This window comes from Cetorhinus maximus, unplaced genomic scaffold, assembly GCF_964194155.1.
Source record: "Cetorhinus maximus unplaced genomic scaffold, sCetMax3.hap1.1 HAP1_SCAFFOLD_480, whole genome shotgun sequence".
NCBI lineage: Eukaryota > Metazoa > Chordata > Chondrichthyes > Lamniformes > Cetorhinidae > Cetorhinus > Cetorhinus maximus.
In genome coordinates this window covers 191,190-313,059 of record NW_027596422.1, presented here as the reverse complement: position 1 = coordinate 313,059, position 121,870 = coordinate 191,190, and the positions used below count along the sequence as shown (strand labels likewise).

General features: G+C 47.8%; 2 protein-coding genes and 1 non-coding gene across 3 annotated transcripts; 1 reads left to right on the top strand and 2 right to left on the bottom strand.

Annotated features, from left to right (window-relative positions):
• Positions 1-27,821: 27,821 nt before the first annotated feature.
• Positions 27,822-101,110, bottom strand: LOC144673805 (EVI5-like protein). Its single transcript, XM_078535463.1, has 5 exons — positions 100,961-101,110; positions 96,829-96,903; positions 94,677-94,802; positions 80,581-80,763; positions 27,822-27,838 (listed from the first exon to the last, which is right to left on the bottom strand). Exons 1-4 carry the CDS (start codon positions 101,075-101,077, stop codon positions 80,743-80,745), a joined length of 339 nt encoding a protein of 112 aa, XP_078391589.1. The 5' UTR covers positions 101,078-101,110; the 3' UTR covers positions 27,822-27,838; positions 80,581-80,742.
• On the top strand, positions 43,692-68,918 carry LOC144673806 (zona pellucida sperm-binding protein 3-like). The gene is made up of 8 exons (XM_078535464.1): positions 43,692-43,750; positions 44,191-44,272; positions 65,786-65,977; positions 67,830-67,945; positions 68,034-68,137; positions 68,229-68,406; positions 68,493-68,619; positions 68,700-68,918. Exons 1-8 carry the CDS (start codon positions 43,692-43,694, stop codon positions 68,916-68,918), a joined length of 1,077 nt encoding a protein of 358 aa, XP_078391590.1.
• Positions 55,594-55,676, bottom strand: trnal-uaa (transfer RNA leucine (anticodon UAA)). The gene has a single exon. It is a non-coding gene; the product is annotated as a tRNA-Leu (tRNA).
• Positions 101,111-121,870: the final 20,760 nt, after the last annotated feature.

Genomic DNA, 121,870 nt, shown 5'->3' with positions numbered 1-121,870 from the left:
TGTACAACAAGGTTATTAATTACCCCCTTCTCATTGCACAATACCAAATCTAGGGCCTGTTCCCTAGTTGGGTCCTCGACATGCTGGCCTAAAACACCATCTCGTACACACTCCAGAAATTCACCCGTCACAGTATTATTGCTAATCCACAGGCGGGATGAGGCTTCATGAAATGTTTAAAAATTGAATAAAAATTTTTTAAAAAATTCATTGACATGCCCCAACTCATGAGACACTGTCACATGAGGGGACAGGTTTTAAAATGTTTTAATTTCTTTATTTACATGTTTAAAACTTAAACTAATCTCCCTCAGGCAGCTCTGTGCCTTGGAGATTTCTGCAATCTTTCGCACACAACTGGCCCATTCCTCACTCCTGCGTGGTGGTGATTCCCCGAGCCATGTTTCACTTTATCTGGAGGTTGGAAAGGTATCAGGTTTGCAGGGACACAATGTACAAACCTCTATATAAAGGGGGAAAAACGTGCCCAACATCGCCCTCATCCTGATGGCCACCTTTGTGTGTGGCTGCATCAAGCTGGGTGCAGACCCTCAGTACGCAAACACCAAGTGTCACTACGTGCTGAGGTTCTACCTGTCCCCGGTGTTGCGAAGGATGAGTCTGACCACGCTGCCGCGGAACACTCCAAGTAGTTGGACCGTGCTGTACCACCTGTCCCTCGTGGAAAAATTTATACAGAGAAACAGCTGTGGCCAGAAGTCCACGAGGCAGTGGTTGGCACGTATTGTCCTATAGGCTGTGCGTGAAAAACAGACGGTGGATCCTGTCAGATGGTTCGCTGAGCAGACTGTCAAAGTCATTTAGCAAAATGCCTCATTGCCAGAACTTTCCACCGAGCACCAAGACATAGCTTGTCTGGTGGTGAGAAAGGCCCTCCCCGTCAGATCCTTCCTACACACCAGGAGTCTCACCCCCTCTGCACGTTGCCCTCGATGTGGGTGCTTGTGGAATGTGCCTTTCCAAAGAAAGCCTGGAGAAAGTTGTCGTGGTTTTTGTCGAGGTTCACCCCGAGCAGTTCCGTGACACAGGACTCTGTGCTCGATGGGCTGTTCCCAGGGACACACACCGAGACGAAATCAACTGCAGCTGGAGGATCATCAATTCATTGAACGTTGCTCTTTTGCCTGCCCGAAATTTGTTGGTTACCTGGCAGGGGAGAGAACATTATCATGGTTCTGCCAAGGCAAGGTCGGGAAGCAAAGGCTATAACCAATCAAAATCCATACCATGGGGTATCTAACACCGTCCGAGTCACGGTGAACCACAGCGAAGGAGGATCACCTATGGATCGGGTCTTCTTCGCCAGGAGGATCCTGTTGAAGGCGTGCGGCTTTGAAGCTCCGGAGATCGTATCCCTGCAGGACTTCCCCAGCGCTGGATTTTTCGACGTGACGTTCAAGCGGGTGGCAGACTGCGTCCAGCTCCTGAGGGTGTTCGAGGAAAAAAGAGACCTGCCGGAGATGAAGATCCTGACGGCGGAGCCGCTCTTTTCTCTGCCGTTGCAACGGGAACGTGTGGTGACGGTGCATCTGTACAACTCCTTCGTCCCTGTCGTCGACGTGGTCACCTTCCTCACCAGGTACTTCGATAAGGTGGGGAGCGGCACCGAGATTCGAGACGAGTTGGGGATCTGGACAGGCAAACGCCAGTTTAAGGTCACGCTAAAGACCGACGGTAAGGGAGCCATTTTCCACCCTCCTTCCAGATTCGCTATCGGGGGAAACCGTGGCTACCTGGTCTACGCTGGGCAACCCAAGCATTGTCGCTCATGTGGCAAGGCTGGTCATGTGGCGGCCAACTGCAGCGCCTCCCTCTGCAAGATCTGCAAACAGGAAGGGCACCAGACAAAAGACTGCAAACAGGCCAAGTGCTGCAACCGGTCACCTCTACAGGACCTGCCCCAAACGCTGCCGTACTTACGCACAGGCAGCCAAAGGCAACGAGGGGGAAGCAGAAGAAATGCTTCGTGTCACTCCAACCACCAAGGCCCCCAGGGAGCTCAAAGGGAGAAAGGAGGACACAGAGAGAGACAAGGTGGATGAAGAGATTGAAGCAACAGAGAGCCAATCAACAGCACTACCCCCTGAACCTCCCAGTCCTCAGGACAGCGAATCAATGGAGGAGGAGGCAGCAGTGGAAAATCAGCAGGGGGAGTGGCAGACGGTGAAGAGAGCCAAAAGGAAGAAGGTGCGAAGAAGAAGCAAAGCCACGTCCCAGACAAGTGGGAAGAGGCGTCTCCCATCCGACATGGATGACAAAGGCAGCAGCTCTTCGGATGAAGAAGTGCCAGGGCGGCACCTACAGAAGAGGCGGTAAAGCTCCAGGGCATTGGAGGACGAGACACCCGAGCTCCAGAACATTGGAGACAACAAGGAGACCAGCGCCCCCCAACTTTGCCTGCAACCTGAGGAGGCCAGTGCACCACAGCCCCTGGAATCTGGGAGCAGTGAGGCAATCATCGCACCCCAGCTCCGGGAAGCCGGGAACAGCAACGCCCCAGAGCGGGTGAGTTTTGGAGAAGCTTCTCCAGCAAATGTCATCTCAAAACCCGCTCTCTACGCGAACCCCCAGATGCCACCCGAGCAGAACACTGCCAAGGAGAACTACCTCAGCCCATCCAAAGTGAAGGAATTTGAGCTCACTACGGGTATGAAGGAGCAGACTAAAGGTCTGGGACTCTCAGAGACAATGGGTTTGGTAGGAGAATAAATGCTTTAAAATGGGTTTAAAGATTGTATCCATAAATGTGCGTAGCATTAAATCTACTACGCGATGTGTTGCGACCTTGCACTACCTAGCCAAGGTCAAAGCTGACCTGTTGTTTCTGCAGGAGTGTGCGATACCGCACCTCAGCTCCTACAGGCAATGGTCACGATGGTGGTCCCACGGGCCATCGATCTGGTCGGGTGGAAACGACTCTCGTTCCTCCGGCCTGGGTATTCTGCTGCGGGGAGGCAACTTCACCGTCTCCGAGGTTAAGGAGGTGGTGGGCGGGCGCCTCCTCGTAGCAGACGTAATGTACAAGAACGCTCCACTCTGGTTAATTAACGTGTACGCCCCGTCACAAGGGGCTGAGCGGCTGGAGGTTTTTCAGCAGCTCCCACTGCTGCTGGTGACCTCCAGGCCGGTCATTCTGGGCGGTGACTTCAACTGCATCATCGATGCGGCTGGACGATCCAGCAGGGCCGACAGCAGATTGGACGCTACGTCCAGATTCCTGATGGAAACAGTTAAGGATGCCAAGCTGCACGACGTCTTTAGCAACCCTGCAGACGGAGCGCAGCGTAGATACACCTGGTCGCGGCCAGACGGGTCCATTCATTCCAGGATAGACTTCCTGTTTGTGTCCCGTGCATTCACAGTCAGATCCACCGACGTCAAGCCGGTGTTCTTCTCTGACCACTGCCTCCTACTGGTGGACTGCCACTTAGAGAAGGACCATAGGGTGGGCAGTGGGGCATGGAAGCTAAATGTGCAACTGCTGACCCCAGAGAACATTGAGGAGCTCAAGAGGGATTACAAAGGTTGGAGAACCGTGGAACCCCTCTTTGAGTCCCTGACACCCTGGTGGGAAGCGATCAAGGGAAACATCAAGAGGTTTTTCATCCTCAAAGGCACCCAGAAAGCTAGAAAGGAACAGAGGGAAATGTCCCGACTCCAGAAAAACATGCAGAATCTGCTCCGGCTGCCGTCGATTGGGGTCGATGTCAAGGAGGAACTCCAAGGGGTGAAGAGCCAGCAAGCCTCGCACTTTGCCTCAGAGGCCTCCAAGATCATCTTCCGTTCTAGAGTCCGCTCCGTGGAGCAGGATGAGACGTGCTCACATTTCTTCTTCCAAAAAGTACACAGAAGGAGCTCTGTGATCCGCAGCCTGAAGGAAGAAGATGGCTCAGTAAAGTCATCGCAGTCCGACATTTTGAGCATCAGCAAATCCTTTTATGCCGGATTGTACGACGTGAAGCCCTCGGACAGCACGCCCTCCCAGTCCTTCCTATCCTCTATCATGGAGGTCTTAGACAGCAGTACACGGGAGAGCCTGGACAAACCGCTAAATCCTGATGAACTGACTAAGGCCCTTGAGTCCTTCGAGAAGAGTAAAACTCTCGGAAGCGACGGCTTGCCGGCGGAGTTGTATTTGGCTCTGTGGGACTTGATCGGCCCAGACCTGCTAGGGGTGTACGAGAGTATGCTCCTGGCCGGTAGTATGTCAGAATCCATGAGGAAAGGCATCATCACCCTCATCTACAAGCACAAGGGGGAAAGGGAGGAAATTAGAAATTGGCGACCCATTTCACTGTTGAATGTGAACTATAAGATTCTGTCCAAGGTCATCGCCAATCGGGTCAAATCCGCTCTGGAAGTGGTGATCCACCCTGACCAGACCTGCACTGTGCCGGGCAGGAAGATCTCTGACAGCCTCGCGCTGCTCAGGGATACGATTGCCTGTGTACAGGACAGGGGTGTGGATACCTGCCTCATCAGCTTGGATCAGGAGAAGGCCTTTGACACAATATCGCACACCTACATGGGGTTGAGAAACTTATTAGCCAGGATTGAATGGCGGAGCAGACTCAATGGGCCGATTGGTCTAATTTCTGCTCCTATGGCTTACGGTCTTATATTCATGTATAATTATCGGGCCGATGATAGGAGCTGTCCTGGAGACACAGATATTGTTGTATATGTTTCATCTCTTCAAACAAAGAATTGAGTTAGCAATCCTCTTTGTGTCGTCGGTGTGTTTGCGTAAGGTGGAAAACACAACATGGAGGACCCCCATTTAAGGTGAATGGCAAAAGAACCAAGGCGACATGAGGAGAAACCTTCTTGCGCAGTGAGTGGTTAGAATCTGCAATGCACTGCCTGAGAGTGTGCTGGGGGCACTTTCAAGAGTGGCTTTCAAAAGAGAATCGGATAATTATCTGAAGAGAAAATATTTGCAGGGCTATGGGGAAAAGGCAGGTGAGTGGCACTAGGGGAGTTGCTCTTGCAGAGAGCTAGCACAGACACGACAGGCCGAATGGCCTCCTTTTCTGCTCTAACCAATCTAGGACTCTATGTGTGCAGCTCTGCACACTTGCTTGCTGCATTGTCACTCACGCCCTGCAAGACACGCAACTGCTTTCAAAAGCTTCTCCCACAGCAGCATCTGACACTGACGCAAAGTGAGAGAGAGAGAAAGAAAGAAAGTTGGATTTTGGAACATGTACATGTTGAAAAGTAAAGAAAGCAGATGTTTGTAAGAAAACTATTTTTAGCATTGAAAATCCCCTGGGAAGGGGGGCGTGCACAATACCAAATCTAGGGCCTGTTCCCTAGTTGGGTCCTCGACATGCTGGCCTAAAACACCATCTCGTACACACTCCAGAAATTCACCCGTCACAGTATTATTGCTAATCCACAGGCGGGATGAGGCTTCATGAAGTGTTTAAAAATTGAGTAAAAATTTTTTTAAAAATTCATTGATATGCCCCAACTCATGTGACACATGAGGGGACAGGTTTTAAAATGTTTTAATTTCTTTATTTACATGTTTAAAACTTAAACTAATCTCCCTCAGGCAGCTCTGTGCCTTGGAGATTTCTGCGCTCTTTCGCACACATCTGGCCCATTCCTCACTCCTGCGTGGTGGCGATTCCCCGAGCCATGTTTCACTTTATCTGGAGGTCGGAAAGGTATCAGGTTTGCAGGGACACAATGTACAAACCTCTATATAAAGGGGGAAAAATGTGCCCAACATCGCCCTCATCCTAATGGCCACCTTTGTGTGTGGCTGCATCAAGCTGGGTGCAGACCCTCAGTACGCAAACACCAAGTGTCACTAAGTGCTGTACCACCTGTCCATCGTGGAAAAATTTATGCAGAAAAACACCTTTGACCACAAGTCTATCAGGCAGCGGCGGCAAGTAACGTCTTAGAGGCCCTGAGGGAAAAGGAGAGGGTGGATCCTGTGGGATGGTTCCCCGAGCAGACTGTCAAAGTCATTTGGCAGAAGGCCTCATCGCCAGAACTTTCCAACAAGCACCAAGACGTAGCTAGGCTGATGGTAAGAAAGGCCCTCCCCGTCAGATCTGTCCTACACGCCAGGAGTCTCACCCCCTCTGCACGTTGCCCTCGAGGTGGCTGTGGTGGGGACAGGACCGTTGTTCACCTCCTTGTGGATTGTGCCTTTGCAAAGAAAGTCTGGAGAGAGATGCAGTGGTTTCTGTCGAGGTTCATCGCGAGAAGTTCTGTGACACAGGACTCTGTGCTCTACGGGCTGTTCCCAGGGACACACACTGAGACAAACATCAACTGCAGCTGGAGGATCATCAACTCGGTGAAAGACGCTCTTTGGTCTGCCCGAAACTTGTTGGTCTTGGAGTGCAAAGAGTTGTCCCCGACCGAGTGTTGCAGACTGGCACATTCCAAAGTCCAGGACTACGTGCTGAGGGATGCATTAAAGCTTGGGGCAGCCGCCGCAAAGGCGCAATGGGGAAGGGTCGCTGTCTAAGACCTTTCTACCACAGGGCACCAAGGGACTGGAAACTGTTTAAATCCCCTCGGGCTGTACAGCTCAAAATGAATGTCTGCAAATGATTGTAATATTGTTTGTACTGATGCACCTGGTGATACATGTTGTAAAAGTTGAACCGGATTGTACCTTTGTAATGGTGTTTTTGAAATGGTTTGGAATGTGGTTGAAGATATTTTATGGATAAAGTATATTTTTGCAAAAAAAAAATAAAATCTTACTTCACAACTCAACTTCCTCGCCCCTGGAACCAAACTCGTAAACCTCTTCTGCACTCTCTCCAATGCCTTCACTACCTTCCTAAAATGCAACTCAAAATGCAATCCATCAGAGTCGGCATGGCTTTACGAAGAGTAAATCGTGTTTGACTAATTTGCTAGAGTTCTTTGAAGATGTGACAAGCAAAGTGGATAATGGGGATCATGTAGATGTAGTATGTCTGGACTTCCAGAAGGCATTTGATAAGGTGCCGCACAAAAGATTAATACACAAGATAAGATCACACGCAGCTAAGGGTAATATTTTAGCTTGGATAGAGGATTGGCTAACCAACAGAAAGGAGAGAGTCAGGATAAATGGGTCTTAACTGGATGGCAAGCTGTAACTAGTGGGGTGCCACAGGGTTCGGTCCTTGGGCCCCAACTATTTACTTGGATTCAGGGGTAGAAGGTACTATAGCTAAATTTGCAGATGACACCAAAATAGCTGGGAAAGTAAGTTGCAATGAAGAAATAAGAAATTTACAAATGGATATGGACAGGTTAGGTGAATGGGCCAAAATTTGGCAGATGGAGTTTAACGTGGATAAGTGTGCGGTTATCCATTTTGGTCAGAAGAATAAAAAGGCGACTTATTATTTAAATGGAGAGAAACTTCAGAAATGCTTCAGCACAGAGGGATCTGGGTGTCCTCGTGCATGAATCGCTGAAAGCCAGTATGCAGGTACAGCAGGTAACAAGGAAGGCAAATGGAATCGCTTCTCGGCCTTTTGGCTAAGATCAAGTGTAGTCATGAAGCGATGGTTATAACCAGTCTAGCCTCATATGATGGGGTACGTAACACCGTTCGGGTGACAGTGAAGGACAGTGAAGGAGGAGCACCCATGGATCGGGCCTTCTTCATCAAGCGGATCCTGTTGAAGGCGTGTGGATCTGAAGCGGATGAGATCTACTCCCTGCAAGACTTCCCCAGCGCTGGATGTTTCGACGTGACTTTCAAGCGTGTGGCAGCTTGCGTCAAGTTCCTGAAGGTGCTCAAGGAGAAGAGAGACCAGCCGGAGATGAAGATCCTGACGGTTGAGCCACTCTTTGCTCTGCCTTAGCAACGGGACCTCGTGGTGACGGTGCATCTCTACAACCTCCACGTCCCTGTCGCCGACATGCTCACCTTCCTCGCCAGGTACGTCGACAAGGTTGGGAGCTGCACCGAGGTTAGAGACGCCTTCGTGATTTGGACATGCAAACGCCAGGTCAAGGTCACACTCAAGACCGACGGTAAGGGAGCCATCTTCCACCCTCCTTCCAGCTTCGCTATCGGGGGAAGCTGTGGCTAACTTGTCTCCGATGGGCAGCCCAAACTTTGTCGCTCATGCGGCAAGTCTGGTCATGTGGCGGCCAACTGCAGCGCCGCCCTCTGCAAGAACTGCAAACAGGAAGGGCACCAGACATAGGACTGAAAACAGACTAAGTGCTGCAACCTGTGTGGCGAGGCAGCTCACCTCTACAGGACCTGCCCCAAACACTGCCTCACTTATGCACAGGCAGCCAAAGCCAACGAGGGGGAAGCAGAAGAAATGTTTCATGTCACTACTACCAAAGACACTTGCAACACTCCAAGCACCATGGCCCCCAGTGAAAACAACGGGACAAAGGAGGACACAGAGAGAGACAAGGTGGAGGAAAAGATTGAGGCAGCAGACAGCCGATCAACAGCACTGCCCCCTGAACCTCCCACTCCTCAGGAAAGCAAATCAATGGAGGAGGAGGAAGCAGTGGAAAAGCAGCAGGGGGAGTGGCAGCTGGTGAAGAGAGCCAAAAGGAAGAAGGGACTAAGAAGGGACCAAGCCACTTCCCAGACAAGTGGCAAGAGGCATCTCCTATCCGACACGGATGACAAGGGCCGCTGCTCTTCGGACGAAGAAAGGCAAGGGCGGCACCTACAGAAGAAACGGAAAAGCTCTAGGGAGTTGCAGGACGAGACATCCAAGCTCCAGAACATTGGAGACAATGAGGAGACCAGCGCTCCCCAAATTTACCCACAACCCGAAGAGGCCAGCGCACCCGAGCCCCAGTATTCTGGGAGCAGAGAGACGCTCAGCGCACCCCAGCTCCGGGATGCCGGGAGCAGCAACGCCCCAGGGGGGAGAAGATTGGAGAAGATTCTCCAACAGAGGACATTTTAAATCCCGTTCCCTGCATGAACCCCCAGATGCCACCTGAGCAGAACATCTCCAATAGGGAGGTTCAGGACAGTTTCTTCAGTCCATCCAAAGTGAGGCAATTTGGATGGACTGAGGACTAAATGTCCGGGACTCTCAGAGAGAACAGGTTTGGTAAGAATGGGTGGGAATCAGATAGCTTTCCGATTAAATCTGGAGTCAGGCAGGGCTGTCCTCTCTCGCCTGTCCTTTTCGTGTGTTGCATAGAACGCTTTGCTGAGTGCATCAGGAAGGATCCGGGCATAAGAGGAGTGACGATCCCAGACAGTGGAGGCACTCAGGTCAAAGCCTCCCTGTACATGGATGATGTCGCCGTCTTCTGCTCGGATCCGCTGTCGGTGCGCAGATTGATCCACATCTGCGACCAGTTCGAACTGGCCTCGGGAACCAAGTTAAATCGTGGTAAGAGCGAGGCCATGCTCTTTGGGAACTGGGCTGACCGATCCTTTGTTCCCTTCACCGTCAGGGCTGACAGCCTGAAGGTGCTGGGGATATGGTTCGGAGGGACCAGGGCATGCGTTAGAAACTGGAAGGAGCGAGTGTCTATGGTGCAAAGAAAACTGGGCATGTGGGAGCGATGCTCCCTCTCCATTGCGGGTAAGAACCTGGTCATCAGGTGTGAGGCACTTTCGCTGTTGCTGTACGTGGCGCAGGTCTGGCCCATTCCACGCTCCTGCATGGTGGCGATCACTCGAGCCATCTTCCGCTTTATCTAGAGGTCAAAAATGGATCGTGTCTGCAAGGACGCGATGTACAAGCCTCTAGATGAAGGGGGAAAAAACGTGCCCAACATCGCCCTCATACTGATGGGCCACCTTTGTGTGTGGCTGCATCAAGTGGTGCGTAGACCCTCAGTACGCAAACACCAAGTGTCACTATGTGCTGAGGTTCTACCTGTCCCCGGTGTTGCGAAGGATGGGTCTGTCCCCGGTGTTGCGAAGGATGGGTCTGGCCACGCTGCCGCAGAACGCTCCAAGTAGTTGGACCGGCATGGCACGTACCACCTGTCCATCGTGGAAAAATCTATGCGGAGAAAAACCTTTGACCCCATATCCATCAGGCAGTGGTTGGCAGGTAACGTCATAGAGGCCCTGTGGGAAAAGGAGAGGGTGGATCCTGTGGGATGGTTCCCCGAGCAGACTGTCAAAGTCATTTAGCAGAATGCCTCATCGCCAGAACTTTCCAACAAGCACCAAGATGTAGCTTGGCTGGTGGTGAGAAAGGCCCTCCCCGTCAGATCCTTCCTACACGCCAGGAGTCTCACCCCCTCTGCATGTTGCCCTCGAGGTGGCTGTGGTGGGGAAGAGACCGTTGTCCACCTCCTTGTGGATTGTGCCTTTGCAAAGAAGGTCTGGGGAGAGGTGCAGTGGTTTCTGTCGAGGTTCATCCTGAGCAGTTCTGTGACACAAGACTCTGTGCTCTACGGGCTGTTCCCAGGGACACACACCGAGACAAACATCAACTACGCGGGAGGATCATCAACTCGGTGAAAGACGCTCTTTGGGGCTGGGAAGTGTATAGACCCCTCGGGCTGTCCAGCTCACAATGAATGTCTGCATTGAATACTCATTGTATTCTAATTGTATTGAAGCACCTCAGAGTGCAACATGTTGTATGTTGATAACTCCAATCCCATTGTCTGATTGTCTGTAATGACCAGATTGAAATGGTTGTAAAATTCATTGATCGTATTGAAGCAGCTCGTGATCCATGTGTAAAAGTTGATTCTGATTGTACTTTTTGTGATGGCGATTTAGAAATGTTTTGTAATGTTCTTCCAGGTATTTTATGAATGAAATATATTTTTCCAAAAAAAAGGAAAGCAATTCGGAGAGTACACCATATGTGTATAACATTCCCCATTGCTTTCTCAACACTAATGGATTGTGAAGAGAGGGATGGGTCAGAAATTCCACTGAGCAGCATTGACTCCCAGCTACAGAAATGAAATTAAGTTGAGTCTTTAACAGCGAGGTGCTATTGGGAGGTAACTCTGTTGTTGAATTTCATTTTGATCAAACATTTCTTCAACTCTCTGCTGAGGAATTCCAAGTTGGAGATTGCCTGTGAGATGTCAAATGGCCTCCTGCTTCCTTGCATCATTCTATAATTGTACGGACAGAATGTTGGTCCAATTCCCTCTGAGCTGGGAGAGGGTCATACCCAGATCCCGGTTATTATAAACACCACACCCCAACCAACTGAACAAGCCTGTCCTTTACTCTCTCTTTCTCACAGCCTCTGCTCCTCACTTTTTCTATGTTTCCAGCCTGTTCTGTTCCTCTGACCTTCATTCCTGACCTTCTATTGACCACGGCCAACTCACTGTCCCTCTCACTCCCACCGTCTCTCCGCCCCTTCACCCACTTCCAAACCCCTTGCTTGAATAGCCCCTTACAGAGCTCAGTTGGGAAGGGGTTAGACTGAAAATCGAAAGGTCCCGAGCTTATTCCGGACTTTTCTCCTTTCCTTTGTGTCACCATTTGGGTTCGATTCTCGAGCTGCCTGATTTACTCGGAAAGTATTTCCCCAGCGCTGAAGATTGGACTGGAATAGAGAGACATTAAGGGTGGGAAATATTTCCATTTTCTCTATTTAACTGAGTCTCGATCTCCTTCTGTCCTTTTCTCTGGTTTTTCCCTCTCTCGGGGTGGGATGGATATTTGATTTGCTGCATTTGTCCTAAACGGAAACCTTTTCCAGATCTCGGACGGTCAGACACACTGGGCGGAATTTAATACGCGAAGCCTGGGTCCCGTTGGTGGGAGTGGGAGTGAGGCCAATTCCGTTTGCGTGTCGAGAGCCGGCGTGGACACCAGACCAATTAAAATGTAAAGAGCCAGCGGTGGGCACGTGGGGCAGGTGTGATCACACGGTGGGCACGTGGGGCAGGTGTGATCACACGGTGGGCACGTGGGGCAGGTGTGATCACACGGTGGGCACGTGGGGCAGATGTGATCACACGGTGGGCACGTGGGGCAGATGTGATCACACGGTGGGCACGTGGGCAAGGTGTGATCAAACCTGGGGCAGGTGTGATCACATGGTGGGCACGTGGGGCATTTACCTGCCCTCCCTCAAGCTGCACCTGCCCTCCATCAAGCTTCAACAGCCCTCTCTGAGTGTGGATCTTCCCTGTGGGGTACAACTGCCACCCAGGACCCGATGACATCTGACATGATGGACCCAAACAAGACATTTGCTCTCCTCCCAATTCTTCACCCCTACTCACACCGTACAACACCCCAGTGTCTTTCTGTTGCTCCTGTTGATACCCCGACCCCACCTGCAATACCCCCCTCTCCGCTCTTGCTGCTACTGACAGTCCATGTCTGTGAACATTCTCCTCTTCCCCTCCTCTTTGCCTCAGAGTTCAGCAAAGAGAACCACTCACTGCTTGACCAAATGGACCAGCTCACCTGGTGCATGCCACCTTTAACCAGCCCTAAATCAGGTGGCACAAGTTTCCCGTTCACCTCTGACTTAATCTTGATGGTCGGACTTAATGTGGAAAAGTTGTAATTTAATGAGTATTAGTGGGATGCTCATGTAGGGAAAAGAAGTTCCCGTCATCGGACACTGTGAATGCCGACCCACCACTGAAACGTCGCCAACTCAACCCATTAAACTCTCTTTTTTCATTCATTCATGCATGTGAGCATCGCTGGCTGGGCCAGCATGTATTGCCCATCCCTAATTGCCCTTGTTCAGAGGGCATTAAGAGTCAGCCACATTGCTGTGGGTCTGGAGTCACATGTAGGCCGACCAGGTAAGGACAGCAGATTTTCTTCCCTGAAGGACATTAGTGAACCAGATGGGTTTTTACAATAATCGACAATGGTTTTGGTGTCATCATCAGACTTTTAATTCCAGATTTTTATTGAATTCAAATTTCACCATCAGCCATGGTGGGATTTGAACCTGGGTTCCCAGATCATTACCCTGGGTCTCAGGGATGACGAGTCCAGTGACAAATCCACGATGTCACCACCTTCCGCCATCGGGATGATGAGATTTCGGTTCCTGCCTGATTAAGTCACTCCGCCCACCACATTCCCACTCTTGATGGCCCCATTAAATTCTGCCCAATGTAGGAGACAATGTGCAAGGTGACGGGGATAAGGCAGGGGAGTGGAACTAGGTGGAAAGCTCTTTCAGATAGCCAGTACAGGATCGATGGGCCGAATGTCCTCCTTCTGCACTCTAAAGATATTGTGATGCTGTGAAACGTTTCAGCTCAATGACCCTTCAACTGTACAATTTTAATCCCGGTGATTCAGTTCCTTTCATCATTGAATTAAATGAACAATTAGATTTAATGGATATTTCAGCACATTCTTCAACTGTTCTCTGAACTTAGTCTGGGTCACGGTATAAATACAAGTGTTTGTGCAGCAACTCAGGAGCTGCAGCATGAAGCCTATTTCCCGTACAACTGAATGAAACTGTACAGACCTATACCGTAATAACCACATCCGGTACCATACAGAATGAACCATTAACGTCGTCCATAACAGGATAAAATTTGCCGAGATAACAAACAGTAAAATGATGGATTTCCTTCGACTCTCCATCTCTGGGTCTCTGGGACTCTCCCCACTGCTGTCAGCCCGGAGTCTCCTGCGGGCTCTGCTGCTCACTAAAATGTGTCTGACAGTGAAAACATTGAGCAGCAAAATCACAACAAATGGGATAAACGGGGTTATAATCTGATGGAGGAACTCGATTGATACCCAGACTGTAGAAAACCGAACCGACTCTGGTACGAAACAAAAGAAGGGGGAGTTGAAGAGCAAATACCGACCTGTGTATATAAAATACCAGATAATATTCTTTAAACAGCTCAGAACAGTCACTGTTCCCAGAACCATAGCTGCCATTTTACTGGTGCAATATTTACTGTTCAGCTTCTGGCCACAAATGGCCACGAAGCGATCAAAGGTGAAAGTGACGGTGAACCAGACAGAACAGTCAGTGGCTGCATGAAGCAGGATGCCATGGATATTACATATTGGCATGAACTTCAGGAAAAGAAACTGTTCCCAATAAACAATTGGAATGTGTCTCAATATCAGGTCGATGATAATTACCAGTAGATCTGCTGCTGCCATGGCCACCAGGTAGCATGTCACACATTTAGAGAGACCACATTTTCCCTTAGACAGGGTCGCAATCGTCACTGAGTTAGCTGTGAGGAAGGGGAATAAATAGGAAAATTATTCTTCAGGGTTGGAACAAAGCTTTCAGACTGATTCAGGAAATTGAGATTTTCAGAAGCACTGTGTCCAGGGATCTATTGCAATGATTCTTCCTGAAAGAAGAAACAAGGAATTTTATGATGTGGTGAAGGCAGGAGAGATTAAATGGTAAAAGCAATGACACTAAAATTAATAAACTAAATGTTGATCATGATCCTCCACTTCCTCCTTTCCCCCTCAAGACACTTCACAGGAGCAATATAAAACAAAATATGACACTGAGGCACATAAGGAGATATGAGGAATGACTAAAAGCTTGGTCAAAGTGGTAAGTTTTATGGAGTGACTTTCGGGGAGCAAGGTGAGATTGAGAGGTGGAGAGGTGTAGGGGGGGAATTCCAGAGCTTGATGGCCAGGCAGCCAACAATAATGGAGTGATTGAAGTGGTGATTCCATAATCAAAGGGAGAGAGAGAAAACCGATGGGGCAGGCAAACATTCCTCCTCTCAGCCTGACTGAGGCGATGGTTCTCCATATCTTGGGACCAGCTGTGACAGAGACTGGAGCATCCAGTGTCAGCGCGAGCATTTAGGGTGATGTTATGTTTCTGCCTTGACCCCTTCTTAACTCCCAGCTGCCCCTCATCCTGCTGTCTGGAATCATGTCCAAGCTGCAGATGGTGGGACCATGGACCTTGTGCTTTCCATCCCACCCCAATCCCTCTCCCCAACATCCCTTTAAGGCAGCTAAACACGGTTTATCGAATTAATAGCTGGAAACAGAGACTTACCAGGGACACCAACAATAGCGAGGATGGGGTAGTAACCTGCTTGAATAACCAGAAGTAGCCCATAAACTCGCCATGATAATGTCATCCAATCAGAATTATTAAAAAGCCAGCCAAGCCCATCGGTTAAACTCCGATCCATTGTTCTCAGATTCCGATCCATTGTTGTAACATTCCAATCCATTGCTCTCAGATTCCGATCCATTGTTGTAACATTCCAATCCATTGTTCTCAGATTCCGATCCATCCTCTCCCTCTCTCTGGAGCCGCTGATCCCTGTCAGTGCCGGTGGTGATGTTCCCGCTGACATTATGGGATAACACATTGAACGGATTCCCTTATTAACAGAAGAGGGAAACCCTCCAGTGACACAATTAGGATCCATGGAGAGTGACATTAATTACAGTCACTGAACAAACAAGTTCAGTTAACCCCTTCCAATCCAACACTTTTTATACCACAATAAAGTAAAACATTTACCTGGTCTGGATGGGATGTGAGAGGGTCACTGAGGGAAGGAATGGTGGAAATAGTGGGCACACTGACCATGACCTTTCAATCCTCCTTGGATATGGGGGTGATGCAAGAGAACTGGAGGGTTGTTAATGTTACACCCGGTTTAAAAAAGGAGAGCGGGATAAACCCTGTAACTACAAACCAGCTGTCTCACATCAGTGAAACATTGGGGGAAACTTCTAACTTCTAAAATCTGCAACAACTAAAAATGTGGCTTGGAAAACATGGGCTGAATTTTCCGTTCGGCGGGTGGGTGGAGCTGAAGCAATTGTGGGCAGCGCTGCCATTTTTCGCAGGGGGGCCAATTAAGGCCCACCCAGCGCATTTCACACTCTCGTGGAGAGCGGGACTTTTAAAATTGCTGCGGGCGTGTCCAGACCGCTGGTTCCAATGGGGAACCGGCAGTCTGTATAAAATAAGGCCAGGCAGCCTCCTTTAGGCTGATCACCATGGCCAGCTCCAGGTTGTACTGCAGGGGGTCTGCACAGCAGGCTGTGGTAGAGGGAAGGCCAGAGGAGGAGGGCAGGCTGCAGGGTGTGGGCCAGGAGCAGGGCAGGCTGCAGGGTGTGGGCCAGGAGCAGGGCAGGCTGCAGGGTGTGGGGCAGGAGCAGGGCAGGCTGCAGGGTGTGGGCCAGGAGCAGGGCAGGCTGCAGGGTGTGGGCCAGGAGCAGGGTAGGCTGCAGGGTAGGCCAGCAGGGGGCCACTGTGCCCCTCGCTTCTCTGATGACTGCCTTGCTGCCCTTGTTGAGGAGGTGGCAGCCCGGCGAGAGGTCCTGTTTCCCCAGGATGGGAGGAGGAGGGCCCCCCCCACGTGATGAAGTGGGCCTGGCAGGAGGTGACGGAGGTGGTCACTTCCAGGGATGTTGTGCAGTGAACATGGATCCAGTGTCGCAAGCGCTTCAATGGTTTGTTGAGCTTTGGAAGGGTGAGGACCATGTTGACCTTGGCCATTTAACCCAGCAGGTAGCCTTAGCCTTTGAGGCCCACCCCCCTCCATGTCTTAGTGTCGTTACTGCATTGGGAATTTGGCGTGAGCTGGGTGGTCAAGCAGATAGTGACCATGCTTACATCAGGCTTAGTGGTTGATGAGAATTTGGGTTCTACCTGCACCATGTTCCTGTTCTGCTACCTTAACGGGTCTGCCCAGCAAGGTCCCTGTAATCATCCTTACTTTCCACGGTCCTACCATTTCTCCTGTATTCCCGTACCTTGTTTGTCCTGCCCACACTTATCCACATAACATTCTATGTGGCATTCCTTAGGCCATCTGACCAGCCTGTCTGTATGCACCTGTAATGTTTGGGCCTCCTCCTGACTATTCACCACCCCACCAATGTTCCTCTCCTATGGTACTTGAAGGTTGAGCGCATTATGAGCCTGGGGGGAAAGGGATGAATTGTGTTTCTGACTGAACGCTAACTGACCCACTGTCCTTGTTAATTTCAGCATCATCAGAGCATGGCCGCAATGAGGATGTCCAGATGCCCCCTTCCACACCTGAGGGGTATCAATTGTCACGAGCGTCACACCATTTCAGTGAGGCAGGCACCAGCACAGCAACTACCACATCAGTGGGGAATGTAACATCAGCTAGTGTCCCATAGCACAGTGGAGAGGGCACTTCACAATCGCTGGAGGAGATGGCACAGACAGATGGTGCCAGCAGCCGGAGGACTGCAGGGGACTAGGCACATGCTGAGTCCGGCAGTGATGATGTGCCTCTGGAGATGTCCGCCATGCAGCAGCTGCAGGACAAGCGGCCGGGTGCGCGGGAACATCTGGGAGTGTTGCATGAGAGTGTGCTTCACTTCGTCTCTGTGGTGGAGGAATCCAGGCAGAGTGTCAGTGATGGCATGAACCTCATGTCAGAGCGTCAGGCTTCTTCCATGGAGAGATTGGCCACTCTCATGGAGAGGGGCTTCAAACAAATTGATCAGATTCTGATGGGGTTACGCTCGGACCTGCAAGTCCTCACAACGCTACTGGCCACAGGTGGTCATTGGCAATGTGGAAGACGTTCTGGGTACCAACTGTCCCAGCGTGGTGCCCATCCACCTGCGGTGAGCAGGGAGGTCCAAAGTGACCTCACATCAGCACAGCAGCTGCCTGTTGTCTGTGTGGGCTCCTCTCAGGGCGCTCCGGATGAGGGCAGCAGCTCTGCCCCTCTGCCAGTGACCGTTGCATCTGTTGAGGCTGCGACAACTGGGGAGGTGCCAGCTGTGGAACTGGCCACTCCCTCCCAGGCTGTGCCAGCACAGGCTCCACGGGCCAGAGGACGTCCGCCAAGGTCATCGAGGCCAACAGGACAGCAGAGTCAGCAGGCTGTCTCACAAGCCACTCCGAGCGATGGGGTGGCACCAAGACGTAGCACCCACAAACGTAAGCATAAGGCACGTTAGGCCCACCACGGTTTTGTCACTGGTGCTTTTGTGTTGGCCCGAGATTAGGGAATTTCTATTTTTCAATGTTGGAGCAACATTTTGTTTTGATTTTTGTGGCAGCTGATAAGGTGGAAGATGTAGCACCTAAGTGCCGCTTATGGATGCGCCAGGCAATTCTGGTCCTGCAGATCCGTTTGTGCGGAGCTAGCTGAAGGTTCGTTGGATTAAAGTCTCCCGGGTGTCCCTGCCTCCTTGGTGTAGTAGCGGGTTGGCGTGCTGCCCCTCATCATTGCCCTGTGCTTCCTCATCCTCTGAGGCACTGCTGGATTCATCGTGTGCAGCCTCATCCACTGCATCAAGGTCTTCATCATCCACTGCATCCCCCCTTTCCAGTGCAAGATTGGGGAGAGTGCAGCATGCAACCACTATCACCAAGACACGATCTGGGGGGTACTGGAGTGTGACCCCTGAGCGGTCCAGGCATCGGAAGCACATCATGAGAAGACCGATGGCTCTCTCCGCCACAGCCTTTGAGGAGGCGTGGCTCCTATTGTAGTGCTGCTCAGCTTCTGTTCTTGGATAGCGGAGAGGCGTCATGAGTCACATTCTGAGGGGATAGCTCTTGTCACCCAGCAGCCATCCATCCAGCCGAGTCGGAGCACTGAAGAGCCCCGGCACCTGGGAGTGTCTGAGGGTGTAGGCGTCGTGGGAGCTGCCTGGGTACCTTGCACAGACTTTCAGAATCAACATCCTGTGATCACACACTATCTGCACGTTCATGGACTGGAAGCCCTTCCTGTTGACAAAGGCACCGGCCTCACCTGCTGGCGCCTTGATGGCCACATGTGTACAGTCTATAGCACCCTGGACGCGGGGGAAGCCAGCAATGGCCGCGAAGCCTCTGGTTAGCTGTGTCTGACTTGCCTGGTCACAGCGGAAGTGGCTGAAGGTCAATGCCCATCTGAACAGAGCGTAACATCGTGTAACCTGTTTGACACAAGTGTGGACAGCTGATTGGGAGACACCACAAAGATCACCCACTGAGCCCTGGAAGGAGCCAGAGGCATAGAAGTAGAGGGCAACTGTGACCTTCAGCACCGCTGGCATGGGGTGTCCACCCACACAGTTAGGGGAGATCTCAGGACCAAGCATCTGACAGATGCTATTGACTGTTTCCTTTGACAGTCGGAGCCTCCTTCAGCACTGCACCTCAGTCATATTGAGGTAGCTGCTTCGCCGCCTGTATATCCTGGCAGTGGGATAGTGGCGTCTTCTGCGGCCCCTTCCACCCTGGACTCCCTCTTGGCCCTGCGCCCCTTGTGCCTGTGCCTGGCCTCCCAAAGGTGGCTCCCCTGGAGGCTGATTGTCCACTCCTGGCCTCCTCCTTATTCTATCCCTCCCTTCCTTCTCAGAGGAGCTGCCTCCAGTGGAGATGTCAGAACCCATACCCAGGCTGAATGGAGGCCTCTGGAAAGCTGCAGGCCCGATAAAGGTACCTGACTGAAGAGTGCTGAGCTGAAGCGTCAACGTACAGAGAAAGCTGCTGGAATTCGTTCTGAGCTGCTACAGATCGCACAGGCAAGTTTAAAAAACTTGCTGCAATAAATGCTTCACATAAAACACTGACAACCCCACTGAGCCCACATATCCCGCCCGTGGATGAGTTTCATTAAAAAGACACTTACCCGCCTGCCCGTTGTGCCCGTGCAAAGAGCCGAAGATCGCACGGGCACCTCAAAATCAGCGTCGATTGCTGAGTTAAGGGCCTTAACAAGCCCTTTAATTAATGGCAGGTGAGTGTCACATTACATCGCGCGCCCGCCCAGCTAAATATCGTGATGGCGCGCAGTGACATCGGGACTCTCCCCCGGCGTCACCGAGCGCCATTTTAAAAGCTGATGTGTGGGGTCCAACCCCCCCGCTCGTCACCCAGAAAATTCTGCCCCATGAGTTAATAAATGAGCAGCAGCACAGCTATGTTCATGGGAAATCGTGTCTGACCAACTTGGAGTTCTTTGAGGAAGTAATGGAGAGGGTTGATGAGCTCAGCCTGGTTCATGTTATGTATATGGACTTTCAATTGTCACATGTTAGGAAAGTGAAACCCATAGATTAAAGGGGCAGTGACATTGTGGATACGACACTGGCTATGGGACAGAAAGCAGACAGAAGTGGCAAATGGTGGCAAGATCATCTGCATGCTTAACAGTGAGGTCGAGTGTCTTGGGCTACAGGAAGATATAGACGGGATGGTCAAATGGGCAGATAAGTGGCAGATGGAATTTAACCCTGAAAAGTGTGAGGTGATACACATTGGAAGGAGTAATTTGACATGGAAGTATTCAATGAATAGCATGACACTAGGAAGTTCTGAGGAACAAAGGGACCCTGGTGTGTGTGTCCATAGATCTCTGAAGGCGGAGGGGCATGTTAGTGGGGTGGTGAAAAAGGCATATGGGACACTTGCCTTTATCAATCGAGACAAAGATTACAAAAGTAGGGATTTCATGTTGGAATTGTATAGAACCTTGGTGAGGCCACAGCTGGAGTGCTGTGTGCAGTTCTGATCGCCACATTATAGGGAGGATGTGATTGCACTGGATGGGGTACAGAGGAGATTCACCAGGATATTGCCTGGGATGAAACATTGAAGTTTTGAAGAGAGGTTGGATAGACTTGGGTTGTTTTTGCTGGAACAGAGAAGACTGAGGGGTGACCTGATCGAGGTGTACAAGATTATGAGGGGCATGGACAGGATGGATAGGGAGCAGCTGTTCCCCATAGCTGAAAGGTCAGTTGTGAGGGAGAGGAGGTTTAGGGGGATGTGAGGAAAAACTTTTTTACCCAGAGGGTGGTGACGGTCTGGAATTTGCTGCCTGGGATAGGGGAGGAGGCGGGTTGCCTCACATCCTTTAAAATGTACCTGGATGGGCACTTTTATGGCCGTGACGGGGCCGAAATTTTCTGCCCATTGAGTTCAATCTTCAGCCTATTTGAGGCACTGTAAGAAGTTGTTTTGGACAACGGAGCCCAATATTCTGGAAAACCGTTCAAGGTGATGTGTGAAAAGTGGGGAGTTGACCATATTACCTCATCACCCACACTACCCCAGGCCCAATAGCATGGCGGAATGGATGGTCTGCACTGTAAAGTCTTTAATTATAAAATGTCAGCAAACTAAACAAGCTTTGCACATCGCAACAGGCACTATTTTAATATTAATCTGAGCTGTTACAGCTCTTTCTGAAATGCATTTTGAAATTTGAAATGTTTATTAATTAACTGTGTAAATACCATACAAATTACTTGGTTTAGTTTAATCTAGTTTATTTTCTAAAATGGTTCCCATTAGCCAGTTGTCCATGTGCAGTGCAACCTGCAGAAACAGCTGCATTGTTTTCAGGAAAACGGATACAGCTCCACTGCCAATACTGTTTTGTAGTGATTGAAACCACAACATCTGCCTGTTTCAGAGTGAGATCAGGGAGTCCATAAGCTGGAGGCAGAGGGCAGTGTCTGGCAGTAGAAAGTCCACCAGCTGACACAACCAGGAAGGGGCAGCTTGTAGAATTCGGCCTCTTATTGAAAATGCTGCTCCAATCCACACTCGATAATCAAATAATCTGCTGTGTTTCACCATTAAAAATAAACCAACGAGCTCCTACAGAGGGAATGTGTCCAGGTTTAAAACTTAAACATGTACTTGATTCCCTGTTAATTTGATGGGATTGTTTCAGTTGGAAGCGTTTCTTATGATAGAGACAGATTTGCTTTGTACAGGCAGTTTAAAATATTAACATCTCATAAAGTCCACCATTCACAAAAATACACAATCATGGTAAGCACTTACCCAATTTCTCAACGTGCACTTTGAGCAGATGTGACTCCTCTCTGGTAATGTTCATCAGTAAAATATGATTGTATATGTGAACAGAACTGCAGTGACTATACATTGAGCAGGGTGATGTCGCACAGACTGTTTCACCACTCCTCCAACTACCTTCCACATGATCCATCCAGCACCGGTGTCCATTGTCAGGAGTGTGTGACATCTGCAACATGCAATGCTGCCAAACCCCTCGGCTTCCCTGTGAACCCACAGCCTCTACCACCGAGAAGACAAAGGCTTCAAATGTAGTGGAGAAACCACACAAACATCCTTCCCTGGAACATACACGGCATCTTGACATGTGGGGAATCGTCTTTAGTCAGTGTGTAACAGTCGCGTGTGGATGACTGTCTTCAACACAGCACTCATGGTTGAAGTGCACCTGATAAATTCCATCTGATCTTTGAGTCTGATCATTGATTAACAAGAAATGCTGCAAGGAGCATCTCAATCCACAACCCTTGGTGTATTACAGCCTCATCTGAAGGTCTGGAGAAGGAAACAGCCTTCCACTGCTGGACATGCATGGGCACACCCTGGCTCCTGATGGTGTCAATGAGAGCTGGATTTCAGAATGCAGTCTTCAGTGCCAATGGTAAGGACCGCGTTCACTCTGTTAACATTCTCACTGAGGGTGCAAAAACAGACCCAAACATTCTTTGCAATAGATATGTGTGTTTACAACTTGTGCAAGGGTGATGTTAATGAAGTGATTGAGGACAAGTTGCCTCAGAGGAGGTGGAGGAGGCTGCTCACCTCTCGTGCTGTACAGCATCGAGGAGCGTGGTGGCCTGTTACATCGAGCACGGACCCGTTACCCATTGGGGACCCATTCAGACTGCGGACTCTGCATTTCCGCAGGGGCAGCCATTGTCACTGGGACAAGTACCGCACATGAATGCTCTGGTGGAGGGGCTGGGAGTTAGGAGAAGATGAGGGTCTGAGGTGCTCTCCGAACCTTCCCCTTCCTCACGAACCTCCACAGCCCTAGGTTGTCCTTCAGGTGGGTTAGGAGGAGCTGGCTGCTGGGGCGCAGCAGTCGCCCATTCCAGCAACCATTGTGCCACCAGTGTGAACATCCTGAGGAGGTCTGTAATAAGGTAGACAGAGGGGTTTAGATGGAGAAAAGCAAAAATACAGCTGAGGCTGGAAATCTGAAATAAAAACAGAAAGTGCTGGAAAAGTGCTGGTGTATATGGGTGTTAGAGATATGGAATTCCAGAGCGAACATATTAAGGTGCCACACAAAAGATTATTGGCAATAATAAGAGCAGATGGAATTGGAGGGAAGCTTTAGATGTGGGTTGGAAATTGGTTGCGAGGTAGGAAACAGAGAGTGGGAATACAGTGTCTGGTCTCAGATTGATGGGATGTGACAAGGGGTGTTTCACAGGAATCTGCACTGTGGCTCAACATTCACCATTTTTATAGTGAGTTGGATCAGGATAGAGTTGTGTGTTCAGCTTGTAAATGACACTGAATTAGGAGAATAGGAATTAGTGCAGATGGAGGCGGGGAGTGGTAAAGAGACATTGAAAGATGAAGTAAGAGAACAAAACCTTGGCAGATGGAGTTTGATGCGGGTGAGAGTGAGGTCATCCAATTTGGAATTGAAAAAATAAATTTCAAAATGTTCTAAATGGTTAGAAACCAGGAACTGGAGAGGAACAAAGTGGTTTGAGAGTCCAAAGACACAAATCATTAAAAGCTGGTGGTCAGGTAAAGGTAGCAATAAAAAAACGATGAGTGGAATGTTGACCCTTACCTCAAGGAAGCTGGATTGTAAAAGGAATGAATTTCTGCTTCAGTTGTATTGAACCTTGGTCAAACCCTATCTGGATATTATATTCAGTTCTGGGCACCCAGCTCAGGAAGTGCCGGGTAGATTCACCAGAATGAAAACGGTGCTTCGATGGTTAAATTATGAGGAGAGGTTGTATAAGCCTGGCTTGTATTCCATTGAGTTTAGAAGATTGAGCAATGATCAGATTGAGGTGTTTAGAATGTTAAAAGGATTGAAGAGGTCGATATAGAGAAACTATTTCCTCTGTTGGGGGAATGAAGAATGAGGGAACATATTGAGCTCAGTCATTTAGGAGGGAAATCAAGAAATAACTTTTCACACAAAGAAACCGGGAATTTACCCCCAAAAGGCTGTGGATGCTGGAACAACTGCAGATAACAAGACTGAGATGGAGAGATTTTTGGTGAGGAATGATTTCAAGGGATCTGGAGCTAAGGTGGGTAAATTGCAGTGAGGGACCAATCAGCTGTGATCTAACTGAATTGTGGGAGGGAAAACCACCTCCTCATGTTCCAATGTTCCTAATCTTTATCAGTCCCTCCTCAGACAGGGGAAGCATTGCAGCAGAACGATGGTTTAACTTTGTTTTTTTATTAGTCAGGACTCATCAATTGACATGAAATGTTTCTCGATCACCCTTATCTCCTGAGGTTTTGTGGATAAGCACAGACATTAAAAACAAAATGAGGAAAAAGTTCAGATTTTCAAGTGGAAAAGGCTGCGGACACCGATTTCCTTTACTTTCAATTTAGTATACAGTATTATCTGCTCCCGATGTGGTCTCCTTTACATTGGGGAGTTCAAATGCAGACTGGGTGACTGCTTTGCGGACACCTCCGTTCAGTCCACAAGTATCACCCTGAGCTTCCTGTTGCTGGTCATTTCAATTCTCCACCTTGCTCTCACTCTGACCTTTCTGTCCTTGACCTGCTACAGTTTTCCAATGAAGCTCAACACAAGCTCGAGGAACAGCACGTCATCTTTCGACTGGACACTCGACAGCCTTCTGGACTCAGCACTGAGGCCAACACTTTTAGATCAGACCCTCTGTCTTCATTTTGTTTTTTTTGCTGGTTTGTTTGGGTCTCGTTTCTTTCTTTATTCCTTCATGTTACATTCAGACGGTTGCTATGCAGCCATTCACACCACATCTGGACACATCTTCTGTTTCTTTCCTTTCCCAATTACCACTGCCTTTGGCTTTTGTTCCATGAAACCTTTTATCCTTTAATCTCTCCTGCCCTCCTCCCTATTACACACCTTCCCTCCTGTTTTTCCACACCTCTCCCCGACCACTTGCTCAAAACCTATTACATTTCGAAACTTCCTGGGATTTATTACAAGTTGTTGTTGTTGTTGTAGCAGTGTGAGAGTCTCCATTTCCCATCACTCCATTTATCAGTCTGCACACCAAGCTCCCTGGGTCAGTGTGGGCAGTGCCCACCAGTCATCCTCATGGATCAATGAACAAAACCACGTGAGATGATTGGATTAATGGTGCCTTCAACATGAGAACTTGTGGAGCTGAATTCAGTCAGGTGACACCAGAGCAACTCAGAGTGATTCCCATTGGTCCAAATAAAATCGGCCCTCCTGGTAATAAACCCATGAGTTCTGTCATTGGTGGAGATTGTGGAGATTGGGGCTGGTTAATTGGTTCAACGTTGCTGCTTCTGGTCTCATTGGTGTCAGGTGAGTGCAGCTGGTGTGTATAAAAGGTGCTGCTCGGTGGCTGAAGGGATGGTTGAGTTGTTTGGTATCATGGGGGATTTTGTAGTGAGGGCTTTGTTCCCAGTGCTGGTGTCAGTTGGAGCTCATTGTGGCTCTGATACTTGGCAACAGTTTCTAGGCCAGAGTCAAAGCCACCCCTGTGCCTCAGACAGTCTCTCCTCCTGGGCCTCCCTTTGGTTCCCATTTCCGTGTGTCTGAGGGTGGAAGTGTGTCTCCACTGCAGACTGTGATGGTGCAGTGTGGAGAGGACAAGCTGCTGCTCAGGGTCCAGCTGGATTTATTTGGAACCTGGCACCTGATCAAAGCTGCTGACCTGACCCTGGTGGACAGCAGGTTGTTGGCCAACCAGGATCTACTCTCAGAACCACACTGTCCTCTTTGACTATGGACTCCATGAGTGTGGCAGCAGGTTGCAGGTAATGGGAATCCTCAGCTCTTGCTCTAAGCTTGGGCTGTAGGTTATTCCCCACTCTTCATTCCGACACTGGGTGAGATGTCAATGATATTGAGGAGATAGCTGTCTCCTGCTTTATAAGACTACAAATTAGCTTTCTAGTCTGTATTGCACTTTGCTTTAACTGGTTCCTGAGTCTCTCCAACCTATGACATCAACCCCATTGGTCTTGAACCTTCTCTTTGGATCCTCCAAGCTTTTCCTTTTGTTGTTTTGAGGATTTTCATCTCTATTCCCCTCATTCAGATCAATCCACCTGGAGACTTCAGTTTCAGTCCAGTTTAATCCAATTTGATTGTCTCTTAAATGAAGAAAATGGAATAAGAATTAAGTCCACTTTGATTAAAGAGTAACTCCACACTTCCCAGTTTCCCTGCCATTGGAATAAATGGGGCCCTGGCTTCAAACTGTTCTATTTCCATGCTCCATGTTATTGTCCACTTGTGGCTCCTTTAACTGTTAACTGAAGCTGTCCTTTTGTTGAGAGACTTCCCGATTAATGGACCTTGATCTTGTGCTCATGATCTCTCTCCTTCGATAAGGGCTGAGGTTACAAAGCAACAAATAACCAGATGAGGCCATACGGCCCCTCGAGCCTGTTCCCCAATCTCCCCACAACATATTCTTTGATGCCCCAAAGTAAATCCATCTGTCTAAAATATACTCAATAACTGAGCATTCACAGCTCTCTGGGGCAGTGAAGTCACAAAATGCATGACCTACAGGATGTTCTGGCAGTGTTACATGTGGGACTGAGCACACTACTGCCGACAGTAATTTAAGGCCCATGACCCAGACCCAGGGTCGGCTGCTGCTGAACACAGATGTGGGTAGACCAAGCTGTACCTGTGAAAATAATTCTAGTTAATGAAGACTTAGTTAAGCTACAGGAGACAATGGAGACTTCTTCAAAACACAGCATTCTCTGAACACCCTCAAACTGGGATAGAATTCCCAAGATTCTTTCCTTGCTGAATGAAGAAATTCCCTGTTACGTTAATCCTAAACGACTGGCGCCTGACCTGAACTGACAGCCCCTAATAGTAAACTCTCCAGTGATGGGGTAGCAGTCTCTTCACACTGACCCTGTCAATCCCCCTCAGAATTGTTTTCAGGGTATGGGATGACTTCATTGTTAACCCCTGTGTAGAACATTCTCATTTCAGATCAGTTCTTCATTCTTTAACCTGATTCTTTCAGATGATTGGAGATTTCCTCATCTACACCACCCACCTGAACCACACCCCAGAGTATCATGGATCTGTCATTGTGAGAACAAATGGAGCTGTCGTTCCCATTGATTGTCGTTATTTTAGGTGAGAATCTTTACTCGCTTTGTCAATAAGATCTACAGCTGCTGGTGTTCTCTGAAGTTGTCCTAAAATGATTCCCCTGCCTTTCCAGGAAGGGCAATGTGAGCAGTAACCCCAACAAGCCCACCTGAATCCCATTCAGCTCCACCAAGTCTGGAGAAGGGCATCTGTCATTCTCTCTGCGCCTAATGAATGGTATGTGATGGGTGGATGGGGAGTGATTTCCTGTAGTCACTCACTGGGAGTTACAGCCACTGTCTCGAACCCTTGTCCTCTTGTACTTCAGGTGACTGGCTTACAGAGCGCACTTCGACTGTCTACTACCTGGGTGAGCTCATTCACATTGAGGCCTCTGTTTCAATGACCAACCACATGCCCCTGAAGCTCACTGGAGCGACAGAGATTGTTGGGCGACTTGGTAGAAGTTTACAAAATTATGAGTGGCATGGACAGAGTAGATAGTCAGAAGCTTTTTCCCAGGGTGGAAGAGTCAATTATTGGGGACATAGATTTAAGGTGAGAGGAGAAAACTATAGAGATGTGCGGGGCAAGTTTTTTTACACAGGGTAGTGAGCGTCTGGAATTCGCTGCCAGAGGAGGTGGTGGAAGCAGGTACGATAGTGGTGTTTAAGAGGCAGCTTGACAAATACACGAATAAGATGGGAATAGAGGGATACGGACCCCGGAAGTGCAAAATGTTTTAGTTGACGGGCAATATGATCGACGCAGGCTTGGAGGGCCGAAGGGCCTGTTCCTGTACTGTACTTTTCTTTGTTCATTGCTGGCCTTGCTCCTGTACAGGAAACACAGGCAAACTCAGGTCAAACAGTGATCAAATGATCAATAAAGCAGAGACTCCTTCTACCTTGTGTCAGGGAGCTGAATGGTATATGCATTCTCCTTGTTAGTTAAATATCTCCATGGACCTAATGACTGGTGTTAGTCTATCCAAGCACAGAACTAGGCCTCCTGAATGATGGGTTTACTGAAGGTTGAGAGAAGCAGGAATTGCTCATTTTTTTTCTGGGTGCTTCAGACCTCAGGCTTGGTATCTATAGCCACCCAGTGTTGGGGAGGGGGTGTGAGCAGGCCTGGCATGAGGGGGAGGGGATGTGAGCAGATCTGGGGCCTCCTTGTGGACCTGTTCCTGAGCCTGGCTGGTGTTGGTGTTTACTCAGGCTGCCTCACTCTCTTCCATGGTGATGTTCACCCCCTGGAGAGGGGGCTCACTGTATTGGAGTGTTTGAGGTTTGCTGTCATCAGTGGTGCCAGAAGGACCGAGTGGATGATCCATCTCAGCCTCCTCCTGAGGTCTCCAGCATCAGATGCCAGTCTTCAGCCGAGTTGATTCACTCCTCATGATATCAAGAAATGGCTGAAGGCCCTGGATCTGCATCTGCACTGGCCCTTACAATATTCCAGCAATAGTACTGAAGGCTTGTGCTCCAGAACTTGCCGTTCCCCTGTTCAAGCTGTTCCAGTGCGGCTACAACACTGGCATCACCCAGCAAAGTGGAAAATTGCCCATATGTGACCTGTCCACAAAAAGCAGGACAAATCCAACCCAGCCAATTCCTGCCCCATCAGTCGACTCTCGATCATCAGCAAAGTGATGGAAGGGGTTGTAACAAGTGCTGCTTGATAGCACTGTTGCTGCTCACTAACACTCAGTTTGGGTTCTGCCAGGGCCACTCAGCTCCTGACCTCATTACAGCCTTGGTCCTCAGGGCGGTGTCCAAACCCCAACCATCTTCAGCTGCTTCATCAAAGACCTTCCCTTCATCATAAGGTCAAAAATGGGGATGTTCACTGATGATTGCACAATATTCAGCATCATTCAGGACTCCTCAGATACTGAAGCAGCCCATGTCCAAATGCAGCAAAACCTGGGCAATATCCAGGCTTGGGCTGACAAGTGGCAAGTAACATTCGTGCCACATGAGTACCAGGCAATGAACACTTCCCACCAGAGAGAATCTAACCATCTCCCTTTGAAATTCAATGGCATTACCGCCACTGAATTCCCCACTATCAACATCCTGTGGGTTACCATTGACCTGAAACTGAACTGGGCGAGCCACATAAATACTGTGGCTACAAGGGCAGGTCAGAAGCCATGAATCCTGCAGTGAGTATTTCACCTCCTGATTCCATTAAGCCTGTCCACCATCTACAAGTCAGGAGTGTGATGGAATAATCTCCCCTTGACTAGACAAGTACAGCTCCAACAACACTCGAGAAGCTTGACACCATCCAGGGCAAAGCAGCCCACTTGACTGGCACCCCATGCACAATCATTCGCTCCTTCCATCACCAATACACAGTGAACAAGATGCTCTGCAGAAACTCACCAAGGCTCCTAGAACAGCACCTTCAAAATCCACGACCACTACCATCTAGAAGGACAAGGCCAGCAGATAAATAGGAACACAACCAACTGGAAGTTCCCTGCTTAGCCACTCACCATCTGACTTGGAAATATATTGCCGTTCCTTCACTGTCACTGGGTCCAAATCCTGGAACTCCCTCCCTAACAGCAGTGTGGGTGTACCTACACCACAGGGACTGCAGTGGTTCAAGAGGGTAGCTTACCACCACCTTCACAAGGGCAATGAGGGACGGGCCATAAACGCTGGCTGAGCCAGTGATGTCCAAACCTCATGAATGAATAAAGTATTTTGTATCTGTTTTCATGGCAGACAACACGAACAACATCCCAATAATAGTGGAAGGTCAAGGGGCTACAGGGAGCAGGGATCTTAAAACAACCACTATCATGAAAGAAAGAGTAATGGGAATATTAATGGGACTTAAAGCTGACAAGTCCCCTGGACCTGATGGCCTGCATTCTAGGGTCCTATAAGAAGTGACTGCAGAGAGAGTTTATGCATGGGCTGTCATCTTACAAAATTCCACAGGTTCTGGAGATGTAATGAAGTCAGGAGCTGAGAGTCCCTGGCGAAATCCATACTGGGCATCAATGAGCAGGTTATTGCTCAGCAAGTGCTGCTTGATAGCACTGTTGATGACTCCTTCCATTGCTTTACTGATGATCGAGAGTAGACTGATGGGGCGGTAATTGGCTGGGTTGGATTGCCCTGCTTTTTGCGTACAGGACATACACGGGCAATTTTCCACATAGCCGGGTAGATGCCAGTGTTGAGCTGTACTGGAACAGCTTGGCTAGGGGTATGGCAAGTTCTGGAGCACAAGTCTTCAGTACTATTGCTGAAATATTGTCAGGGCCCATAGCCTTTGCAGTATCCAGGGTCTTCATCTGTTTCATCATATCATGTGGAGTGAATCGAATTGGCTGGAGACGGGCATCTGTGATGCTGGGGACTTCCGGAGGAGGCTGAGGTGGATCATCCACTCAGCACTTGTGGCTGAAAGTTGTTGCAAATGCTTCAGCCTTATCTTTTTCACTGATGTGCTGGGCTCCCCCATCATTGAGGATGGGGATATTTATGGAGCTGCCTCCTCCAGTGAGTTGTTTAATTGTCCACCACCATTCACAACTAGATGTGGCAGGACTGCAGAGCTTAGATCTCATCCGTTGGTTGTGGGATTGCTTAGCTCTGTCTATCACTTGTTGCTGATGCTGGTTGGTACGCAAGTAGTCCTGTGTTATAGCTTTACCAAGTTGACACCTCATTTTTAGGTATACCTGGTGTTGCTCCTGGCATGCCCTCCTGCACTCTTCATTGAACCAGGGTCAATCGCCTGGCTTGGTGATGATGGTAGAGTGGGGGATATGCAGGGCCATGAGGTTACAGGTTGTGTTCGAGTACAATTCTGCAGCTTCTGATGGCGCTCAGCGCCTTATGGAAGCCCAGTCTTGATTTGTTAGATCTGTTTGAAATCTATCCCATTTAGCACAGTGGTAGCGCCCCACAACACGATGGAGGGTATCCTTAATGTGAAGGCAGGACTTGGTCTCCACAATGATTGTGCAATGGTCACTCCTACCGATACTATCATGGACAGATGCATCTGCGACAGGCAGGTTGGTGAGGATGAGGTCAAGTATTTTTTTTTCCCCTTATTGGTTCCCTCACCACCTGCCGTAGACCCAGTCTAGCAGCTACGGCATTTAGGACTCAGCCAGAGGTGGTGCTAATGAGCCACTCTTGTGATGGACATGAAGGTCCCCCACCCAGAGTACATTCTGTGCCCTTGCCACCCTCCAGAGGTGCTCCCTCCATTTGGTGTTCGGTATGGAGGAGCACTGATTCTTCAGCCGAGGGAGGAGGGAACGTGGTAATCAGAAGGAGGTTTCCTTCATGTTTGACCTGATACCATGAGACTTCATGGGGTCCAGAGTCGACACTCCCTCCCGACTGTATACCACAGTGCCGCCACTTCTGCTGGGATGATGATGATGGTGGTGTCCGGGACCTAATCTGTAAGGTATGATTCCATTGCTTCACTAGCCCCCAGATGTTCGTTAGGAGGACTTTGCAGTGTTGACAAGGCTGAGTTTGCTGTTGTCATTTCCGGTGCCTAGGGGAATGCTGGGTGGCCCTTCCGGTTTCATTCCTTTGTTTGGTGCTTTGTTGTGGTTTGATACAACTGAGTCGCATGGAAGAGTCAACCACATTGTGCTCTGGAGTCACATGTCGGCCAGACCAGGTAAGGATAGCAGATCAGACGGGTTTTGACAACAATTGACAATGGCACCATGGTCATCGTTAGACTTTTAATTCCACATTTTTCATTGAATTCGAATTCCACCACCAACCATGGCAGGATTCAAACCCTGGTCCCCAGTGCATTACCCTGGGTCTCTGGGTTACTCGTCCAGTGACAATTCCACTACACCATCGCCTCTCCTCAACACTGAAACCCATTGTTAAGGAAGCAGGAGCAGAAAATTGAGAAAATCAGAATACAAATGGCAGATTAGTTTTGTGAAAAGGAAATTGTGTTGGACAAGTTCATGTGAGTTGTTTGAGGATGTAACAAGCAGGGTGGATAAAGGGGAACCAGTAGATGTAGTGTACTTGGATTTCCAGAAGATATTTGATAAGATGCCATATAAAAGGTTATTAGCCAAGGCAAGAGTTCCTGATGTTGGGAGTAATATATTTGGATGGATAGAGGTTTGGGTAACTAAAGGAAAGAGAGTCAGGAGAATTAGCTCATTTTCAAGTTGGCTAACGGTCACTAGAGGAGTGTCCCAGGGACCCGTGCTGGAATCTCAACTACTTACAATCCATATGAGCGACTTGGATGAAGGGACCGAGTGTATTATTGACAAATTTGCATCCAATACAAGGATAGGTGGGAAAGCAAATTGCCAGGACACACAGGTTAGGATTTTCCAGCACCACCTGTCACCAGGATCTTCCGGTCCCGCCAAAAGTTAATGGAACTTTGGCTGACCTGCCTGCCCCATCCCCTGAGATGGGCACTGCCACATGGGGCTGGAAAATCCCGGCAAAGGGATATCGATGGGTTAAGGGAGTCGGCCAATATTTCAGAGATGGATAAAAATGTGGGAAAACGTGAGGTTACCCACTTTGGCAGGAAGAACAGAAGAGCAGAATATTATTGAAATGCAGAGAGACTGCAGAATGCTGCAGTACAGAGGGAACTGGGTGTCCCTCATACATGAAACTCCAAAAGTTTGCATGCAAGTCCAGCCAGGAATTAGGAAGGCAAGTTGAATGCTGGGCTTCATTACAAGGGGGACAGAGTGTAAAAGTGGATTTCTTACCAGGAGGGCCGATTTCAATCCTTTTAACATTCTAAACACCTCAATCTGATCATTGCTCAATCTTCTAAACTCAATGGAATACAAGCCAGGCTTATACAACCTCTCCTCATAATTTAACCCTCGAAGCACCGTTTTCATTCTGGTGAATCTACCCGGCACTTCCTGAGCTGGGTGCCCAGAACTGAATATAATATCCAGATGGGGTTTGACCAAGGTTCAATACAACTGAAGCAGAAATTCATTCCTTTTACAATCCAGCTTCCTTGAGGTAAGAGTCAACATTCCACTCATCGTTTTTTTATTGCTACCTTTACCTGACCACCAGCTTTTAATGATTTGTGTCCTTGGAATCTCAAACCACTTTGTTCCTCTCCAGTTCCTGGTTTCTAACCATTTGGAACATTTTGAAATTTATTTTTTCAATTCCAAAATGGATGACCTCACTCTCACCCACATCAAACTCCATCTGCCAAGGTTTTGTTCTCTTACTTCATCTTTCAATGTCTCTTTACCACTCCCCGCCTCCATCTGCACTAATTCCTATTCTCCTAATTCAGTGTCATTTACAAGCTGAACACACAACTCTATCCTGATGCAACTCACTATAAAAATGGTGTATGTTGTGCCACAGTGCAGATTCCTGTGAAACACCCCTTGTCACATCCCATCAATCTGAGACCAGACACTGTATCCCCACTCTCTGTTTCCTACCTCACAACCAATTTCCAACCCACATCTAAAGCTTCCCTCCAATTCCATCTGCTCTTATTTTTGACAATAATCTTTTGTGTGGCACCTTAATATGTTCGTTCTAGAATTCCATATCTCTAACACCCATATACACCAGCACTTTTCCAGCATTTTCTGTTTTTATTTCAGATTTCCAGCCTCAGCTGTATTTTTGCTTTTCTCCATCTAAACCCCTCTGTCTACCTTATTACAGACCTCCTCAGGATGTTCACACTGGTGGCACAATGGTTGCTGGAATGGGCGACTGCTGCGCCCCAGCAGCCAGCTCCTCCTAACCCACCTGAAGGACAACCTAGGGCTGTGGAGGTTCGTGAGGAAGGGGAAGGTTCGGAGAGCACCTCAGACCCTCATCTTCTCCTAACTCCCAGCCCCTCCACCAGAGCATTCATGTGCGGTACTTGTCCCAGTGACAATGGCTGCCCCTGCGGAAATGCAGAGTCCGCAGTCTGAATGGGTCCCCAAATCTGTAACGGGTCCATGTTCGATGTAACAGGCCACCACGCTCCTCGATGCTGTACAGCACGAGAGGTGAGCAGCCTCCTCCACCTCCTCTGAGGCAACTTGTCCTCAATCACTTCATTAACATCACACTTACACAAGTTGTAAACACACATATCTATTGCAAAGAATGTTTGGGTCTGTTTTTGCACCCTCAGTGAGAATGTTAACAGAGTGAACGCGGTCCTTACCATTGGCACTGAAGACTGCATTCTGAAATCCAGCTCTCATTGACGCCGTCAGGAGCCAGGGTGTGCCCATGCATGTCCAGCAGTGGAAGGCTGTTTCCTTCTCCAGAACTTCAGATAAGGCTGTAATACACCAAGGGTTGTGGATTGAGATGCTCCTTGCAGCATTTCTTGATCATCAGTGATCAGACTCAAAGATCAGATGGAGTTTATCTGGTGCACTTCAATCATGAGTGCTGTGTTGAAGGCAGTCATCCACACGCGACTGTTAGACACTGACTAAAGACGATTCCCCACATGTCATGATGCCGTGTATGTTCCAGGGAAGGATGTTTGTGTGGTTTCTCCACTACACTTGAAGCCTTTGTCTTCTCGGTGGTAGAGGTTGTGGGTTCACAGGGAAGCCGAGGGGTTTGGCAGCACTGCATGTTGCAGATGTCACACACTCCTGACACTGGACACCGGTGCTGGATGGATCATGTGGAAGGTAGCTGGAGGAGTGGTGAAACAGTCTGTGCAACATCACCCTGCTCAATGTGTAGTCACTGCAGTTCTGTTCACATATACAATCATATTTTACTGATGAACATTCCCAGAGAGGAGTCACATCTGCTCAAAGTGCACGTTGAGAAATTGGGTAAGTGCTTACCATGATTGTGTATTTTTGTGAATGGTGGACTTTATGAGATGTTAATGTTTTAAACTGCCTGTACAAAGCAAATCTGTCTGTATCATAAGAGACGCTTCCAACTGAAACAATCCCATCAAATTAACAGGGAATCAAGTACATGTTTAAGTTTTAAACCTGGACACATTCCCTCTGTAGGAGCTCGTTGGTTTATTATTAATGGTGAAACACAGCAGATTATTTGATTATCGAGTGTGGATTGGAGCAGCATTTTCAATAAGATGCCGAATTCTTCATGCTGCCCCTTCCTGGTTGTGTCAGCTGGTGGACTTTCTGCTGCCAGACACTGCCCTCTGCCTCCAGCTTATGGGCTCCCTGATCTCACTCAGAAACAGGCAGATATTGTGATTTCAATCACTACAAAACAGAATTGGCAGTGGAGCTGTATCCGTTTTCCTGAAAACAATGCAGCTGTTTCTGCAGGTTGCACTGCACATGGACAACTGGCTAATGGGAACCATTTTAGAAAATAAACTAGATTAAACTAAACCAAGTAATTTGTATGGTATTTATACAGTTAATTAATAAACATTTCAAATTTCAAAATGCATTTCAGAAAGAGCTGTAACAGCTCAGCTTAATATTAAAATAGTGCCTGTTGCGATGTGCAAAGCTTGTTTAGTTTGCTGACATTTTATAATTAAAGACTTTACAGTGCAGACCATCCATTCCGCCATGCTGTTGGGCCTGGGGTAGTGTGGGTGATGAGGTAATATGGTCAACTCCCCACTTTTCACACATCACCTTGAACGGTTTTCCAGAATATTGGGCTCCGTTGTTCGAAACGACTTCTTACGGTGCCTCAAATAGTCTGAAGATTGAACTCAATGGGCAGAAAATTTCGGCCCTGTCACGGCCATAAAAGTGCCCATCCAGGTACTTTTTAAAGGATGTGAGGCAACCCGCCTCCACCATCCTCCCAGGCAGCAAATTCCAGACCGTCACCACCCTCTGGGTAAAAATGTTTTTCCTCACATCCCCCTAAACCTCCTCTCCCTCAATTTGAATTTGTGTCCCCTCATGACTGACCCTTCAGCTATGGGGAACAGCTGCTCCCTATCCACCCTGTCCATGCCCCTCTTGTACACCTCGATAGGTCGCCCCTCAGTCTTCTCTGCTCCAACAAACACAAACCAAGTCTATCCAACCTCTCTTCATAACTTAAATGTTTCATCCCAGGCAACATCCTGGTGAATCTCCTCTGTACCCCCTCCAGTGCAATCACATCCTTCCTATAATGTGGCGACCAGAACTGCACACAGTACTCCAGCTGTGGCCTCACCAAGGTTCTATACAATTACAACATGACCTCCCTACTTTTGTAATCTATGTCTCGATTGATAAAGGCAAGTGTCCCATATGCCTTTTTCACCACCCCACTAACATGCCCCTCCGCCTTCAGAGATCAATGGACACACACACCAAAGTCCCTTTGTTCCTCAGAACTTCCTAGTGTCATGCCGTTCATTGAATACTTCTTTGTCAAATTACTCCTTCCAAAGTGTATCACCTCACACTTTTCAGGGTTAAATTCCATCTGCCACTTATCTGCCTATTTGACCATCCCGTCTATATCTTCCTGTAGCCCAAGACACTTGACCTCACTGTTAACCACCCGGCCGATCTTGCCACCATTCGCCACTTCTGTCTGCTTTCTGTCCCATAGCCAGTGTCATATCCACAATGTCACTGCCCCTTTAATCTATGGCTTTCACTTTCCTAACATGTGACAATTGAAAGTCCATATACATAACATGAACCAGGCTGAGCTCATCAACCCTCTCCATTAATTCCTCAAAGAACTCCAAGTTGGTCAGACACGATTTCCCATGAACATAGCTGTGCTGCTGCTCATTTATTAACTCGTGGGGCAGAATTTTCTGGGTGACGAGCAGGGGGGCTGGTCCCCACACATCAGCGTTTAAAATGGTGCTCGGTGACGCCGGGTGAGAGTCCCGATGTCACCACGCGCCATCGCGATATTTAGCTGGGTGGGCGCGCGATGAAGTGTGACACTCACCTGCCATTAATTAAAGGGCTTGTTAAGGCCCTTAACGCCGATTTTGAGGTGCCCGTGTGATCTTCGGCTCTGTGCACGGGCACAACGGGCAGGCGGGTAAGTGACTTTTTAATGAAACTCATCCACGGGCGGGATATGTGGGCTCAGTGGGTTTGTCAGTGTTTTATGTGAAGCATTTATTTCAGCAAGTTTTTTAAACTTGCCTATGTGATCTGTAGCAGCTCAGAACGAATTCCAGCAGCTTTCTCTGTACGTTGACGCTTCAGCTCAGCACTCTCCAGTCAGGAACCTTTATCAGGCCTGCAGCTTTCCAGAGGCCTCCATTTAGCCTGGGTATGGGTTCTGACATCTCCACTGGAGGCAGCTCCTCTGAGAAGGAAGGGAGGGATAGAATAAGGAGGAGGCCAGGAGTGGGCAATCAGCCTCCAGGGGAGCCACCTTTGGGAGGCCAGGCACAGGCACAAGGGGCGCAGGGCCAAGAGGGAGTCCATGGTGGAAGGGGCCGCAGAAGATGCCACTATCCCACTGCCAGGATATTCAGGCGGCGAAGCAGCTACCTCAATATGACTGAGGTGCATTGCTGAAGGAGGCTCCAACTGTCAAAGGAAACAGTCAACAGCATCTGTCAGATACTTGTCCCTGAGATCTCCCCTAACTGTGTGGGTGGACACCCCATGTCAGCGGCTCTGAAGGTCACAGTTGCCCTCCACTTCTATGCCTCTGGCTCCTTCCAGGGCTCGGTGGGTGATCTTTGTGGTGTCTCCCAATCAGCTGTCCACACTTGTGTCAAACAGGTTACAGACTCTCTGTTCAGATGGGCATTGACCTTCATCCACTTCCGCTGTGACCAGGCTAGTCACACACAGCGAGCCAGAGGCTTCGCGGCCATTGCTGGCTTCCCCCGCATCCAGGGTGATATAGACTGTACACATGTGGCAATCAAGGTGCCAGCAGGTGAACCCAGTGCCTTTGTCAACAGGAAGGGCTTCCACTCCATGAACGTGCAGATAGTGTATGATCACAGGATGCTGATTCTACAAGTCTGTGCAAGGTACCCAGGCAGCTTCCACGACGCCTACATCCTCAGACACTCCCAGGTGCCGGGACTCTTCAGTGCTCTGACTCGGCTGGATGGATGGCTGGTGGGTGACAAGGGCTATCCCCTCAGAAGGTGACTTATGACGCCTCTCCGCGATCCAAGAACAGAAGCTGAGCAGCGCTACAATAGGAGCCACGCCTCCTCAAGGGCTGTGGTGAAGAGAGCCATCGGTCTTCTCAAGATGCGCTTCCGATGCCTGGACCGCTCAGGGGTCACACTCCAGTACCCCCCCCAGATCGTGTCTTGGTGATAGTGGTTGCATGCTGCACTCTCCACAATCTTGCACTGGAAAGGGGGGATGCAGTGGACGATGAAGACCTTGACGCAGTGGATTCCGCTGCACACGATGAATCCAGCAGTGCCTCAGAGGATGAGGAAGCACAGGGCAATGATGAGGGGCAGCACGCCAACCTGCTACTACACCAAGGAGGCAGGGACACCCGGGAGACTTTAATCCAATGAACCTTCAGCTAGCTCCACACAAATGGATCGGCAGGACCAGAATTGCCTGGCACATCCATAAGCGGCACTTAGGTGCTACATCTTCCACCTCATCAGCTGCAACGAAGGGCTTCCTACATAAACATCAATGTCCACTCAAATACTCATGATATGTCTGTGAAACATACAAATGCAGCACAAAGGAGCCTCGCTCAGCCATGGAAACACATGTTGACTTTATTTCCATCCATCAGATGGTGCCATAAAAATCAAAACAAAATGTTGCTCCAACATTGAAAAATAGAAATTCCCTAATCTCGGGCCAACACAAAAGCACCAGTGACAAACCCGACGAGGGCCTAACGTGCCTTATGCTTACGTTTATGGGTGCTACGTCTTGGTGCTGCCCCATCGCTCGGAGTGGCTTGTGAGACAGCCTGCTGACTCTGCTGTCCTGTTGGCCTCGATGACCTTGGCGGACGTCCTCTGGCCCGTGGAGCCTCTGGTGGCACAGCCAGGGAGGGATTGGCCAGTTCCACAGCTGGCACCTCCCCAGTTGTCGCAGCCTCAATGAATGCAATGGTCACTGGCAGAGGGGCAGAGCTGCATCCCTCATCCGGAGCGCCCTGAGAGGAGCCCACACAGACAACAGGCAGCTGCTGTGCTGATGTGAGGTCACTTTGGACCTCCCTGCTCACCGCAGGTGGATGGGCACCACGCTGGGACAGTTGGTGCCCAGAACATCTTCCACATTGCCAATGACCACCTGTGGCCAGTAGCGCTGTGAGGACTTGCAGGTCCGAGCGTAACCCCATCAGAAGCTGATTAATTTGTTGGAAGCCCCTCTCCATGAGAGTCGCCAATCTCTCCATGGAGGAAGCCTGACGCTCTGACATGAGGTTCATGCCATCACTGACACTCTGCCTGGATTCCTCCACCACAGAGACCAAGTGAAGCACACTCTCATGCAACACTCCCAGATGCTCCCGCGCACCCGGCCGCTTGTCCTGCAGCTGCTGCATGGCGGACATCTCCAGAGGCACATCATCACTGCCAGACTCAGCATGTGCCTAGTCCCCTGCAGTCCTCTGGCTGCTGGCACCATCGGCTCTATCTGTCTGTGCATCTCCTCCAGCGATTGTGAAGTGCCCTCTCCACTGTGCTACGGGATACTAGCCGATGTTACATTCCCCACTGATGTGTTTGTCGCTGCGCTGGTGCCTGCCTCACTGAAATGGTGTGACGCTCGTGACAATTGATACCCCTCAGGTGTGGAAGGGGGCATCTGGACGTCCTCATTGCGGCCATGCTCTGATGATGCTGAAATTAACAAGGACAGTGGGTCAGTTAGCGTTCAGTCAGAAACACAACTCATCCCTTTCCCCCCCAAAGCTCATAATGCACTCAACCTTCAAGTACCAAAGGAGAGGAACATTGGTGGGGTGGTAAATAGTCAGGAGGAGGCCCAAACATTACAGGTGCATACAGACAGGCTGGTCAGATGGCCTAAGGAATGCCACATAGAATGTTATGTGGATAAGTGTGAGGTTATGCACTTGGGCAGGACAAACAAGGTACGGGAAAACAGGAGAAATGGTAGGACCTTGGAAAGTAAGGATGATTACAGGGACCTTGCTGGGCAGACCCGTTAAGGTAGCAGAACAGGAACATGGTGCAGGGAGAACCTGTCTTCTCATCAACCACTAAGCCTGATGTAAGCATGGTCACTATCTGCTTGACCATCCAGCTCACGCCAAATGCCCAATGTAGTAACGACACTAAGACATGGAGGGGGGTGGCCTCAAAGGCTAAGGCTACCTGCTGGGTTAAATGGCCAAGGTCAACATGGTCTGCACCCTTCCAAAGCGCAACAAATCATTGAAGCGCTTGTGACACTGGATCCATGTTCACTGCACAACATCCCTGGAAGTGACCACCTCCGCCACCTCCTGCCAGGCCCGCTTCATCACGTGGGGGGGGCCCTCCTCCTCCCATCCTGGGGAAACAGGACCTCTCGCCGGGCTGCCACCTCCTCAACAAGGGCAGCAAGGCAGTCATCAGAGAAGCGAGGCGCACAGTGGCCCCCTGCTGGCCTACCCTGCAGCCTGCCCTGCTCCTGCCCCACACCCTGCAGCCTGCCCTGCTCCTGGCCCACACCCTGCAGCCTGCCCTGCTGCTGGCCCACACCCTGCAGCCTGCCCTGCTCCTGGCCCACACCCTGCAGCCTGCCCTCCTCCTCTGGCCTTCACTCTACCACAGCCTGCTTTGCAGACCCCCTGCAGTACAACCTGGAGCTGTCCATGGTGATCAGCTTAAAGGAGGCTGCCTGGCCTTATTTTATACAGACTGCCGGTTCCCCATTGGAACCAGCGGTCTGGACACGCCCGCAGCAATTTTAAAAGTCCCGCTCTCCACGAGAGTGTGAAATGCGCTGGGTGGGCCTTAATTGGCCCCCCCCGCGAAAAATGGCAGCGCTGCCCACAATTGCTTCAGCTCCACCCACCCACCGAACGGAAAATTCAGCCCATGTTTTCCAAGCCACATTTTAAGTTGTTGCAGATTTTAGAAGTTAGAAGTTTCCCCCAATGTTTCACTGATGTGGTTTGTAGTTACAGGGTTTATCCCCCTCTCCTTTTTTAAACCGGGTGGAACATTAACAACCCTCCAGTTCTCTGGCATCACCCCCATATCCAAGGAGGATTGAAAGGTCATGGTCAGTGTGCCCACTATTTCCACCATTCCTTCCCTCAGTGACCCTCTCACATCCCATCCAGACCAGGTAAATGTTTTACTTTATTGTGGTATAAAAAGTGTTGGATTGGAAGGGGTTAACTGAACTTGTTTGTTCAGTGACTGTAATTAATGTCACTCTCCATGGATCCTAATTGTGTCACTGGAGGGTTTCCCTCTTCTGTTTATAAGTGAATCCGTTCAATGTGTTATCCCATAATGTCAGCAGGAACATCACCACTGGCACTGACAGGGATCAGCGGGTCCAGAGAGAGGGAGAGGATGGATCGGAATCTGAGAACAATGGATTGGAATGTTACAACAATGGATCTGAATCTGAGAACAATGGATTGGAATGTTACAACAATGGATCGGAATCTGAGAACAATGGATCGGAGTTTAACCGATGGGCTTGGCTGGCTTTCTAATAATTCTGATTGGATGACATTATCATGGCGAGTTTATGGGCTACTTCTGGTTATTCAAGCAGGTTACTACCCCATCCTCGCTATTGTTGGTGTCCCTGGTAAGTCTCTGTTTCCAGCTATTAATTCAGTAAACCGTGTTTAGCTGCTTTAAAGGGATATTGGGGAGAGGGATTGGGGTGGGATGGAAAGCACAAGGTCCATGGTCCCACCATCTGCAGCTTGGACATGATTCCAGACAGCAGGATGAGGCGCAGCTCGGAGTTAAGAAGGGGTCAAGGCAGAAACATAACATCACCCTAAATGCTCGCGCTGACACTGGATGCTCCAGTCTCTGTCACAGCTGGTCCCATGATATGGAGAACCATCGCCTCAGTCAGGCTGAGAGGAGGAATGTTCGCCTGCCCCATCGGTTTTCTCTCTCTCCCTTTGATTATGGAATCACCACTTTAATCACTCCATTATTGTTGGCTGCCTGGCCATCAAGCTCTGGAATTCCCTCCCTTCACCTCTCCACCTCTCAATCTCACCTTGCTCCCCGAAAGCCACTCCATAAAACTTACCACTTTGACCAAGCTTTTAGTCATTCCTCATATCTCCTTATGTGCCTCAGTGTCATATTTTGTTTTATATTGCTCCTGTGAAGTGTCTTGAGGGGGAAAGGAGGAAGTGGAGGATCATGATCAACATTTAGTTTATTAATTTTAGTGTCATTGCTTTTGCCATTTAATCTCTCCTGCCTTCACCACATCATAAAATTCCTTGTTTGTTCTTTCAGGTAGAATCATTGCAATAGATCCCTGGACACAGTGCTTCCGAAAATCTCAATTTCCTGAATCAATCTGATAGCTTTGTTCCCACCCTGAAGAATAATTTTCTTATTTATTCCCCTTCCTCACAGCTAACTCAGTGACGATTGCGATCCTGTCTAAGGGAAAATGTGGTCTCTCTAAATGTGTGACATGCTACCCGGTGGCCATGGCAGCAGCAGATCTACTGGTAATTATCATCGACCTGATATTGAGACATATTCCAATTGTTTATTGGGAACAGTTTCTTTTCCTGAAGTTCATGCCGATATGCAATATCCATGGCATCCTGCTTTATGCAGCCACTGACTGTTCTGTCTGGTTCACCGTCACTTTCACCTTTGATCGCTTCGTGGCCATTTGTGGCCAGAAGCTGAAAAGTAAATATTGCACCAGTAAAATGGCAGCTATGGTTCTGGGAACAGTGACTGTTCTGAGCTGTTTAAAGAATATTATCTGGTATTTTATCTACACAGGTCAGTATTCGCTCTTCAACTCCCCCTTCTTTTGTTACGTAACAGAGTCTGTTCGGTTTTCTACAGTCTGGGTATCAATTGAGTTCCTGCATCAGATTATAACCCCGTTTATCCCATTTGTTGTGATTTTGCTGCTCAATGTTTTCACTGTCAGACACATTTTAGTGAGCAGCAGAGCCCGCAAGAGACTCCGGGCTAACAGCAGTGGGGAGAGTCCCAGAGACCCAGAGATGGAGAGTCGAAGGAAATCCATCATATTACTGTTTGTTATCTCGGCAAATTTTATCCTGTTATGGACGACGTTAATGGTTTTTTCTGTGTGGTACCGGATGTGGTTGTTACGGTAAAGGTCTGTACAGTTTCATTCAGTTGTACGGGAAATAGGCTTCATGCTGCAGCTCCTGAGTTGCTGCACAAACACTTGTATTTATGCCGTGACCCAGACTAAGTTCAGAGAGCAGTTGAAGAATGTGCTGAAATATCCTTTAAATCTAATTGTTCATTTAATTCAATGATGAAAAGAACTGAATCACCGGGATTAAAATTGTACAGTTGAAGGGTCGTTGAGCTGAAATGTTTCACAGTATCACAATATCTTTACAGTGCAGAAGGAGGACATTCGGCCCATGGAGCCTGTACTGGCTATCTGAAAGAGCTTTCCACCTAGTCCCACTCCCCTGCCTTATCCCCGTCACCTTGCACATTCTCTCCTACACTGGGCAGAATTTAATGGGGCCATCGAGAGTGGAAATGTGGTGGGCGGAGTGACTTAATCTGGCAGGAACCGAAATCTCATCTTCCCGATGGCGGAAGGTGGTGACATCGTGGATTTGTCACTGGACTCGCATCCCCGCGTCCTAGGGTAATGCTCTGGGAACCCAGGTTCAAATCCCACCATGGCAGATGGTGAAATTTGAATTCAATAAAAATCTGGAATTAAAAGTCTGATGATGACAACAAAACCATTGTCGATTATTGTAAAAACCCATCTGGTTCACTAATGTCCTTCAGGGAAGAAAATCTGCTGTCCTTACCTGATCGCCCTACATGTGACTCCAGACCCACATCAACATGGCTGACTCTTAATGCCTTCTGAAAAGGGCAATTAGGGATGGGCAATAAATGCCGGCCCAGCCTGCGACACCCACATCCCATGAATGAATGAAAAAGAAGAGTTTAATGGGTTGAGTTGGCGACGTTTCAGTGGTGGGTCGGCATTCACAGTGTCCGATGACGGGAACTTCTTTTCCCTACTTGAGCATCCCATGAATACTCATTAAATTACAACTTTTCCACATTAAGTCCGACCATCAAGATTAAGTCAGCGGTGAACGGGAAACTTGTGCCACCTGATTTAGGGCTGGTTAAAGGTGGCATGCACCAGGTGAGCTGGTCCATTTGGACAAGTGGTGAGTGGTTCTCTTTGCTGAACTCTGAGGCAAATAGGAGGGGAACAGGAGAATGTTCACGGACATGGACTGTCAGTAGCAGCAAGAGCGGAGAGGGGGGTATTGCAGGTGGGGTCGGGGTATCAATGGGAGCAACAGAAAGACACTGGGGGTTTGGGCGTTGTGGGTAGGGGTGATGATTTGGGAGGGAAGCAAATGTCTGGCATACTGGGTTGAGACCATCCTGTCTGATGTCATTGCGTCCTGGGTGGCAGTTGTACCCCACAGGGAAGATCCACACTCAGAGAGGGCAGGTGCAGCTTGAGGGAGGGCAGGTGCAGCTTGAGGGAGGGCAGGTTAATGGTGTCTGAGGGTGGGTCGAGGGCTGCGCACTGCACAATGTGGCATTGCAGGGAGGAGAGGAATTGCCAGGTGAAGACATGAGGAGCTGCTCTATGACTCAGGTGAGGATGATGGTGAGTATTCTGAGGAAGAGGCCAGGAATGTTGCAGCACCTTTCCAAGATGTGAGGGTCATGGAGGGATGTGCCAGGAATGTCAGAGACAAATTGAGTTTGACTTGTGCAGGAATGAGGCACCGAACTGAGCCACACCCCATCACCTGTAAACCATTGCCACCTCAGAATAGTCACCCATCTCTGCCAGACTCAACCCTCCCTCCACCCGGAGCAACTCCCGCTGTTCCCGGACGGCCTGGAGGAGAACCTGCAGGGAGGCATCATTAAACCATGGAGCCACTCTTTGTCTCACCTCAGACATATGATTGAGCAGGTATGGGAGTGAAGGGGTCCCAGGAGGTGATTTGACTGTGGGGGAGGGGAATGAGGGGGTCCCAGGAGCTGACTGGGCTGTGGGGGAGGGGAGTGAGGGGGTTTCCAAGGGGATTAAATGAAACTATGAGGGTTTGAATGGTGGGGGGTGGGGGGGAGAGTGTGACAGCCCCAAACGGGGGGTGAATTCTTCGCTTGAAGAAATAAAATTCCTTTTCTGAAATTTGTGCCCCCAGTTGAGCTGCTCCCGGCTGTGGAGCTGGCATGTTTGTCCCGGGGTCTTTTATAACCTGCCCCATCCTGCAAATTAATCACCTGACAGTGTTCGGGCATTTCCTGCCCACCCCCACCGCCCGATCAGACGTGCCCCCCGTGTGATCACACCTGCCCCACGTGCCCACCGTGTGATCACACCTGCCCCACGTGCCCACCGTGTGATCACACCTGCCCCACGTGCCCACCGTGTGATCACACCTGCCCCACGTGCCCACCGCTGGCTCTTTACATTTTAATTGGTCTGGTGTCCACGCCGGCTCTCGACACGCAAACGGAATTGGCCTCACTCCCACTCCCACCAACGGGACCCAGGCTTCGCGTATTAAATTCCGCCCAGTGTGTCTGACCGTCCGAGATGTGGAAAAGTTTTCCGTTTAGGACAAATGCAGCGAATCAAATATCCATCCCACCCCGAGAGAGGGAAAAACCAGAGAAAAGGACAGAAGGAGATCGAGACTCAGTTAAATAGAGAAAATGGAAATATTTCCCACCCTTAATGTCTCTCTATTCCAGTCCAATCTTCAGCGCTGGGGAAATACTTTCCGAGTAAATCAGGCAGCTCGAGAATCGAACCCAAATGGTGACACAAAGGAAAGGAGAAAAGTCCGGAATGAGCTCGGGACCTTTCGATTTTCAGTCTAACCCCCTCCCAACTGAGCTCTGTAAGGGGCTATTCAACCAAGGGGTTTGGAAGTGGGTGAAGGGGCAGAGAGACGGTGGGAGTGAGAGGGACAGTGAGTTCGCCGTGGTCAATAGAAGGTCAGGAATGAAGGTCAGAGGAACAGAACAGGCTGGAAACATAGAAAAAGTGAGGAGCTGAGGCTGTGAGAAAGAGAGAGTAAAGGACAGGCTTGTTCAGTTGGTTGGGGTGTGGTGTTTATAATAACCGGGATCTGGGTTTGATCCTCTCCCAGCTCAGAGGGAATTGGACCAACATTCTGTCCGTACAATTATAGAATGATGCAAGGAAGCAGGAGGCCATTTGACATCTCACAGGCAATCTCCAACTTGGAATTCCTCAGCAGAGAGTTGAAGAAATGTTTGATCAAAATGAAATTCAACAACAGGATCAGACAGTCTCCCCTTGTTACCTCACAATAGCACCTCGCTGTTAAAGACTGAACTTTATTTCAGTTCATCTGTACTTGATGTACAATGCGGATCAGTGGGATTCCTGACCCATCCCTCCCTTCACAATCCATTAGTGTTGAGAAAGCAATTGGGGAATGTTATACACATGTTGTGTTCTATCAGTTTTTATAAACACTTGAATGTATTTCATGCCATGCCCAACACTGTGGGGTTTCCCCTGGTGTGTGAATGAAACTCAGTCAAGCATTGATAATGGCCACAGCTGTCCAAACAATTGACTGTTCTCTGGGAAGTAAGGGGGCAGGTGGTTAAATTTTTCTCAGGGGTAGTTTTTCTTTCATGTGTGTAAACCAATGTTTTCTTTTATCAGCCAGAGCCATTAAAATCACAGTAGAAAAGATGACAGCGTAGGCTGACAGGACATTTTGTAACACGTTTCACTGGATTATGGTACTTTCTCCTCTGGAAAAACACCATGATGCATGTGAACAAATTCACAAGGCTGGTCAATGTTAGGCTCAACTTACCTTTAAAAGACAGATCCTTATGATGAATCACTACATCCAAAATACATCGAAATTACAATGCAGCATCTAATAGGGATATTTAAAAGTGTGAAAAGACTTTATACTTCCCTTTCAGAATATTCCAGACTCCTCAGCAGGCTTTCCATTTTCTTCACGAACTCACAAACCTGATGTGTTTTTAATGTGTTTCCAAAACCCCCGCCCCCCCCGAATGGAAATGGTGTGTGGGCGGAAATCAGATTTCACCCCCATTTTAAATGGGGAAACTGACCTCAGCCGGGGTGGGGGGGGGGGGTAGGGGTATTTTTCACACTCGGCGTTCCTGACCCACAAAAAAACCTGAGGAAAATGACATGGGCTCGGTGTGGAAGAATAAAATACATCTACAGGACAACTAAGGGTTAAACAGTTAAAACCATAGTGGAATACTACAGCACAGTTCCCTCTCTCGTTAGCACCATAGTGGAATACTACAGCACAGTTCCCTCTCTCGTTAGCACCATAGTGGAATACTACAGCACAGTTCCCTCTTTTGTTCTAGCAGGCACACCTGCAACTGCCAGCTAATTGAGCAGGAAAGGAGAAAAGGAGTATCTTAAACAAGCTTCCTAGAATCCTTGAGACAAGGCTAGGATGTCTGCCCCAAACACAAAGAGACAGGATCCAGCAATGATCATCTGTTCTCTAGAGTGTACACCCCCTAGCACTAAAGATAAGGTCAAGCATGGTTATCTATTCTCTGTCTCACTTTTTTATTACCAGATGGGCTTCCCCAATATCCTGTATAGTCATAAATTAGAATAGACTAATTGTGTGTTGCATGCCAAAGACAATGATTCTCAATGTAATTAATTATTGAAGGTTAGACAGTCTTATCACCTTCAAGCTCTTTGATATGTACAACTTTTACTATAAATATGTGTGTACTGTGATGCTTCCTCAGAGTGCCGGCTAGCTCCGTTGTATGCTGCTGGGCTCTCCATGATATCATGATTCAATAAAGACTTCCAAGACAAACCTCCTGGGTCTGAGTGCTCGCTCCGTTTTCCGCGACACTCGGGAATACAGAGGAAAATCGGATTTCCTCTGAAAATAAGCGGTGTGGCCATTCACACACTGAAACATGTTTCCGAACCCAGAGAGAAATTCAGCCCAGATAGAGAAATAGAGAGAGAGAGATGGAGCTAAAGAGGGACAGAGACAGATTGAGAGAGACAGAGAGAGAGAGAGAGAGAGAGACATGGGGGCAAAGAGGGACAGAGACAGAAAGAGAGAGAGAGAGACATGGAGGGAAATGAGGGATAGAGACAGATTTAGAGGGAGAGAGACAGACATGGAGGCAAAGAGGGATAGAGAGAGAGGTTGTCAGGGACAGACAGATTTAGTGCTCTGTAGACAGATTCAAAGTAAAAGACAGAGAGAGAAAAGGATTTTGAGAAAGGAAGTGTGACAGTGGGTGTGAGACAGAGAGAGACAAAGAGAGAGAAAAACAGAAAGAGACAGAAACAGATCGAGGGAGCAAAAGGGAGACAGAGAGATGTGTGTCAGTAAATTGTTGAATTAATGATGTTGCCTTCTTCCTTCCCTTCCCAAACTCCGACTGACTGTCTGTTCCCTATAAATATCCGGAGTCTATATCGGACACGACCTCATGGATGACCTTTGGCCTCTCTGTGGGGGGTTGGGATTTTGAGTTGCAGAGTTTACCAAAGTGTCCGTGTCTGTTCCAGGGGGAGCTTTGGACCCGACTGGCAGGACACTGATCTCTCCTGTGAGGGGTTCACACCGCAGCGCTGGCAAGGACACTCTGCTGGGCAGCTCAGGAATTGCTTTCCTTCTTTTTTGGAAAAATATATTTCATTCATAAAATATCTGGAAGAACATTACAAAACATTTCTAAATTGTCCTCACAAAAAGTACAATTAAATTCAACTTTTACACGTGGATCACGAGTTGCTTCAATACGATCAATGAATATTACAACCATTTCAATCTGGTCATTACAGACAATCAGACAATGGGATTGGAATTATCAACATCCAAATGATTTTGACAGTCTGCTCGGGGAACCATCCCACAGGATCCACCCTCTCCTTTTCCCTCAGGGCCTCTAAGACGTTACGTGCCGACCACTGCCTGGTGGATTGTGGTCAAAGCTGTTTCTCTGCATAAATTTTTCCACGAGGGACAGGTGGTACGGCACGGTCCAACTACTTGGAGCGTTCCCCGCGGCAGCGTGGCCAGACCCATCCTTCGCAACACCGGGGACAGGTAGAACCTCAGCACGTAGTGACACTCGGTGTTTGCGTACTGAGGGTCTACGCACAGCTTGATGCAGCCGCACACAAAGGTGGCCATCAGTATGAGGGCGATGTTGGGCACGTTTTTTCCTCATTTCTCTAGAGGCTGGTACATCGTGTCCCTGCAGACACGATCCATTTTCGACCTCCAGATAAAGCTAAAGATGGCTCAAGTGATCGCCACCACGCAGGAGTGTGGAATGGGCCAGACCTGTGCCACGTACAGCAACAGCGAGAGTGCCTCACACCTGATGACCAGGTTCTTACCCGCAATGGAGAGTTTTCTTTCCACCATAGACGCTCGCTCCTTCCAGTTTCTAACACATGACCCGGTCCCTCCGAACCATATCTCCAGCACCTTCAGGCCGTCAGCCCTGACGGTGAAGGGGACAAAGGATCGGTCAGCCCAGTTCCCGAAGAACACAGCTCGCTCTTCCCACGATTTACCTTGACTCCCGAGGCCAGTTCGAACTGGTCGCAGATGTGGATCAGTCTGTGCACCGACAGCGGATCTGAGCAGAAGACGGCGACATTGTCCATGTACAGGGAGGCTTTGACCTGAGTGCCTCCACTGCCTGGGATTATCACTCCTCTTATGCCCGGATCCTTCCTGATGGACTCAGCAAAGGATTCTATGCAACACACGAAAAGAACAGGCAAGAGAGGACAGCCCTGCCTGACTCCAGATTTAATAGGAAAGCTATCTGAGTCCCACCCATTGAATGAGACTGCACTACTGTTGTTAGTGTAGAGCAGTTGGATCCAATTGCGAATTCCATCACTTCAGGGAGTTTTACTCTTCTCGAAGGACTAAAGGGCCTTAGACAGTTCGTCAGGAGTTAGCGGTTTGTCCAGGCTCTCCCGCGTACTGTCGTCTAAGACCTCCGTGATAGAGGACAGGAAGGACTGGGAGGCCATGCTGTCTGTGGGCTTCACGTCATACAATCCGGCATAAAAGGATTTGCTGATCCTCAAAATGTCCAACTGCGATGACTTTACTGAGCCGTCTTCTTCCTTCAGGCTGCTGATCACAGAGCTCTCTCTGTGTACCTTTTGGAAAAAGAAACCTGAGCACGTCTCATCCTGCTCCACGGAGCGGACTCTGGAACGGAAGATGATCTTGGAGGCCTCCGAGGCAAAGAGCGAGGCTTGCTGGCTCTTCACCTCTTGGAGTTCCTCCTTGACATCGACCCCCATCGACTGCAGCCGGAGCAGATTCTGCATCTTTTTCTGGAGTCGGGACATTTCCCGCTGTTCTTTTCAAGCTTTCTGGGTGCCTTTGAGGATGAAAAACCTCTTGATGTTTCCCTTGATCGCTTCCCACCAGTGTGTCAGGGACTCAAAGAGGGGTTTCACGGTTCTCCAACTTTGTAATCCCTCTTGAGCTCCTCAATGTTCTCTGGGGTCAGCAGTTGCACATTTAGCTTCCATGCCCCCCTGCCCACCCTCTGGTCTTCCTCTAAGTGATAGTCAGCCAGTAGGAGGCAGTGGCTAGAGAAGAACACCGGCTTGAGGTTGGTGGATCTGACGCGAACGCACGGGACACAAACAGGAAGTCTATCCTGGAATGAATGGACCCGTCTGGCTGCGACCAGGCGTATCTACGCTGCGATCCGTCTGCAGGGTTGCTGAAGACGTCGTGCAGCTTGGCATCCTTTACTGTTTCCATCAGGGATCTGGACGTAGCGTCCAATCTGCTGTCGGCCCTGCCGGATCGTCCAGCCGCATCGATGATGCAGTTGAAGTCGCCGCCCAGAATGACCGGCCTGGAGGTCACCAGCAGCAGTGGGAGCTGATGAAAAACCTCCAGCCACTCGGCCTTTTGTGCCGGGGCGTACACGTTAATTAACCGGAGTGGAGCATTCTTGTACATTACATCTGCTACGAGGAGGCGCCCGCCCACCACCTCCTTAACCTCGGAGACGGTGAAGTTGCCTCCCTGCAGCAGAATACCCAGGCCGGAGGAATGAGAGTCGTTTCCTCCTGACCAGATTGATGGCCCATGGGACCACCATCGTGACCATTGCCTGTAGGAGCTGAGGTGCGGTATCGCACACTCCTGCAGAAACAACAGGTCAGCTTTGACCTTGGCAAGGTAGTCCAAGGTCGCAACACATCGCGTAGTAGATTTAATGCTATGCACATTTATGCATACAATCTTTACACTCATTTTAAAGCATTTAGTCTCTTACCAAACCTGTTGCCTCTGAGAATCCCAGACCTTTGGTCTGCTCCTGCATACCCATAGTGTTCACAAATTGCCTCACTTTGGATGGGCTGAGGAAACTGTCCTGAACCTCCCCATTGGAGATGTTCTGCTCAGGTGGCATCTGGGTGTTCTTGCAAGGGACGAGATTTGAATTGTGTCTGTTGCAGAAGTCTCACCAATCCTCTCCCCCTCTGGGGTGTTGCTGCTCCTGGCTTCCCGGAGCTGGGGTGCGCTGGCCTCTTCGGGTTGTGGGCAAAGTTGGGATGCGCTGGTCTCCTCAATGTCTCCAGTGTTCTGGAGCTCGGGTGTCTCGGCTTCCAAATCCCTCGAGCTTTGCCGCTTCTTCTGTAGGTGCCGCCCTTGCCTTTCTTTATCCAAAGAGCAGCTGCCCTTGTCATCTGCGTCGGTTGGGAGATGCCTCTTCCCACTTGTCTGGGAAGTGGCTTGGTCCCTTCTTAGCCCCTGCTTCCTTTTGGCTCTCTTCACCAGCTGCCCTCCCCCTGCTGATTTTCCGCTGCTTCCTCCTCCATTGATTCGCTCTCCTGAGGAGAGGGAGGTTCAGGGGTCAGTGCTGTTGATTGGCTGTCTGCTGCCTCAATCTTTTCCTCCACCTTGTCTCTCTCTGTGTCCTCCTTTTTTCTATTGTTCTCATTGGAGGCCTTGGTGTTTGGAGTGTTGCAAGTGTCCTTGGTAGTAGTGACACGAACCATTTCCTCTGCTTCCCCCTCGTTGGCTTTGGCTGCCTGTGCATAAGTGAGGCAGCGTTTGGGGCAGGTCCTGTAGAGGTGACCTGCCTCGTCACACAGGTTGCAGCACTTAGTCTGTTTGCAGTCCTTTGTCTGGTGCCCTTCCTGTTTGCAGTTCTTACAGACGGCGGCGCTGCAGTTGGCCGCCACATGACCAGACTTGCCGCATGAGCGACAAAGTTTGGGCTTCCCAGCGTAGACAAGGTCGCCACGGCTTCCCCCGATAGCGAAGCTGGAAGGAGGGTGGAAGATGGCTCCCTGACCATCGGTCCTGGGGGTGACCTTAACCTGGCGTTTGCTGGTCCAAATCCCAAAGGCGTCTCTAACCTCGGTGCAGGTCCCAACCTTGTCGACGTACCTGGCGAGGAAGGTGAACACGTCAGCGACAGCGACGTGGGGGTTGGAGAGATGCACCGTGACCACACGGTCCCGTTGCAACGGCAGAGCAAAGAGCGGCTCCACCGTCAGGATCTTCATCTCCGGCTGGTCTCTCTTCTCCTCAAACACCTTCAGGAACTTGACGCAGGCAGCAACATTCCTGAAGGTCACGTCGAAATATCCAGCCATGGGGAAGTCCTGCAGGGAGTAGATCTCCTCCGTTTCAAATCCACACGACTCCAAAAGGATTTGCTCAAAGAAGAAGGCCTGATCCATGGGTGCACCTCCTTCGCTGTCTGTCACCGCCACCCTAACGCTGTTACCTACCCCCTGGTTTGGGGCGTGACTGGTAGTAGCCATCACCTCTTTAAGTTCCCAATGTTCGGCACTGAATCCCCTTCAAAGGAGAAAAAACAGCCACAGAGGAGCCTCCAACACCAAAGAGCAAAAAGGCCAGAGCCTTTGCTGAAACCACCTTGTAAAAGAAATGATACCCACAAAAACAACCCTTACACACATGCAGAAGCAACCGTGATCATGGTCTCTCCCCTGCCAGGTAAGTATGGGATTGCTTACCCTGATTTGGATTGTCCCGGTGCCTTTGTGACTTTGATAAGCTGGACTGAGGGTTGTTTCTGCCCCATGTTGTATTCTCTCCCCTTAGGGTTGTCCTGTGTTTCTCGTGTGGCTCAGACAGTCTAACTATCCAGATTGCCTTGTCCAGGGTTAGATCATCTTTAGTTTGTTGGAGGTCAGAGTGGATCATCTGCAACACCCACCACGATTCTGTCTCTGATGAGTTCAGACTCCCAATCTCCATATTCACACCCGTCTGCCATCCTGTCGAGATCATTGATGGAATAATCGACAGGCTCCGCAGGCTGTCCCACTCTCTTGTTGAATTTAGCTCTCTGCAATTTTTTTTGGATTGCAAGTGGAAATAAACATAAAGGGATTTTAAAACCTCATCAAATTTGGCAAATAACTCATTAATATTCTGTCTGAAGATGATGTCATCTACAATTGGCCCTGTAGACTAAAGAAGTGTGTTACTTGCTCTTCCTCTGACTTTTTATTTAAACCAGAAGCGATGCTGCAGCTTAAAAAAGATTTCTCCAAATACCCTCATTCTGTGACTGGCCTGGGCCTTGGGTTAGTCCAAGTGGAGTTGGAAGTGTTGAATTGTGATCCATGTTAAAGATGTTTAAAGTGTGGGTATAGCTTTAAGAGCTTACAGGCTTCCAAGATGGCATCACCGTTCACTGTCATACAAAGGGTTGCCCACGCTTGCCGGGTTTGGTGGGCTATGCAACATGGTGGCAGCGTGCTTCTCAAAGGAAAATTTTTAACAATGGCTGCGTGGGTCAGCTGTTTGCGGACTTATTTTGTTCAGTGATTTACTGTTACGCGTCGTGAGGTGTTCAAATTCAATGCAGGTTTGCTGCTTTCCGAATCGGACAGTCGCCGCGTTCCCGAGAGGCTGAGTAATTTAATTTGCGCGGGCAAAACCAGTGGGCGGAAATCAGCGGGCACACGGGGGAGTCAGAGCAGCGCCCGCCAAAAATTAAAGGGCCAATTGACCCCGATTTTACGTTATCCGTGCAATTTTTCACTCATCGCAAGGGCAAAACCAGTGGGCGGAAATCACATTTTTATCATTTCCTCATCCACGGGCAGGATAAAAGGCCCCTGGAGCAGCAGCACTTTCTCTGTCATTGCCAGTCCTTTGCTGTGTGAGTCCAGAGTTTCCCCAGAGTTTCTTGGCATCTCGTTTGATTGTCAAGCCCACATTTCAGCATCGCAGGTCCTCATCTTCCCTGGAAGGTCCCCCTGAGTATTGCAGCACAGTTGCTCCTTCATTTTAAAGGCACTGCTCCTCTGCATCCCATCTAATGGGGACAGTGTATTCCACCGGTGGAACCACCCCTGAAGGGGAAGAGAGGGGCAGGAGGGAGCGGAGGCCAGGTGGGCATGGGCTCAGTTGGTGTAGGGCCAGCAGGGAGGCCAAGGTAGGAGGGCACGATGAAGACATCACTGCCCAGTGGCTAGAGTCTTCAGGCAGCGACCCAACTGCATCCTGGCAGCCTTCAGGGAGCTGCCTCTTCCGTTTTCGAATAGTCCGCCGGGTCCCCATTGGACCTGGTGCCTGACGAGTTCCCGCCCTCACACACAGAAAAAGCATCCGGCGATCCCGTTTTACACTGCGAGGGCCTTAATTGGCCACCAAGCGTAAGAGTGGGTTTTATATCCGGGAGCTGGATTTACATCCGCTTCGGCTATGCTGACTTCAGGCGCATCCTGAGAGTAAAATTCAGGTCTTAGTCTTTCCGCGTTTTAGTTAAGTTGAGGGTTTTTGATCCTGAGCTGCCACCTTGTTGGGATGGTGTTGGTCACACAATCTGTCTGTTCAAGAAATCTTCATAATCTTCTGAATATTAACAGCAAGTCTTTATTAACTACTTGTAATGATACACATATACGCAGTAAAGGGTACAGGCAAGGAGCTAACTCCATGTCCAGGTCTTAATACATCTCTTTTCAACACCACACTGACCCTAGGTCTGGGTCATGTGCCTTCCTACATCATTGTGTGGGTGGTACTGGGCTCAGTCCCACTTTAACCCTGTATGTGCCAAACCCTTCTACTACAGGAAGGAGTGATTAAACAACAGAATGGATGATGGTGTGAAGGGATTACCCATTTCAAACAGAGATGAGGGGGAATTTCTTCTCTCAGAGGATTGTGAATCTTTGGAATTCTCTACCCCAGAGAGCAGTGGAGACTGGCTCATTGAATATACTCGAGGCTGAGTTAGACTGAATCTCAAATGACAAGAGCATTAAGGGTTGTTGGGAACAGGATAGTAAGTGGAGTTGAGACCAGGATCTGATGAGTTATGATCTAATTGAATGACAGAGAAGCCTCGAGGGACTGGGTGCTCCTATTTCTTCTGTTAAATTGAGCAGCAAGATGACAAGTAACACCTGAAAAACACAACTACCAGGAGTGGGGTTCGAACCCACGCAGACACATGTCCATTGGATCTTAAGTCCAATGCCTTAACCACTCGGCCATCCTGGTATATGGGGAACATTGAATCAAATGAAATTGAATGTGATTAGGATGCCATCTGACTTTGTACAATTTCTCATTCTGACTGCTCGTCCTTCCGAAGCTAATGAATTGGAACAGACTGTGAACTGGAAAACAATCTATAAACACTGCAGTGTATTTAACTCCTTGTCCAACACTGTGAGACAGCTTTCAGTGTTTATAAAGAGTATAATTTATTGAGTGGTCTCTTGGATCAAACAGGGTAACAGAAGGGGGTTTGTGTACAGAGGATTTGGGGGTGAGCTCTGATTCCGAACCCTTTCTGGATTGTAAGGAATAAAGAATGAATGAGAGCGAGAGATGCAACGTGGGAGAAGGGATGATGGAAGAATTTGTCCATGAACCTGATTAAAAGTTGCTCAAGCATAAGATAATATTAAGATATCATGAGCGGAACATTAACATAATCTGAGCTCCAAGATCTGGTTGGGTCCCATTCCCCTGAAGTGAGGAACAAGCCGGTGGGGAAATTCCCCCGGAATTCTATTCCCTGTAAGAAGATTAGCTCACGGTGAGGTGGAAATAACTCCATTGGGACTGTGTCAGATTGAAGAACCATTGTTCACTCCCTGGTTTTGAGCGTTTTAATTTGGTTTCATCTCCATTTAAATTAGAGAGAATCCAAGGAGAGACTTTCCACTCCTGACCCCGTGTCTCTCAGACTAATGGGAGTGAAACCACATCTGACACCGAGCCTGAACAGGGAGGCCTGCTCTCCCCGTGTTTAAAGGGAATGAATCTGATCTTAACCTTGTCTTAATGTAACGTTGACTGTCTGGAAATGTCTGGTTGAGAATGTTTTCCTCTTATATTAATGGAGCGGATGAGCAGAAATGAGAGGCTGTTCAACCGAGAGGTTTGGAAGTGGGTGAAGGGGCGGAGAAACGGTGGGAGTGAGAGGGACAGTGAGTCGGCTGTGGTCAATAGAACGTCAGGAATGAAGGTCAGAGGAACAGAACAGGCTGGAAAGACAGAAAAAGTGAGGAGCAGAGGCTGTGAGAAAGAGTGAGTAAAGGACAGGCTTGTTCAGTTGGTTGGGGTGTGGTGTTTATAATAGCCGGGATCTGGGTTTGATCCTCTCCCAGCTCAAAGCGAATTGGACCAACATTCTGTCTGTACAATTATAGAATGATGCAAGGAAGCAGGAGGCCATTTGGCCCATCGTGTCTGTGCTGCCTTTTTGGTGAAACTCTACAATCAGTCCTAATTCCTGCTTTTACCCTAAAACCCCGGACATTTTTCTATTCCAGTGTTGATCCAAATCTCTTTTGAAAGTTACTATTGAATCTGCTTCCAGAAGCTGATCAGACAGAACATTCCAGATCACAGGAACTCACTGTGTAAAAAATGTTTCCTCATGTCACCTCTGCTTCTGTTGTCAATCACCTTAAATTTGTGTCCTCTGGTTATCAACCCGTCTGCCGTCAGAAACAGTTTCTCCCTATTGACCCGATCAAAACAGTTCAGGATTTTGAACGCCTCTGTCAAATTGCCTCTTCTCTGCTCCAAGGAGAACAACCCCAGCTTCTCCAGTCTCCCCACAAAACTGAAGTCCCTCACCCCTGGTATCATTCCAGTAAATCTCTTCTGTTCATTTCCTCCCTCTCGTCAATAATTGGGATGAAATGTTTTAGAGGAAAAGCACAAATGAAATAAAGAGTGAGAGAGAATTAAATGTTGATGAAAATGGGCATCAATGTTTGGAAAGAGCGAACGATTGAAGTTGAATTATTGATCAGTGAGGGGAATATATCACACTTTGAGGTTTCAGTGGGTGGATTTACTGATCAAGCTAGGAATTGAGGGGAAGCTGGTTCATGGTCTGTGGAACAAACTCCTCTCCGTGGGGCAGAGCCAACAGCTGTCTCTATCCAATAACAGGCAGGGAAGAGCCAGTGCCTCAGGATTGGCTCGGTCAGTCTGGAGGGTATTAGAGTTTGAATCTTCGGGTTGTGGATTCTTTCTGTAAGTTGGTTGCTTGTTCTGTTCCGTTTTTAGCTTGTTTTCACAGGCGATCTCCAGATCTCACAGAATCACAGCGCAGAAGAGGCCCTTTGGCCCATCGAGTCTGCACCGACACGTGAAAAACACCTGACCTACCTACCTAATCCCATTTATCAGCACATGTTATGACATGCCAAGTGTTCGTCCATGTACTTTTTAAAGTATGTGAGGCAACCCGCCTCCAACACCCTCCCAGGCAGTGCATTCCAGACTGTCACCACCCTCTGGGTAATACAATTTTTCCTCACATCCCCCCTAAACCTCCTGCCCCTCACCTTGAACTTATGCCCCCTTGTGACTGACATTTCAAAAAGGGGAACAGCTGCTCCCTATCCACCCTGTCCATGCCCCTCATAATCTTATACACCTCGATCAGGTCGCCCCTCAGTCTTCTCTGCTCCAACGAAAACAATACTTGTCTATCCAACCTCTCTTCATAGCTTAACTGTTTCATTCCAGGCACCATCCTGGTGAATCTCCTCAGTACCTCCTCCAGTGCAATCACATCCTTCCTATAATGTGGCGATCAGAACTGCACACAGTACTCCAGCTGTGGCCTCACCAAGGTTCTATACAACTCCAACATGACCTCCCTACTTTTGTAATCTATGCCTCGATTGATAAAGGCAAGTGTCCCATATGCCTTGTTCACTACCCCACTAACATGTCCCTCTGCCTTCAGAGATCTATGGACACACATGCCAAGGCCCCTTTGTTCCTCAGAACTTTCTAGTGTCAGGCCATTCACTGAAAACTTCCTTGTCAAATTACTCCTTCCAAAGTGTATCACCTCACACTTTTCAGAGTTTAATTCCATCTGCTACTTATCTGCCCATTTGACCATCCCGCCTATATCTCCCTGTAGCCCAAGACACTCAACCTCACTGTTAACCAACGGCCAATCTTTGTCATCCACAAACTTACTAATTCTACCCCCCCCCCCCGACATAGTCATCTATATCGTTTATATAAATGACAAATAATAGGGTGAGCACAGATCCCTGTGGTACGCCACTGGATACTGGCTTCCAGTCACTGAAGCATTCTCTTGTCATCACCCTCTGCCTCCTACAAATAAGCCAATGTTGAATCCACCTTATCAAATTACCCTGTATCCCATGTGAATTTGCCTTCTTTATAAGCCTCCCATGTGGGACCTTGTCAAAGGCTTTGCTGAAATCCACATAAACTACATCAACGGCACTACCCTCATCTACACACCTGGTCACCTCCTCAAAAAATTCAATCAAATTTGTTAGACATGACCTTCCTCTGACAAAGCCATGCTGACTATCCCTGATCAAACCTTGCCTCACCAAATGGAGATAGATTCTCTCCTTCAGAACTTTCTCCAATAGCTTGACGTGAGACTCACTGGCATGTAGTTCCCTGGCTTATCTCTACAACCCTTCTTAAATAGCGGAACTACATTAGCTGTTCTCCAGTCCTCTGGCACCATCCCCATGGCCAGAGAGGAATTAAAAATTTGGGTCAGAGACCATACAATCTCCTTCCTTGCCTCCCTCAGCAGTCTGAGACACAAATCATCTGGACCTGGAGATTTGTCCACTTTTAAGCCTACCAACACCTCCAATACCTTGTCACTCCCATATCAATTGGCTTAAGAACCTCGCAGTCTCTCTCCCCGAGTTCAATACCTTCATCCTCATTCTCTTGGGTGAAGACGGATGTGAAGTATTCATTCAACACTCTAGCAATGTCCTCTGGCTCCACCCATAGAATGCGCTCTTGGTCACTTATGGGCCCTACTCATTCCCAGGTTATCCTCTTCCCATTGATATGCTTATAGAATATCTTGGGATTTTCTCCGGATAGTCGGAGTCCGGATGTACCCCAGAAGATGCACCATGGGACATTATCGGAAGTGCCAACGCACTGACTCCACGGGAACTGCCAGGGAAGTTTGAACATCTGATGGGCAATTCACCTGCTCCCTGGGACCCTCCGCAAAAGTCTCCAACTTCAGACAGTTCCCGTGTACTTACCTGAATAGATACCCAGGAAATGTTAGACCGATGAAAACCTAGTCTAACTCCTGGGTAACTGCACAGCTGACTGACCAATCACTCACAATGTCCTCCCACCTGACTGCCTCGTGACCCCCAACTACCCCCTGACCCCTGACTCCCCATTGACCTCCCGACACCCCCAACTCGACCTGACTAGCTGCTCCACCCGACTCCCCCAGCGCACCCCATTCCCCCGACTCAACCTGACTAGCCTTTGCCACCAGGACAGAGTTTGATGTTGGGAATGTTCCGGCAATAATAGTTTCCAGAAATAAATTCTCTTTCCTGTCAATTCTGATTTTCACACTCGGTTTTAATTTCATACACTTTTATATTGGAACAATCTTTCAGAAATGTGCTGTGTCCATTTTTTGTGTAACAGCTCTGTCACCCAGTGTGAGAAATAAAACACAAACCGTCCAGTGTGGGGCTCAAACCCACACCCAGCTCCGTCTGTGTGTCCGCTCAGTTCAGTTAGATCGAGCGCAGTGTAATAACACCAAGGTTACAGGGCTTTCACACAAGATAGAGAGGGAGTTAAAAAGGGAGCTGGGGTGGCCATTTCTGTTAGAGAAGCAATTCCATCTGTGAGAAGGATTGAAAGATTAGATGGATCATCAACTGAGGCCAGATTGATTGATTTTAGTATCAAAAAAGAGGCAGTCACACTGCTGGGAATGTACTATAGACCCCCAAACAGTCAGAGGAAGGTAAGAGAGAAAATATGGAGGCAAATCTCTGAGCAGTGCAAAAACAGTAGGGCAGTAATTGTAGGGGTTTTTTAACTACCCCAATATTAACTGGGATAGTTTAAGTGTGAGAGGAATGGAGGGAACAGAATTCTCTTGAAGCATTCAGGAGAACTTTTTTGGCCAGTATGTAGCAAGTCCAAGAAGAGAGGGCACAGTTCTGGACTTAGTTTTAAAAATTGAATCAGGTGGAAGGAGTCACAGTGGGGAGCATTTTTGTAGTAGTGATAATAGTTCAGTTAATTTTAACATCATTGTGGAAAAGGACAGTGATAGAACAGGAGTTAAACTTCTAAATTGGGGCACGGCCAATTTTATAAGCTGAGGAGTGATTTAGCAAAAGTGGATGGAAACAGTTACTTGAAGGTAAATCAGTGTCAGGGCGGTGAGAGGCAACCAACGAGGAGATTCAAGGGGTTCAGAGTAAACATGTTCCCACAAAGAAATGGGTGGGAGAGACAAATCTAGAGCCCTCTGGATATCAAGGAGCTTTCAAGGAAAGATAAGGCAGAAAAGGAAAGCTTATGTCAGACACTGAGAACTGAATATTACAGAAAGCTGAGAGAAGTAGGGAAAGCGGACGGGTGAAATCAAAAAGGAAGTTAGGAAAGTAAAGAGAGGGCATGAAAGAATATTGGCAAGCAAAATCAACACAAAGATGATTGATCAATACATTTAGAGTAAGAGGATAATGAAGGAAAGAGTGGAGCTCATAAAACACCGAAAAGGTAACCTGTGTGTGGAGGCGGAGGATGTGGGTATGGGTCTGAATGAATACTTTGCATCTGTCTTAACAAAAGAGGGGGAGGAGGCAGACATTGTAGTTCAGGAGGAGGAGTGTGAAGTATTGGATGTGATAAACGTAGGGAGAGAGGAAGTATCAAGGGGATTAGCATCGCCAGAAGTGGATAAATCACCAGGGCTGGATGAAATGTACCCCAGGAGGTGTCCGCTCCAGTCAACAAAGATCTGACTACACTAATCCCATTTTCCAGCGCTTGGCACATAGTCGTGGAGGCTATGGCAACACAAGTGAATATCTAAATACTTCTTAAATGTTACGAGAGTTTCTGACTCAACCATCCTTTCAGGCAGTGAGTTCTAGACTCCCACCACTCTCTGGGTGAAAAAATGTTTCCTCAACACCCCTCTTAGCCTTCTACCTCTTCCCTTAAATCGATGTCCCCTGCTTATTGACCCATCTACTAATGGAAAACGTGCCCTCCTATCCACCCTATCTATGCTCCTCATAATCTTATACACCTCTATCAGGTCCCCTCTCAACCTTCATTGCTCCAAGGAAAACAACCCCAGCCTATCCAATCTTTCCTCATGGCTCAGACCCTCCAGCCCAGGCAGCATCCTGGTAAATCTCCTCTGCAACATCTCCAGCGCATTCACATCCTTCCTATAATGTGGTGACCAGAACTGCACACAGTACTCCAGTTGTGGCCTAACCAGCGTTTTATACAGTTCCAGCATAACCTCCCTGCTCTTGTATTCTATGCTTCGGCTAATAAAGGCAAGTGTCCCACATGCCTTCTTAATCACCTTATCTAGCTGCCCTGCTACCTTCAGGGATCTTTGGATATGCTGACCAAGGTCCCTCTGATATTCAGTGCTTTTCAGGGTCCTACCATTCATAGTGTATTCCCTTGCCTTGTTAGCCATCCCCAAGTGCATTACCTCACACTTTTCCGGGTTGAATTCCATTTGCCACTGCTCGGCCCACCTGACCAGTCCATTGATATCCTCCTGCAGTTTACGGCTATCCTCCTCACTATTTACCACTCTACCAATTTTCCTCTTATCTGCAAACTTCTTAATCATACCCCCTACATTTAAATCTAAATCATTTATGTACACCACAAACAGCAAGGGCCCCAGCACCGAGCTCTGCGGAACCCCACTAGAAATAGACTTCCAGTCACAGAAACATCCCTCTACCATCACCCTCTGCTTCCTGCCTCTCAGCCAATTTTGGATCCAACATGCCACTTTGCCATGGAACCCATGGGCTCTTACTTTCATGCCCAGTCTGCCATGAGGGACTTTATCAAAAGCCTTACTAAAGTCAAACGCATTACCCTCATCAACACTCCTGGTTACCTCCTCAAATAATTCGATCAAATTTTTCAAACACGATCTTCCCTTAACAAACCCATGCTGACTGTCCCCGATTAATCCTTGTCTCTCCAAGGCCAGATATATTCTGTCCCTCAGAATTCTTTCTAGTAACTTCCCCACAACTGCGGTTAGACTGACTGGCCTGTAATTTCCTGGTCTATCCCTTCCTCCCTTTTTTAATAATGGGACAACGTGAGCAGTCCTCCAGTCCTCTGGCACCGCACCTGTGGCCAGAGAGGATTTGAAAATTGCCAGGGCCCCTGATATCTCTTCCCTTGGCTTCCACAACAGCCTGGGATACATCTCATCCGGGCCTGTGGATTTATCCATTTCTAAGGCCGCTAGACCTGCAAGTGCCCCCTCTCTCTCTATGTTAATTTCCTCTAATATTTCACAGTCCTCCATCCTGATATCTGTATCTGCGTCGTCCTTTTCCATTGTGAAGACCGACGTAAAGGATTCATTGAGGACTGCACCCATGTCTTCCGGGTCCACACACAGATTACCTCTATTATCCCGAATTGGCCCTACTCTTTCCCTAGTTATTCTCTTACTCTATATATATTTAAATAACCCCTTTGGGTTTTCCTTTATTCTACACACCAATGCTTTCTCATGCACTCTCTTAGCTTTCCTAATTTCCTTTTTAAGTTCCCCTCTACACTTTTTACACCCCTGTAAGGACTCAGCTGTATTGAGCCCTCGGTATCTGCCATAAACTTCTCTCGTTTTCTTCATCCTAACTTTTATGCACCTTGACATGCAGGGTTCTCCAGGATTGGTTCCCCCCACCCATTGTCTTTACGGGAACATATTTGCCCTGTGCTCTCACTATTTCCTCCTGGAAGACCCTCCACTGCTCTGGCACAGTTTTATCTGCAAGTAGCTGCTCCCAGTCCACTTGTGCCAAATCGCATCGCAACTTAGTAAAAAAGCCTTTCCTCAGTTTAGAACTTTTATTCCTGGCCCAACCTTATCCTTTTCCATAACTATCCGAAATCTAACTGAGTTATGGTCACTATCTCCAAAATGCTCCCCTACTGATATGCCTTCCACCTGCCCGGGCTCATTTCAGAATATTAGGTCCAGAACTGCCCCCTCCCTTGCTGGGCTTTCTACGCACTGTCTAAAAAAGGTCTCCTGGATGCAACTTCAGAATTTTGCTCCCTCCCTACCTTGCACAATAAAACTATCCCAGTTAATATTTGGGTAGTTAAAATCCCCTACCATTACTGCCCTATTATTCTTACACTTCTCTGAAATTTGATGACATATTTGATCCTCTATCTCTCCCTGACTGTTTGGGGGCCTATAGTACACAGGTCATATCTGACTAATTAGATTGAAGTTTTTGAGGAAGTAACAAGTAGGATTGATGAGGGTGGTATAGTTGATGTGATACACATTGATTATAACAAGGCTTTCGACAAGGTTCCACATGGCAGACTGCTTAAAAAAATAAAAGCCCATAGGATCCAGGGGAACATAGGAAGCTGGATACAAAATTGGCTCAGTGGCAGGAAACAAAGGATGGATGTTTTTGCGACTGGAAGGCTTTTTCCAGTCAGGTTCCGCAGGGCTCAGAACTGGGCCCCCTGCTTTTTGTGGTCTATATTAATGATTTGGGCATAAATGTAGAATGATCAAGAAGTTTACAGACAGCAGAAAAATTGGTTGATAGCGAGGAGAGTTGCTGTGGACTGGAGGAAGATATCAATAGACTGGTCAAGTGGGCAGAAAAGTGGCAAATGGAATTCAGCCCAGAGAAGTGTGAGGTGATGCATTTGGGGAGGTCAAACAAGGCAAAGGATTACACAATAAATGGGGGGGGGACCGAGAGGTGTAGAGGAAGTGAGGGGTATTAGAGTGAATATCCACAGATCCCAGAAGGTAGCAGGACAGGTTGAGAATTTGGTTAAGAAGGCAGATGGAATCCTTTCATTTCTTAGCCGAGGTGTAGAATATAAGAACAGGGAGGTTATGCTGGAACTATATAAAACATTAGTTAGGCCACAACTTGAGTACTGTGTGCTGTTCTGGTCACCTTGTTACAGAAAGGATGTAATTGCATTCGAGAGGGAACAGAGGAGATTTACCAGGATGTTGCCAGGGCTGGAAAATTGCAAATATGAGGAAAGATTGGAGAGGCTGGGGTTGTTCCCCTTGGAACAGAGGAGGCTGAGGGGAGATTTGATTGAGATGTACAAAATTGTGAAGGGCCTGGATAGACTGGATGGGAAGGGCCTATTTCCTTTAGCAGAGAGCTCATTGATGAGGGGATATAGATTTTAAGTGATTGATAGAAAGATTAGAGGGGAGATGAGGAAAACCTTTTGTCACCCAGAGGATTGTGTGGGTCTGGAACTCACTGCCTGAAAGGGGAGTAGAGGCCGGAACCCTCAACTCATTGAAAAGGTATCTGGATATGCACCTCAACTGCCGGAACCTGCAGGGCTACGGACCAAGTGCTGGAAAGTGGGATTAGGCTGGGGGGGTTCGTTCTTCAGCTGGGGCAGACACGATGGGCCGAGTGGCCTCTTTCTGCGCTGTAAACATTCTACGATTCTACGTTACATTCAGACGGTTGCTATGCAGCCATTCACACCTCATCTGGACACATCTTTTGTTTCTTTATTTTACCCATTACCACTGCCTCTGGCTTTTGTACCATGAAACCTTTTATCCTTTAATCTCTCCTGCCATCCACCCTATCACACACCTTCCCTTTTGTTCATCGACATCTTTCCCCACCAGACCAACTCCTATTGGTCCAAATAAAATCAGCCTTCCTGGTAATAAATCCATGAGTTCTGTCATTGGTGGAGATTGTGGAGATTGGGGCTGGTTAATTAGTTCAATGTTGCTGCTTATGGTCTCATTGGTGTCAGTGAGTGCAGCTTGTGTGTATAAAAGGTGCTGCTCGGTGGCTGAAGGGATGGTTGAGTTGTTTGGTATCATGGGGGATTTTGTAGTGAGGGCTTTGTTCCCAGTGCTGGTGCTAGTTGGAGCTCTTTGTGGCTCTGATACTTGGCAACAGTTTCTAGGCCAGAGGTTTCTATGGAGCAGAGTCAAAGCCACCCCTGTGCCTCAGACAGTCTCTCCTCCTGGGCCTCCCTTTGGTTCCCATTTCCGTGTGTCTGAGGGTGGGAGTGTGTCTCCACTGCAGACTGTGATGGTGCAGTGTGGAGAGGACAAGCTGCGGCTCAGGGTCCAGCTGGATTTATTTGGAACCAGGCACCTGATTAAAGCTGCTGACCTGACCCTGGGGATAGCAGGCTGTTGGCCAACCAGTATATACTCTCAGAACCACACTGTCCTCTTTGACTATGGACTCCATGAGTGTGGCAGCAGGTTGCAGGTAATGGGAATCCTCAGCTCTTGCTCTAAGCTTGGGCTGTAGGTTGTTCCCCACTCTTCATTCCAACACTGAGTGAGATGTCAATGATATTGAGGAGATATATCTCCTGCTTTATAAAACTACAAATTAGCTTTCTATCTTGTATTGTATTTTGCATTAACTGGTTCCTGAGTCTCTCCAACCTATGACATCAGCCCCATTGGTCTTGAACCTTCTCTTTGGATCCTCCAAGCTTTTCCTTTTGTTGTTTAGAGGATTTTCATCTCTATTCCCCTCATTCAGATCAATCCAACTGGAGGTTTCAGTCCAGTTTAATCCAACCAGGTTGTGCCTTAAATGAAGAAAATGGAATGAGAATGGAGATGTATTGGACTAAAGAGGAACTCCACACTTCCCACTTTTCCTGTCATTGGAATAACTGGTGCTCTGGCTTCAAACTCTTCTATTTCCATGCTCCATGTTACTGTCCACTTGTGGCTCCTTTTTACTGTTAACTGAAGCTGTCCTTTTGTTGAGTCACTTCCCTATTAATGGATCCTGGTCTTGTTCTGATGATCGCCCTCTTTGGATAAAGGGCTGAGGTTGCATTGCAGCCCATAATGAGGCCATTCGGCCCCTCGAGCCTGTTCCCCAATCATTAAGATCCTGACCGAACTTCTACACAACCGCCATGTTCCTGTCCTCTTAACAAGCTCTTTGATTCCTGTCATCAAAATATGATAAATATCCTAATATTGTGCTTTATTGTATTATTGGGGTTTGGATAATTTGTGTGGGGCTGAATTGGACAGTTGGTCTGGAGGCTTTGAGTCATCAAAAAGAATCGAGCTTTGAAATGCTAAATCCATAAACATGGCTGAAGTTTTAGAATGAGATGTGATGAAAATTTGCTTTTTCATATAACTTCGGATAGCTTGAATTTCCAAGCGATGGTGGGATGTTACACCCAGCTTTCAGAAACTAAGCTGAAGTGTTAATTTTTTCAAAAGGTTACTGATAAATTAGTACTCAAGTTTTATATTATGAAAAGTGAAGTTGCAACAAGATATGGGAACAATGCAATTTACCTGTCAAGGGGATGAGGCTGAGTCAGTGGTGAAGACATCCTAAGATCTTTCACAAATGTGAGAAGCCTCCAGCCTCTGCATCAAGTTCCTGTCTAAAGGAACCAAGGATGTGTTAACTCGTGTTGAATTCTCCTGTCCAGGTGGTGTTGCTTTGCCTGGGTCCATTCAAATTTTTTTTACTGTTGCCTTAATAAAGGTGTCACTGGGAGCCAGATTAATCAGAAGATTTTGGGAGTTCTTATAGTAATTTATAGACCTATGTATGTGCTTAATCTCTTTTTTAGTTCATGGTTACATTTTTATCTAAACCTCCTGAATTTGTGGCAGTCTTTGCTGTTCCTGAATTCCGGACACTGATCTCAAAATAAAATACTAATTGCAAAACAGTTGAGCGCATGATCAAGTTTCCCTCGTGGATTTGATCCACCTGACTAGCATCATCTGCCACATCATAACATTCCCTTAATGACACAAAATAAATCCATCTGTCTCAAACATACTCCGTGACTGAGCATTCACAGCTCTCTGGGATAGAATCCCAAAGATTCACCACCTGCTGAATGAAGTAATTCCCTGTCACATTAATCTTAAGTGACCCCCTGACCTGAGAAGCCTACACCTAATAATCAACTCTCCTCCGGCTGGGAGGAAGCAGCCTCTTCACACTGACCTTGTCAATCCCCCTCAGAATTGTTTTCAGGGGATGGGATGACTTCATTGTTAACCCCTGTGGAGAACATTCTCATTTCAGATCAGTTCTTCATTCCTTCACCTGATTCTTTCAGATGATTGGAGATTTCCTCATCTACACCACCCACCTGAACCACACCCCAGAGTATCATGGATCTGTCATTGTGAGAACGAATGGAGCTGTCGTTCCCATTGAGTGTCGTTATTTGAGGTGAGAATCTTTACCCTCTTTGTCAATAAGATCTACAGCTGCTGGTGGTCTCTGAAGATGTCCTAAAATGACTCCCCTGCCTTTCCAGGAAGGGCAATGTGAGCAGTGACCCCATCAAGCCCACCTGGATCCCATTCAGCTCCACCAAGTCTGGAGAAGGGCATCTGTCATTCTCTCTGCGCCTAATGAATGGTATGTGATGGGTGGATGGGGAGTGATTTCCTGTAGTCACTCACTGGGAGTTACAGCCACTGTCTCGAACCCTTGTCCTCTTGTACTTCAGGTGACTGGCTTACAGAGCGCACTTCGACTATCTACTACCTGGGTGAGCTCATTCACATTGAGGCCTCTGTTTCAATGATCAACCACATGTCCCTGAAGCTCTACATTGACCGCTGTGTAGCTACATTGAGCCCAGACAAGGACTCCACCCCGAGATACAGCTTCATTGACCACAATGGGTAAGGAGCTCTCTGCTTTCTCCAGCTGGTCCCATCTCAATGGCTTCACTTGATTCACTTCCTGTCCCTTTTTAATCTTTCTTCAGTTGCCTCCTGGACAGCAAAGCTGAGGACTCCTTTTCAACCTTTGTGTTGCCAAGAGACGAGCGGGAGCTGGACAAGCTCCGCTTTGACCTGGATGCGTTCCGTTTCCTTGGAGATGACCGTTCCTTGGTAAGAGGAAGCTGATCATTGGGGTCTCCATGTTGGGAGGGAGTCACTGAATCATGACGTGTGTTGAATGTGTCCCTCAGATTTTCATCACCTGTCACCTGAAAGTTGCTCCATTGGATCAGAGGGATTCCAGGAACAAAGCTTGTACTTTCCAGAAGGTGCAGAATGTGTCAGTTCCCCCTCTCTCTCCCTCAGGGACGTTGTGTGGGGATGTGATGCACAACCTGGTTGATGGGCTCTTTCTCTTGTTTAGCTTGACCCCATTGGAGGAATCGAGCATTGACATCTGTGCCTGTTGACATGTGGGTAACTGTGGTGCCACAAGGGAGTTGTGGTTTGGTCCCAGAGGAAGGAGAGATCTTGTACCTGAAGGTGGTAGGACATTGATCCTCTAGATGTTGGACGTCCCCCTTTCCCCTCTCTAACTGGAATGTTTGATGTTGCAGAGAGTGAAGCTGGATTGAAGTGGGAGGGTGAGGCCTCACTTGGACCCCTGCTCATTCTGGATACTGATGTGACCAACCTGGCAACAGAGTCCCTGAATGAGGCTGAGCGAAGGATGCAGGAGAGGTCTCCAGGTGGTGAGTTGGCCAACTGCTGGTTTCCATTTTCCCCTCAGTGTTTCCTTCACTAACCATTGGTTTCTCATTGCTTTGTAGGTGTGCAGTCTGAGGTGGTCCTGATCGTGGCCCTGACTGTGACAGCTGTCTCTCTGATCTCTGCTTCATTGCCGGCCTTGTTCCTGTACAGGAGACACAAGCAAACTCTGGTCAACCAGTGATCAATAAAGCTGTGATTCCTTCTCCCTTGTGTCTGGGACCTGATTTCTCTGCATCCTCAACATGTTAGTTAAATGTCTCTGTGGAACTAATGGCTGGGGCTAGTCTATCCAAGCACAGAACTCGGCCTGATGATGATGGGTTTACTGAAGATAGAGAGAAGCAGTAACTAAATTTTTTTGTGCTTCAGACCCCAGGCTTGGTATCTATAGCCACCCAGTGTGGGGGAGGGGGTGTGAGCAGTTCTGGGTCCTCCTTGTGGACCTGCTCCTGAGCCTGGCTGCCTCATTCTCTTCCATGGTGATGTTCACCCCCTGGAGAGGGGGCTCACTGTATTGGAGTGTTTGAGGTTTGCTGTAATCAGTGGGTCTGTATGGTCTGGTCTACACCGATCAAATAAACATCCTGTTTGCAATCATTTGTCTTTCATCTCTAACACCTGGTGAAATTGTACAATTGACTGGTCAACCAGTTAACAAAGGCCTGTCTATTGTGGGGAATAGTTAATCTGCAGCTCAAACAGAAGGTGATCTGAGAGACAGCATGGCTTTAAGTGGATGGGACTAAACTCTCAATTTTCATCGGAGCTCACTAATGAGGATGTTGTCCACTTGGACTTCCAGAAGGGATTCCAACTTTCACAGACATGGAGGGAAAATGAAGTGTTTGGGGATCCGGAGAACATCATCTGACTGTCAGGAATTGACATGTGGTGGTTGCCAGGGATCTGATCTGGTGCCTGAACTTCATTTATAATTTGTAGGGATATCCAAGCTTGCAGGTGGTAATTTTCATGCAGACAGGAGCAAAAGGGATTGAATGAGTGACTAAATGATTGTTCATGTTCTGTGATGGAGAGTGAGGTCATCCACCTTGAACAAAAACTAGAAAAATCATGCTGTTATCTGAAGGAACAAATTTGAGTCCAATACCTCATTTGTAAATGGTTAATTGGGGCTAATGGGATGTTGGCCTCTCTCAGATGTGATGCTTCAGTTTTCCAAACTCTGGGCACCCACACATCTGGATTTCTGAGGTTTGGACATCGAACAGCAAAGGAGCCATTGTGTTCTTAGTCTCGCTGCTGATTGGCCAGAATAAAGTTTGGGGGGAGGAGCAGTTTAACTCCTAGATAGAAGGTTGAGTCTGATCTAAGGTGTTTAAACTGTTGGGAGGATTTGGTAGGGTGGGTTTGGGGAATAATTTCCTCTCTGTAGGGAATTGAGAACAACAAACCTGAACTGACATTGAAGCAGGGCCATTGAGAGTGAAATTGAAGGGGAGGGGGAGAGTACCTGAGGAGAGGAAAGTATTAATATTAGCTCATGTCAGACCAGGAAGAGAAATTGTGTGCTCAACAGTTTAGTGGGAGTAAGGTTGAGGGTACATGAGATGAGGGGTCGGGAGCAAGATGAAGTTGGAGAGTGCCTGAGGGGAGATGGAGAAAGACATCAGTCCAGGCTAGGATAGGGAAGAGCCCGAGAGGAAGTTTGTCCTGATGGGTGAGGGGAAGGAAGGGAGGTGGCAGAAGCAGCTGATCTGAACCTTTGTCACAAAGTCCATGAACTGTTTGTTCTTGTTGGTGATGGGAAAGGGTTTTCAAAGATGCTTTGGAGTGGAGAAGATGGAGGGTTCCTAACATTGTAGCATGACCCTGGAATAGTGATGAGTTTTGGCATAGGACAGCGGGACACTGCTTCAGGGGGTCCAGCCAGCTCTGGTGGTTATCACTAAACCAGTTGTTCTCCCTGGGTATTCAAGACTGAATCACTTTGACTTAAGCAGAGATGATGGTTGGAGCAGGGAGAATGGTCTCCTGTGAGAGACCAATGGATTCATTGGGGACTGGGGGATCCAAGATGAAGTTGCATTATTAATTTTTCCAAGGATGATGATATTGCTGGCAAGGCCAGCATTAATTACCCCTCAGAAGGTGATGGTGAGCTGCTGCACTCCATGGGTATTCAGCTGCACACACTGCTGCAAGGGAGGCAGTTCCAGGATTTTGACCCTGTGACAATGAAGGAACGGTAGTTATAGTTCCACAACAAGATGGTGTGGTTTGGAGGGGAATTTGCAGGTGGTGTTCAAATGTAGCTGCTGCCCTTCTAGATGGTAGAGGCTGTGGGTTTGGAAGTTGCTGTCTAAGGAGCCTTGAGTTAGCGCAGTGCATGTTGTAGATGGTACACAGTTACCATTGTGCATTGGTGGTGCCCCAAGATGGCCGAGCAAGCTACTCAGTGGCAGCAAGTAAATGAAACTGGATGTATCCAGCATCCACCTAGGCACTGGAAGCAACAACGACAAATCCTGTCCTCCTTACAAACATATGGTGCTTTGAGCCAAAATTGGGAGAGCTGTCCCACAGACACCCCGAGCAGTAGCCTGACATCGTCATACGTATGAATCATCGCCGTCCCTGGGGATGTCCTGTTCCACTGGCAGGGCAGGCCCACCAGAGGTGGCAGCCCAGTGGTGTACAGGAGGGAGGGAGTTGCTCTGGGAGTTCTCAACATTGACTCTGGACCCCAGGAAGTCTCATGGCATCAGGTCAAACATGGACAAGGAACACTTCTGCTGACTACCACCTACTGCCCCCACCTCAGCTGATGAATCAACACTCCTCCTCCATGATAAACACCACATGGAAGAAGCACTGAGGGCAAGAAGGGTACAAATGTACTCTGGGTGGGGGACTTAAATGTTCATCACAGCTGCTGAGTCCTCAAGGACATAACTGCAAGACTGGGTCAGCAGCAGGTGGTGAGGGAGAAACCTACCTGACCTTGACTTCACCAATCTACCTGTTGCAGATGCCTCTGTCCATGACAGTATTGGTATGACAAAAACTGGGCATCTATGAGGCACTGTGGGCCATCAGCAGCAGCACAATTGTGTTCAGCCACAATCAGTAACCTTGCGGCCCAGCATATCCCCCACTCTACCGTTACCATCAAGCTGGGGTACCAACCCTGGTTCAATAAATAGTGCAGGAGGGCATGCCAGGAGCAGCACGAGGCAAACCTAAAAATGAGGGGTCAACCTGATTAAACAATAACACAGGATGACTTGAATGCAAAACAGTGGAAGCAGCAGCAATAGACAGAGCTACAAGCAATGGATCAGATCTAAGCCCTGCCACATCCAGTTGTGGATGGTGGTGGACAACTAAACAATTCACTGGAGAAGGGGACTCCTCAAATATCCCTATGCACAATGATGGGGGAGCCCAGCACATCAGTGCAAAAAGACAAGGCTGAAGTATTAGCATCAATCTTCAGCCAGAAGTGCCAAGTGGGTGATCCATCTCAGCCTCCTCCTGAGGTCTCCAGCACCACAGATGCCAGTCTTCAGCCAATTTGATTCACTCTACATAGAACCATAGAAAAGTTACAGCACAGAAGGAGGCCATTTGGCCCATCTTGTCCATGTCAGCCCGAGGACACCCAGGGTGCCCTTTCGAGTCCCACCTTCCTGCACCTGGCCCATAGCCCTGCAGCTTACAGCACTTAAGGTGCAGATCCAGGTCCTTTTTAAAAGAGTTTAGAATTTCTGCCTCTACCACCAACTTGGGCAGTGAATTCCAGACACCCACTACCCTCTGCGTAAAAAAGTTCTTCCTCACGACCCCCTACACCTTCTGCCACTTATCCCCTGGTTCAAGAATTCTCCACCAAGGAAAACAATTTTACCCTGTCCACTCTATCTATTCCCCTCATCATTTTGTACACCTCAATCAAGTCACCTCTCAGCCTTCTTTGTTCTAAGGAAAATAACCTAACCTATCCAATCTCTCCTCGTAGCTACACTTTTCTAAACCTGGCAACCTTCTTGTAAACCTCCTCTGCACTCTCCCCAGTGCTATTACGTCCATCCTGTAATGTGGTGATCAGAGCTGCACACAATACTCCAGTTGCGGCCTCACCAGTGTTTTATACAATTCCAACATTATATCCTCACTTTTATATCCTATACCTCTGCCAATATAGGAGAACCTTCCATATGCCTTCTTTACAACCTTGTCTACATGATATCAAGAAATGGCTGAAGGCCCTGGATCTGCATCTGCACTGGCCCTTACAATATTCCAGCAATAGTACTGAAGGCTTGTGCTCCAGAACTTGCCGTTCCCCTGTTCAAGCTGTTACAGTGCGGCTACAACACTGGCATCACCCAGCAAAGTGGAAAATTGCCCAGATGTGATCTGTCCACACAAAAAGCAGGACAAATCCAACCCGGCCAATTCCCGCCCCATCAGTCAACTCTCAATCATCAGCAAAGTGATGGAAGGGGTCGTCGCAAGTGCTGCTTGATAGCACTGTCACTGCTCACTAACACTCAGTTTGGGTTTTGCCAGGGCCACTCAGCTCCTGACCTCATTACAGCCTTGGTCCTCAGGGCAGTGTCCAAACCCCAACCATCTTCAGCTGCTTCATCAAAGACCTTCCCTTCATCATAAGGTCAAAAATGGGGATGTTCACTGATGATTGCACAATATTCAGCATCATTCAGGACTCCTCAGATACTGAAGCAGCCCATGTCCAAATGCAGCAAAAACTGGACTATATCCAGGCTTGGGCTGACAAGTTGCAGGTAACATTCGTGCCACATGAATACCAAGCAATGAACATTTCCAACAAGAGAGAATTTCCCTTTGACGTACAATGGCATTACCATCGCTGAATTCCCCACTATCAACATCCTGTGGGTTACCGTTGACCAGAAACTGAACTGGAAGAGCCACATAAATACTGTGGCTAAAAGGGCAGATCAGAGGCTAGGAATCCTGCATTGAGTATTTCACCTCCTGATTCCCTTAAGCCTGTCCACCATCTACAAGGCACAAGTCAGGACTGTGATGGAATAATTGCCCCTTGTCTAGACGAGTACAGCTCCAACAACACTCGAGAAGCTCGACACCACCCAGGGCAAATCAGCCCACTTGACTGGCACCCCATGCACAATCATTCACTCGCTGCATCACCAATGCACAGTGCACAAGATGCTCTGCAGAAACTCACCAAGGCTCCTATAACAGCACCTTGCAAATCCACGACCACTACCATCTAGAAGGACAAGGGCAGCAGATAAATAGGAACACAACCACCTGGAAGATCCTCTCCACGCCACTCACCATCTGACTTGGAAATATATCGCTGTTCCTTCACTGTCGCTGGGTCCAATTCCTGGACCTCCCTCCCTAACAGCAGTGTGGGTGTAACTACACCACAGGGACTGCAGTGGTTCAAGAAGGCAGCTCACCACCACCTTCACAAGGGCAATGAGGGACGGGCCATAAACGCTGGCTGAGCCAGTGATGCCCAAACCTCATGAATGAACAAAAATTATTTTGAATCTGTTTTCATGATATACGACACGAACAACATCCCAATAATAGTGGAAGGTCAAGGGGCTACAGGGAGCAAGGGTCTTAAAACAACCACTATCACGAGAGAAAGAGTAATGGGAATACTAATGGGACTTAAAGCTGACAAGTCCCCTGGACCTGATGGCCTGCATTCTAGGGTCCTATAAGAAGTGGCTGCAGAGAGAGTTTATGCATGGGCTGTCATCTTACAAAATTCCACAAGTTCTGGAGATGTAATGAAGTCAGGAGCTGAGAGTCCCTGGCGAAATCCATACTGGGCATCAATGAGCAGGTTATTGCTCAGCAAGTGCTGCTTGATAGCACTGTTGATGACTCCTTCCATTGCTTTACTGATGATCGAGAGTAGACTGATGGGGCGGTAATTGGCTGGGTTGGATTGCCCTGCTTTTTGCGTACAGGAAATACATGGGCAATTTTCCACATAGCCGGGTAGATGCCAGTGTTGAGCTGTACTGGAACAGCTTGGCTGAGGGCGCGGCAAGGTCTGGAGCACAAGTCTTCAGTACTATTGCTGAAATATTGTCAGGGCCCATAGCCTTTGCAGTATCCATGGCCTTCATCTGTTTCTTGATATCACGTGGAGTGAATCGAATTGGCTGGAGACGGGCATCTGTGATGCTGGGGACTTCCGGAGGAGGCTGAGGTGGATCATCCACTCAGCACTTGTGGCTGAAAGTTGTTGCAAATGCTTCAGCCTTATCTTTTTCACTGATGTGCTGGGCTCCCCCATCATTGAGGATGGGGATATTTATGGAGCTGCCTCCTCCAGTGAGTTGTTTAATTGTCCACCACCATTCACAACTAGATGTGGCAGGACTGCAGAGCTTAGATCTCATCCGTTGGTTGTGGGATTGCTTAGCTCTGTCTATCACTTGTTGCTGATTCTGGTTGGTACGCAAGTAGTCCTGTGTTATAGCTTTACCAAGTTGACACCTCATTTTTAGGTATACCTGGTGTTGCTCCTGGCATGCCCTCCTGCACTCTTCATTGAACCAGGGCTGATCCCCTGGCTTGATGATGATGGTAGAGTGGGGGATATGCAGGGCCATGAGGTTACAGGTTGTGTTCGAGTACAATTCTGCAGCTTCTGATGGCTCACAGCGCCTCATGGAAGCCCAGTCTTTATTTGTTAGATCTGTTTGAAATCTATCCCATTTAGCACAGTGGTAGCGCCACACAACACGATGGAGGGTATCCTCAATGTGAAGGCAGGACTTGGTCTCCACAATGACTGTGCAATGGTCACTCCTACCGATACTGTCATGGACAGATGCATCTGCGACAGGCAGGTGGGTGAGGTTGAAGTCAATCATTTTTTTTCCCTCACCACCTGCCCCAGACCCAGTCTAGAAGCTATGTCAATTAGGACTCAGCCAGCTCAGTCAGTAGTTGTGCAACCGAGCCACTCTTAGTGATGGACATTGAAGTCCCTACCCAGAGTACATTCTGCGCCCTTGTCACCCTTAGTGCTTCCATCAATTGGTGTTCGGTATGGAGGAGCGCTAATTCTTCAGCTGAGGGAGGACGGTACGTGGTAATCAGAAGGAGGTTTCCTTCTTGTTTGACCTGATACCATGAGACTTCATGGGGTCCAGAGTCGACACTCCCTCCCGACAGTATAGCACTGTGCGGCCACCTTTGCTGGGATGATGACGGTGGTTTCTGGGACCTGATCTGTGAGGTATGATTCCATTGCTTCACTAGTCTGTGAGACAGCTTTTGGCACTAGCCCCCAGATGATAGTTAGGAGGACTTTGCAGTGTTGACAAGGCTGAGTTTGCCGTTGTCTTTTCCGGTGCCATGGAGAATGCTGGGTGGTCAGCAGAATTAGTTCATTTTCAAGTTGGCTAACGGTCACTAGAGGAGTGTCCCAGGGACCCGTGCTGGAATCTCAACTACTTACAATCCATATGAGCAACTTGGATGAAGGGACCGAGATTATTGACAAATTTGCATCCAATACAAGGATAGGTGGGAAAGCAAATTGCCAGGACACACAGGTCGGGATTTTCCAGCACCACCTGTCACCAGGATCTTCCGGTCCCGCCAAAAGTTAATGGAACTTTGGCTGACCTGCCCCATCCCCTGTGATGGGCACTGCCACATGGGGCCGGAAAATCACGGCAAAGGGATATCGATGGGTTAAGGGAGTCGGCCGATATTTCAGAGATGGATAAAAATGTGGGAAAACGTGAGGTTATCCACTTTGGCAGGAAGAACAGAATAGCAGAATATTATTGAAATGCAGAGAGACTGCAGAATGCTGCAGTACAGAGGGAACTGGGTGTCCCTCATACGTGAAACTCCAAAAGTTAGCATGCAAGTCCAGGCAGGAATTAGGAAGGCAAGTTGAATGCTGGGCTTCATTACAAGGGGGACAGAGTGTAAAAGTAGGGACGTCTTGTTACAATTGTACAGGGCTTTGGTGAGACCACTCCGACTGCACCGCGGACAGATTTAGGCACCTTACTCAATGACAAATACACTTACATTGGAGCCAATTCAGAGAAGGTTCACCAGGTTGACCCCTGGGGTGAAGGGGATTGTTTATAAGAAAAGTTTGGGCAGATTGAGGGTATAAACATTGAAGTTTTGAAGAATGTGAACTGATCGCATTGAAACATATAAGATACTGAGGAAGATTGACAGGGTAAATATTGAGCAGTTGTTTCCCCTGGCTGGGAAATCTTGAAACATGGGGGCACTGACTCAGGATAAGGGGCCCATCATTTACAACTGAAATATGGAGACATTTCTTCACTGAGAGTTGTGAATCTGTGGAATTCTCTACCCCAGAGGGGGAGTGGATGCTCCATCATTGAATATAGTTAACGCTGAGAAAGAACAGATTTTGGATCTCAGGGAATCGGGGGATATGTGGAGTGAGAGCAGCAAAGAGCTCCCAGAATGAGAGCTGCTGAAACATAGGATTGAACCAGGGAGCTTCAGATCCTCAATCTAACACTGTCCCAACTGAGCTATTTCAGCCACCATTTTGCTGTGTTTTTGTGCCATTCTTTTGGAAGAAAATATAACCCCACCTGCTGGAATTCTCCCTCCTGCTCATTCCTCATTTCGTGGCACTGCAACCTGACCAGGGCGTTTCATCTCTCCTCTCTTACACCCAATCACACACCTTCCCTTTTCTTCATTTTATCACCCTCCCCTCGCCTAAAGCCCATCACATTTCAAACTTTTCCCACTCCTCATCAAAACTTATCTGCCTGAAACTGCAACTCTCTTTCTCTCTACACACCCGCTGTCACACCCGCTGAGCATTTCCAACATCTTCTCTCTTCATTAAAAACAATTCTCTCTTACTCCATATCAGAAACACAATGGACATTATGCAAAATAAGTTCCCTCTCACATTCCCTCTCAACTTGTTTGCTTTAAAACTTTGCATTTTTATTCTTCTGAAATTGTCTCAAATTAAACACACAAACTCCTGACATGGACCCATGCATCCATTTAGCACGGATGGACGATCAGTTCACAGACATTTCACTATTAATCTGCTGCTGTTAATTGTTGCCATGGGCCTTTAAATTAGGCAGAGGGTGATGACATCATACAGACACACTTGGCCACCATATCAGAAAGCTCCCAGAGTGTAATCTCCGATCTAGCGCTTTGAAAGGTTGGAATTATTGATGTAAACTTGGAAATGTTTGACTTCACAGGCTGGGATTGCCTCAATCTCTCCCTACACTAGTCTTCCTCCCGAGCTGTTTGTGTTTGAGCTATCCCACTCGATTTGGGGCAGGATAGTGGGGGAAATCCAGGCCCAGGACAAAGAGACAAAACCTGAAAATCAGAGCCAGGTCATTGAGGAGAGAAGTTAGGAAACACTTCATCACACAAAGGGTGGGAGAAGGGTAGAACTCGATCCCACTATACAATCACAGAGACAAGCTCAATTAATCATTTAAAACCTGAGATTGAAGGAGCTTTGGTGGACCAGGGAACTCAGGGAGATGGGGACAAGGCAGGTAAATAGTGTTAGGATTCACATCAGCCATAATCTCATTGAATAGTGAAACTCATGTTGCTACGTTTCAATGTTTTTCCTGTAGCTTTGATGTGGATCATTTCGAAATAATGGACTCTTCTGATGTCATACAGTCCTCGTGTTATGATGTCATGAAGATAAATAAATTACAGCAGAGCCTTGGTAGCGGAGAGAGTTTTGTTTGAGACGGCAGCAAGCCCTTTGCTTAAGGATTTGTAATTGAAATACAGGACAGGGCATTGGTGAGACCACATCTCGAATACTGTGTGCAGTTTTGGTCTCCTTATTTAAGGAAGAATTAAGTATGTTGGAGGTGTTTCAGAGGAGGTTTACTAGATTGATACCTGGAATGAGCAGATTGTCTTATGAGGATAGGTTGGACAGGCTGGGCTTGTTTCCACTGGAGTTTAGAGGAGTGAGGGGTGACCTGATTGAAGTCTATAAGATCCTGAATGGTCTTGACAAGATGGAATTAGAAAGCATGTTTCCTCTAGTGGGTGAGTCAGAACTAGCGGCAACTGTTTTAAAATGAGGGGTCACCCTTATCAGACAGAGATGAGAGTTGTGCGACTTTGGAACTCTGCGTCAGAAAGTGGTGGAAGTGGGGTCATTGAATATTTTTAAGAAAGATTCTTGTCAGGCAACAGAATCAAAGGTTATCAGCGGTAGGTGGGAACGTAGAAGTCGAAACACAAACAGATCAGCCCTACTGTTATTGAACGGCAGAGCAGACTCGAGGGGCCGAATGGCCTACATCTGCTCCTATTTCGTATGTTCATAAGTCAGCAATGGAAAAGAAAGCTAGACAGCATATGAACATCAGGAATAGTGTTGTAAATGATGATGATGAACAATGTCTACACTACCGGCTCAGTATGGTGCACCAAATATCCTATCCTGCCTCATTGGACGAACAATGGAAGAAGTCAGGGAAATTGTACACCACAGAGACAAAGAAACTTTTATACATCCCGAGGCGTCCCACTCAAACCAGACCCAAGTCCTGTCTCCAGTTCCGGTTGCTAAGAAACAACAGAAAGATTCAGCTGCTGGAGACGGTAACAGAGAAAAGGCACCAGTTACCAGATCGGTGGAACTTGGACCGAACACCAAGGTTGGCACAAAAAACAAACCCAACTGGCGGCTGTGAAGAAGAAGGTGAGAGGGAGGTGAAGGGTGAACTGAGGAGGCAAGGGTCACAGTGTCAGGAGGAGGTGGTCACTCAGTGGGATCGGAGGTCAAGATCCAGTGTATAGACCGTCCACTCTCTTTCACTCCTCAAACTCTTCCACTAGGTATTAGTTCCGGAGCAGCATTCACAGAAACCTTGAGAACAAGCCACTTGTCATCGTGACTAGGATTTGCCATTTGATCATTGTCCAGACTGCCATTGACACTCACTCCTTAAGAAATGCACACTTAACCCGTTCACACTCTCTCTGCAGCTGCTGCCCAATCTCCAGATTTTTCTCCAATCTTGGAAGATATTGTTGTCTCTCACCTATGCTGTCACCCCTCCCACTGATCCTTATTTGAAACCCTCTAATCTCCCGCCCTGTCTCTCACAGCACCGGGACCCCATTCATCAAAGTCACAGAGAACAGCTAGTGTGACAGCAACAATTACTGACATCAGAACCTGGATGTGTGAGAACTTTCTCCAAACCGTCCTCGGTTAAATTAAAGACAGCCTGTTTGGTTCCTGCCAGGACTCGTGTTTCTGGTTTTCACCCATCAGCCTCTCTGACTGCCGGGCCTGACTGCTTGGAATTATGCACCTACCTGAAGCAGAGCTCTGTTTCCTGTTGTGTATCCACAGTTACTTTTAATAATGAAATGTGTCCATCTGCAGGAACGACTGGATCAGGTAAGTGAGGAAAACCAAAGGCTGAAGACAGCGATCACCAGAACGACTGAAGAACTGAACCAGATCAGGACGAAGCTTCAGGAAGAAGTTTTGGGAACCTGAAAATTCAATTTTAGCCTCGTTTAAAAGTTGCCTCATTAACTTTGTCTCCAGATTGTTTCGAAATTCTAAATTGTATATTCACCAAGACTCGGGAACTCAAACCAAGTCACAGCCCGAGCTCCCTCCGTTTGATTTCACTGAGTAGTGAGGTTTATGGTGTGTCATTGGTGAAAGAATTTGTTTTGTAATTTCAAATCTCTCACTCTCATAAGATTGTTCTGGAGAAAATGTTCCAGCGAATACATTTCAAGACAAGAAGCACAAAGAAATTCTGGGGTTAGCTATTTCGTGACTTTTAGTTTAAATGATTTTTACACAGCAACAAGAACTGGAACTGCCCAGCTCTTTCCAATCTGAACTACATGCAAAGAAGGAGGTGTCTCAGAAGGTGGGCGATTTGCAGGGGGGCGTCGCTGACTTGAAAGAAAAGGTATAAATCCCACCCAAAGTGCAACAATGTCCAGTGATTTCCACTGGCCTTATATTGTGTGCTTCTTAACCTCGTAGTAGTTTCATTTGAGGGATCATCATCCCAAATGGCTGCTATAAGCAGGGAGCTTGTATTAATATTACACTCTGCCCCTATTCCTTTTATTCAGGAGTCTTGTCCATCTTTTCAGGTGTCCTCAGTCTTTGCATCTTGGAGTGTATGTGGTACAATGGAGTATGTTAGACTCAGTCCCATAAAGGGTTAACTGTAATAGTCTGTGATGTCAGAGAAGGAAGTGACTTTCTCATGTGATGTGAGATTCTGGGACAATCTGAAGTGAAAGGAAAACAAGTATGGTTAGAAGCTTGTAAGAATGTTCTCCTTAATCTGTGAATATGTGAAAATAAATGTTAGCGTCTTTATAGCTAGCAGTCTTCAGAATTCACTGAAACTGCTCCAGCCCAACAGCACAATCATATAGTGCACAGTTTGTCTTTGATGATGTGGAACTGGAGCATGTTCTTTGTAACAAGCTGAACATTCCCTGGAATGTCGGACTGGCTGGTTAATGTACACTGTGCAGCTGAACATTCCCAGTAATGTCGGACTGGCTGGTTAATGTACACTGTGCAGCTGAACAGTCCCTGTAATGTCAGACTGGCTGGTTAATGGACACTGTGCAGCTGAACAGTCCCTGTAATGTCAGACTGGCTGGTTAATGTACACTGTGCAGCTGAACAGTCCCTGTAATGTCAGACTGGCTGGTTAATGTATACTGTGCAGCTGAACATTCCCTGTAATGTCAGACTGGCTGGTTAATGTACACTGTGCAGCTGAACATTCCCTGTAATGTCGGACTGGCTGGTTAATGTACACTGTGCAGCTCAACATTCCCAGTAATGTCGGACTGGCTGGTTAATGTACACTGTGCAGCTGAACATTCCCTGTAATGTCGGACTGGCTGGTTAATGTACACTGTGCAGCTGAACAGTCCCTGTAATGTCGGACTGGCTGGTTAATGTACACTGTGCAGCTGAACATTCCCTGTAATGTCGGACTGGCTGGTTAATGTACACTGTGCAGCTCAACATTCCCAGTAATGTCGGACTGGCTGGTTAATGTACACTGTGCAGCTGAACATTCCCTGTAATGTCGGACTGGCTGGTTAATGTACACTGTGCAGCTGAACAGTCCCTGTAATGTCGGACTGGCTGGTTAATGTACACTGTGCAGCTGAACATTCCCTGTAATGTCAGACTGGCTGGTTAATGTACACTGTGCAGCTGAACAGTCCCAGTAATGTCGGACTGGCTGGTTAATGTACACTGTGCAGCTGAACATTCCCTGTAATGTCGGACTGGCTGGTTAATGTACACTGTGCAGCTGAACATTCCCTGTAATGTCAGACTGGCTGGTTAATTTACACCGTGCAGCTGAACATTCCCTGTAATGTCAGACTGGCTGGTTAATGTACACTGTGCAGCTGAACATTTCCTGTAATGTCGGACTGGCTGGTTAATGTACACTGTGCAGCTGAACAGTCCCTGTAATGTCAGACTGGCTGGTTAATGGACACTGTGCAGCTGAACATTCCCTGTAATGTCGGACTGGCTGGTTAATCTACACTGGGCAGCTGAACAGTCCCTGTAATGTCAGACTGGCTGGTTAATGGACACTGTGCAGCTGAACATTCCCTGTAATGTCGGACTGGCTGGTTAATCTACACTGTGCAGCTGAACAGTCCCTGTAATGTCGGACTGACTATTTTTTGGAAAAATATACTTTATTCATAAAATATCTGGAACAACATTCCAAACCACTTCAAAATCACCATCACAAAGGTACAATCAGATTCAGCTTTTACAACATGTATCACCAGGTGCATAAGTACAAACAATGAATATTACAATCATTTGCAGACATTCATTTGAGCTGTACAGCCCGAGGGGATTTAAACATTTCCCAGTCCCTCGGTGCCCTGGCAGAAAGGTCTTAGACAGTGACCCTTCCCCATTGCGCCTTTGTGGCAGCTGCCCCAAGCTTTAGTGCGTCCCTCAGCACGTAGTCCTGGACTTTGGAATGTGCCAGTCTGCAACACTCGGTCGGGGACAACTCTTTGCGCTGGAAGACCAACAAGTTTCGGGCAGACCAAAGAGCGTCTTTCACCAAGTTGATGATCCTCCAGCTGCAGTCGATGTTTGTCTCGGTGTGTGTCCCTGGGAACAGCCCGTAGAGCACAGAGTCCTGTGTCACAGAACTGCTCAGGACGAACCTCGACAGCAACCACTGCATCTCTCTCCAGACCTTCTTTGCAAAGGCACAATCTACAAGGAGGTGAACAACGGTCTCTTCCCCACCACAGCCACCTCGAGGGCAACGTGCAGAGTGGGTGAGACTCCTGGCGTGTAGGAAGGATCTGACGGGGAGGGCCTTTCTCACCACCAGCCAAGTCACGTCTTGGTGCTTGTTGGAAAGTTCTGGCGTTGAGGCATTCTGCCAAATAACAGTCTGCTCGGGAAACCATCCCACAGGGTCCACCCTCTCCTTTTCCCGCAGGGCCTCTAAGACGTTACGTGCCGACCACTGCCTGATGGACTTGTGGTCATAGGTGTTTCTCTGCATAAATTTTTCCACCAGGGACAGGTGGTACGGCACGGTCCAACTACTTGGAGCGTTCCGCGGCAGCGTGGCCAGACCCATCCTTCGCAACACCGGGGACAGGTAGAACCTCAGCACATAGTGACACTTGGTGTTTGCGTACTGACGGTCTACGCACCGCTTGATGCAGCCACACACAAAGTTGGCCATCAGTATGAGGGCGATGTTGGGCACGTTTTTTCCCCCTTTATCTAGAGGCTTGTACATCGCGTCCTTGCAGACACGATCCATTTTCGACCTCCAGATAAAGTTAAAGGTGGCTCGGGTGATCGCCATCGTGCAGGTGTCTGGAATGGGCCAGACCTGTGCCACGTACAGCAACAGCGAGAGTGCCTCACACCTGATGACCAGGTCCTTACCCGCAATGGAGAGGGAGCGTCGCTCCCACATGCCCAGTTTTCATTTCACCATAGACACTCGCACCTTCCAGTTTCTAACGCATGCCCCGGTCCCTCCGAACCATATCCCCAGCACCTTCAAGCTGTCAGCCCTGACGGTGTAGGGGACAAAGGATCGGTCAGCCCAGTTCCCAAAGAACATGGCCACGCTCTTCCCACGATTTACCTTGGCTCCCGAGGCCAGTTCGAACTGGTCGCAGATGTGGATCAGTCTGCGCACCGACAGCGGATCCGAGCAGAAGACGGCGACGTCGTCCATGTACAGGGAGGCTTTGATCTGAGTGCCTCCACTGCCTGGGATCGTCACTCCTCTTATGCCCGGATCCTTCCTGATGAACTCAGCAAAGGGTTCTATGCAACACACAAACAGGACAGGGGAGAGAGGACAGCCCTGCCTGACTCCAGATTTAATCGGAAAGCGATCTGTTTCCCACCCATTGATTGAGACTGCGCTACTGATGTTAGTGTAGAGCAGTTGGATCCAATTTCAAATTCCCTCCCCAAACTACAGTTTGGAGAGCACATCCACCATGTAGGTGTGCGATATTCTGTCAAAGGCCTTCTCCTGATCCAAGACCTCCGTGATAGAGGACAGGAAGGACTGGGAGGCCGTGCTGTCTGTGGGCTTCACGTCATACAATCTGGCATAAAAGGATTTGCTGATCCTCAAAATGTCGGACTGCGATGACTTTACTGAGCCGTCTTCTTCCTTCAGGCTGCTGATCACAGAGCTCTCTCTGTGTACCTTTTGGAAGAAGAAACGTGAGCACGTCTCATCCTGCTCCACGGAGCGGACTCTGGAACGGAAGATGATCTTGGAGGCCTCCGAGGCAAAGAGCGAGGCTTGCTGGCTCTTCACCTCTTGGAGTTCCTCCTTGACATCGACCCCCATCGACTGCAGCCGGAGCAGATTCTGCATGTTTTTCTGGAGTCGAGACATTTCCCTCTGTTCCTTTCTAGCTTTCTGGGTGCCTTTGAGGATGAAAAACCTCTTGATGTTTCCCTTGATCACTTCCCACCAGTGTGTCAGGGACTCAAAGAGGGGTTTCACGGTTCTCCAACCTTTGAAAACCCTCTTGAGCTCCTCAATGTTCTCTGGGGTCAGCAGTTGCACGTTTAGCTTCCATGCCCCCCTGCCCACCCTCTGGTCTTCCTTTAAGTGACAGTCAGCCAGTAGGAGGCAGTGGTCAGAGAAGAACACTGGCTTGACATCGGTGGATCTGACTGCGAACGCTCGGGACACAAACAGCAAATATATCCTGGAACGGATGGACCCGTCTGGCCGCGACCAGGTGTATCTACGCTGCGCTCGGTCTGCAGGGTTTCTGAAGACGTTGTGCAGCTTGGCATCCTTAACTGTTTCCATCAGGGATCTGGACGTAGCGTCCAATCTGCTGTCGGCCCTGCTGGATCGTCCAGCCACATCGATGATGCAGTTGAAGTCACCGCCCAGAATGACCGGCCTGGAGGTCGCCAGCAGCAGTGGGACTTGCTGAAAAACCTCCAGCCGCTCGGCCTTTTGTGCCGGGGTGTACACGTTAATTAACCGGAGTGGAGCATTCTTGTACATGACGTCTGCTACGAGGAGGCGCCCGCCCACCACCTCCTTAACCTCGGAGACGGTGAAGTTGCCTCCCCGCAGCAGAATACCCAAGCCGGAGGAACGAGAGTCGTTTCCTCCCGACCAGCTGCTACTTCCCCCTGCTGATTTTCCACTGCTTCCTCCTCCTCCATTGATTCGCTCTCCTGAGGAGTGGGAGGTTCAGGGGGCAGTGCTGTTGATCGGCTGTCTGTTGCCTCAATCTTTTCCTCCACCTTGTCTCTCTCTGTGTCCTCCTTTGTCCCGTTGTTCTCACTGGGGGCCATGGTGGTTGGAGTGTTGCAAGTGTCCTTGGTAGTAGTGACATGAAGCATTTCCCTGCTTCCCCCTCGTTGGCTTTGGCTGCCCGTGCATAAGTGAGGCAGCATTTGGGGCAGGTCCTGTAGAGTTGAGCTGCCTCGCCACCCAGGTTGCAGCATTTAGTCTGTTTGCAGTCCTTTGTCTGGTGCCCTTCCTGTTTGCAGTTCTTGCAGAGGGAGGCGCTGCAGTTGGCCGCTGCATGAGCAGACTTGCCACATGAGCAACAAAGTTTGGGTTGCCCAGCGTAGACAAGGTAACCACCGCTTCCCCCGATAGCAAATCTGGAAGGAGGGTGGAAGGTGGCTCCCTGACCATCGGTCTTGAGCGTGACCTTAAACTGGCGTTTGCCTGTCCAGATCCCCAAATCGTCTCTAACCTCGGTGCAGCTCCCCACCTTGTCGAAGTACCTGGTGAGGAAGGTGAGCACGTCGATGACAGGGACGTGGGGGTTGTAGAGATGCACCGTCACCACACGGTCCCGTTGCAACGGCAGAGCAAAGAGCGGCTCCACCGTCAGGATCTTCATCTCCGGCTGGTCTCTCTTCTCCTCAAACACCTTCAGGAACTTGACGCAGGCAGCAACATTCCTGAAGCTCACGTCGAAATATCCAGCGCTGGGGAAGTGCTGCAGGGAGTAGATCTCCGCAGCTTCAAATCCACACGCCTTCAACAGGATCCTCCTGGTGAAGAAGGCCCGATCCATAGGTTCTCCTCCTTCGCTGTCCTTCACCATGACTCAGACGGTGTTTGATACCCCATGGTATGGGGTTCGATTGGTTATAGCATTTGCTTCACGACCTTGCCCTGGCAGAACCACGATCATGGTCTCTCCCCTGCCAGGTAAGTAAGGGTTATGTTGGGCACGTTTTTCCCCCCTCATCTAGAGGCTTGTACATCGCGTCCCTGTGAACATGATCCATTTTGTAGTGCATTTCCACAGCACATCACTTCAGATTCAGGCTAGTGGTGAAAATCTGAAGAGTTTCATGCATTGCTAATTACAGAGACGCCTAATAGGTCACAATGTTCTGTAACTGCTCCCAGACATGCTACACCACAACGTAGCAATTTAAAGCCTTTTATTCTGCACTGGTAAACTGAAAGGAAGCAGAAATATCCAGATGCCAACTATGGTACATGGCCAATAAGACGTAAAGCTCCATCAAGCACTCACTTTGATTAGACAAGTACAAGAGGGCAAGAGAACAGGCTGCACTCCATTAGCTGCACTGTTCACTTCTGAACATTTAATTCAGTGTCTTAATTAGTTTCATTCATATTCAGGTATCACAGTTTAAGCAACTCCCTCTGTGCACTACAGAAAACTCCAGATTAAGCGTTCTGTTACCCTACATGGTGTAAGAAATCTAAAGCCTCTCTCTGCAATCCTACCCCCAAAAAAATGATCTGTACACGCAACACGCCTACCTTCAACTTTCATCCCCTTCCTGTTTTAGATAAAATTCAAAACAACCTGACCACGTGTTAAATCCTGCCAGGATTGGGTGCTGAGTGGTTACTCTCCCCATTGGGTAACCATGTGATCCTGCTGGCTTCTGCAGCCAATGCTCGTTTAACCAAAGTGGAGCCGGCCAAGGGGGCCACGTGCGCGAGAGACTGAGCGAAGGGGGAGTGTGGACCTGCCATGGTGCATTCCACAAAGCAGCGGGGAGTGACGTCACAGGACAGCAAGGCACTTCCTTAAACTCGGAGTCAGGAAACGACCAATTTCAATCGGGGTGCGTGCAACAGTCACAATAATAATCCAAGCATTGGCACAGAGCAGGTCTAGAGGCATTCATTAAAGTTAATGACTTAAACATTTTACTCAATAGATTGTAAAAGAGGTAATCGAGGATTTTTTCTTCAGTCATGGATGGGCAGCTGAGAGCTGCTGCTTACAATCCCTGCGCGGTGTGGGAACTTCAGGACATGATTCTTGGGGGGGCCACGGGTGGAGGAGGAGTTCCAGCTGCTTGAGCTCGAGCCCAGGTTTTCCAAGCTTGAGGGGCTGCAGTCACTGCGGAGCATGAGGGAGGATGAGAATTCCCAGGATCATACGTTCCAGGAGGTGATCACGACACAGGCAGTGAGAGATCAGGACTGGAGACGGGCGGCCATCAGGAAGAGGCAGGAAGTGGAGACTTCGGGGTGTGCGCCGCTCTCAAACTGGGACTTGGGATTGGAGACTGCTGGGAGTGACGATACCTTAAAGAGGTGCAGTCAGATCATGGCACCAGAGGGCAAGGGACAGCAAAGTGTAGAAATGCAGTTGTCATAGGAGATTCTATAGTTAGGGGGACAGACCAGGTTTCGTCATCATGAGTTCCACATGCTGTGCCGTCTCCCTGGTGCCAGGGAAAAGTACATCACAGAGAGGAGACAGAACACTCTGCAAAGGGAAGGGAGGGAGTCACAAGTTGTGGCACATATCAGTGTCACCAAGTAGAGGGGGCAGATATTGAGGTTCTATGGTCAGATTTTCAGAAGCTAGGGAAGATGTTGGAAAGTATGACCCTGAGGGTACCATCACAGAATTAATCTCTGGATTGCTCCCAGTGCCAGGCGCTGGTGACAGTAGAGATAGGAAGATAGGGAGGATCAGTACGTGGCTTGAAGCATGGTGCAGGAGGGACGGCTTGGGACATTGGGACCGGTACTGGGGCAGGAGGAACCTAGTCAAAAAGGGACAGGTGCACCTCAACAGGACTGGGACCATTGCCCTGATGGGAAGTTCACTCGTGTGGTTGGGGAGGATTTAAACTAAATTGGCAGGTGGATGGGCACCAGCGTATAGAAACAGAAAAGATGAATAAGGTGCATAAATGGAGTGTTGGACTGTACCAGAGAATGGGGTATTTCCCTATTAGGAGAGCACGATGAAGCAGGAATACAAAGACAGGTTTGCGATGCATGTATGTAAATGCACAAAGTTGAGATATTTTGGTGAATAAGGTTGCTGAGCTACAAGCACAAACAGCCGTGTAGGAATATGATGTAGTGGCAACAAGAGAAACATGGCTCAAAAATGCTGAGGACTGGGCACTCAATATACATGGATATAAAATGCTCAGGAAAGACAGGGAAGGAAAACAAGGGAGGTGGAGTGGCAGTACTGATTATGGAAGACATTGTAGAATTAGAAAGAAAGGATATCCTTCACAGGGCAAGGGCAGAACCGATTTGATTCAAGTTGAGAAGCAACAAGGGTACAGATCACGCTACTGGGGCTATTCTGAAGGCGCCCAAAAAGAGAGAGAGATAGAGGATTAAATCTGCAGGGAAATCACAGAGATATACATGAACTATCGTGTAGTGATACTAGGGAGCTTCAATTACCCAAATATCAACTGGGATAATGCTGGAGTAAAGGGTAAAGAGGGGAAGGAATTTCTGACATGTGAACAGGAGAACTTCCTTGGCCAGTATGTTCTTGGCCTGACCAGGATGGTTGCAGGGGAGGCGATGGCGCAGTGGTATAGTCGTCGGACTAACAATCCGGAGACCCAGGTCAGTGCTCTGGGGACCCAGGTTCGAATCCCGCCACAGCATACGGGATTCAATAAAAATGTCTAACGATGACCATCAAACCCATCTGATTCACTAATCATCGCCCTCCCTTAGCTTAGTTGAACACCACTTGGAGGAAGCACTGAGGGCGGCATGGGCCAGAATGTACTCTGGGTGGGGGAATTCAATTTCCATTACCAAGTGTGGCTGACCAAGCCTTAAAGGACATGGGTGCTAGACTGCGTCTTCTGCAGGTGGTGAAGGAACCAACAAGAGGGAAAAACATACTTGATCTCATCCTCACCAACCTGCCTGCCGCAGATGCATCTGTCCATGACAGTGTCGGTAGGAGTGACTACTGCACAGTCGACGTCCCATCTCCATCATGTTGTGTGGCACTGTCACTGTGCTAAATGGGATAGGTTTCGAACAGATCTAGCTGGGCATCCATGAGAGGCTGTGGGCTATCAGCAGCAACAGAATTGTACTCAACCACAATCCATAACCTCATTGCTTGACATATCCCCCACTCTACCATTGCCATCAAGAACATCATTCAATGAAGAGTGCAGGAGGGCATGCCAGGAGCAGCACCAGGCAGACCTAAAAATGAGGTGTTGACCTGGTGAAGCTATAACACAGGACTACCTGCATGCCAAGCAGCATAAGCAGCAAGTGATAGCTAAATGATCCCATAACCAACAGATCTAAGCTCTGCAGGCCTGCCACAACCAGAATGATGGGGGACAATTAAACAACTCACTGGAGGCAGCAGCTCCACAAATATCCCATCCTCAATGATGGGGGAGCTCAGTCACACCAGTGCAAAAGATAAGCTTGTGGCCGTCAGCCAGAACTGCCGAGTGGATGGTCCATCTCGGCCTCCTCCAGAGGTCCCCAGCATCACAGATGCCAGTCTTCAGCCAATTTGAATCACTCCATATGATATCAAGAAATGGCTGAAGGCACTGGATACTGCAAAGACTATGGGCCCTGACAATATTTCAGCAATAGTACTGAAGACGTGTGCTCCAGAACTTGCCGCACCCCTAGCCAAGCTTTTCCAGTACAGCTACAACACCGGCATCTAACCGGCTATGTGGAAAATTGCCCAGGTATGGCCTGTACACAAAAAGCAGGACAAAGCCAACCCGGCCAATTATCGCCCCATCAGTCTACTCTCCATCATCAGTAAAGTAATGAAAGGGGTCATCAAAAGTGCAATCAAGCGGCACTTGTTTAACAATAACCTGCTCACTGACACCACTCAGCTCCTGACCTCATTACAGCCTTGGTTCAAACATGGACAAAAGAGCTGAACTCCCGAGGTGAGGTGAGAGTGACTGCCCTTGACATCAAGGCCACATTTGACCGAGTGTGGCATCAAGGAGCACTAGCAAAACTCGAGTCAGTGGGAATCAGGGGAAAACTCTCCACTGGTTGGAGTCATACCTAGCATAAAGGAAGATGGTTGAGGTTGTTGGAGGTCAATCATCTCAGCTCCAGGACATCACTGCAGGAGTTCCTCAGGGTAGTGTCCTCAGCCCAACCATGTTCAGCTACTTTATCAATGATCTTCCTTCCATCATAAGATCAGAAGTGGGGATATTCGCTGAAGATTGCACAATGTTCAGCACCATTCGTGACTCCTCAGATACTGAAGCACTCCATGTCCAAATGCAGCAAGACCTGAACAATATCCAGGCTTGGGTTGACAAGTGGCAAGTAACATTTGTGCCACACAAGTGCCAGGAAATGACCATCTCCAACGAGAGAGAGTCTAACCATCGCCCCTTGATGTTCAATGGCATTACCATCACTGAATCCCCCAATTTCAACATCCTGGGGGGGGTTACCATTGACCAGAAACTGAACTGTTCTAGCCATATAAATACTGTGGCTACAAGAGCAGGTTAGAGGCTAGGAATCCTGCAGTGAGTAACTCACCTCATGACTCCTCAAAGCCTGTTCACCATCCACAGGGCACAAGTCAGGAGTGTGATGGAATACTCCCCACTTGCCTGGATGAGTGCAAGCTGCAAAACACTCGAGAAGCTTGACACCATCCAGGACAAAGCATCCTGCTTGATTGGCACCATATCCACAAACATTCACTCCGTCCACCACGACACACAGTAGCGCCACTGCGTACCATCTACAAGATACACTGCAGGAATTCACCAAGGCTCCTTAGACAGTACCTTCCAAGCTCACAATCACTGCCGTCTAGAAGGACAAGGGCAGCAGATAGATGGGAACACCATCACCTGGAAGTTCCCCTCCAAGTCACTCACTATCCTGACTTGGAAATATATCGCCGTTCCTTCACTGTCGCTGGGACAAAATCCTGGAACTCCCTCCCTAACAGCACTGTGGGTGTACCTACACCACATGGACTGCAGCAGTTCAAGAAGGCAGCTCACTACCACCTTCTCAAGGGCAACTAGGGATAGGCAATAAATGCTGGCCCAGCTAGCGAAGCCCACATCCCGTGAATTAATTTTTTTTAAAAAATCTGGTGCTGGGAAACGAGGCAGGCCAAGTGGACTAAATGTCTCTGGGGGAACACTTGAGCAAGAGTGATCATCATATCGTAAGATTTAGACTAGTAATGCAAAAGACCAAGAAGCAATGTAAGGTAGAACATCTAAATTGAAAGAGGCTATTTTCAATGGGATCAGAAGGGATTCAGCCAAGGCAAAATGGAACCAAAGAAAGACAGAAAGAACTGTAACAGAACGATGGGTGATCTTTCAGCAAGAGATGCTTCAGGCACAGACTTTGTACATTCCAACAGGAGGGAAAGGCACAGGAACCAAAACCCAGGCTCCTCGGAAGACAAGAGATATAGAGAAAACGAAGAAACAAAAAAGGAAGGAGGGTGTATGATGCATGTCAAGTGAATTCTTCAAGCAAGAAACAGATCAAATACAATAGGTTAAGGGGAAGTGAAGAGGAAAATATGACTGACAAAGAGAGAGTATGAGAACAGAATGGCAGTCAACGTAAAAGGGAACCCAAAAATCTTCCAGTAGCACATAAATAGTCACCGGGTAGGAGATGGAGTGGGTCCGAAAGGCACTAAGGGTGATGTATGCTCAGAGGCACAGGGTAAGGCTAGAATACTTAATGAGTACTTTGCATTAGTGTTTATGAAAGAAGAGGAAGCTGACAAAATATTGGTAGAGGTAACGAATGGGGTGAAAATTGAGAGACAGGAGGTATCGCATAGGCTGACTACATTTTGAGTCGATAAGTCATCTGATCTGGACGGCTTGCACCCCAGGTTGCTAAAGGAAGTGGAGGTGGAGATAGAGAAAGGGCTTGCCATAATTTTCCAATCATCCCTTAATATGGGTGAGGTGCCAGAGAATTGGAGTGTGGCAAATGTGACACCCTTAGTGGAGAAAGGCAAGGTCAGTCCTGACAACTGCAGGCCAGTCAATTCAACATCAGTTATGAGGAGGGTTTTAGTGACTGAAGGCACTTGGAGATGTTTGGGTTAATTAAGTTCCAGCACAGATGTGCAAAAGGCAGATTGTGCTCGACAAACTAACGGAATTCTTTGAAGTAACAGAGATGGTTGATGAAGGGAATGCAATGGTTTGTCAGCTATATGGGTTTTAAGAAAACCTTTGACAAAAGTACCAGATAAAAGACTGGTTAACAAAATTGTGATGCATGGAATAAGAGGGTCAGTGTCTAATTGGATAAAAAGTGTCTTAAGGTCAGAAAAAACTGATCCTTATTAGCTGATAGTGCAAGGACTAGGGGGCACAGGTTTAAGGTTTTGGCTAAGATATGCGGGGAAACGAGAGGAAGAGCTTTTGTACACAGTGAGTGGTCATGACCTAGAAAACTCTGCTCACAAGTGTGGTTAAAACAGGGACAATGAACTATTTCAAAAAGGAAATTGGACGAGCATTTGAAGGAAAAAAACTTGCAGGGTTTGGGGAATAGAGCGGGGGAATGGGACTGAGTGCTCCACGGACAGTCAGCATAGACTAGATGGGCCAAATTAACTCCTCCTGTGCCATAAATTGACTCTATGGCTCTTGTAAATAACTGGGAGTTATCAATTCAGTCTTGTAATCCTACCCTGCTGCGGGCTTGAAAGGATAAATTTGTTAGGAAGAAAACAGAAGTCAATTGCCCCGTACATCCATTCTGTGGTGCACCGCATTACAGTAATTTTACATCTAATCTCATTTAGGAGTTCAGATTTCTAACATAGCTTGCAATCACTTCCAGGCATTCATTATTCATTATTTCCTCCTACTAAACATTGGCAAGACTGAAGCCATTGTTTCTGGTCCATGCTCCAAACTCCATCCCTCACCCTGGCAACAGTCTCAGAATAAGCCAGTCTTGTTCACAGCTTTGGTGTCACATGCAGTGAACTTCCAGCCTCTCATTCCTGCATCACTAAGACCACCTATCTCCACCTCTGCAACATTGCCCGACTTCACCCCCAACTCAGCTCATCTGCTTTGGAAAGCCTCATTGATGCCTTCACTAACTCTAGAATTGACTATCCCAACCCACTCCTGGCTGCTCTCCCACGTTCCACCCACCGTAAACTTGAGGTCATCTAAAATTCTGCTGCCTGCCTCTCAACTCACGCCAAGTCCCGTTTCCCTATCACCCCTGTCCTCGCTGACCTGAACCTTGACTGTAAAATTCTCACCCTTCGTGGTCTCGTCCCTCTCTACCTCTGCAATGTCTTCCAACCCCACAGCCCTCAGATATCTGTCTTCATCTAATTCCCTTGTGCGTTCCTGATTTTAATGCTCTGCCGTTGGTGGCCAGACCTTCAGTTGCCTCAGCTCCAAGTTCTGGAATTCCCTCTTTACACTTCGCTGCTTCTGAACTTGGCTTTCCTCCTTTAAAATGCTACTTGAAAAATACCTCCAAGCTTTTGTGAGTGAGCAAGGATTGCTCAGTTTACTCCAAGTGTTTCTCTCTCAATTCTCTCGAATGCAACGCCTGGCTTTGTAGGAATCAGCTGGTTACCTGTATTAAGTACTCAAACTGGTAGATGCAGAGTCCCAGCTCTGCCATACTGGGTTTGAAGAGCTCCCGCAATCGATATTCTTGCATCAAACGCACAAACACACAAAAGGCTTCTTCCTCGGGCATCTATAAAAGGAAAGAGAAATTTGCTGCAGGCGAGGCACCGGGAAAACGTGCAAACAATTTCATTTCTGCACAGGCTCAAATTAAACCATAAGGCTATTGGCTAAAGAGCAGCGATTATTGAGGAAGATTTCATTGTCAAAGAAGCAAATACAGAAGGTGTAAAAGAAGCTTCCAGCTCTTTACACAATCCCTTGGAAGAGCTGTGGGAAATAGTTATGGCGAGAATAAAATGTGGGTTTTAAATTCTTCCCCTGAGGCTATTCTGTTACTCTATTTGAAATGGGATTACTAGGTCTACAAGATTGCTATAACATTTAACAGAATAAACACCTGGAGCACTCACAGGGCTCCTAGAATGAGATTTTTAAAAGATCCACATAAAACTGGTTGTTACATCCTGACAATGTCAATGAATAAATATTCGACTACTCTTTGACAGCATTTCAGTTTTATGATGGTGTAGTTCAGGCAGCATCTTTCACAGGATGCCTGCTGTGAATAATAATGCCCTAAAATTAGGCTGACTACCTGGCAAGTTTCTGATTGTTTGTTTAATCTCAATGGGCTAGATGGATTACACACTCTACACACTGCTTTCATACAGGAGCATCAGTCAAGGCCTGTTCACTGGGTTAATACTGCACAAAGCAAGTTCCATCCTGTGTGCAGAACACCTGGTTATGTGAATCACAGAGCAGAAAAGACCCTTCGGCCCATCGAGTCTGCACCAACACATGAGAAACACCTGACCTTTCTACCTAATCGCATTTACCAGCACTTGGCCCATAGCCATGAATGTTATGACATGCCAAGTGCTCATCCAGGTACTTTTTAAAGGATGTGAGGCAACCCACCTCCACCACCCTCCCAGGCAGTGCATTCCAGACCGTCACCACCCTCTGGGTAAAAAATTTTTCCTCACATCCCCCCAAACCTCCTGCCCCTCACCTTGAACTTATGTCCCCTCGTAACTGACCCTTCAACTAAGGGGAACAGCTGCTCCCTATCCACCCTGTCCATGCCTCTCATAATCTTATACACCTCGATCAGGTCACCCCTCAGTCTTCTCTGTTCCAACGAAAACAACCCAAGTCTATCCAACCTCTCTTCATAACTTAAATGTTTCATCCCAGGCAACATCCTGGTGAATCACCTCTGTACCCCCTCCAGTGAAATCACATCCTTCCTATAATGTGGCGACCAGAACTGCACACAGCACTCCAGCTGTGGCCTCACCAAGGCTCTATACAACTCCAACATGACCTCCTTACTTTTGTAATCTATGCCTCAATTGATAAAGGCAGGTGTCCCATATACCTTTTTCACCACCCCACTAACATGCCCCTCTGCCTTCAGAGATCTATGGACACACACGGCAAGGTCCCTTTGTTCCTCAGAACTTCCTAGTGTCATGCCGTTCATTGAATACTTCCTTGTCAAATTACTCCTTCCAAAGTGTATCACCTCACACTTTTCAGGGTTAAATTCCATCTGCCACTTACCTGCCCATTTGACCATCCCATCTGTATCTTCCTGTAGCCCAAGACACTCAACCTCACCGTTAACCACCCGGCCAATCTTTGTGTTATCCGCAAACCTACTAATCCTACCTCCCACATAGTCATCTATGTCATTTATATAAATGACAAATAATAGGGTGAGCACAGATCCCCGTGGTACGCCACTGGACACTGGCTTCCAGTCACTAAAGCATCCTTCTCTCATCACACTCTGTCTCCTGCAACTAAGCCAATTTTGAATCCACCTTATCAAATTACCCTGTATCCCATGCACATTTGCCTTCTTTATAAGTCTCCCATGTGGGACCTTGTCAAAGGCTTTGCTGAAATCCATATGGATCAAATATCTGAAATAAAAGATTGCTCTAACAAAGCTGATCCTTGAAACACCAGGGAAAGGGTCGAGACCTTACACTAAGATACTTAGACACAAGCGCCATACCATTACAATGTTCAGCAGGAATTGCTGACCCTGGTACATCACTGGAGAAATTATTCACACTAACCTGCATGAGGAGCAGCCCCACAACGAATGCACTTCCTTGGCAATATCCAACTTCACGGTCAACTAGAGAGTATGCCTGTAACAAAGCAACTGAATGCAGTCTCAAACCTGGGAGAAAATTCAGATACTTACACCACATGGTGACTCAGCAGCACAGTGATGGTTAATAGACAGTTATATTGCTGCTTAACAATAATGGGAATATTGGAAGCTCTGTCTGTCAAACTAACAAGGGCCTATAGAACCAACCTATCCAAGGTCTTGTTCAATTATTTGCACTACCTGGTATACATGAACGAGATTGCACTATAATGGATCTTAAGAGTACAGCTTAGTAAATGTTAAGTTTTCACCTTGCAGGTTATGACGATGCAAAACCCTCCATGGGTTATTCCTTGACAATTGTCAATGTGACTATTATCCGTGTGCTAATAATAAAGTGATAATGAGTCAGACATACCTCCATTGCCCATAGCCCATTGTCGCAGTATGTAACATGTCAGTCAGGCTGCTCAGTCACACGTGACAGAATCTAGGGAAAAGGCCATCCCTTGGTACACTGAGTTCCTTGGGTACATTAACCATTGTATATTTTCTGGAATACCGTCAACCCGTGAGGGTGCACAGGTAAGAGTTACACACACCAGCTTTTAAGCTTAAATTTACTGCTTTTGATTCAAATTCATTGAATTCGACTTCTTTCAGTGCTAACTTCTCTATTTGGTGTTGTCGATGTAATTCAAATCGAGTATAAAAGTACACGGGGAAGTAAAAGTGAAATGAATTATGGCTTGAACGGCTCAAGTTCAAGAATTGGTGAACAGCTGCTTTCTCTGCTGCAAATTAAATGACTCTAGTCTTGTTTGTCTAGTGTTTACTCTAAGGGTGAAATTTGTTTAATTTGAAATGACATTGCAGCCCTCAATGAGATCCCAACATCGAATTCACTTCCCCGTATCCATCATTCCATTTCCCAGCACTGAGTCGATAATTTAAAGATGTGCTGTATTATTCCAATCCCAAGCCACTTGAAGAAGTACGAGGCTAGACACTAATACTTTTCTTGATAATAGGTTTATTTACAGAATGCAGCATTCCATCCGTCTGCTTCCTATCTACTGTAGGCCTGAGGACAGCAGCCACTAATTGTTGCAATTTTGTATTTTTGCATTTTATTTCTGCTTTGCTCTTGATTTTAAGTCTAGGTTGAATATTTAAAGTTATTTTGTATTGAATCTTACTTTGGAGACATTGATCTAAACCTAGCTGTGATTATTATTGATTAGTTAATCAAAGCACAAATCAGTAGGGACGTGTTTTCCCAAGACCTTGTTTTCCATGTTGGGCCATCCACAGCTCTTGTTCGGTTTACGACTCTGTTATTTTAGTAATCTAATGGGGAAAAAGTTATTTTTTTATTCATCAGAAGTCCCTTTACTTACTGTATTTGATGATCCTTGAACTACAACCAGGACAATGATTAGGCTTACATGGGGCGGTCAACTATGGTGTGGAATCAGGAGATGAAGTTTGATTGATGGACATGCAGCCTGACTGATGGCAGTTCAAAGGATGTGTAAACAACTTGAATAGGCAAATTTGTTGAGAGCCTGCAGTGCCTGTGAGGAGAATTGATAAGGACATGTGTTTACCAGGCCTGTTTTGAGAAGATCTGAACAAGGTCGCGAAAGACTGGAGTGGAGCAAGAAATCTGGCTTAAAAGGGACGCTGCTTCCAGGATTCAGTGCTGCAGCCAGAGTGGGATAGTCAACCACTGGAGGCTGCTGGGGGAATGGCCAGGAACAGAGTGACTGACTGCAGTACCCATCCACTGTGAGGTTATTTGGAGACTTTGAGATGTATGAACCAAAGGGAATTTTACCGAATTAGGTTCCTGTCGTGGGACAGACTAATTTGCAGTTATCCATTCTGGGGAGTTGTTGTAAGCAGACCAGTTTGAGGTTAACATTCGTAAAATAATAAATATATATAATATATAAATAATATATATGCCTGTAATATAGTATTATTAGAGTTGCCTTTCTTCCTTTTAATATATAAAGTGCTTTCTCCTTTCAATAAAGTTATCTTTATTTTTACTTTTTTTTTAAATCAATTATAATTGTTATATCACTATCATTATCTTAATTTTCATTATTCAATAATCATTCATTATTCAATAAAATTGTTGTTTTAACACGTTACTTGGCATTGTCACTCATTCCTGTTATGTCTGGAGTACAGCTCCGAACCCAAGTGAGACTCCGTAGGGATACTTTCATCCCCCTTACACAACCAACCAAGTGTCCCAGCAGTCTCTCTTTATAAGTGTTCTAAGTACTTAATTAAACAATGCCCTTCATCAGTGCATCTTAATATAATTAGAACTTCATTTACATGCCGTGGCATAGCACATAACCCTTTGTAGCCCACGGTGTAAGCATGAGTCCCCATGTGATAAGTTACCATTTTAGAGCAGCCTTTAGGGAGCTATCTAACAGAAAGGTAGATGTTCCTTGCACACAGAGGCAAGACAACATTGAGGGGGTGTCAGTGATGGCCTCTTCAGTGTTGGGAAATGTAGTTCACTTTCCAGTATCCGTTATTTCAGGTTGGGATCGAATTGAGGAATGCAAAGTCTTGTGACTTTTTTTAAAAAGTAGGATATCCTGAGAAATTGCAGACCTGTCTGAATTAGGACTGATGTGGTTCTAATCGGATCTGTGTCTTAACTTCATTTATCCACCTTTGTTCCAAACACGAACCTTACCTGACAAAAATCTATCAATCTCAGTTCTGAATAGCCACAGTGGCCTCAACAGCTTTTTGGGGGAGAATGTTCCAGATTTCCACCATTGTGTGTGAACAAGGCCTTCCTGATATCACCCCTGAATGCAAAATGCTGCAGATGCTGGAAATCTGAATTATGAACAGAAAATGCTCAGCAGGTCCGGCAGCATCTGTGGAGAGAGAAATCAAGTTAATATTTCAGGTTGATGGCCTTTCTGAGCCAGTTCTTGTGAAAGGTCATCAATCTAAAATGTTACCTGTTTCTCCCTCCACAGATGCTACCTGACCTGCTGAGTATTTCCAGCACTGTTTTATATCACTCCTAGTGGCCCAACTCTAATCTTAAAGTTGTGGGCCCTTGTTCCAGAGTCCCCCACCAGAGGAAATAATCCTCCACAGTTCCCAGTTTCTCGCCTTTAGTAAATAATCCGATTTAACTTTTTCAGGTCCAAAGTGGATGACCTCACACCCACCCCACACTGAACTCCATCTGCCACAGATTTTCCCCACTTCCTTAATCAATCAATGTCCCTTTACAACTTCTGCTCCCATTTACTCTATTACTGTTTCACCACGGGAGAGATTCTCTTGGTGAATTTATAGAGCAAATCTAAACCACACATCCTTTTTGGCCAAAATGTTGTAACTGGGGAAGTTACAAAGGTCACAAAGTGAAGCTTCACTCAACATCCAGGCCAAGCAGCTGCTGTACCTGGAAACAGGCTTCAGGGTGTGCATGCCTGCTCGTTGTGAGGTGTACTTTTAGAAATTCAATCAATCCAACATGAATAATTTACAAGACACTTGTCTCCCCAACAAAATGTTTCCATAACCCAGCAACTTGCCTTCAAAAGCTTGCATCTATATAGTAAACCCAGGAGAGATCGGAGAACCAGAGGGGTTTAGGGAGGGAATTCCAGAGCTTAGGGCCAAGACAACTGAAGACACAGACAACAGTTGTGAGATGGAGGAAGTGGAGGATGGACAAGAGCCTGAATTGAAGGAGTGCACAGCTCTCAAAGGGTTGTTGGGGCTGGAGGAGGATATGGAGATAGGGAGGAGCGAGGCCATTAAGGGGTTGGAACATAAGATGAGAATTTTAAATTTGGGGTGCTGCTGGACCCATGCGACGATTTAAGTCGGTGACCACTGGGGTGATGGATGAATGAGACTTGATGTGAATTCAGATATGGGCAGAGCTTTAGATGAGCTTAAGTTTACAGGGGGCTAAAACTGAGAGGCCAGCCAGAGGAGAATAGGAATAATCAAGGTTGGAGTAAACAAGTCTTCAGCAAAGGGATGAGGAAATCATAACTGGGTTGGAGTTAAGTCTCATCTCTCACCTTCATGACATTGAACAGCACATCTTGTCCGAGACTGTCTTGTCCTTTAAAGAATTCATGCTCTGGGTACGTGCGAGCAATGTCTCTCCGGATCAACTTCTCACAGGGAGAGGTCATCTTTAGCAACTCTGAATACTGATTTTTCACCGGCATGTCTGTCGCATTGCATAGTAACTGCCAGACAATCCCCCGGAAATGGTGCGGAATTCCTTTCCGAATAAGCTCCTGAAAAGAAGAGACATTTCTTTCATTTCTTCCCCCTCTTATCCAATTTCCCTTCTACCACCTGAAAAGGCACTGGGCTAATGTTTCCTGTGCAGCGAAACCCTGCAGCCCATTGCCCAAGTAACTACTCTACACAGAAGCCCAAACACCGAGCAAATCAACCACAATGAGCACAGTCAAGTGCTGTCTTTAATGTTAACTCCAGCAGAGGTTACTGGACAGCTTTAAGGAGAAGACCTGGCCATTTTCCCCTCCTTAGCTTAGAGCAACTGAGGACAGCTACAGCATCAGTATCCAGAGAAAGGGTTATTGCTATTGGCTTCAGTATGCCAACCCAGAACCCTTCCATTCTGTAATTACCCATTAAGACAAAAAGGCCTACAGAGAATGACATATTGTTTATCAGATATGAACACAATGTTCAAATCACAACCAACCATGCAGTCAGCAAAATCCTTCAGAGCTGCCCACGGGGTGGGAGATAGCATGTGCTCATTAACCCCTCCAGCTTTTCCCTCCTGCATAGTGCTCAGCACCTTACTAACCTGGCAAGATCACCTCTACACTTTCTAGATTTGACCTTCAGCCAGAAATAAAATGAAGTGACTGTTTTGAACTGAAGCTCATTAAGTCTTTCTATTATAGGCGTGGTGGGGAAACTTTGGAGCATGAGCATCCGCAGGCAACAGTCAGGTTAGTAACTTGCTCAAGAATCTTTCACTGCAGTCCTGAGTACCCCAATGACAACATCATCTTTCCCTTGTGCATGATACTCGAGCTCTGGTTGGCACTTTCTTACAGCAGGGGCCACCGAAGATTGATAACTCCAGAGTTGGTAAGAATTGAACCTGTATCCCTCACTGTTACACAGTCTGATGGTTCTCAAACTCACTGTAACACTTTACTCCAAACCCTTCCCATCCCGACTCACCCCACCACCCTCTTGGGTGCATTAGGAATGAGTTATTTCATCTCAAGTCTATCCCCTCTCCCACACACCATAATACTGTTGTTAGGGCAAGGGAGAGTGGGGAAATTAAACTCCTTTATTTTTCTCGCCCTATGTCCTAAGCAGAGGTGTTTTAATTTTTGAAATAGGCTTTGGCGTGTTTCCCCAGACTTCTGTTTGTGAAGTTAATTTAAAAGTGACTCGCAGCAAACTCTCTTTAGGGTTAAATCAGAAGTATTGTTTATTCATGCATTCAAACACAGGGGAGATTGTCGCAACTGCATACACAGGAGATAGGAAAGAAAAGAGTTTTACAATTAGGAATAACTTAAAACAAAAAAAACAAAGATGTGGATATTAATTCACATGAATGTCAAGAGTCCAGAATGTCAGAGTCCACTGAGGGTTCCTTCACCTTAGGAGTTAAAGTTCAGGTGGGTTTAGCTAGCTGAAAGCAGGAGTTGCAGAATTCCTTTAAAGTTGGTGCTGACGCAGCAAGTTGGGGTTGGTATCCAGAGACTTGGTCCACTCTACAGGCAATGGCAGGAATCTTCCAGAGAACAAGGTTTTGACTTGAGACAGGCTTTGTTGTCAGCCTGGAGTCCTGCTTTGATGTTGACAGGTTGGATGTTAATAGCAGACTGCCCTTGGAGTTCAGGAATGTAACATTAAAACTTTCCAAAGGCTAAAGAAGTTTAGGTCATGTGATGTTGCCCATTGATGAGACATTTTCAGGGTAACAATCAGTTTCTATGCCTCTGGTCAAAATCTATCATTCACCTTAGGAGGTAGATGGTGGTTATTAGCACCTCCACACATATAGCAAGTTTCGATGGCTCTCTCTTGTTATAAGTCCAGGCTGGGCAGACAGAACATATGCTGCTGCCTTATTTCATTGACTCTAATGGGTTCACACAATGATAGGTGAGAGATTCCATGAGGATGAGGGTTGAGCTTTGTCCTCTAATTGCTGCTGGAAGCTTCCAGAACTGTAGCCACCGTACAAATCATGTGACCTGCAGCAGCCATGTTTTTGCTCCAGCAAAGTCTATTATTAAATGTGCAGAAAGTACAATTTGATTCAGTTTAGGATCTCTTTCATGTCTTATGGACATGACACTGTCTTTATCAAAGATCTCTGTATGGTCATTCAGTGACTAACTCTGTTAGGGTAGGGTGCATGTGTGATGTGTGTCAGTGTTGGGGCAGGTGACTAAGAGCTGTGAGCCGACTGTAAGTATGTTTTAGCAAACAGATCTCTGCACAAGGTGCTAAAGCTTTAGGTCATGTACTCATCAGGACAAACACAAGGATGTCAAATTTCAAATGATCACGAGGAGAAAAGGATGCTGATTGGTTGGTAAATTGAGAAAATTTAAACAACAGGTTAAGGAAGCCATTTTATACTGTTACTATGCCACAGCTACGTATTTTCCACGAACAGAATACTGCCGTCAGTCCAAAAAGACATTCTGCCTGCCACACAATTGAGCAACATCGTGTCAGAATTTCAGTGCTGGTGCAACACAGGCCTTCCATCCCAGCGATTAGCTGATCGAATCACACAGCACCTTCCTTCAGTTGTTCATAGTAGCCAGTGCACAGGCTGTAATGTCGAGCTCGCAATATGGCTCATTTACACTTGCGAGAAGCAACATATATTTCATAAGCAGGGACCCATTGTCTGCAAACAAAGCAAATATGTTCAAGCCTTGTGCCATTTTTCAATTACCCAGGAGCTTTGGGAGCCTATAGTTCCCTGTTACTTTCTCCACAGCAATGCCTTGGCCAATCAGAGTTGACTTACCAACCAATCAGCACCCTCTTCTCCTGTAGTTTACAATGTTGTGATCATTTGAAATTTGGCATTCTTGTGTTTGTCCTGATGAGTGCAGGGTGAAAAGCTTCTGCTCTCTTTTCAGCAATATTCAAGCTCTGCACTACAAAGCAACTGCTAGCTACTGTTGTACACGCAGAAGACTATAGTGTGGTAATGCTGACAGACCCTGGAATTTCAGCCTCATGCGAGAACGTTAAAAGGATCACCTTCGCTGAATGTCATCCCAAGTGGTTAACAAATTCAGAATTTTTCTGAGGAATACACAAATGAAAGGTTAAAGTAAACTATTGTGTTTTGGACAACAGCTGTAGGATTCCTGGATATCTGATTTTGAAAGGGATTTTCTCTCCCTCTCTCGCTATATCCCCAAAGCCAGCAATCCACCCTTCATATTCGCCACCCCCCACCCAGCCCCGATGCCACTCGAGCCAGTCTCCAGGAGGCAAGTGACAGCAGGTAGTTTCCATTCTCAGTGCGTAAAGCCAGGTGCTGCTTCCTGTAATACCACAGGATATAAAATACAGACAAACACCCGGATACAAACAGCTGCATCTCTGAGCAAAAAACTCACTACAAAAAAAAACATTTAGAGCTAGATTCCCACCCATGCAATTGCTGGACTTCCAATTCCCAATCTGCACATTAACAGCAAATGGGTTATTCAAGGAGCAGTGGGGCTGAGTAGGGATGAAAATGGAGATCAACTGGTGGATGCAGAATGCATGGTTGAGGTGTTTTCCAAGAAAGAGGACTTTGCCAAAGCTAGTTTAACTAAGACGGGTCTTGTGGTGCAGTGGGTAGTGTCCCTACCTTTGGGCCTGAAGCTCCAGGTTCAAGTCTCACTCCAGACTTGATGGCCACAGAAGGCATGTTCATAACATAGCCAGATTATCAGCTTGTAAATCCTTCCAATACACCTGATGGCAGGCTGTAAGAGTGGGAGTGTTTCCTGGTCAGCCATACTGCAGGAGGCAACAGTAAACCACTGCAGTTATTTGCCAAGCACAGTCATGGACCAATCCAATGGGAGTCCATTGTCATCAACACCCTCTTAGAGCATGGTACCCGAAAGAGTAGGAGATTGCCAGGATATTGGGTGAGATGAAACAAAGGGGAAGCATCAAAATGGCTGGCAGCACTCACTGAATAAGTCACCTCACCCAAACAGGATGCATCATAGGTTCCAGAGGAAGGCCAGGGTAGAAATTGCAGAGGCGCTGGCCAAAATTTTTGAATCTTCCTTAGAATGTGGTGCCAGAGGGCAGCAGGACTTGTTCAAAAAGGTGGAGGAGGAGAAACCTGACAATTACAGGTCAGTCACTTTAATATCAGTGGCTGGGGAAGCTTTTTAGAAACAATAATCCAGGAGAAAATTAACAGCCATTTGGATAAGCATGGATTAATAAAGAGGAGCCAGGACAGATTTATTAAGGATAAATTATGTTTGACTAGCTTGATTAAAGTTTTTAATGAGGTAACAGAGTGGATGATGAGACTTTAGCTCACGGTTTAAATATGAACTTCCAAAAGGCGATTTATCAAATGCCACAAATTAGGCTCGTTAGCAAATTAAATCCATGGGATAAAAGCGACAGCAGCAGCAGCACGGACACAAAATTAGCTGTGGGATAGAAAACAGTTGTAGTGAATCAGACTGGAGGGTAAGTGTATAATGTTCAGTATGAAGGCCGCTGCTGTTTCTAATATACCTCAGTGACTTGTACTTGGAGGTACAAGGCCTAATTTCAAAATTTGTAGTTGACATAAAACCTGGAAGTGTAGTGAACAGCAAGAAAGACAATAATAAACTTCAAGATGACACAGACAGGCTGATGGAATAGGCAAACCCATGGCGGATGAAAGTCAATATAGAAAAGTGAGGAGTGGTAAGTCTTGGTGGGAAGAATGAGGAGAAACATTCAATCCTAAATGAAGTCTAAAAGGCGGCACACCTGGCCAGGGTGAGTGTGTTTGTGGACAAATCTTTGAGGGCAGCAGGACAGGTTAACTAGGCAATTACTAAGGCACGTGGGATCCCGAGTTTTAGAAATAGAAGCATACAGTACAAATGCCAGGAAGTTACCACCTAGAAGGACAAGGACAGCAAGTAGATGGGAATACCACTACCTGGAAGTTCCCCTCCAAGCCACACATTATCCTTACTTGGAAACATATCGCTGTTCCTTCACTGTCGCTGGGTCAAAATCCTGGAACTCCCTCCCTAACAGCACTGTGGGTGTACCTACACCACAGGGACTGCAGCGGTTCAAGAAGGCAGCTCATCACCACCTTCTCAAAGGCAATTAGGGATGGGCAATAAATGCTGGCCCAGCCAATGACACCCACATCCCATAAAAAAAGTTATGCCAGACCTTCAACACAAGTTCACCAGTCCAATTCTGAACACCACACTTTGGGAAGGCTTTGGAGAGGGTATAGAGGAGATGAACTAGATTGGATCCAGGGATAAGGGATTACAATTACATGGTTAGGCTGGAGAAGCTGCGTTTTTTAAAATTTATTCTTTAATGGGATGTGGGTGTCACTGGCAAGGCCGGCATTTGTTACCCATCCCTGATTGCCCTTGAACTGAATGGCTTGCTAGGCCATTTAGAAGGCATTTAAGAGTCAAGTCTGGAGTCACATGTATGGCAGACCAGGTAAGGACAGGTTTCCTTCCCTAAGGGGCATTAGTGAATAAGACGGTTCCAGTTTCATGGTCTTCAATACTGAGACTAGCTTTATATTCCAGATTTTATTAATTGAATTTAAATTCCACTGGTGGTGGGATTCGAAACCCCACCCCAGAGGATTAGCTTTAGCCTCTGGATTAGTAGTCCAATGGCATTACCTCTACACCACCATCTCCCCTTAACCTGGAGCTGTTCTCCTTAGAGCAGAGAAAGGCAAGAGGAGATTTGATAGAACTGGTCAAAATCAAAAAGGCCTTAGATTGTTTATCTTGATTTGCTGTCTCTCCAATGGCCGATGGGAATAATCAGGGACACGGATTTGAGGTGAATGGCAAAAGACCGGGACCAACATAAGGACATATATTTTTACACAAGTGGCTAGGGTTTCGAAAGCTCTGCCTGACAGCGGTGGACAAAGCAGCCTTCAAAAGAGGATTGGGTAAACGCTTGGAGAAAAAAGGGGTGTGGAGGAGTGGCACAAACTGCATTGGTCCTTCAAACAGCCAGGGCAGGTTTGATGGGCCGAAGGTCTCCTGTTCTGTTATACTCTATGAACAGTCTTTCAACTCTATAACCATTTAATGCAATGATATGGAATATAATGAAGTTTGTAATTTCTTCAAATTTCCCAAGTTGATCAATTGAAACCAGATTGGAAGGGAGGGTGCTGAGCAGGAGTTAAGTCCCACTGCAAAGTAACGGGGACTTTATGGTTTATGGGGTCTGATAGGCTGAAGGAAAAAAATGAACGTTGGAAAGCCATGATAAGAAACTGAAAACATCTGGAATGTAAAGCAAGCCAGTTAGCTTCTGGAGGAGGATGAGGTAACATTTTGATGGGCTCCACCAAACTTTCAACTACTTCTCCCTTCTTTTAGCTGCCTGATATATTGGCCCAGCATTTTCTGCTCTCATAAAACTGCCAGGCCCTTGACCTGATTGATACCAGCAAGATCTGGAGGCTGATTATCTGCTTTACCATTTTGGAAACGGTAAAATTACATGGTGTCGAGTGTCCAGTCGAAAGATGACGTGCTGTTCCTCGAGCTTGTGTTGAGCTTCATTGGAAAACTGTAGCAGGTCAAGGACAGAAAGGTCAGAGTGAGAGCAAGGTGGAGAATTGAAATGACCAGCAACAGGAAGCTCAGGGTGATACTTGTGGACTGAACGGAGGTGTCCGCAAAGCAGTCACCCAGTCTGCATTTGAACTCCCCAATGTAAAGGAGACCACATCGGGAGCAGATAATACTGTATACTAAATTGAAAGTAAAGGAAATCGGTGTCCGCAGCCTTTTCCACTTGAAAATCTGAACTTTTTCCTCATTTTGTTTTTAATGTCTGTGCTTATCCACAAAACCTCAGGAGATAAGGGTGATCGAGAAACATTTCATGTCAATTGATGAGTCCTGACTAATAAAAAAACAAAGTTAAACCATCGTTCTGCTGCAATGCTTCCCCTGTCTGAGGAGGGACTGATAAAGATTAGGAACATTGGAACATGAGGAGGTGGTTTTCCCTCCCACAATTCAGTTAGATCACAGCTGATTGGTCCCTCACTGCAATTTACCCACCTTAGCTCCAGATCCCTTGAAATCATTCCTCACCAAAAATCTCTCCATCTCAGTCTTGTTATCTGCAGTTGTTCCAGCATCCACAGCCTTTTGGGGGTAAATTCCCGGTTTCTTTGTGTGAAAAGTTATTTCTTGATTTCCCTCCTAAATGACTGAGCTCAATATGTTCCCTCATTCTTCATTCCCCCAACAGAGGAAATAGTTTCTCTATATCGACCTCTTCAATCCTTTTAACATTCTAAACACCTCAATCTGATCATTGCTCAATCTTCTAAACTCAATGGAATACAAGCCAGGCTTATACAACCTCTCCTCATAATTTAACCATCGAAGCACCGTTTTCATTCTGGTGAATCTACCCGGCACTTCCTGAGCTGGGTGCCCAGAACTGAATATAATATCCAGATAGGGTTTGACCAAGGTTCAATACAACTGAAGCAGAAATTCATTCCTTTTACAATCCAGCTTCCTTGAGGTAAGGGTCAACATTCCACTCATCGTTTTTTTATTGCTACCTTTACCTGACCACCAGCTTTTAATGATTTGTGTCTTTGGACTCTCAAACCACTTTGTTCCTCTCCAGTTCCTGGTTTCTAACCATTTAGAACATTTTGAAATTTATTTTTTCAATTCCAAATTGGATGACCTCACTCTCACCCGCATCAAACTCCATCTGCCAAGGTTTTGTTCTCTTACTTCATCTTTCAATGTCTCTTTACCACTCCCCGCCTCCATCTGCACTAATTCCTATTCTCCTAATTCAGTGTCATTTACAAGCTGAACACACAACTCTATCCTGATCCAACTCACTATAAAAATGGTGAATGTTGAGCCACAGTGCAGATTCCTGTGAAACACCCCTTGTCACATCCCATCAATCTGAGACCAGACACTGTATTCCCACTCTCTGTTTCCTACCTCGCAACCAATTTCCAACCCACATCTAAAGCTTCCCTCCAATTCCATCTGCTCTTATTATTGCCAATAATCTTTTGTGTGGCACCTTAATATGTTCGCTCTGGAATTCCATATCTCTAACACCCATATACACCAGCACTTTTCCAGCACTTTCTGTTTTTATTTCAGATTTCCAGCCTCAGCTGTATTTTTGCTTTTCTCCATCTAAACCCCTCTGTCTACCTTATTACAGACCTCCTCAGGATGTTCACACTGGTGGCACAATGGTTGCTGGAATGGGCGACTGCTGCGCCCCAGCAGCCAGCTCCTCCTAACCCACCTGAAGGACAACCTAGGGCTGTGGAGGTTCGTGAGGAAGGGGAAGGTTCGGAGAGCACCTCAGACCCTCATCTTCTCCTAACTCCCAGCCCCTCCACCAGAGCATTCATGTGCGGTACTTGTCCCAGTGACAATGGCTGCCCCTGCGGAAATGCAGAGTCCGCAGTCTGAATGGGTCCCCAATGGGTAACGGGTCCGTGCTCGATGTAACAGGCCACCACGCTCCTCGATGCTGTACAGCACGAGAGGTGAGCAGCCTCCTCCACCTCCTCTGAGGCAACTTGTCCTCAATCACTTCATTAACATCACCCTTGCACAAGTTGTAAACACACATATCTATTGCAAAGAATGTTTGGGTCTGTTTTTGCACCCTCAGTGAGAATGTTAACAGAGTGAACGCGGTCCTTACCATTGGCACTGAAGACTGCATTCTGAAATCCAGCTCTCATTGACACCATCAGGAGCCAGGGTGTGCCCATGCATGTCCAGCAGTGGAAGGCTGTTTCCTTCTCCAGACCTTCAGAAGAGGCTGTAATACACCAAGGGTTGTGGATTGAGATGCTCCTTGCAGCATTTCTTGTTCATCAATGATCAGACTCAAAGATCAGATGGAATTTATCAGGTGCACTTCAACCATGAGTGCTGTGTTGAAGGCAGTCATCCACACGCGACTGTTACACACTGACTAAAGACGATTCCCCACATGTCAAGATGCCGTGTATGTTCCAGGGAAGGATGTTTGTGTGGTTTCTCCACTACATTTGAAGCCTTTGTCTTCTCGGTGGTAGAGGCTGTGGGTTCACAGGGAAGCCGAGGGGTTTGGCAGCACTGCATGTTGCAGATGTCACACACTCCTGACAATGGACACCGGTGCTGGATGGATCATGTGGAAGGTAGTTGGAAGAGTGGTGAAACAGTCTGTGCGGCATCACCCTGCTCAATGTGTAGTCACTGCAGTTCTGTTCACATATACAATCATATTTTACTGATGAACATTCCCAGAGAGGAGTCACATCTGCTCAAAGTGCACGTTGAGAAATTGGGTAAGTGCTTACCATGATTGTGTATTTTTGTGAATGGTAGACTTTATGAGATGTTAATGTTTTAAACTGCCTGTACAAAGCAAATCTGTCTGTATCATAAGAGACGCTTCCAACTGAAACAATCCCATCAAATTAACAGGGAATCAAGTACATGTTTAAATTTTAAACCTGGACACATTCCCTCTGTAGGAGCTCGTTGGTTTATTATTAATGGTGAAACACAGCAGATTATTTGATTATCGAGTGTGGATTGGAGCAGCATTTTCAATAAGAGGCCGAATTCTTCATGCTGCCCCTTCCTGGTTGTGTCAGCTGGTGGACTTTCTGCTGCCAGACACTGCCCTCTGCCTCCAGCTTATGGGCTCCCTGATCTCACTCAGAAACAGGCAGATGTTGTGATTTCAATCACTACAAAACAGAATTGGCAGTGGAGCTGTATCCGTTTTCCTGAAAACAATGCAGCTGTTTCTGCAGGTTGCACTGCACATGGACAACTGGCTAATGGGAACCATTTTAGAAAATAAACTAGATTAAACTAAACCAAGTAATTTGTATGGTATTTATACAGTTAATTAATAAACATTTCAAATTTCAAAATGCATTTCAGAAAGAGCTGTAACAGCTCAGATTAATATTAAAATAGTGCCTGTTGCGATGTGCAAAGCTTGTTTAGTTTGCTGACATTTTATAATTAAAGACTTTACAGTGCAGACCATCCATTCCGCCATGCTATTGGGCCTGGGGTAGTGTGGGTGATGAGGTAATATGGTCAACTCCCCACTTTTCACACATCACCTTGAACGGTTTTCCAGAATATTGGGCTCCGTTGTTCGAAACAACTTCTTACGGTGCCTCAAATAGCCTGAAGATTGAAATCAATGGGCAGAAAATTTCAGCCCCGTCACGGCCATAAAAGTGCCCATCCAGGTACTTTTTAAAGGATGTGAGGCAACCTGCCTCCACCATCCTCCCAGGCAGCAAATTCCAGACCGTCACCACCCTCTGGGTAAAATAGTTTTTCCTCACATCCCCCTAAACCTCCTCTCCCTCACAACTGACCTTTCAGCTATGGGGAACAGCTGCTCCCTATCCATCCTGTCCATGCCCCTCATAATCTTGTACACCTCGATCAGGTCACCCCTCAGTCTTCTCTGTTCCAGCAAAAACAACCCAAGTCTATCCAACCTCTCTTCAAAACTTAAATGTTTCATCCCAGGCAATATCCTGGTGAATCTCCTCTGTACCCCATCCAGTGCAATCTCATCCTTCCTATAATGTGGCGATCAGAACTGCACACAGCACTCCAGCTGTGGCCTCACCAAGGTTCTATACAATTCCAACATGAAATCCCTACTTTTGTAATCTATAAAGGCATTGATAAAGGCAAGTGTCCCATATGCCTTTTTCACCACCCCACTAACATGCCCCTCTGCCTTCAGAGATCTATGGACACACACACCAAGGTCCCTTTGTTCCTCAGAACTTCCTAGTGTCATGCTATTCATTGAATACGTCTTTGTCAAATTACTCCTTCCAATGTGTATAACCTCACACTTTTCAGGGTTAAATTCCATCTGCCACTTATCTGCCTATTGACCATCCCGTCTATATCTTCCTGTAGCCCAAGACACTCGACCTCACTGTTAAGCATGCAGCCGATCTTGCCACCATTTGCCACTTCTGTCTGCTTTCTGTCCCATAGCCAGTGTCATATCCACAATGTCACTGCCCCTTTAATCTATGGCTTTCACTTTCCTAACATGTGACAATTGAAAGTCCATATACATAACATGAACCAGGCTGAGCTCATCAACCCTCTCCATTACTTCCTCAAAGAACTCCAAGTTGGTCAGACACGATTTCCCATGAACATACGTGTGCTGCTGCTCATTTATTAACTCGTGGGGCAGAATTTTCTGGGTGACGAGCGGGGGGGTCGGGCCCCACACATCAGCATTTAAAATGGCGCTCGGTGACGCCGGGGGAGAGTCCTGATGTCACCGCGCGCCATCGCGATATTTAGCTGGGTGGGCGCGCGATGAAGTGTGACACTCACCTGCCATTAATTAAAGGGCTTGTTAAGGCCCTTAACGCTGATTTTGAGGTGCCCGTGTGATCTTCGGCTCGGTGCACGGGCACAACGGGCAGGCGGGTAAGTGAATTTTTAATGAAACTCATCCACGGGCGGGATATGTGGGCTCAGTGTGTTTGTCAGTGTTTTATGTGAAGCATTTATTGCAGCAAGTTTTTTAAACTTGCCTGTGTGATCTGTAGCAGCTCAGAACGAATTCCAGCAGCTTTCTCTGTACTTTGATGCTTCAGCTCAGCACTCTCCAGTCAGGAACCTTTATCGGGCCTGCAGCTTTCCAGAGGCCTCCATTCAGCCTGGGTATGGGTTCTGACATCTCCACTGGAGGCAGCTCCTCTGAGGAGGAAGGGAGGGATAGAATAAGGAGGAGGCCAGGAGTGGACAATCAGCCTCCAGGGGAGCCAACTTTGGGAGGCCAGGCACAGGCACAAGGGGCGCAGGGCCAAGAGGTTGTCCAAGGTGGAAGGGGCCGCAGAAGACGCCACTATCCCACTGCCAGGATATACAGGCGGCGAAGCAGCTACCTCAATATGACTGAGGTGCAGTGCTGAAGGAGGCTCCGACTGTCAAAGGAAACAGTCAATAGCATCTGTCAGATGCTTGGTCCTGAGATCTCCCCTAACTGTGTGGGTGGACGCCCCATGCCAGCGGTTCTGAAGGTCAAAGTTGCCCTCTACTTCTATGCCTCTGGCTCCTTCCAGGGCTCAGTGGGTGATCGTTGTGGTGTCTCCCAATCAGCTGTCCACACTTATGTCAAGCAGATTACACTCTGTTACGCTCTGTTCAGATGGGCATTGACCTTCAGCCACTTCCGCTGTGACCAGGCAAGTCAGACACAGCTAACCAGAGGCTTCGCGGCCATTGCTGGCTTCCCCCGCGTCCAGGGTGCTATAGACTGTACACATGTGGCCATCAAGGCGCCAGCAGGTGAACCCGGTGCCTTTGTCAACAGGAAGGGCTTCCACTCCATGAACGTGCAGATAGTGTGTGATCACAGGATGCTGATTCTGAAAGTCTGTGCAAGGTACCCAGGCAGCTCCCACGACGCCTACACCCTCAGACACTCCCAGGTGCCGGGGCTCTTCAGTGCTCTGACTCGGATGGATGGATGGCTGCTGGGTGACAAGAGCTATCCCCTCAGAATGTTACTCATTACGCCTCTCCGCTATCCAAGAACAGAAGCTGAGCAGCGCTACAATAGGAGCCACGCCTCCACAAGGGCTGTGGTGAAGAGAGCCATCGGTCTTCTCAAGATGCGCTTCCGATGCCTGGACCGCTCAGGGGTCACACTCCAGTACCCCCCAGATCGTATCATGGTGATAGTGGTTGCATGCTGCACTCTCCCCAATCTTGCACTGGAAAGGGGGGATGCAGTGGACGATGAAGACCTTGATGCAGTGGATGCGGCTGCACATGATGAATCCAGCAGTGCCTCAGAGGATGAGGAAGCACAGGGCAATGATGAGGGGCAGCACGCCAACCCGCTACTGCACCAAGGAGGCAGGGACACCCGGGAGACTTTAATCCAACGAACCTTCAGCTAGCTCCACACAAATGGATCTGCAGGACCAGAATTGCCTGGCGCATCCATAAGCGGCACTTAGGTGCTACATCTTCCACCTCATCAGCTGCAACGAAGGGCTTCCTACATAAACATCAATGTCCACTCAAATACTCATGATATGTCTGTGAAACATACAAATACAGCACAAAGGAGCCTCCCTCAGCCATGGTAACACATGTGGACTTTATTTCCATCCATCAGATGGTGCCATAAAAATCAAAACTAAATGTTGCTCCAACATTGAAAAATAGAAATTCCCTAATCTCGGGCCAACACAAAAGCACCAGTGACAAACCCGTGGTGGGCCTAACGTGCCTTATGCTTACGTTTATGGGTACTACGTCTTGGTGCCGACCCATCGCTCGGAGTGGCTTGTGAGACAGCCTGCTGACTCTGCTGTCCTGTTGGCCTCGATGTCCTTGGCGGACGTCCTCTGGCCCATTGAGCCTGTGCTGGCACAGCCAGGGAGGGAGTGGCCAGTTTCACAGCTGGCACCTCCCCAGTTGTCGCAGCCTCAACAGATGCAACGGTCACTGCCAGAGGGGCAGAGCTGCTGCCCTCATCCGGAGCGCCCTGAGAGGAGCCCACACAGTCAACAGGCAGCTGCTGTGCCGACGTGAGGTCACTTTGGACCTCCCTGTTCACCATAGGTGGATGGGCACCACGCTGGGACAGTTGGTACCCAGAACATCTTCCACATTGCCAATGAGCACCTGTGGCCAGTAGCGCTGTGAGGACTTGCAGGTCCGAGCGTAACCCCATCAGAATCTGATTAATTTGTTGGAAGCCCCTCTCCATGAGAGTGGCCAATCTCTCCATGGAAGAAGCCTGACGCTCTGACATGAGGTTCATGCCATCACTGACACTCTGCCTGGATTCCTCCACCACAGAGACCAAGTGAAGCACACTCTCATGCAACACTCTCAGATGTTCCTGCGCACCCGGCCGCTTGTCCTGCAGCTGCTGCATGGCGGACATCTCCAGAGGCACATCATCACTGCCGGACTCAGCATGTGCCTAGTCCCCTGCAGTCCTCTGGCTGCTGGCACCATCAGCTCTCTCTGTCTGTGCCATCTCCTCCAGCGATTGTGAATTGCCCTCTCCACTGTGCTACGGGACATTAGCCGATGTTACATTCCCCACTGATGTGGTAGTCGCTGCGCTGGTGCCTGCCTCACTGAAATGGTGTGACGCTCGTGACAATTGATACCCCTCAGGTGTGGAAGGGGGCATCTGGACGTCCTCATTGCGGCCATGCTCTGATGATGCTGAAATTAACAAGGACAGTGGGTCAGTTAGCGTTCAGTCAGAAACACAATTCATCCCTTTCCCCCCAGGCTCATAATGTGCTCAACCTTCAAGTACCAAAGGAGAGGAACATTGGTGGGGTGGTAAATAGTCAGGAGGAGGCCCAAACATTACAGGTGCATACAGACAGGCTGGTCAGATGGCCTAAGGAATGCCACATAGAATGTTATGTGGATAAGTGTGAGGTTATGCACTTGGGCAGGACAAACAAGGTACGGGAATACAGGAGAAATGGTAGGACCGTGGAAAGTAAGGATGATTACAGGGACCTTGCTGGGCAGACCCGTTAAGGTAGCAGAACAGGAACATGGTGCAGGGAGAACCCGTCTTCTCATCAACCACTAAGCCTGATGTAAGCATGGTCACTATCTGCTTGACCACCCAGCTCACGCCAAATGCCCAGTGCAGTCGACACTAAGACATGGAGCGGGGTGACCTCAAAGGCTAAAGCTACCTGCTGGGTTAAATGGCCAAGGTCAACATGGTCCTCACCCTTCCAAAGCGCAACAAACCATTGAACCGCTTGTGACACTGGATCCATGTTCACTGCACAACATCCCTGGAAGTGACCACCTCCGCCACCTCCTGCCAGGCCCGCTTCATCACATGGGGGGGCCCTCCTCCTCCCATCCTGGGGAAACAGGACCTCTCGCCGGGCTGCCACCTCCTCAACAAGGGCAGCAAGGCAGTCATCAGAGAAGCGAGGGGCACATTGGCCCCCTGCTTGCCTACCCTGCAGCCTGCCCTCCTCCTGGCCCACACCCTGCAGCCTGCCTTGCTCCTGGCCCACACCCTGCAGCCTGCCCTGCTCCTGGCCCACACCCTGCAGCCTGCCTTGCTCCTGGCCCACACCCTGCAGCCTGCCCTGCTCCTGGCCCACACCCTGCAGCCTGCCCTGCTCCTGGCCCACACCCTGCAGCCTGCCCTCCTCCTCTGGCCTTCCCTCTACCACAGCCTGCTGTGCAGACCCCCTGCAGTACAACCTGGAGCTGGCCATGGTGATCAGCCTAAAGGAGGCTGCCTGGCCTTATTTTATACAGACTGCCGGTTCCCCATTGGAACCAGCGGCCTGGACACGCCCACAGTAATTTTAAAAGTCCCGCTCTCCACGAGAGTGTGAAATGCGCTGGGTGGGCCTTAATTGGCCCCCCTGCGAAAAATGGCAGCGCTGCCCACAATTGCTTCAGCTCCACCCACCCGCCGAACGGAAAATTCAGCCCATGCTTTCCAAGCCACATTTTAAGTTATTGCAGATTTTAGAAGTTAGAAGTTTCCCCCAATGTTTCACTGATGTGAGACTGGCTGGTTTGTAGTTACAGGGTTTATCCCCCTCTCCTTTTTTAAACCGGGTGGAACATTAACAACCCTCCAGTTCTCTGGCACCATCCCCCATATCCAAGGAGGACTGAAAGGTTATGATCAGTGTGCCCACTATTTCCACCATTCCATCCCTCAGTGACCCTCTCACATCCCATCCAGACCAGGTAAATGTTTTACTTTATTGTGGTATAAAAAGTGTTGGATTGGAAGGGGTTAACTGAACTTGTTTGTTCAGTGACTGTAATTAATGTCACTCTCCATGGATCCTAATTGTGTCACTGGTGCGTTTCCCTCTTCTGTTAATAAGGGAATCCGTTCAATGTATTATCCCATAATGTCAGCGGGAACATCACCACCGGCACTGACAGGGATCAGCGGCTCCAGAGAGAGGGAGAGGATGGATCGGAATCTGAGAACAATGGATTGGAATGTTACAACAATGGATCTGAATCTGAGAGCAATGGATTGGAATGTTACAACAATGGATCGGAATCTGAGAACAATGGATCGGAGTTTAACCGATGGGCTTGGCTGGCTTTCTAATAATTCTGATTGGATGACATTATCATGGCGAGTTTATGGGCTACTTCTGGTTATTCAAGCAGGTTACTACCCCATCCTCGCTATTGTTGGTGTCCCTGGTAAGTCTCTGTTTCCAGCTATTAATTCGATAAACCGTGTTTAGCTGCCTTAAAGGGATGTTGGGGAGAGGGATTGGGGTGGGATGGAAAGCACAAGGTCCATGGTCCCACCATCTGCAGCTTGGACATGATTCCAGACAGCAGGATGAAGGGCAGCTGGGAGTTAAGAAGGGGTCAAGGCAGAAACATAACATCACCCTAAATGCTCGCGCTAACACTGGATGCTCCAGTCTCTGTCACAGCTTGTCCCAAGATAAGGAGAACCATCGCCTCAGTCAGGCTGAGAGGAGGAATGTTCGCCTGCCCCATCGGTTTTCTCTCTCTCCCTTTGATTATGGAATCACCACTTTAATCACTCCATTATTGTTGGCTGCCTGGCCATCACAGCTCTGGAATTCCCCCCCTACACCTCTCCACCTCTCAATCTCACCTTGCTCCCCGAAAGCCACTCCATAAAACTTACCACTTTGACCAAGCTTTTAGTCATTTGACATAATATCTCCTTATGTGCCTCAGTGTCATATTTTGTTTTATATTGCTCCTGTGAAGTGTCTTGAGGGGGAAAGGAGGAAGTGGAGGATCATGATCAACATTTAGTTTATTAATTTTAGTGTCATTGCTTTTGCCATTTAATCTCTCCTGCCTTCACCACATCATAAAATTCCTTGTTTGTCCTTTCAGGTATAATCATTGCAATAGTTCCCTGGACACAGTGTTTCTGAAAATCTCAATTTCCTGAATCAATCTGATAGCTTTGTTCCAACCCTGAAGAATAATTTTCCTATTTATTCCCCTTCCCCACAGCTAACTCAGTGATGATTGTGATCCTGTCTAAGGGAAAATGTGGTCTCTCTGAATGTGTGACATGCTACCTGGTGGCCATGGCAGCAGCAGATCTACTGGTAATTGTCATCGAACTGATATTGAGACACATTCCAATTGTTTATTGGGAACAGTTTCTTTTCCTGAAGTTGATGCCGATATGTAATATCCACGGCATCCTGCTTTATGCAGCCACTGACTGTTCTGTCTGGTTCACCGTCACTTTCACCTTTGATCGCTTCGTGGCCATTTGTGGCCAGAAGCTAAAAAGTAAATATTGCACCAGTAAAATGGCAGCTATGGTTCTGGGAACAGTGACTGTTCTGAGCTGTTTAAAGAATATTATCTGGTATTTTATATACACAGGTCGGTATTCACTCCTCAACTCCCCCTTGTTTTGTTTCGTACCAGAGTCTGTTCGGTTTTCTACAGTCTGGGTATCAATCGAGTTCCTCCATCAGATTATAACCCCGTTTATCCCATTTGTTGTGATTTTGCTGCTCAATGTTTTCACTGTCAGACACATTTTAGTGAGCAGCAGAGCCCGCAGGAGACTCCGGGCTGACAGAAGTGGGGAGAGTCCCTGAGACCCAGAGATGGAGAGTCGATGGAAATCCATCATATTACTGTTTGTTATCTCGGCAAATTTCATCCTGTTATGGACGACGTTAATGGTTTATTCTGTGTGGTACCGGATGTGGTTGTTACGGTATAGGTCTGTACAGTTTCATTCAGTTGTACGGGAAATAGGCTTCATGCTGCAGCTCCTGAGTTGCTGCACAAACACTTGTATTTATGCCGTGACCCAGACTAAGTTCAGAGAGCAGTTGAAGGATGTGCTGAAATATCCATTAAATCTAATTGTTCAATTAATTCAATGATGAAAAGAACTGAATCACCGGGATTAAAATTGTTCAGTTGAAGGGTCATTGAGCTGAAACGTTTCACAGTATCACAATATCTTTAGAGTGCAGAAGGAGGACATTCGGCCCATGGAGCCTGTACTGGCTATCTGGAAGAGCTTTCCACCTAGTCCCACTCCCCTGCCTTATCCCCATCACCTTACACATTTCCTCTTACATTGGGCAGAATTTAATGGGGCCATCGAGAGTGGGAATGTGGTGGGCGGAGTGACTTAATCAGGCAGGAACCGAAATCTCATTTTCCCGATGGCGGAAGGTGGTGACATCGTGGATTTGTCACTGGACTCGTCATCCCTGAGACCCAGGGTAATGCTCTGGGAACCCAGGTTCAAATCCCACAATGGCAGATGGTGAAATTTGAATTCAATTAAAATCTGGAATTAAAAGTCTGATGATGACACCAAAACCATTGTCGATTATTGTAAAAACCCATCTGGTTCACTAATGTCCTTCAGGGAAGAAAATCTGCTGTCCTTACCTGGTCGGCCTACATGTGACTCCAGACCCACAGCAACGTGGCTGACTCTTAATGCCCTCTGAACAATGGCAATTAGTGATGGGCAGTACATGCTGGCCCAGCCAGCGATGCCCACATCCCATGAATGAATGAAAAAAGAGAGTTTAGTGGGTTGAGTTGGCGACGTTTCAGTGGTGGGTCGGCATTCACAGTGTCCGATGACGGGAACTTCTTTTCCCTACATGAGCATCCCACTAATACTCATTAAATTACAACTTTTCCACATTAAGTCCGACCATCAAGATTAAGTCAGCGGTGAACGGGAAACTTGTGCCACCTGATTTAGGGCTGGTTAAAGGTGGCATGTACCAGGTGAGCTGGTCCATTTGGACAAGCGGTGAATGGTTCTCTTTGCTGAACTCTGAGGCAAAGAGGAGGGGAACAGGAGAATGTTCACGGACATGGACTGTCAGTAGCAGCAAGAGCGGAGAGGGGGGTATTGCAGGTGGAGTCGGGGTATCAACAGGAGCAACAGAAAGACACTGGGGGGTTGGACGGTGTGAGTAGGGGTGAAGAATTGGGAGGAGAGCAAATGTCTTGTTTGGGTCCATCCTGTCAGATGTCATCGGGTCCTGGGTGGCAGTTGTACCCCACAGGGAAGATCCACACTCAGAGAGGGCAATTGAAGCTTGATGGAGGGCAGGTGCAGCTTGAGGGAGGGCAGGTAAATGCCCTACGTGCCCACCGTGTGATCACATCTGCCCCACGTGCCCACCGTGTGATCACATCTGCCCCACGTGCCCACCGTGTGATCACACCTGCCCCACGTGCCCACCGTGTGATCACACCTGCCCCACGTGCCCACCGTGTGATCACACCTGCCCCACGTGCCCACCGCTGGCTCTTTACATTTTAATTGGTCTGGTGTCCACGCCGGCTCTCGACACGCAAACGGAATTGGCCTCACTCCCACTCCCACCAACGGGACCCAGGCTTCGCCTATTAAATTCCGCCCAGTGTGTCTGACCGTCCGAGATGTGGAAAAGGTTTCCGTTTAGGACAAATGCAGCAAATCAAATATCCATCCCACCCCGAGAGAGGGAAAAACCAGAGAAAAGGACAGAAGGAGATCGAGACTCAGTTAAATAGAGAAAATGGAAATATTTCCCACCCTTAATGTCTCTCTATTCCAGTCCAATCTTCAGCGCTGGGGAAATAATTTCAGAGTAAATCAGGCAGCTCGAGAATCGAACCCAAATGGTGACACAAAGGAAAGGAGAAAAGTCCGGAATGAGCTCGGGACCTTTCGATTTTCAGTCTAACACCCTCCCAACTGAGCTCTGTAAGGGGCTATTCAAGCAAGGGGTTTGGAAGTGGGTGAAGGGGCGGAGAGACGGTGGGAGTGAGAGGGACAGTGACTCGGCCGTGGTCAACAGAAGGTCAGGAATGAAGGTCAGAGGAACAGAACAGGCTGGAAACATAGAAAAAGTGAGGAGCCGAGGCTGTGAGAAAGAGAGAGTAAAGGACAGGCTTGTTCAGTTGGTTGGGCTGTGGGGTTTATAATAACCGGGATCTTGCTTTGATCCTCTCCCAGCTCAGAGGGAATTGGACCAACATTCTGTCCGTACAATTATATAATGGTGCAAGGAAGCAGGAGGCCATTTGACATCTCACAGGCAATCTCCAACTTGGAATTCCTCAGCAGAGAGTTGAAGAAATGTTTGATCAAAATGAAATTCAACAACAGGATCAGACAGTCTCCCCTTGTTACCTCCCAATAGCACCTCGCTGTTAAAGACTGAACTTAATTTCATTTCTGTAGCTGGGAGTAAATGCTGCTCAGTGGAATTTCTGACCCATCCCTCTCTTCACAATCCATTAGTGTTGAGAAAGCAATGGGGAATGTTATACACATATGGTGTACTCTCCGAATTGCTTTCCTTTTTTTTGGAAAAATATATTTCATTCATAAAATATCTGGACGAACATTACAAAACATTTCTAAATCGCCATCACAAAAAGTACAATCAGAATCAACTTTTACACATGCATCACGAGTTGCTTCAATACGATCAATGAATATTACAACCATTTCAATCTGGTCATTACAGACAATCAGACAATGGGATTGGAGTTATCAACAAACAACATGTTGCTCTCTGAGGTGCTTCAATACAATTAGAATACAATGAGTATTCAATGCAGACATTCATTGTGAGCTGGACAGCC

Coding starts and splice junctions, on each gene's coding strand:
- LOC144673806 (XM_078535464.1), top strand. CDS start 43,692: ATGGCGGAAGGTGGTGACATCGTGGATTTGTCACTGGACTCGCATCCC. Junction 68,138..68,228: donor CTCTCTGCGCCTAATGAATG/GTATGTGATGGG, acceptor CTTGTACTTCAG/GTGACTGGCTTACAGAGCGC. Junction 68,620..68,699: donor TTGGAGATGACCGTTCCTTG/GTAAGAGGAAGC, acceptor TGTGTCCCTCAG/ATTTTCATCACCTGTCACCT.
- LOC144673805 (XM_078535463.1), bottom strand. CDS start 101,077: ATGACCTCTCCCTGTGAGAAGTTGATCCGGAGAGACATTGCTCGCACG. Junction 96,904..100,960: donor TGCTGTTCAATGTCATGAAG/GTGAGAGATGAG, acceptor GCTTTGTTACAG/GCATACTCTCTAGTTGACCG. Junction 94,803..96,828: donor TGGGGCTGCTCCTCATGCAG/GTTAGTGTGAAT, acceptor TTCCTTTTATAG/ATGCCCGAGGAAGAAGCCTT.